The sequence below is a fragment of the Cyanistes caeruleus genome, chromosome Z, assembly GCF_971803275.1.
Source record: "Cyanistes caeruleus chromosome Z, bCyaCae1.hap1.1, whole genome shotgun sequence".
NCBI classification, from domain to species: domain Eukaryota; kingdom Metazoa; phylum Chordata; class Aves; order Passeriformes; family Paridae; genus Cyanistes; species Cyanistes caeruleus.
This window is the reverse complement of record NC_141732.1, coordinates 75179587-75323765: the sequence shown is the minus strand read 5'-3', so window position 1 is coordinate 75323765 and position 144179 is coordinate 75179587. Positions and strand designations below refer to the sequence as shown.

Genomic DNA, 144179 nt, shown 5'->3' with positions numbered 1-144179 from the left:
GTTCTAGCCTATCTGATCAAGAACTTTGTTGCCCTTCCCTAATAATTCACCAGCCAGCTCCTTACATATTTATAGCTCCTCATCTAATTCCTCAACTAATCCCCATCCCCTCTAGCTTTGATAACAATTTCTAGCATGGACCATATTAAATGTTTTCTTGAAGTCCAGGCAGATTAGATCTATTAAATTTCCCTTGTCTAGAAAAATCAGCTATCTTATCATGGAACACTATCAGCTTGGTTTGGCAGTCTATCATTGGTAAACCCATCTATTTTTTCTTCCTTGTCTTTCCATCTTTAATATTTTCTTTCAGAGTATGTCCTAAAACCTTGCTTACTATAAAGCCTAAACCCAGTGGTCTATATTTTCCCAGGCCAGAGATCTGATTTAAAAATAACAGGACAATCTTTTCTTGCAGAGAATTTGCAATAAATTCCTCTCCTCCTAGCTGAGGAGAAAAAATCTGTGCAAAGAATATGATATGTTTCTTCCTGAAACAAGTGACAACCTTCTCAAGCACAGCTGATCTTGAAAAGCAGTCTTTGAAAAGCAGTCTTTTGAGTGTCAGTTGAGCATCCTTGGCTTGTGCAGTTCATGAACTCACTACAATGTTCCTCTTCTCACTGTCTCTGGCTTCTGTAGAGGACTGCTATTGTCATACTTAATTCTGCCCCATCTGATTCAAGACAGAGGAAGGAAGAAAATAAAAGGAAAAGAAATTATAGCAGAAAAAAGAAAAAAAAATAAGAAAAAAGGAAAGGGTAGAGGAGGAGAAGGAAGAGGGAATTAAAAAAAAAAAAAGAGTCAGGGGAAGGAAGAGAAGGGTGACAGAAAAAGGGACAAAGCATTTAATTGAACTGTACTTGTCATTTTCAGGGAACTTTATGATCTATACACACTGAAAACCTCTTACATCTGCTCCTTACATCAAGCACAAATTGTTATGTTAGCTTTCCTCCTGGGAATTTTCACTTCTCATATCTGAGGCCACCCCAGTTTAACCAGACTTTCATCTTGAGACTCACTCAAAAACAACATCCTGAAAGATTCTTCCCCCTGTCCAAAAGATGGCTTAGTCTTCACTGCCTCAGTCAAGACTCCTTGTCTGCATCAAATTGCAAGGCTCTGTTCTCCTTTGCTATCTCCCTCTTGCTTTCCTTTCTTTACGTTTTTTATTTTTTTAATGCAGCAGCTTTCTAAGTTTCTAAGTTTCTAAGCTTCTAAGCCCTGTTCCCATGACACTATGATGAGTTTTGATCATTCACTGTGTTTAAACCTTTCAAGAACATTTTTCATGTGGAGAATCCTCTTAAAATGAATACATCATTGTACATGATTATCCATGTTTAAAGGAACAATCAGCAGAACAATATGTCCTGTTCTCAGCCCTGTCTGTGAACTGCACTTTCTTCTTCCTATTTCTCACCCCTCCTAGCTTGTAATTTGTTTATCCACATAGTTGCTGTGTTGGAAAGCAGCTGTTGGTAAATTTTCCATAACAGGATATAAAATTTTATGTTAATGAGAGACAGCACACTTCAAAAATATTTCAGTCTGAGTTTAGTGCTTTCTACCCCTCAAATCATCACAGAATCACGGTATCATTTAGGCTGGAGAAGAACCTGTGAGATCACCAAGGCAGTCACTATCATCAGGGTCAATTAGAAGAGAGCACTTGCCAATGAGAGCAAAGCTAAGGGCCATGACCTGTTGTTTTTTGAACACTTCTGCTGGGTGACTCCACCACTTCCATGGATAGTCCATTACAATATTTTTTAACTTTTTCTGTGAAGAAATTTCTCCTAATGTCCAGCATGAACACCTCCTGAGGCTTTGTCCTCTTGTCCTGCCACTCACTGCTGGGAGCACAGGCTCACCCCCACATGGCTGCACCCTTCCATCAGGGAGCTGTGCAGAGCCAGAAGGTCCCCCTGAGCCTCTTTTTCTCCAGGCTGAGTCCCTGCAGCTCCCTCAGCTGCTCCTCATCAGAGCTGTGCTCCAGAACCTTGCACAGCTCTGTTGCCCTTCTCTGGACACATTCCAGATGTCCCCTCAATGTCTTGAGCCTCCAGGGAGGGGCCCAAAGCTGAACACAAGATTCCAGGTGTGGACTCACCAGTGCCCAGCACAGGGGGATGGACCCTGCCCTGGTCCTACTCACCAGTTTGTTGCTGACACAAACTCAGTGCCATTGGCCCTTTTAGCCATTTGGGCACACTGCAGCCCATGTTCAGCCACTGCTGACCAGCAGCCCCAGGTCCCTTTCTCCTGCCTCTTTTTCCAACCACTCTACCCTCAGCCCGTAGTGCTCTCTGTAGTTGTTGTGGTCAAACATGGCATGAGATGATCCCAAAATGTCCCATTCTGACAAAACACTTCTTTCTCAAATCAGTTTCCTTCTTCCTATAGTTTCTCCATCTCTTGTTTGTTTTGCCCTTCTCCTTCTCAGCTTTCTCTCGGCACCATAAAAGCACCAAGGCTCAAAGCCTCAATTTTTCTTCATCTTCTACATATCCTTAATCACAATGATCTGCACTTGCTGTGGAGAAGTCTGATAAAAAGGGATGAATCTCTTAGGGAACCTGTGGGTCTCTATCACTCCCCCTGTAACATAAATAATTTCTCATTCCAAATCTCACATAAAGGCTTTTTCTTGAGTGGCTTGCTCCAGGTCACCATGAAGCCACAAGTTTTTCCCACTTTTGCTGTATCCGTAGAAGAGTCCTGAATACTAGGCCATCTATAGTGAATTAAATAACGAGAGATGCACAAACGTGAATTTAGTTTAATGCTTACGGGACAGTTTCCTCCATGGAATTCCCTCCCAGTAATCAGTGTCATCATTACACCCTGCTCTGAAGCGTTATGGAACCTTTCACGTGGAGGTTGTTCCATTCCAGTTGACATCAAGGCCTAAGAGCTGTCCTGGCTGCACTTGCATTGTATTATAAATAGTGCATCTATATTATAAAAATGTTTGAACTGTTGCTCTCTTTGGATTACTGTGGGCTCACAGTGGAGATTCAGGCAGATTGCCTTTGGTAGCCTCAAAAAGGCTGTTTCAGGGGGCTGTGTCAGTTTACTGTAGAAATATACCCATAATTGCCATCCTGCTATGATGCTAGCCTCACTGTTCTTAATTCCAACCCCCAACCCTGCTGTGGGCAATGTTTTCCTTTTTTTATAAAAGTGGTGTCTAAGCAACTAAAAACTGCTCATATAAGAATTGTCCATGGGTCTACATTGTGTTTTAAAAGTTTCAGGAGATGATTATTAACTTAATAAGTTATTTCTTTTTTGCACTTTACTTCTAAAGAGGTGTGCTTCTATGTCTAGCTGTATCTATATTCATAAAATAGATCTTCAAATTAGAAAAATACATTGGAAATCTTTTCTAATAGTGAAAAATACAGAAGATTCACCTTTCTGGTTTTAAAATAAATTTTTAAGTTGTGTGTTATTTTAGCAAAGTACTTTTACTTCTGTTTATGCTTTATTCTATTTTTTTTTCTCCAAAGAGAGCAAACCTGCATGCATCTTGCTGTCTTCCTTGAGGCACAGAGGTGTTTTCAGTGTTTCTTCCTTTGTTCTAATATTTCTACAAAATGGGGTGTTCATGTGACTACTACAGCCATGTCAGTGTAAAACTTCAAGTTCAGAGTTCAATGGAAACAACATTCAGTTTCAAGTTCCTTTTTGTGCTGGAGTTTTCCTTTCATAAAGTACATATTTTTCCTTGAGCAATGGCAACAGCCCTGATACAAACAGTAATCAAAAAAAACCCAAACAAAACCAAAAACAACCCTTCATTATAAAATATAAGTTCTGTAAAGGTTACACATTTACTTCAACTACTTCTGCTTAATAACTCAGCCAATTATACCTGGCTAACAAATGGATATCTGTAAATACAAATATTTATTTTCCTTGTCACTTTATGGTTTATTTTGTTGCCAGTTTTTCTTCTTTTTGTTTTTTGTTTTTTTTTTTTTTTCTCCCATTTTTTCTTCATAAATCAATTATTGGCATTTGTTTTCTCACCATACAGGAAACCTGGAAAATCTTCAGGTTTTCCAAAATTTAGTCATCTGTGTGAAGCAGTCTTCTTAAATACTTTCCTAAATATCTTAGGCACAGCTATTTATAATCACTATAAATATCTGCATATATAGACATAGGCACACTCATGGGCACACGTCTATGTGTGTGCATCCATGCAAAGTGTCCTATATGTGATCTGCAGTCATTAGGACAGAGGTTCTGAACATTATGTAGCTGACTGAAGTAAAATCCAGTTTTCACTTGATTTTATAGTGTTAAAAGCTGAGTGAATAATTAATTTTTGTTTGCTTTCCTATACACTCAGTGGAGACTGTAGTGGGCTCCCTTTGCCAGATCTTATAAGTATTTACCTTAGGCTGAGGCTATGGATGTTCTGGAGATTCTTCCCTTGTTCCAATAGATGGGCAGGACACATGAATGACTCATCAGCTTAGTTTTTCATAATAAAACTCATCCTAGGAAGATAGAGATTTAAGTACATGCTTAACTTTTTATCAGTGAAGATTCACTGTTGTTACTGGGAAGTTTCTGTACTCCAAGTTAGGCTGTGCTGCTCCACTCTGTATGAAAGCTTGAAGCTGAAGATTTTGCTCACACGAGCAAATTGAATTGCACAAGATGCTTTAGTATTCATGGGATTTCTCTCCTTGTTTGCTGTGCAGAATCACAGGTCACAGATAAAAATCAAGGCTGCATCTCCATGATTAGGAAAGTGATTTTTGGTGTCCAGGCACTTGGACCTTCTGAGAGAAAAGACACTGTAAATGTGAAGGTATCACTGATAGTTATTATTATTATTATTATTATTATTATTATTATTATTATTATTATTATTATTATTATTATTATTATTATTATTATTATTATTATTATTATTATTATTACTATTCCAAATAATAATAATAATCGTAGTAATTATTATTATTATTATTATTATTATTATTATTATTATTATTATTATAATATTACTATTCCAAATAATAATAATCGTAGTAGTAGTAATAATAATAATAATACTAATACTAATACTAATACTAATAATAATAATAATAATAATAATAATAATAATAATAGTAATTTACAGTTTTAAAGAATACTAGCATTCTGGTGACGAAAAAAATATTTAGCCACTAGTCTTTTCATATTAATGAGATTCGATTTTTCAATCGGTATGAAGGACATCACCTGTGCTCCTTGCCTCCAGGTTTATCTACATGGGTGGAATAGATTCTGAAAACTAGCACTTAGAGAACTTTCTCAGAAAGATATTTCCAAATGTCAGCATTTTCTATTACTTTGTCATTGACTTCTAATGTGTTTTCAAAATGATTTGGTCCTTTCTTGGGTAAGAAAGAAAAATGGAAATCGAAAAAAACTTATATCATTCATTATTATGCAGCTTTCATATTGCAAAACACAATTTATAGCTAAAAACTAACCTTCCTTTCTGCTGTGCCACTTCAAATGTCCAATGCTAAACAGAAAGTGCTATAAAAATGTCTGCCCTCACTCTATGAGATTCAAATAATTGACAATAAAGTGGAAAACTGTTAAACATGTAACCTTGGCTCAAGTTCCATGGAATATTTATTCTCCCGCTGTTGTATTCTTCAGTTGTTTTGTTGTTTTATTGGATTGTATTCTATCCAGTTGTGCCTTGCAGCATTTATGCATGAGTCAAACGCCTGCAGTGGGACACATGACAGACATAAAGCAACAGGAGACAGCTCACAGAGACTGAACCTGGGTGCCATGGGCTGCCCCAAAACTTCGAGGAGCTTTAGCTCTCTACTTTGAGGGGCAGCATTCTGCCACACTGCTCGGGAATGAACTGAAGAAATTTCGGAAGGTGGGATGGGCGCGATCATTTCCTGTTGCCTGCCACTCTGAGGCAGAAAGTTTCCTCTTGGAGCTCCGTGTTTTCTGCTTGAGCAGCTTTCTTTGTGTGATGAGCAAGTCCAGGCTGGGGCCCAGGTGGCTCCTCGCTGGTGCAATGCTGGCTGCGTAGCTGCTCCAATCCCATGGGCAAGTGCAGCAATCCTCAGCAGGACAATCGGGAATGTTTACTCTTCCCTCCCCCTGAACAAACTTCTCAGTCGGTTCAGGTACTGCTTTTGAAGCCTAGTCCTTTATACCTCAAAAAAACAGAGGTGACAATAAACTAAATCAGAGAGAATTATTATGCTTGAAAAGGAATTTAAACATCCACTGTATTGCCTGCTGCCTATTGTTTCTCTACCTTTTTTTTTTATCTTTCCAGGGTAAAATTATGAATTATTGATTCATAATGATTTTTCCCAGATTATAATGATTTTTCCCAGAAAAGAACCTCAAAATGTATCACCTTCAGAAATAATATGTAAAATACTAGATTTCCAAAGAAGGCTTTTGTTTTTTTCTTTTTTTTCCCCATGGTTATTGTAAAACTCCAATGGGATTCAGTGTGAAGGAGATAAAAACAAGCAAATGAACAATGACAACAGTCACGACTCTAATGTACTAAGATCAAAATAATAATAAAATAAGCAATATAAAATAATCTTCATCCAGTTATAATAAACAAAGGGCCTAATGCACTGACTTCACTGATGCTGAGTGCATTAAGGTTTGATGGAGACGCAAAACAGATGAGATTTTTTTACCTTACTCAAAGTGGAAGATTCCCACTAAACACAGCAAACCACTCTTATTGCCTTGATAAATCTGTGCTGGTGCAGATTTTCCATGACAGGGTTAATCTTTTGGCTGTAAGGGATCAACCCCTGTGAGCAAGACAGCTTTCCATTTGTGGTTCATCATCTCAGTGACCATTCTGTGTGGTGTCACTGCATCCTGAGCTATGGCCTTCAGAACTAAAGAGAAATTCACTTCAGCGAGTAAATATCTTAGTACCTCAGGTGGTCCTAGAAAATGCAACTCCTCACTCCAACAAGTAGTTCAGTTAGTTAAATCATATAGAGGAGATCTCTGTCAGGAATTTACACATCTTTAAGGGCTTGACTTTGCAATCCAAGTATCTTTGAACATAAGGCACAGGAGAAGGGCTGCTGTATCCATTTGATCATAGTACATGGTGCAGGGAACAAGTGGTTTTTGCTCTCTAGGCTTTTTTTCCTCAATATTGTTTTCCTATTGTCCTTTTCCTTTCTTTTTCTCCCCATTTCTGGGGATGACATAGGCTATTCACATAGACTAGTAATGCTAATTCCCAGTCTTCTTGTACAATGATGGTGAGAGCTACATCTCCCTGCGGGACGATTCAGAGTCCAGACAGCATTCCAAATCACCCTCTGGAGGTTCTTTTTCAATAGGCTTTTCCATTGCCTATTGAACAGAGACTGATACCCATAAGATTAACATTAACCTTTGTATATTTTATGTTTCCCAGCATGAGGGCTTTGTATCTTTTTTTTAAACAATGGAACTACAAATTATTTTGATGGACTGCCTCAAGAAGGATAAGGAAGCATGTTACATGGCAGAAGTTTTCCTGTTGAAAATCTTTGTTTCTGTTTAAAGGATACAACTCAAGTTTCCTATTGGAGGCAAAGGAATATAATTCCTTTTCCTCAAATGAGGGAAATAGCAAAATAGAAAATAGAAAGGGAAAATAACAAAGTAGAAGCAGTTGAGGAGAGCTTAATAATGGGAAGAGTTTAATACGTGATGAAAATTCCCAGTACAACACTATCATTTTCAGATCTTGATTACTTTAACTATAATAACACTTTTTAACCCTTCAATTGGGGAAAAAAGCAAAAAATGGTACATTGTTGAGATGCCCTTTGACCAAATTAGAACTTTGATTTCTCAGTTTCCAACAACTTTTCAAGGTCTATATTCCCAGGAAAATATGAATCCAAATTTCCTTGTTACAGGAAGAGTGTAATTGTGTAAGTCCATTTGTTTGTTTTTTTTCTTTTTCCTTTCTGTTACCACCATATTTGTGTCTAAATACATGAATATAAGTTCTGTCAAGATCTTCTTGAAAGGCTAACAGCTAAAAAAAAGCAGCAGGAGATTGTCCACAAGTAGGATAGTGGATTTGAGGGCCCTGAATGTTAATTTTCTGGTTTAGACCTGAGGTTTTTCTTATTCAGAGACTCCATGGTAAGGAGAACTACAGCAGTGAGCTTTAATATAAGGCAGATTTCCTAAAGTTGGCTTAACATCTTCCTTCTGCTAAGGCTGTCCCATGCTGCCTGTTTTTTTCTCTTATAGGGTGACACAACTCTATCAGTAGCAGTAAAAAAAATGTTATGGCACTAAATTATTTTTTTTTGCTACCTTTGACTTATGGTGTGCCTTGCTCCATGTTCCATTTATTTTCTCTTGCTAGATGAATATCAGAGGAATGATAATGTGGGGAGGGGAGGCCACAGATAAAAACAGATTAGCCACTACACATTCCACAGTGTGACTCAGCTAGACTTCAGTAACCAAATCACTCAATATAGCTCTAGCATGGAATAGAATTATATTCTTGGCACACTATCTTCATTTTTAAAAGACGCCTCCAATTTTGTTTGTGCATGGGTTTTTCTTGGGATTCAGCATTTTTACTGAATATCTTGCATATGCAATGCTCTGCTCTTATTTAGATGTATTGATTAGTGAATCACAGTGTCCCAATTGAAATATACAGCTTAATTTAATGTCCTTTTCTTTAAATAAGGACGGTATATACAGCTGATGAAAAGGAATTTTAAAAATTCATTGATGATAGTAGCAATAATAATAATAATAGTAATAATAATAATAATAATAATAATAACAGTAATAAAGCAGTTTCTAAATTTCTGCTTCTTTTCACTGGCTTCTCACTCAATTAGGAAGTGGTGTTTCCTTGATAAGATGGAGAAGCCAGTAATATGATAGGAAGTCATTAATACAATATAATCACAGCCTAAGATCAAACTCATCTCCTGTCTCTTTACCTTGTCAAGTGTTTCAATATTTTATGTTGTAATGTGATGACCAGAACTGATCACTGTAATCTAAGGGTGGATCTGACTAATGCATTGTATAATCAAAGATTTTCATCTGACTTAAATTCATTTGCATTTTCTTGCTCTTATTGTAAAAAGGCACCCCTAAGACTTAGTGTGGCTAAAGATCATATTTCATCATAGTTTCTGCACTAAAAAGGCTGTTAAATTCCTTTTTGGCCTTGAAAATCTGAATCAAATGTTTAGGTATATTTGCTTTTTTCTCTTCACTGTCATGGATTTTCTTCCCTTCTCCATCTCATATTTCTTTTATACATAGTTTAAAATTTGCCTGTTTATTTCCAGGAGGACAAGAAGGAAATATGACCATGTGCTTTTCATCTTCTTCTTTCGTCTATTTTTCAAATACCTCCATTTTTATTAATTTAATTCTTTTTATATTAATATTTATTGCTTTATTTTTATTGGTAATAAAAGAAGCTAATTTCAACTAATAAGAAGAAATAAATAATTTGTGACCTGTTCTATCTTCCCTCTTTCCCCATGACATGTGAGGCCTTTAGACAAATTGGTGCTCAGAACAAGCCCAAGTAGGCTCCCTCATAGTGGTACTGTCCTACAGATCACCAAAGGATTCACTGAGGTTGATCTATCATACTCCAAAAAATTTCCCAGACACCTAAAATCCTTTTATAAAACTGAAGATGAGTTTTTCACCCTCTCAGAACAATTTTCTGGTCATATCTGAGTTTAAGATTGTTATGACACTCATTAAATAAGTCTAGTGCCAATAGTTGGGCTTCTCTTTATTTTTTCAAGGTTTTCATATGCATAAAAAATAGTCTTGCAAATATTTTGATGCTGTCATTCCCTAATCTTTTCCATGCTGAGTTGCAAGAAAAAGTGGAACTCATTAAATTATCCAGTGATTTTAGAATTACTCTAGAATTAATCTAAAATTAATTTAGAATTAATCTAAACATTTAACTGGATGATTTGAAACTGCTTCTTTTCTATACCAAGGGTTTTTTTTGAGGTTTTTCCTGTTCTTATAATTTTGGGTTTTAAACATGCATCTAGAACCACAAGAAAAATACGTCCCTCTTCAGGCAGAAATCACAAAAATATTATGGTTTCTCAGTTCCAAAGTTTTGGAAAGAATGATGTAGTTCAGTTACCTCATGTGAAGTAACTTCTAGATGGCTTGGCAAAAGGCAGCTCCAAAGGGAGTCTGGTTTGGAGAATCTACAGTGCTATTCCTAAAATATGTGCTTTTGAAGTTTTATCATAATACAACAGGTGAAAGGTTGAATGTTTTTAGCGCTATCTTGGTGGGAGATTTAAATTTCCATAGGTGAATTTCAGAATGTTGACAAAAAATTGCAGGTCAGAATTGCCAATTGACTTGAGCTGTAGCTCTGAGATATTGAGAGGAACAGCTAAAGGCAGATGAAATTGAACACAGGCATGAGTGCCTCCAGTAGAACCTCAGCCACAAAACGTGGCAGAAGGCATTTATCTAAGTCCTCAAGGGAAATTTGAAAATACTAACCAGGTACATTAAATCAACGATACTTTAAGGTTTCCAGAGTCAACATAAAGGACACCATTTCACTTAAGGATCATAAGACCTTCATGACAAGGATATAACAATAAAGAAATAGTAAATAGTTTTATACAAAGTCTAGAAAACACGTAAATTTGTAAGAAATTAACTCAAACATTTATAACATTTAATTGAAAATTATAACCTGTCTATAGCTTGTTTTTATCCATCTTTCTGAGTTTTATAGAAAAGATGTAATTTTCTATTTAGTGTTCTAAAGCAGTGCAAAAAAAGCCATATGAAATGTTTTCATTCCCTGTTATATTCTCCAGGACTTTTTGTTCTGAAGTGGCAGTTTCTGTGTTTCCCAGTGCTAACCTAGTGGACTTAATAGCCGAGCTTCAACAAAATGACCAAGAACCCTGATATTTCTCTACTTACTCACAATGGCACTTTAGGTTAAACAATCATTGGCTCAGTTGTGAAAAATGAGATAAATTAAAATAATTTTCTTTGCAAGGACCAAAGACTTGGCAAGTAATGTATTGAAGAAATTTCCTGGACATAATGGGCTACATTAATTTTCAACTGCAAAACAATTCCTTCAGCATTATTTTTCAAGAAAAAAAAAAAACCCACATAACTTGCTATTTTCTGTATTTATTTCTTTTTGAAAAGTGAAAATACATTTCAAAGAAGGAATTAGGAAAAATTTATCAGGAAATATTACCAAAAACAATTACTGTAAAGTATTTCAGTTAATTGGTCACCAATTTTCCTTCATCCAAATGTAGTCAGTCTTAGCTATGATGGAATATTTTAAAAAATAGTCTCTTAGTTATTTTTATCTTAATATAATTTGCTTGTTTATTTTAAGCAATCTTTTACAGGAATCCATCAATTCTTCATGAAACTCCTTCTTCCCTCCCATTATAGTTCTTTGTCATTTGAATAAGTTGAAGAGAATGTCATTTCTGCTTGAGACTTCAGCTCTCAACCTCTTCCTGCACAACAACTGATAACAAATGTTGTTGTTCTCTGGTCTCAATGGCCTCTCACTACCCTATTTAAAATGAATGCAGTGATTACAGACCTGCTTCAATAACTCTGGGCTTTACTCAGTTCTGGTCTAAATTGGCATTGCTGTGTTGTAGTTAATGGAACTGTGATGGCTTTGATCAGTACAGAATTCAGCCATCAGGGATCCCATCACTCAAATTATCCCTGAAATTGCTGCTGGTTGAGACCTCTGTGGGCAGTCACAGCAGAGGGGCCAAGGTGTGAACAAGCAAAGGTCTGATTGCTGATCCCTTCAAGCAGTGAGCAGAAGAATGAGCAGAGGAAAAGCCAGAGCAGGTCACACCAAGACATGTCTAGCCTGGCGTCCTGCTCCCAGCAATGACCAGATGCCCAGAGGGACAATTAATATTAGGACAAACATTTTCCTGATGTGTTCTCACACTCACTAGTGGTTCATGTGCACAGCAACTTTCTGAGCCATAAGTTGAGTCTCTGCAGTACAAGACTCCTTAGAATTTTCTTCCTTTAATTTATGTTTTTCTTCATTTTGTAAATATACATGCACTTTTCATACACTACATTGTACAGCTTAATTTTGGACTATGGATAAAATCATTATGTAATCTATATGAATATATGTGGAGCTTGCCATAGTTTCTCATACCAAGTTTTTTGCTGCTAAACTGAAACTATGTTTAGTAGTTACTATACAGAACTTATACTGCATAATTTTTCACCTAAAATAATAAAAGTGCTCTTTTAAAAGAAAAAAACCACAAAAACATTAACAACAACAACAAAAGCCAGCACACAGGTATATCAGTAATTTGTGGCCACCTTCGAAAATATTGAAGTTTTCTAATGACTAAATTAGTTGCTCCAAATGAATCCACCACTTCTGATATACTTCAACAATGAATAAATATCCATATTTCTTTGACCTGCTAAAATTAGTCCCAAAAATGCTTTGATAACTTGGGCTACAGAAGCTGTTCTGATTCGTTAGCAATCATGTCATTTAAAAATAAAATAAAATAAAAATCTGAGATTGTCATGTGAACATGTCTATTGACAGTATGGATATTAGTATTCATGGTCTACATGGTCAATATCAAAACCAGTCCTTGTGTGATAAAATATACTTCAGCTCTCAATAGTTTGTCAAGATATAAAAGAAACCCTGGTTTCCTTTACAAATCTTTGCCTCCTGATTCAATCATTTCTCCTTTACATATGCTCCCCCCCAAAAAATGAAAAAGTTGTTTGTCTTTTCTTCTTTTATGCAAAAATACCAACACTGAGAAATGATTCTTCATTCCAAGACATGGCACAACTTAAATATTATCACTGAATGAATAAACATTGAATTGTTCAGACAGGAATTATAAAAATAAAAATGTCAAAAAAATCCTTAAAATTAAACAATCCAAGGGGAATATATGTCAAAATGTTTACAACTGTTTTTATTGTGTTTGAAAAATTTATTGCTTTTCTTGAAGGTTATTTTGAAATGGAAATATCAGTGTAAGTTGATTACTTCATTTCAGTTCGTAAAATAAGGGCATTATTTAAAATAAATCATATTGATCAAAACACATTTCCATCAAGAAGCATCTTCCTTTAGAATTTTTTAGTATGTTGATTGTTATCCCTTTCTTGGTATATTTATTCATGTTAATATTTGTACAACATCACTCTCTACCATTTCCTAATAGATTTTTAATATGGATATATTTATTGAATTTATTCTAAAAAATGGAGATAAAAGTGTATTGAATGGTGTTCATTTGTTTTTGATTTATTTATGGAACAATGTTGTGGACTATTATGGGATGTCTCAAAGCAGACAATATCATATGGAAAAACTGTCTTCATGGCCTTAAATACTGTTCAGTTTCAGTTACTGAATAATCCAATACAACTTAAAAAATGAACAGTCAACAGAATAGTGTGAGAATAAGAAACTAGAGCAGAAGATAACAAACACACAAAGTGTTAGACAGGGTTATTTTCACCTTGAGCTGTGCCACGCATTTTTTAGTCATTTCATCTCTGTCCCAAAAAATATGCCCTGTTGCATTAAGTATAATTAAAATTGTAATTAATTGTTGCTTTCTGGGGCTGCAGGATGATGTCCAGAGAGGCTGCAGTTACCAGTGACCAACATGGGACTCCAAAGAGACAGGCTTCTGCTCAGGAAACCATTTATTCAACACAGGAACAAACTCAGCTTAGATCCAGATCCAGAGAGCCCCAAACGGAGACAGGGTGTTGGGTTTTGTGGGACAGAACCAGGGTGGAGTTTAAGGTTGGGGTCCAACAGGAACACAGCAAGAGAGAAACCCCAGGGGCTCAAACCCAATCAGAACACCCTGGGCTGCCACCCCATGAGGGGTCTGGGGTGGGACAATTCTTCCTGGGCTCACAGGGCCCATCCCCTGAGGCAGTGGGATGGAATTTCCTCTTCCCAGGCTTTAAAGCCATGCCTCTCACTTTAACAATGTTTATTGGAAACTAAACCTTTGCCTTACTGGGCCAGGGGCACCTCACAATTAATAGTTGGTGAAGAAGAAAAGGCAAGTCCAGGGAGAGATTTACCCCATCTCTGAGCCACAGAAATGTCTGGAAGACTTACTCTTGCTCTGTGCTAAAGATAGATCCCAAGGTGGCTACACTTTTATTTTAGTGTTTGACTAAATGAATAGGGCCACAAGAACAATGAAGGGCCTTGAGGGGAAGCTGTAGGAGGAGAAGCTGAGGCCACTTGGTTTGTTCAGGCTGGAGGAGACTGAGTTGAGGCCTTGTGATCTCTGACATCTTCACAAAGGGAAGCAAAGGAGCAGGCACTGATCTTTTTTCTGTGGTGGCCAGTGACAGGACTTCAGGAGACAGCCTGAGCCTGAGTCAGGGGAGGTTTAGGCTGGATATCAGGAAAAGGTTCTATACCCAGGGGGTGGTTGGGCCCTGGAACAGGCTCCCCAGGGAAGTGGTTGCAGCTCCAAGCCTGTTGGAACTCAAGAAATGTTGGGACAATGCTCTCAGGCACAGGCTCAAGAGTTGGACTCAATGATCTTGATTGGTACCTTCCAAGTCAGCATATTCTATGATTCCTTGATTCTATAAAATCAGGTAGAATAAATCTAGACCACAGTTTCTTGGGGCCTCTTAGAAATCATGCAGAGATGAATATCTAAAGCTATCCAGTAACAGAAACTATATAAATACTTTAGATGATAGCTAAATGTCATCTGAATACGTTTAATTGATGCCTGTGACAAAACAAGTTCTTTACTTTTTTTTGATGTGCTTGACATGCAAGACAACATTGCCTTACCTAAGTTATTGAAATTCAGATATGAATAAACTTCCAGGTGCATTTTGATCCCAGAGAGTGCATGGGAAGCAGATAAATTAGAATCTGCACAATTAGATTTTGGCATAGCCAAGGTGTTGTGTGATGAATGCTTTGAGGAAATAAACCCCGACACGTTCAACAATGAGCCTTGTTTAAGTCAGTTTGGTGTGAATGTTTCAGATACCTGAATGCATGTTCAGGAAGTGAGACAAATGATAGAACAGAAAGGAAGTGTAGATGGGTTCAAGTATCATACCATGTTTTGGAGCCTCAAAAATGTACATATTCTGCAGGAACATGAAAGTTTGATTTTCAGCAAGTTAACAGGTACAAATTCAGCGGAAGTTTTATAAAATTTAGGAAATTTGGAGGATACAAACTAAAAACCACTTAAGAATAGACACATTGTAATGGAAAGATTTGGCTGACACTGGATGAAACAAAATCAGGTATTTGCAAAAGAAAAGTCAGAATGTACTTTTCTGTGCAAAAAAAATGTTGATGGTTTCATATTTTTGTTTCTTTTAAATCTGTAATTTATATGTTTTGGGGATTTTTCAGCCATGCTCTTGCAAGAATAAAATTTTGCAATTAATTTGAAAAGTTTTAAAATAAATTTTTGTATATTTTTACTAAAACTAATACTTAATATAAGAAAACACTTGGATTCTTACCAGATTTATTTTCATTTTTTGTAGAATCATAATATCAGGAGTAAATCTATATTTTTTCACTTGTTAACGTCATGCCTGAACCAAGATGAATATGAAACCCCCAGACCGGATTGTAATTTCACCTAAGTAAAACTTGAGTTGTTATTTTATATTCATTTATTTCCATTAATAAAGTTATAATTTTTCTTTCATATTTTATTTTAATTTTAATTTTTTAAGCTATTTGTATGGTTTGTGTCACCTGTATAATATTGAAAGCATTTCTGTTTATTGTCTTTATTCAAATACAGATTTGCTATGCATCTCACATCTTGTGTTTTTTTTCTCTTTTTACAAACAAATGGTGAAAACTGGTATTTTTAGCAGTGGGTCCAACACCAAATCTCCTCAGAGAGGTAGGATTTGATGCAGTTTTGGACTGATATCTCAAGCTTCAATATTTCTAATCTCAGCTAAGAGGACTTTGATCTTTACTCATTGATGTAAAATTAACCAACCTGAATGTGTTTTGGTTGAGCTGAAGAATCTCTTTGAGGTGTGGGATCTTCAAAGAGTTTTAGGTCACTTCACATGAAGCTGCCACTGACATACAAGTTTCCAGGTTTGGGTAAACATGGGTTTCTTTGCTTTGTTCCTTTAAGCTTTATTGGAGTTCTGGCCTTCCTTTCTCCTGCTACTAACAGCATTGGATAACACTAACACTTCCCTCTCTCACAGGTTTTGAAGTGGAGATTAAAAAACAATAAAGGGTTTAAAATGTATGCTGTATTGTGCAGCAGAATCATTACAAATGGACTGTGTATCCAAACTTCAGCCTCATCCCAGTACAAGTTACAACTTCAAGGATAGGACTTGCACAGAAAATCTGTGCTCCTTCTTTCAAAGGCTGTGTCATCCAGTCACTGACCCTGCAGTGCATCACCAGCAGATATTTATCTCTGAAGTCTTGAAGATGCGTCCATTCCATATTTTCCTGCTGACATAATTTTGACATTTGCTTTATTGGGTTTGACCTCGTACTAGCCTTCATTTTATTACTGTGGCCCAACTTGGAGAGAGAGCCTAATTTACAGTGGGGTCTATCAGCCTCTTTTGGAGCAGTTTTCATAAGCGTAGACAGCCATTGGGATTTATAGAACTAAATGGCTTGGTGAAATACAAGGACCCATGCCACGTGAGCTGAGAAAGAGTGATTCCTCATCCGTGAGCAGAGCCTGCGTTCCGTGAGACCCGAAATCCATCGCTGGAGCTGTGGCTCCAGCACAAGTTAACATCTGTGAAAGGATATGGAGTAAAGTATGGCCCCTTATGTCACTGCCACAGCTGGGCTTCCTGCAGCTTAATTTGCCCTCTCAGCATGTTGCACTGATTATAAATACTATGCTGATCTTGTTGCCAGAGGCCATGACATATCGCTTGGCACTTTGCAACCCTCAGAACAAATTTTTCCCTTTCCCTGTTCACCTCAGTCAATCATGGCTTCAGAAAGCAGCCCTCTGCCACCCAGCATAGGATTACATGTCATTTATAATTTTGCTCGCTTCAAAAAGCTAATGCTTAAGTTAATAAAGTGGAAAGATAGCAAGTACAGTGTCCCAACCAGGGAGAGGCAGATTGAAGTTGTTGTTGTTATTATTTGGGTTGTGGGGCACGGTAGGGGTTAGGAAAAGGGAGACATAAAAATAAAGAGCTAATAGCCTCTATGGTGTCAAGAAGAAAGAGAAAAGGAAGCAGCTCTTCAGCAAGACATAAAATATTAATAGCTCTCATTGGAAAAAAGCTGCTCTTCTTTTTCTTTTATTCATTTAAAAATATATATACATTTCTAAGCATGGAGTTTATGCAAGTGGAAACTATCTGCTGGTTGTTTTAATCACATGAGAATTCAGAGAATTTCCTGAACTTGTTGTAATTTACTTAATGGATACACTGGTTGCATAAAGTTTTAAAAGAATAGAAGCTTTTCTAACTTCAGTCTGACTCAGATTAGAAATCAGCAGTTTGTTTGTACCTATGTTGTAGGAATTGGGAAGTTAGTAAATTTTCTGAAATATCTTTTCTTTAAAACCAAGTTTAAAAGAGATATTATTCTGCAATTCAATCACTGAAAATACTTTAAATTCAAATATTTGGGCAAGGGGAATTACTTTCAGCTGGTCAGGGAAAAAAAATAAATATTCTTTTTCCAAATCCAACTGATTTAAATATCATTGAATCAGGGTTATAAGATACTAAAAATTAGCAGAACGAATAATCATATATGTAGACAAATTGAAGCAGTAATCTTTATTGGGCAAGTGAGACAGGATTTTAAATATGGCAGTAGAAGTTGAAAATAACATTTATAAGCAAGCAAACAAGCAAACCAAAACTAAAACATTAATCCTTCAAAATAAGTGCTCATTTTGCCAGATAGTCACAAGTACATAGGAATTTACTTGCTTTTTGTGATTTTTAAAAAAGCTATTTGTGTACGTGTTTTAATTCACAGTGGGTCTAAAATATCCTAACGTCAATGGACTGTAAATATGTGGTTAGAGTAGTGTGTTCTTCAGAGGTTTTACCTTGAAGATCTATGATTAAGTGCACTGCTCATCTGACTAACCAGATCATGTCAACATTTCATTTATTTTCTGAAGTAGACCTAGAAAAATCATGAAATAAACTGCAGTCCCACTGCTTACCAAAATAAAACAAAGAAAATTATTTCCTTTTTTTTACAGTTACTCTCCTTATTCATAGATGTTGCTTTTTATTAATGAATTAAAGATATGTTAACATATGCTCAGGAAATTTGGTTGATAAGTGTTGTACAAAAGGTTGATTCAATGGCAAGATCTATCTGGATTTAAATAAATATCTTAATATGCAACATGTAGTATCAGGCTGTTGTTTGTACTCCACACCCACTGACAAAGTGCAGTAGAAAAAAATGGAGCAATGTCCATGGTATTTAGGAAAAAAAAAAATACTTTCAACACATGACTTTATGAGGCAAAAACAAGTGCACATAGATGTTCAATCAAATTGAATATCTTCAACAGGAAGGAAAGTGATTTATGCCAGTGATAGGAAACCATAAGAGAATTTGATCAAAAAAGCTCCATGACTTCCATGGTTGCAACTGTCTTTAGTCCTGGGTTATTGGATAATTCAGGATCACATACTTTATCTTTTATTTCTGTTTGATTGTTTTAGGTTGTTTGCTCGTTGTGAGTCTGATTTTTTCGGGGGTTAGTAATAAATCAAGGAATTTTTGGAGGAAGGTTAGTAATAAATCAAGAAATTTTATTTTACAGTAGGATAAAAACAAATTTCAGATTATTCTCTTATTTGACCAGACCCTATACTGGAGCAAATCTTTTTTCTCCTGCTAATTGTGCAAGTTTTGTTGATTTTGCTTCGGGCTATCCCAAATTATTGGAAGTTCTGATGTCCTTTAAAATCTCTGATATAGAAAATAAAAACATATTTTGAATAAGACTTGCATTAATATTTACTATTGTACTTTTATTTTCTGAAACAAATACTGTCACATTTTAAACAGTCTTGTGTACTGATACTTTTTGCACCTTAGTCAATCAAAAATTAGTTTCACCTTCTGGTTCCTGTGATGAAGGATACAGAAAGTACTTTTACTTTCTCAAACTCATGTAAAAATTGCTGGCCTATGAATTCTGATTTAAAATTATTAGCACTACTTAAACCTTACCTGAACTTAAATTATACAAATAACTACATGGGAACAGAACAAGCAACTACTTTAGCTTAGTTTCCTTCTCACTCATGCAGCTAGTTTCCAAGAAAGACCATAATTATCAGATATTTTTTGATACTGAGCAGAAGTTTCTTGTCACTAAAATTATTTTTAAAAAAATAAAAGTCAAAACAAACAAAAAAACTTCAACAAAACAACCAAACAAGCAAAAATAAACAAACACAAACAAAATATCCCAAAGAAAGCCCCCTCCACTTTCTTCCCTAGAGCTTGTTTCTTTGCATGTAGCAGATTTCATTGAATTTCTCTTCCATGACCATATCCAATAATTTCTGTAATACATATAAAATTGCAATAACCACTGCATCCTGAAGCAAGGAGTTTCACAATGTAATTATTTGGTACACTTTCAGACTCTTAGGCATATATGCTTCAATAGAGGAAAAGAATTGCATTATGTTATTAGGAAAGCTATAATTGTTGGAGATAGTGTTGATCTTATCTAGTTTAACTGTCCAAAAATAAGGACTGGTCCAAGCTAACTTTTTAAGTTCTGAACAATGATGAGAATGAGGGAAATGTACAGGACACCTCTTTTCATACAAACTGTCATTGAGTGAATCACCCTGTACATATATTAATTTCTCTGCATTAGTTAAAACTGGAGCCAGGACAACTAACTGAGATGCCAAAAATTTTTATCCAGTGCATGTGAATGAGGTGAATCATTCTCCATATGGCTTTGGAGAGGATGAGTCTTCCCTTGGCCTGAAAAGTATCTAAAACTCCAAACATTAAATGAACATTTTTTGTGCTGCATAGTCTTTATATGCCTTCTAAAGCGTGACTGTATTCTCAGGTATTTCGGAATGGATCAGGAAAACACAATGTCTTTTTGCTAGAGGAGTAAACAGGAACTTCATTATTGCCAGTGGACAATTGCATTTGAATCTTGGTAGACAGGCATGTCCTAATCTTTAATTCATCATGAAAGAGAGAGATATTGATGTAACAAAATTAGTTTAATTAAAGATTGCCCTATGTTAGCCAAAACTGGCTTGATTAACTTGAATTGGGGGAATCTTGCTTTTATTGGCACAGGTTTGGAACAACCTTCTGAGATATATTTTTGAAAGCCTTTTTGCTGCCTCTTATTCTTTCAAAACACTTCTTAGGGTAATCTCATTACACAGGATAGCATTAGCAATTAATAGATTTTCTAGGATTATCAAGTGGGTTTTAAAGCAATATAAATGAGGGAAAATGATACTATGACAATCAAGTGGTACATACTTAAAAATTAAAGCCAGCCTGTAGGCTCCTTATTATGACAAATCCCTTTACAAAATGTTATGAAAGGAACACAACCTTTAGCTGTGCATCCATTAAGGGAAGCATCTGAGAACAGTACTTAGGATACGTAATTCAGGAATTTAATTTGCACCTGAATTTTAAAAATCTTAAAGCAGTCATTGTTGCTATAGATCTCTTGCTCAAATGTCTGAAATAATGTACAATGAAGAACCCAAGACAAAGCTGTTTTACAGTAGAAGAAAAAATGGTTTACTTCAATTAATTTAATTCAGGATCTTAACATAGTAATTATATAAACATGATTTGTTGACCTTGCCATTAGCAGTCTTCTTAGGCACTAAAAATAAAACAAAAATTAAAATAATTATTTCCAATATTCCAAATCTGAAATAGAAATAAAAACGTTGTCATTTAAGGATGTTCCACACTGCCCATTAGTAGTCAGATTTCAAAATACAGAAAAAGTGGAAAGATTTATCATGTCATCATCTTATTTGAAACAGGATCTGAAAATCTGAGTTTTAAAAGTCTTTTTAAGGTTTCAATACAGAAGCTATGGAAATAAGGAAATATATGGTAAAAAAGTATGGATTGCCAGTTTAATAATATAGACATCATATGAGAAAAGTAAAAACATAACTCTGTTGACTAATGGCAATTATGAAAGAAGAAATTATTTTAAAATATGATATGAAGAAAAAAGAACGTCTGCTAGCTGCAGATGGTAAAAATATAAATAGGGACTTAGAAAAAGCACAAATATTCAGTATATGTTTCTGTTCTATATTTGGAATAAAGGAGGTGGATGTACCTATATCATATGATACTGCAGATAAAATACAACATTTACCATCTGTAACAAAGAGAGATATGAGACAGCATTTATGGGCTGAGAAACAGTTTTTAGAACTAACAGTTTAGTTTGACCATCTTGGCAAAACCAAGACAGAGGCTTCACCTTTGAAATCATTTACACTAAGAAAAGTGTGGACCTTTCTTACCAACCAAAGCATCATACAGAAACTAACAAATAGACACAGAAATTAATACATTTCAGTAGTGGAAATAATCTAATTTATAAGAAATGAGAATAATTAAATATGCAATTGGATGAATAGTCCTTAAAAGTCAGAGAATACAATTCTAACATGAGCAGTTTAATTCTTGATGGCAGAAGAAATGCCCTGAACCTTGTACTCTGGGATAAAGGATAAGTGCAATCCTGGGATATTCTGGTGCAAATTCCTGGTTTTGTATCTCTGAAGTCTCTTTCTTTCAGAGGTTTGGCTGTCCTCAGTGACTGTTACATATAAATTGACAATTCTTACCTGAGGATTGAAGGCCAATGTGGAAGAAGTGCAAGATATATTGGACTCTTTTTGTTGGTGACCTAATGATCGCTTTTTTTAGCAGAACAGAGGATGCTGGTCTCATTTTTAGCTCAGAAATTTTTCAGAGGGGCTAAGTAGAAAACAGAGTCCCCTTTTCTGGAGCAGGAGGATGTACCCAGTGATGTTTGTCAAGGGATTGTAGAGAAGGAGTTATGTTTATTTCTAGATATTTCTTCACATCCAGACAAGCTACAAAGTTACACAACCATATACCTCTTTAGGGAGACTCCTTAATACATATACACCCCCAAGGGTCACTATTGAAAATATGAGTTAGGGATAAGCATTTATTGCCTATGTTAATGTTAAGAGAATTGCTGCAATGTTATAAAATATTCATCATTTTTTTTCTAAAATAAAGGGGGGGAAAGAAATAAACGAAAATGGGAAAAAAAGCAAGCCACAATGCACTTCTCAAAGTCATCGTGCTGGCTGGATACTTTCAAATCCCTTAAGGGTTTGGATGTATTAGTCGTGTGGTGGCGTTGTTTTCTGGGCCTGCATTAATTTGATCCATTCTTTTAGAACATGTGTATAACACTACAAAAAAGTATTATTGGTTTATAAATTACACTTGTTGTTTCAGGGCGATAAACAGAATGATGAATGCAGTCTTTGTTCAATCACTTTTTTATTCATGAAAGGCAAAACCATGGATTCTAAAAACATTTATCTACATCAGTAGTAAGCCATAAACCTTTCAAAAATGCTCCCAGTAATCCAGGAAGGAGCTGCTGATTACTGTCATAACAAAGAGGATTCAATAATGCTAATGACTTTTCTTATGATAATCAATAACCTGGTGGAGGTGGCTTGAATCTTAACAAATCTTCCAGATGTAGCCCACTTCTTAAGAAAATAGAAAGGGTTAGTGTGTGTTTGTGATAATGCTTGAGACATTCAGATTAATCATGGACAGATGGACATATTTCCACAAATGAGAACTTCGTGCTAGGTGCCAGATGAGCCTGAAAGAAGTTTCTAGTTTCCAAGCTGGAAAGTCAGCCTACTGTTTATGTAAGCAGCTTTTGCTTAGTGTCTCTTGAACCTCTGAAGGCAGACTCAGAAATAAATCACAGCTGGAAAAATATAAGTTTAGGTACCCAGTCTTTACACCCTGACAGGAGTATGGTAGTATCTGTCCTAACTTTCTAGTTTTTGCTATAAATTTTCAGTATTATTTGGAATTCAACCTTTTCTTAACTGAGATTTTCTTCCTTGGCTGCATGACCAGGGCAAGATACATTTTGGTTAACTTCAGTTTTTTATATATATGTATATACACACAACAGGGCCATTCAAATCTATGAAAAGGGAGGGGAAGGTTTCCCTTCCAGAGCCCGTTTGTCCACCTCTCTTGGACAAATATTTTAGGAACTACTAAGTAATCTTTTTGAGGGTCATACTAATGAAAGGTGTAAAAAATTACAAATTTATGAGCAGTTTCTTTTAGATGGTGAAAGTTATGCAGTATAAAGCCTGCTTATGGTGTGTATGGCCTCAACAGTAAACAGAGATAAAAATCAATCAGTATGGGGGTAAAGCAAACACTGAAATAGTGAAATTTCCACTGCATTTAAAAACTTTTACTTTCTCTCTTATATAGCTGATTACACAAACTAGTCCCTTTTGAGACATGATGTGTATCCTAATATTCATCCTTTGCATTTGTGTCATTCAAGTTTTGGGGCTTTTTTTGCTATTATTTATGATTTTTACTTTATTTCTTTTTCTTTATTTTTATTATTATTATTGTAAATCTAAGCTGCAAAGTTTAGATGAAAACACACAAAATCTGAAACAAACAACCCTTCCCTAGGTAGGATGTGGGATAAATAAATGTCCCTGGCTAACCTAATATATGTTACCATCATAAATGCTATCATCATGAGTGAATTAAATCAAAGCCCAAGGGCAGGATTTTTTTCAATTTCTTTTTCTCTCCTTCCAATCTTTCTAGACTATTACCCCCACCTCTGCTTTTCTTTGCTTCAAATAACACTATTTAACCATGCAGAGTTTGCCTAAATATAAGCAGATAGACCCTCAGTTTGCAAAGCATGTGCTGCAGCTATTGCCTGGAATCCTGATCTGTATGGTGATTGCCATGGTCTTAAACATTTCGTTTAATGTGCATAAATCATTGTCTGTCAAAAGGGTGCAAAAAAAGTTGAAGACTCAAATTCAGGTCTATTTTACATACAGGGATAAATCATTGGCATGAGGGAGACTAACCTTGAGAAATCCTGGGTTTAGCATTTCTCTGCAGAGTTACATCTTGACTGATTAATTGATTAATTGGTTGGTTTGTTTTGCTTTGTTTTATAAGAAATGTGTCAGTACTGATGGTGTCTTTTCCACCTCCATGCCTCAGGTCTCTCTCCTCAAGCTTTCTGCTTGAATACTTCTTTCTTGAATACGTGAAGAAGACATCAGCCTTCTCAGTTCTTAATTTAATGGTTTTATTTTTTTCCTATTAGCTACATGGCTACTAGTTGAGTGGACAGCCAAAGATCTTTACATAGTTCTTGCCATGTCTGTAAATCTATTATTACCTTACAGTATTTGTAGAAGTAAAGAACTGCTGCTAATGCTACACTACACATGTGGGAACAGAACAGATATAAAGGCCTTGTCAATGACCACTCAGTCATGGAGACTAAATAAAAATATGTGACTATAAAAACCAGCCCACTAATAAACATCTTCAAAACCCTCACATCAAAAATATGAAAAACACAAAAATCAAATGGATAAACAAACCAACCCCACCAGTGGAAGTTAAGTTTGGTTAGGCTATTGGTTTTATTTAAGTAAAACCATAATTATCTCCCCTTAAAAAAATAATTTAAAAATAACATATTCTACAATCCTTAGGAATTATTAAGAAATAGTGAAATTGACATGAATATTAATTTTGCAGAGAAACCAGACCAAATTCAGGTGCCTATCTTTAGAAAAAGCCTTACAGGAAGACAACCAGGATTCATTCCAAATCCTGCCCTGTGTAAAGATGAGATATTTTATAAAAAATTATAATTTTGGTAAATAAAATACCTTTGTCTACAACTATATTTTTTTTTTTATTATTATTAGATCATGGAGAAATTGATTCCTCTGAAATCTGTGGTTAAAAGCCTAGTCACTGTATGAGAATTACTGGAGTCCATCTGGAGTTTCTGCATTCCTGACAGATCTCATAATGTGATATAAGCCACAACCCTAAATGTGTAACCCATTCATGAACAGAAGCAGCTGCCCTACAGTGGTGCAGAGCTGGCAGTGAGACCTTGGTTTTTACTCTCCACTAAATTTCCCATGAGGCTTCTGCAAAGGTAGCAAACAAATAAATAAATAAATGAAGCTTTGTAGTAGGCCATTAAACCAAGTCTGATTGGAATGCCAAACATACCTTTCCCTTCCATTTTTCTAGAAAGGTTTGTATAGCCCTAGTGCAAGCAACTTAAATGGTCTCATTACTTACTCCTTCCTGGTAAATAAATTATCAATATTATGAAACTGAATGCTAGACTGATTAGTTATTCCATCCTGTCCATCATGTATCTAATAATGCCTACTCTATGTTCCTTGCTCAAAAAACATTTTCTGTGCCCTTAAAGGTGAGAATATAATAATAAATTGGATGGTTTTCTGAACTAAGCTGTCTTTGAAATTAGCTGTTTCATCCACTTGAATATACCAAAGCAAATTTATGATGATTAATTGTATTACAATGAACACCAAAGCACGTAATAATGATTTGCTACTTATTATAAAGCTTTGCCAATATTTTGTAAACCCAAGCGACATGATATGCAAGAAATCCAATGAAACCTTCTTAAACAAACAAAGGAGAAAGGGAAGAAAGGACAGGTCTTGCAACACTAAACATTTCTGAGGACAAACAGAGGCCACAGGAACTCTTTTTTTCCATGTCTAAACTTTGCTAGGTTATCTTCCTTTAAACTTAAGCAAAGGGGAAGAGGAGAGCTGGCAAGAATTGATATATACTTTCACTCAATATTAAAACTCTTGTTCAAACAGAATCTTAGCAAGTTTGCTCATGTCCTGGTTCAGGGTAAATTTGGGAAGAAACCCCTGAATGGAGTCCCTCCAAAAAGCAGAATCAAGTGGCCCATCCACCAACTGGTTCAGGAAATGACTTACTTGCAGAAAAGTGGAAAAACCGTTTATTTAACAAGAAAAGTATTCACAAGCGTAAAAAATTGAATAATATTACACAATAAAATCTCTCACTCTTTGAAGAGATGGGAAATCCAGAAAAAGTCCTTTTCATGGGGTGTAGCTCAGCTCGCTCAGGTTCTTATCAGTCCCTCCAGCACTGGAAAGTGCCGAGGCCCAGGCCCTGGTGGGCCACAGGCGTGAGCTCCCGGGGTTTGGCTGGGTGTTCAGTCCAGAGCAGGCTTGAACAGATCCAAGGGAAAAATAAAAAACAGTCTGGGGTACTTCCCTGCCTCAGCTAGCTAAAAACTAACAGCCAAGGAGAGTTCTGTCCCGCTGTCTGTCCGTGCTGCAGATTACACCATCCAGAGAAGGAATTTGGGGCAGCAAGTGCCATTTCTGAAAACAAGCTGAGAGCTTATTCCCCCTTTGCTCTCAGAACAAGTGTAAAAGGCGCAGAACTTAATATCCAGCATAAGCAGAACAGACAGCTGGGGATTCAAGCATCATAAAGTCACCCTAGGACAGCTTACTGCTCCATTTTTAATTTTTTCATATGTTGTTAGTTTTAATTTTGCCATCATTAGGGCTATTCTCTTTGTACTTTTTTCTATGTTTGGACTTCTTTTTAAGAAGCCAAAGGATTGTCTACATCAACATCTTCAGTAAGATTGAGTGAAAAACTCTTGTATTCAACTCAATAACTACTACATGAATGGAAAAAAAAAAATCACCCAAATGTATGCTGCACTCAGCTGGAGACTACTCAACTGAGTAGTTACCTGGCTGGATTTACTACTGAAAAATCTTTTATTTCTGATTTGGCAGCCATGACACTTTTGCAGTGCAGTGAAACACCTTTCCTGTCCTTATTGAATTGTTCTAGTTTTGCCTGGGGTAGAGTTAATTTTCTTCCCAGTGGCTGGTACGGGGCTGTGTTTTTTGATTTGTGCTGAACAAAGCATGGATAACACAGAGATGTTTCTGTTATTGCTGAGCAGGATTACACAGACAAGGCCTTTTCTGCTTTTTGTAATGCCAGGTTAGGGAGGAGGCTGTGGGTGTTTGGGAGGCTGGGAGGAGACACAGCCAGGACAAGAGACCCCAAATGATCAAAGGAATGTTCCAGACCATGTGACATCATGCTCAGTACATAAAGTGAGGGGAGGAGGGAGGAGGAAGGAACATTTGAAGTGGTGAAGTTTTTCTTCCAAGTAACCATTATTTGTGATGGTGCCCTGCTCTCCAGTCATGACTGAACGGCTGCCTGCCCATGGGAAGAGAAATAATTTCTTGTGGGTGTGCCTTTTCCTTTCCCCAATAAACTGTTTCTGTCTTTAGCCATGGGTTTTCCAGCTTTTACCTTTCCCATTCTTTCCTGTGGTGGGGGAGTGAGCAAATGGCTTTGTGGGTCTTGATGGCAGGATAGGGTGGAATCATGACATAAATAAATATGTAATAGAAAGAAGTTTTGACAGATTTTAAGCCCAGCTTTAAAAGAATTACAGTTTGGAGGGCAACTTGCTAGTAATCTGCTTTCCTGGTCAAGAACCCATACCAGTACAAAACTTACATAAAGTATGTAATTAGAAAAGATACATTGAAATTCTTTAGGTAAGTTTCAACGGAGGGAGGGAGGGAGGGAGGGAGGGAGGGAGGGAGGGAGGGAGGGAGGGAGGGAGGGAGGGAGGGAGGGAGGGAGGGAGGGAGGGAGGGAGGGAGGGAGGGAGGGAGGGAGGGAGAATGAATTGTAGGTTCATTACCTTCCCTGGAATATTTTTTCTACAAACTATAAAAAATTTCCATAATTTTTAAGAGTGTCCAGTCATTCTAAACACTCACCTGAGGAGTTCTCAAGCCTATTGGTCTCTGATACATGCCTTTCTATTATAATATTGGCTTCAGAAATGTCACACTGGTCTTTAGTCTGACATTTGTCAGGTTATTTTCTCATTGAGGATATTTCCATTCAGAAATAAAGAAATAAATGAGTATGTTTTATTTTAAGCTGTATACCTTCTCTAGTTTAAATAAAGATGTAAAATGGCTGAAATGAAACAGCCAATATCTGTATTTTTTGGACAAATTAAATACACAATGAATTATCTTTTTTCAAATTAAGAAACCTCCATTCCCCCTCTGTCTTCTTCCATGTAAATAATCTAGTCTGTGGCTGCTCTGTGCCTTAGTAATAAATAATACATCTTGTGAAAGAGATAGATATTTGGGGTTTTCTCTTCTCAAAAATTGTCTGTATTGTCTTAGACACACCATTTGTGGATGTTTCTCTTTCACTTTATATGTATTGACATTATTCAGCTTAAAAAACATGTGTCAATATTAATTCTTTAATCATTGTTAACTACTTTGAGAAGCCACTTCTAATGTTTTTAGAGTGAGGAAAAGGTTAAGACCATGGAGGGGAAAAACAAGAAAAATAGGAGAGGTTACAAAAATATTAGAACTACAATTGACAAAAAAAGAATTGACAAAAAAACCCCAAAACAATAAACACAACGGTAAAAAGAATATTTTATGAAAGGGAGAATGGTTTGACCAACAAAAACAAGGTGTCACCCTGGAACTAAGACAAAGTGACTGCAACTCACAGGCAGCTCCTTGTAGCCCAGGAGAACAAGGAAAGGACTGCGGCAAATAAACCTCTGCGACTTAATGCTCTTTTCCAGGCAGGCAAAACAATGGGGAACTGGGCAAAACAGAGCCCAAAGCAATAGCTGTGTTTGAAAGGATTCACTTTGCTGAGGTGCTGGTGTGTATCAATGTGGCAGTAGCCATCAGAAGCTGCAAACAATGCCCTGGTGGCTGGTGAAAAGGACAAGGGGTCCCAAGCAAGGTTTGTGGCAGCCGGTGGTACCACAGGCTCTCCCTCTTCAAGCCCACAATTTGGGACTGCTAAAGAAAATCCAGCATCCCTGGCTGACCTGACCGTGATCTCAGATCACAGTGCCCAGTTGTGAAGTACAGCTCCCCAGGATGTGAGTCAAGGAGCTCCTTTGGGAGCAACGGAGAGAGAAGAACATACCCTGCATTTCCATTCCCTGATTTTAAAGGGGGACAGCACCACTCCTCTTCCACAAATGGGGTAAGAAAAAAAGGTTCCACTTCCAGTGCCAGCAGACCCTGCTGGAAACTTCCCCCACTGCACACATGGCTGTGATGTAAAATGATATTTAACAAACAGCATGGAAAATGCTTTCCCTTTGTACCTTGGACATCACTCTAAAATTTTTATGGCCACATATACCTAAGGCTCTACATATGTGCAGATGTTCACAAACAATCAGATTTCAAGGGATTCATGATTTGTCAGCTGATGTGCGATTGTTGAATATCCTCTCCAACACAATTTTTTCCTTCAATTGCGTTAAAGAGGGGAAAAAAAAGTGAAAGTAAAAAGAAAACTCTGGCTGGTTTGGCTCTGCCAAAGTTGTTTTGGTTTTTGTCATATTCTGAACAAGTTAATGTGTTTTTTAGCTTTCTACCCAGGGGGATCTAAGCTTTTTGCAAGGTAAATCAATTAACACATGAGGAGTGCTCAGGAAATATAATCAACATATGAAAAGAGATCAGTTTTTCTAGTCTTGTTGGACAGAGAAAAATGTCACTCTATCTTTCTGTTGACTTTTGATTGACTTTGGAGCAGATCGATAATCAGCTCTGTTCAAGTAATGAAAATGTTTCTCTATAGATAATTAGAAAGTAGAACAAGTCTGCAGAAATGTAGGAAAATCTCCCAGTTGCATTTACCTTGGCTGATTTTTTTTCTCCAACTGCTTTTTGCAATTTTTTTGGTAGTATGTCTCATAAATTGTGGCTAAAGCAATCGGATATGGTATTTTCCTTCTACTCCAGATTCCTGATGGCAAATGTTATCTTGAGTTTATTCTATTTTAAGTTAATCTTCTGTTATTTAGTGCTTAACTCTTCCTCACATTTTCTAGATACCTTGCCATCTTCAGAAAAAATCTTAAATATCTCCGGTTAGTAATAGAATGTTAATAATCTGATTTACTGATATTTTACAGCCCACTACCTCTAAGAACTGGAGTCCAAGAAATTTTTTATCACAGATTCAAGGCAGGTGGTGTCTGTTTCCTGAGTAACAGCTATTACTGGCAAAAGATTGTCCTTCCCAAAGTAAGTAATGGCCTCCTTATATCACTCCCTCTATACACTGGTGCTATAAAACTCCATATCCACACTGCATCAACAGAGCCCATTCTCTCTCTATCCTGAGTCTAGATAATAACATTTTAAATTAAAGAACTTTAATTTAATCACTTAACTGTTGAAACCTTTACTGGCATCTTACTGGCTGCCATTCCTGTGATATAGGAGGAAACTTATATGGATACCCTTAGTTCAGTACAAAACAAAGGCAAAATTAAAGAATGTACTGAAAACTAGAAACACACTTCACCTATCCACTCCCAGAAAAAGATATCTACTTTTTCTAAATAAATTTGTTCAATATTTCTGTGCCAGGAAATTATTGCAAGCTAAAGGATAATAAAATCATCATCTAGTATTTTTTTATTTTTATTTAGTATTTGTCCTCTAATATGGTCCTCATTCTGAAAGAATGCAATAGAACCAGAAAACGAGCTCTGCACTGTTAAAAGTCACCCCAGAAAAGAGAGTTTATTCTCTCACTGCATTACTGTTTACATATCAAGAGTTATCATGAAGATAAAAATTAAGCTACAGCCCTGGCTAGAAATAGTTAATAGTTCTTTTAAAAGAGTAATTGAGAAAATGGCAGTTTTCAACCCACAACATGTCCTGAAAGACAAGGAGGAAACTTGAGTAAGTCAAGTGTTTATCTGAGTACCTGATTCTGTGTGACTCATGCTACAAAGGTGTTCAAGCTCTCAGAGTTGTAACTGGACATTTAGTTGTGAGGGTGTAGTTCAAACACTCTGTATGGCTAGTGACATTTCAGATGTTCCACTGACACTCCAGCAAAAAACAAGCATTCAAAATGCTGTACTGATGTTGCAGCTAATTTGGATGTTTGCATAAGAACTGTAGAGTTTACACTGATAACTGACTACTCAATGAACTTGCTGTTCAGGAGCTTCTGTGAGGGTAGGGTAGAACATATTGTGTCTTCAGGACTGGACTTAAAGGCAGAGTCACAAAGGGGGTTTAAATAATGGGGTTTAATGGGCATTGTGCTATTCAGACAAAGATTGGACTTTGAGACCCTTTCCAACTCTGTGATTCTGTGAAAAATAATAAAACATGGAAATCTATTTAAAGTCTTTGCATCTGCTTTGGAATATTACCCAAGAAATATTTTATTTTCTACCAAAGTTCAATTAGGTTGGCTAATTCATTTAGGCAAAGATTTAAAAAAGTCTTTTCAAAGACATATTTTTCTGGGTTTTTTTGTTTTTTTGTTGTTTTTTTTTTTTTTATTGGGATATATCCCTCTCTGCAGCATGGAAGGTGCCTATTTCTTTGTATGAGTGCTTCTGAATACTTTTTATAACAAAATATTTTTTTGTTAACACAAAAACCCATTAGCTGCTAATGCAGCATCTTTCTCATTCCTTAGCACAAATTACCCAATGCAGAAAAAAGAAATAATTACAGAATTACACAATAAATCATCTGTCCTTAGCAAGTCAATATTAATTCTTAAGTAAAAACATGGCTATTGCAAACTCAGCTGAAAGGCTGGCCAATCTGAGTTCCTTTATGCCAAGAACAAAGAAAATTCAAAATAAGTTCTTAAGATAAAAAGATTAAAGTTGTGAGAATTACTTCCCTCGAGAATCAAATAAAAGCATGTTATCTGTCTGTAGTGGTCTGTAATGGAACCTAATCTGCATAAGTTAGGTATCTAAGATTGCCTAATTTTCAAATGTTTTATGTTTCTTTGAAGTCCTCTGGATCAGGAAAAGATTCTCTCTGTCCAACAAAGATACTGTAGCCAAGCAGAATCTACTCTTGGATGTCAAATACCTTTCTTCCTAAATTGCTAGACAACAAGCTTGGGAATTGTCTTTTTCTGCCCACTCACAAAAAAATCTTGTTTTCAAAGAATTTCCATAAATAAAATTCCTGTAAATTTCTATAAGGTACATATGTGGATAATTGGAAGAAAGAGCCTAGCTTAAAAATCATGAATTATAGAGCACTCAGAACAAAACCATCGTTCTCAATTGCCCCACTTTTGATAATTCCCTAGACCTTTGAAGAAGCCACTTTGAACAATCAAAACAACAACATCAACAAAACCCAAACCAAAACAAAAACAAACATTCCCCCTCTCCCTGCTCACCCCCCAAAAAAGAATCCCAACCACCAACAAAAAAAAAGCCTCACCAAAAAAAATCACCCAGAAACTGTTTTTAAAACTATCTGGAATGGTGTCAAGCTAGCTATGAAGTATTGACCTTCTCGCTTGCTTGTTGGATAATTTTTTCCAAATCTCATAAAACTCAGTTTTTCACAAATCTTCAAAATTTCAAAAATCGGTTCTGGAGCTATAATAATTTGGCAGCACAGTTTGTCAGTCTGTCCATTAAAAACAGTTAAAAGTAAATTACTTTTGGAACAAAATGGATGCTAAGCATTAATTTCAGACTTGGAACAAATAAACCTCTGCATTTCACTCTGGCAGAAGAGGATTAGTTTTAGAAGACTAGAGGACTAGGCCACTTGGCTGAACTCTCTTGGGTATACATTAAATGTATTTATTTACTTCAAGCCATTGCCAAGTGTACTATGGGGACACATTCATCAAATAGATCCAGATCAAGTTGATCCAGAATGCTCACAGATTTCAAGATCTCAATCTAGATCCTGGTCATTGCTTTGTTCTATCCAAACATTCTGTCACTGAAAAACTGTAGGTCAAAGCACCAGCCTCACTCCCTGGCCTGAAGGGTTCCTTCATCACATAGATGCACACTCCATTTTCATGTAGCAAAAGAGTTCAGGAATGGTTTCTCAGATTAAGAGGGCAGCTGGGACTGCCAGCCAGGTACCAGGTTGTACCAGAGGTGTGATTTTGGTGTTGTGTCTGACACCACCAGCTCAGCTGAGGATCACTGACAAGCTAGGATCACAGCAGAAGGTGAAACAGCTAGGGTACCCTAAGAACAAGATTTTAAGAGGTAGTTTGCTGGTTAAGCAAAAGAAAGTGAAGGTAAGAAAAAGCACATCCAGGCTCCTGTTCTCTGTAGTTTGTTGTAGTTCAGAAATTAGATAATTTTTAAGATCCCTTCCAACCCAAACTGTCCTATGATTCTGATTCTAAATTTCAGTGGAAGATCTAGCTCATTAAATGTTAAGGCAGCAATACCTTTAATGTTTTATGTAATATCTTTGTTCAATATTTGATTTGAAACAAATCATTGCTGTGTCATTTTTCACCCTTTTGTTTGCTAATGAAAGAGCAGTAAGAGGCACATAACAGTAAAAGATCATTTTCTCTAGGGAATTAAACAACACTCTGAGTTGTCCAATCCTGTTAAAATCTGAAAGAGAAAAGTGCCAGAAGAACTTAGAGGAAGCATGTTTCCTGAAAGTGAAAATGCCCCTATTTTCAAGGATCCTTCCATAATTTCTGAAGATTTCCAATGCCTTTAATTAACTGGGGTGCTTATTAATGTTCTCGTTTCCTTAAGAACCTCTTCAATGACATTATATGGATGAAAGTTGAAAGGGATCAATAAAGTTACATCAGGATCAACAGAGATTTCCATAATCACTAATATTTCTGCTAGAAATGGCATGAAACCAGACAACAATGAGGGTTAGGGGATAGGGGGTGGGTTTGCCAGGGTTAATCAGAAGTGTCCATGAGTTTTCATTCTTTCATCCACCCCCAGGTCCCACACCTTCATGTGCACACACATGCACATGTGTGCACACACTCCAGGATGATCACAGAGATACTCATATCTGCTGCTTGCACGTGTGACAGTGATAAACAGGTTTCTGCTAGCAACAATTTAGCTGGTAATAAATCACTCTGGTAGGGGCTAGTGTGCAGAGGTGAATTGCCATGATGCAAGGATATAATTGTGCATAATCAATGCAAACATGCTCTAGTGGAACGTGACAAAGACTTACTTAAGCACATTTAGCCAGAGCCTAAAGGTTAAGGCAGAATCAAGGTGATGGGGGTCTCTCAGATAACACCAGGATATCTTGCTAATGTCATGCCAAAGGGAAGCATAACACACACTTTGGCTGAACTGGTGTTAGGAAAAATATGAAGGAATAGTGTCTGTGGCCCTCAGGAAGCAGCCTGTCAAGATTCCTCAGGATTCCCCACCATCTCAGGAGCTTGGAAAATACAAAGCAGTCATAAATTATGATCAGTTCTTGCAGAACAGGGAATAGCCTCCTAAGAAACTGCTTTGGACTTTTAGTTTGGTGTTGTCTCCCTTCACTGCCCGCAGTTGAAAACAGATTCTTTAATGAGAAAATGTTTTGTAAGAGTCATAAATTTCCCCACAGAGACATATTTATTTCGACTAAACCTTCATTACAACAAACTTCTCAAGTCCTCAGTGGGATTTATGGGCAAAGCTCAAATTCCAGAAAGATGCCACTTCATAATAAAATAGTTTGGGTATTATGTTATGAAAGATAAGGTAAAAACCCATTTCTGAATAAATGATATCAAGGGGAAAAAACATTTATGCTGCAGATGATTATTCTAATAACCAAGGAAATGATTCCAGCTATTTTATTCTTTGCTGTAAGGGTCATTTTCACAGTTTTAATACAGTTAGCCTAGTCTGCAGTCAGAGGAGAGAGATGCTATTTTTTGAGAGGTATCTTCAATACATCCAAAATTTGACTGACCTCTACTATCGCCTCTCTCCTACATCTAAGTCTTCAGGGATGACAACAAAGCATCCTGTACTGGGGCCTAAGAATACCTAAGATAAAATTAGACTACTCCATCGTAGGAATCTGTATCATCACATAGAGGACTGAGTGACTGACAGATGTTCATCTTCATGGCTGACTAGGAAGACCACTGGAGAAATGGGTGACCCAATGTCCAACATCTGTAAATAAATCAGAAATTCTGATTTCTATCTTAAAGTCACTGGATAAATCTCCTTAGAGCTGTCTTAGTGCAACGTTTTTTTCTTTTTCTACTTTGAAGTGCCATTTGGGGAGGCGTTACTTATTCCATATGAGGGCAGAACATGTACATTTCTGGAAAAATCTGGAAAAAACAATTATCACAGTAAAGGAAATCCATCACTTCCTTGAATGTATATATAAAGAAACAGACCTATATTTTCTCTTTCGGGTCATTAAGACAAAAAGGGTAATAAAAGCACCTTTCTGGAGCAAAATGCTGTATAGATTTCTTTTTTTTTAAAAAAATGCAGACTATGATCTACAACTAGCAAATTGCCCCATTAGTGTAGGTTTAAAGAAAAGGGTTGAAAGGTGCAAATTGGAAGGAAACTTGCTCCCAGGAATCAATAGGTCCAGAAGAGTCTATTATAATAACATCATGTCCCTGAGAGGGCATCAGGGATACGTATGGTGTTGCTAAATTAGGTGGTGCCATCTTTGCAAGGAAAACAGAAATGTAATGTTTGCTAATTGAACTATAAAAATAATAATTACCTTTGATGTAGGGGAAGGCAAAGTCACTCAGCAATGTCTCTGATTGTATAAATTAAAGCTGTTATCATCAGAGCACAAACTAGATTAAAAGTGAGCTTCTCAAATTACATTTGGATGAGACCAAATGTACACAAGACTTTGAATGTTTTCAGTACATGAGAAACAGCTTTTCTCTTCCCTGCTGCCTTACCAAACAGTCACAATTTCTTAACTGTAGCAGCAACTTCTTCCCAGTAGCGTATATTTGTTTAATCAGCTTCATTTCAAATGCAGCTTTTTCCTGCAGAAAATGCAGCTTACATACCAATATTGACTTAGGGGATATTTTGCTTTATTGGCTGTAACTATAACCAAGAACTATATTGTTTGTGATTTCTTTACAGTTCAGGATATTTTATAGGTATGTTGCTATGGTTTGAAATGGAGGGGGGCATGTGGAACAGGTGATTTCTTCAGAATGCTGGTCCCAGTTTTACTTCTGATGAGATCAATCATTTATTAATTTTCTGCAATTTATAAAAGGGTAGACTGACTGTAACTGGATGAGACATCTGTGAAGGGAATTTGCAAGGAATAAAGCAGCAGATTTTGCAAAAGGTTAGGATTTTTTTTTCAGTTGTGCTATATACAATATTATGTTGCTTTGTGGTGAGATATTAATTGAACAGTGAAATGATTTATTAATTTTATTCTCAAAAGCATAAAGACCTTTTTTACTTGAATTATGTTCAAAACAAAGAGATTTTACACTGGAAGAGTGAAAAACATGTAACAAGTAACATAAAGTGAAAAAGTTCTTTGGCAAGCCAGGGTTATTGTCTGATTCTAGGAAAGAAAACCGATTTTCAGAAAAAAAAAAAACAACAAAATAAACAGAGGACAAAGAAAGAATTGGAGTGGGATGTGGGCAGCTTCTGTCCAGCATAAACAAGACACTGAATAACAATTCTCTATGACTAAAGATACATTTGTGGGTGGATACCTTTAGATATTGTACTGTTAGAAAGAAAAGGACCTTTCTGCTCTCAGTACATCTCCAATATGAAAAATCAGGAAAACAGTCTGAAGACATAGTCCAACAATAAAATAGAGATATTCAAATATAATATACAGTTGTTGATAGTGATGTCAGTCCCAGTAAAACAATGGAATGAGTCAGACAAAATTTGGAAGATATTTTCTTTACTACGTGGATTAAAAAGTGTTTTTGGAAATGCAAAGGGTGAGATACCCTGAAGAGTCCAAGACCAAATTACTAGAGCCATGGATAAAGCTTGTGGAAAATTCTAAAGTTATCATGCAAAAGGTCTTTTAGCTGATGGTGTATATTTTTAATTGCAGTGAATGTAAAAGATTTTAGGGATCTCAAAAGAAAGCTACAGTGGAAGCCTACCCATCTAACTTTCTTAGAAATCCTCTCTTGTAAATGCAGAATACATGCAAGGTAAATTTATGAAACTGAAAAGCAGTGGAAGTGTGTTCATCCTAAATTTAAAATATTTTGTGAAGAAATTTTGACTATATTCTGTGTTAAATAAAAATTCTTCAACTTTGTATTGCTTCTTTTTCAGAAATTACAAAGTAAAAAATTTCTGGACAAGCAAGCTGGATAGAAAAGACAAAAAGGCAAAATTATTTCCCCATAAAACTAAATACCCATTAAAAAATAGCTTCTCTATGCCATATGTTGCCTAAAATTTCATATTTGTGTGTGTGTATTTAAACATGTTAAGGCCAAAAAAACCCCCAAAATTGTATTGGCTGAAATGTTTTCCTTATGTCATGTAGCATATCAAACCATACTTAAAATCATTATTTAATTTATATATCCAGAACTAAACATACATGCAAGCAAACATGCCAGCTGAAAAACCCATAATAGGAAAGTCTGAAAGTTGATTACTTAGAAAAATATATAAATAAATAAATAAAGAATTGATTAATGTACTCCAACGGGAAATTGTATTCAAGACTGTTTATATGTCTTAGCTAGTTAACTGGTGGCTGCCCTAGACTTGTTCTTCTGACCAGAAATTATCCTGGAAATGAAAATCTTTTTAGATGAGACTTTAATTGAAACCTGAACATAATCCTATAAAGTTTTAGTTTTGGCCAATTAGTTTATTCTGATTAAAACTTAATTAGTACAAAGAAATAAGTTTCAGTGATTGTAGTCAGACAGGTGTTAAACTGAGAAAGAAAAGGGAAAGAAAATAGGAACAAACATGTACTCACTTAGAACAAAATCAGAATGTGGAGAACCAAATTAATCAAGACACTGAAGGACATGAGGAGAAGAAATTATTTAATTGCATGTACACCACTGCTTGGAGCCTGTGTAATAAACACAGGGAATTGGAATTGCTCATTTATGAGCATAAATTTGACCTGGTTGGTATTACTGAAACCTGGTGTGAAGAGTTACATGACTAGAATATTAAAATAAGTAGATATTACATTTTAAATATGAATACAGTGGACAAGAGTGAGCAAAAAAATGACAACCTATCTTATAGGAGAAAAAGAAAAGAAAAAGAAGTTTTAATTGACTAATACCTAGCAATCAGTGTCTTTCTGCCCAGTAGCTGAAGAAAAGTTAAAAGCTGTTTACAGGTCGCTGGGTGACAGAACAGAAATACTTTGCTTTCAAAAACTAATTATGGAGAAAGAAAGAAGACAAACCCCAAAATCTCAATTTTCTGAAGTCTCAAAAAAGCTGGTTGAAGTTTTCTCTGGAATGTAATGGATAACAGGAAGCCTTGTGGCACAGAAAAATCACTAAAGATCAGGAAAAATCCAAAGTACAGAAACATTTAGAAAGGAAAATGTGATGACTCTGATAAATGTCCTTTTGCCGTTTTAAAGTTAACCTAAGGCAAACAATAAAATAGCTAATATGATATTTAATTAAAATAGAATTAAAGGAAGGTAATATAACTAATATCAAATAAAACTGGTTTATGAAAATAGACCTACAGTAATTTGATGCCTTTTTATAAAGTATAAGAGAACACTGATGATGATAATTCTGATCATCTAATATTTAAACTTCCAAGGATTCAATCTGATCTCAGAAATATTTTTTTTTCAAGAAATAAGAGCACTATAAATTCAACAAGTTATCTGCAAAATAAGCTAGGTCTTAAAATTAAATGAAATTGAGACATCCCTTTAAATCAGGTGTGTTTTTGAACACGAACATCATACTTGAGTAGGTTTTCTTAACGCAGAACATTAAAAAGCAAACTTTGGAACTGTACAATTGACAGGTGAACAGCACACATACATAAATATGTGCATTTAAATGTATTTGGATGTACATATATCTACCAATATGCCTTAGAAATTACGGAATATAAAACTGTACTTAGAGGAATTAGGAACTTAAGCTATTACTAGGGAGCAGGGAGACTCAGCTCTTATAATGGGTGATTCTGAAAAGGACTTCATCACAGTGGTTGAAAGGGTCTATTTTGGACTGCACTGACTGCAAAGGGAGTCAATCAGCTTTGGCTAAACCAACACTTAGGAGTTACCTGAGATGAATCCCACTTTAAATGTCCTTAGAAAGAACAGAACTTTGTCTTATTCAACAGATGTATCAAATCCAGATGCTGAACATTGAGCAAACGTTTTCCATCCACTGTAACTATTTCTGGTAAGTCTCTATATTTCTGCTCCAGCTACTGGTGAAAACTGAGGTGATTACACCTGGAAGCATTTCATTTTGGTACTTGAAGATAGATTGGATTACTTTAAGCTCTTTAGACTAAGAATTGTGTTAATTTTTTTCTTTTTATTCTCATCTATAGAAGTATTCAACTGTACAAAACATTTACAGTGCACTGCTATTTGTTCTTCCTCCCTATGAGCCTCCAGGTGAAAACAGTGAAGATTTCCATTTGTTTCTCTAACCCAAAATAAATCTCATAATTTAAACAAATGTTGATTTCTTTAATTCCTCATGTTTGTGTTTTTCACTAAATCTTACTATGATGTTACCACCTGGTTTCAGAGCTCTTCTTGAAATTGTATCTGAATGCCTACACCAGGCAGTGGAATATGACATGAAATATCTGATAATGTGGTGATCAGATCTATTATGTCCACACTGCTCATTACAGGCGATGTTTGGTGAGCTTTAGCTCAGGTACAGAATGACCACATCAGTACAATCACTTTTTAATTGTCATGGGACTCATTAGATGAGATCCCACTGCTAATATCTCTTTGTTCCACTGTTACATCCTGTGAACAGAATAACTGTTTTAAAATTTGTATGTGGATAGAGCAGGAAATTAAGGTAAATCTGGAAACCTTCACAGTTCCTTGACTTCCACCCATGGATCAGAAATACCCTTTGGTCCCGAGGGATACTACAAGGTGCCCTAAGTGGAGGATCTCTCCCACAAAAGAAGAGAAAGCACACCTTTGCCTTTCAGGCAAACCTTCTTTTATTCTCTACATGGAGAATCTGCATCCTTGTCAGCATATCTAAATTTAAAACCAAAAGTCCATGGGGTAAATTCGATTTCAGTCAAAAGCAGCCAAAAGTTTGTCAGGCAGTCCCAAACCCATTAGAGGCACTTCTCAACTGGCTGGTCTTGCTTCTCTGCAGTAGGAAAGTCCAATAGACCTTTCACATTGACTCACTTTTTCCTCTCTTTGGACTATGTAACTGACTTGGTAGTCCTTTAATTTTCAGTCCAAGCAAAAATTACTTCTAGCCTCTGACCCCTAAGAACTGTCTCACCTATTACATTTATATTTCTTTTTTATAATGGGTGGTTAAAAGTATCCTTTGTGAAAACTGGTGCACAAAAAAACATGTTCTGTGAGCAGAAGTTTGAGGGATAGCCAGTTGTGTATGATTTTCTATCCCAAAAATGGGTTTATGGGTATTAGATGAGGGGTGATGTTGAAATTAAATTTTGGTTTTTTAATTTTAGTTCTCATGGTATCTTCTTCTTCATTTTCTCTCCTTCTTTCAATACCTAATAAGAAGAATTTTTTTTTTTTTTTTTCTTTCCTCATTGCATTGGTAGGATTTGGATTATCAGACTTCTGCATTTTCTGTCAGATTCGATTGCAATTGTCCAGAGGGTTCAATGATATGAGATATGAACCCACCCAGTATCACACAAGACAGCATGACCATGGAAGCAGCAGTGCCTTAGGACAAAAAAACAAGAAAGGCATTTATCTGACACAGCATGAGGAAAATCGTTGGGCTAAAAACAAAACAGTAATTAGATATTCAGACTGAGGTTCACAGTCCTTTGTGCTCTTTTAACTCTTTTAATATCCTTTCTAAAATTTTGTGTATATCAGCAGGAACTTTCCACTGACTTAAAGGAAGTTTGAAGAAGGCTTCTAACAAAAGGAAGTAAAAGACTTGAAAATTCAAAATGCAAAATGTAATGATGTAGACTGACTGCACATGCTGAATAAATACCCAGGATAAACCCATCATTTTCTTATTTTTCCTACTACAGTTTTGTTGTTTTTGTTTTGTTGTTTTTTTCCTGGACCCAAGAAGATGTTAAATCACCATACAGTGTTTTCTGATAGTAACTAAAAAATTAATAACAGCATAATTCAATAGAAGGATAATTAACATGTGGCTCTATTCAGTGATGAAGTGGCACTCCAGTTCTCCAAGGTTGAGAGTCACTGCTGTAGATATTCTCTTTCTAGCACAAGTGACACTTTTCAGTTTCACCTGCAGGAATGTTTTCTTGGAATTACTCAAGGCCTCACTTGCAAAAAACATCTGTTTGCCCCATGTACCAAAAGTATTGCTTCAGGGTCCTAGCACCTGAGAGTCATTGATTAGGAGAAAAAAAAGACAAAACAGCCTTGAGTAGCTGATATTCTATTAGAGAAGAAAACAGAAGAAAGTCAGATATTAGAGGGGAGATTATAGTAGGAAAAAAACACATAGCTGGTGAAAATATTCAAATTTTAATATGAATTAAGTTGAAGATGAATGGAAAGGATGAGTTTTGACATCAGCTTCCAATGAAATGGAGACACCTGATCTGATCATAGTGTTTTAAAAAGTCTTAATGGCATATTAGAAAAAAAATATGCATGTATTTCTAAAGCACTGATTTCAAAGTATATGAATTCTAGCTATAAATATCTCTCTGAATGAGAAACTGCTGGCCTTTGTGAGACAGTTTTGTTCCCTCCATAAAGAAGCACAGCTACAGCTTCAGTCCATTAGGGCATCTCCTCTTTAACAGCTCTGTCTTAATGAAGTTCAGCCCTTGATGGCTGCTGTTCACAGAATTTTTGAGAGTGTGGTCAGAACTTCGTCTCAAGAGTTAAACATAAACTTCTGTTGTAGCACCTCAGGAGCAATTTTGGACTCTGTCTATTGTTCACCTGTAGGTGCTCAGATGCCCATTCTGTGGGCAGGGATGCATTGGCTGTTTTAAAGGCTGGTGTCTGCTCCTCTAACTGCAGTTAAGTATTTTTCAGCTCAGGAGAATTCTGCAAACATCACATCTAGAAGTAATACAATAAGGTGTCTAATGGGTAAAGCACTGTGGATGTCTGGGTATCAGATACATGGCTGACTACCTCCCTTGGTAAACATTAAGAAAATTAGTTTGTTTACTTTTAGTTCCTTCTAAGTAGCTAAATATGGATGGTCACAGGGTTTAGCACTTCTATGTGTTTCTCTGCTGTCTGCCCAAAACTGTTCAATTCCCTCTGAAAGTGGGAACAAAACAGGAAAAAGAAGAGGAATATTCTACTGACAGAACACTGTCAGATATGAAGCAGTTTCCATGAAGTTCAAGTACATTGTGAAATAAATTAAACAAAAAAATATAATCCAGAAAATGGAAAGCTTTTTTTGTTTGTTTACTACAAGATGTATAACATTATTACTGCAATAGTTATTTTTAAAGGGCATTTTGCATTTTTACTCCAAATTTCTCTCAGTGTCACAAACTGTAATTAGTGCTAATCATCCTCTACTCCTAGTAAAATAACTGAACAGAATTCCATTACCTTTCCAGCCAAAAAGGTTTTGTGCTTGCCAGCTTCTTTATACTAATGCTTTAAGCTCTGCAAATGGAAAGGAAGCCACATAAATAAAGTAGAAAACTGAAGCGAGCACTTCTGCAAATTAAGGGTGTTTGAAGCAGTTCTATAGATGTGGGGGTAGGTCTCCATGGACAGAACCTCTACTCGAAACTTAAAAGACATAAACCACCACAGGTAGAGAATCTGTGTAAACACATTAACACACTGCAGTAACCAAGATGATATGAAATTTTTTAGGATCAAGCCACTGCAGTGGGGCACTTTAGGGTCAGATCTGGATCCGAGCCAAACAGCTCCTGTGCAAGACTTTACCCAGCAAGCCATAGAGTCATGGTCTTTTGTGGGGGTTTTTTTTGGTGTTTCATGAGACTAGGAGAAAAAGGAAAAATTAAAAATACATTTGAGGGTATAACGTAGATCATGGTAGAGAGCTGCATGACTTTTCAAAGATGTTTTAACTGCCATTAAGCATTCATTTAGTATGGTATCTTGCCCTTTAATAGATAGTTCTTCTAGGAAAGCAGAACTTTTTTAAACTGGTTTCCATGTCTGTCTGGCAGTTCAATTTAACACAAATTAGAGCAATTCTTAAGGCTATTAAAATGTCCGATGATCATCACAACTGAGTGTTGTATCTTAGTTTGAATCCTCCAAGTTTTTTAACTTCCTTTATAGCCTTTTGAGTTCTAGGAAATGCTATTGATTTAAAAGTAAATAAAACAAGTGGAAAAGTAAAAGTATGCTTCTGCAATAGTTCTTATTTTAAATTTACCTGCAGCATTTCTCAGGTTTGCATCTCTTTGGGCAATTCCCTGAACAGGGCTGAAAACTTATCTGAATAGAAGCTGCTAGATTTTGACCAAGGCAGGACTAGACAACTCTGTTTTCTAATCCACTTTGCAGATTCCCACATTCTAAGAGTTTGAAAAATTCCTTAGATAAATAATTTCTATTTTCTATTCTTCCGAAGATCAAATATTAACAGCTGCAGAATCCTAAAAATCAAGATCTACATTGCCACCTCTGTGCCCTTTCATAAATTTATAATTTATTAATTTATAATTTATAAATTCCCACTTAAAACTCTACCTGCATAAAAATCACTGTCATCTGGTATTGTTTAGGGATCAATAGAGCTGTGGTGGTTTGAGAAGCTATTTCTTGTCAGCTGAGCCAAGTAACTACTCATATATTCTTAGCCAGCTCCAAATGAGACATGAGTTAACATAACTTTCCTAGGAGAAGAAAAAAAAAATAAATGACATTACCTAGATATTTGAGGGCAATTTTTAGGTACTTATAAAAAATATCCATGTTAAATTTCATATTGCAACCCAAACTTCTGGTATGAACATACCTATATTGGATTCCTAAATCTGGTAGTATTTACAACCACTTAGACAAGCAAAGAATTTGAATTAGGCAAATGCTTTTTCCTACTCTAATGTATTATCCTCTCTGTGGACCTCATTTGATGCTTTATTTACTTGTCTGATAATATTGAAATCTTAATTTAAGAATTCTAACAGAGCGAGGATTGCTTTTGTATTTGCTGCTTCATTTGATAATTGTGCTTCAAATCATTTGCAAGGAAAAGAATTTCCAAGTAATTCACAATTAATAGGGAATGCAAAAACAGAAAAGCCACTATTTACCATCCAAAAAGAGAGCTGACCTTGGAAACTGAAGTAATAGTCATAACACTAGATCAGAGATTGCACGGTGAAGGATTAAAAAATAAAAATTTACAAAAAGCCAGGAATTCACTTATTTTGTAAAATCCAAAGGAAGAGAAAGACTTCCTTGTTTTACTTGATTACAGCTTGGCTTTGAAGCATCCATGGGGTTATGGAAAAAGTAAATGCAGTCCTAACAGCTGTGAAATGAATTTTCTTTAGTAGGGGTAAGGAAGAGCTAATGTTGTTATACAAGTCATATATGTGATCTTCCCAGGAAAATTGAATTCCATCTTTGTGACTTTTACCAAGGAAAAAACCCACTTGAACTTGGAAAAAGGCTCACCAGTGAAGTAGAAAGACCGTTCAATTATATCAGGAGAGAGATATTTTTGAGATCAGAAAGGAGATTTCTGGAAGAAATACAGAACATAATGGGCATTACTAAATGTTCTGCACCTTTACTTATTGTTTCTGGAATTGAAATTTAACATGTCAAATCTATCCTGGATACTCAATACCCAGGTAGGTACTTTCAGCTCACAGAAACACTCAAATCTACATGAGTATTCTCTGATGGAGTCTAGCAAGCTGATGGTTCTCCAGCAGATGCTGTCCAAAAATACCTCTCCTTTAATCTGGATTCTAGCTTCTGTTCCAAAATATAATGCAGCAAAACCAAATGTTATTGAGTACCTTAAGAAACTATTAAGAAAACTTTGACTATTCACTAACTGGATAAAAAGATGCACACATAAACTAAATTGTAATTTATTTATTTTTTTCACATAGAAACCGCTTACATTACATCCGTGCGAAATCGGGAAAGAGTCATTTTGAGGCTATGTGCACCCTCTTTGTACGCTGTATTGCAAATACAGACTAAAAGGAATGTGCTGCATCCGATCCTGTTGTGTAAATCTGTAAGCCAGGGCCTTTGTCATAGACTGATATTCTTTGTACCTGTATGCAAGAGAAAACTCAATGCAAGGAAAAGCTTCAGAAGTACCTCCTGAGGTGCAGGGCTCCTCTTCCCCACAGCTGTGACAGCGTTAATAGCCACATAGTTAATCCTTTCATGGACTGCCACAACACAGACCCCAACTTCACACTTGCCTGTTTCTTCCTTTGTCTTTTTTAATTAATAACCATCAAATTGTGTCCGGTTGGTTCTTCCCTCTCTTTGCCACTCTCACAACACCCACACTCACTCAATCAGCAAGGGGGAGGGAAGAAAGAAAGGCGGCATGGGGGTAGGGGGTGGGGGAGATGCCAGCTTGAAATTAACGGAGACAATTGCAGTTGACATAATGATACCACATAATCCTAGCAATTAAGTCACAGAGCGGCACAACGAGTTCAAACTCGGTGCTCGGGGCACTGCTTCCCCCTTCCCCTCCCCGCCTTACGCTGTGTGTAGGAAACAAGGGATGACAGAAGGCACCGTTCTCTTTAAGGAGCCTGTTCTTAAAGACTTGAGCCATCCTGGCTGTCATGCATGGATGTGGGAGCTGGATGCAGCCATCCATCCATTCAGGCCATTGGATGACAGCAGATGACTTTGCACAGGAGTGGCACTTGGATTTACCCCGGGGGGGCCGGGCGGGGGCTGAGGATGCACACAGCTGTGCCATCTGTTCCAATAATACCACATTACTCTCTAAACTCAGTAAAGAAGGCTCTTGAGTAATCTTTCATCAGAATGACTTCACAGCATTAAAAATTCATTTCAATACATAGCTTGTTTAAATATTTAACCCTCTTTGGCTTTGAGAAATTGATTCAGATCTGTGGTGTTTATATGTGTAAGAAACATTGATTTTCATATGTAGACCTGCATTAATTCATGAAGACATGAGTATGCTCAGAGTGATCTGTGATAAACGGACTCTCAAACTTTAGAATATTAGTGGGGACAATTGGTCTTCTGGCTTTGATTTTCCTCAGTGTGAACTTTTCCTGCAGAAGAGTTTTACATTGTATTAAATAAGATAAACACAACCTGGACTAATATCCAATTATCTTTAATGGGAGTTACATCAGTCTTATTTGCCAGCATCCTCTTTCTGTCCATTCTCTGTCTGCCCCTTACCCTGATTTTCAGCTTGTCTGGCATTGTCAGTTCAAGCAGTGCAGTTTTATTAATACTTTCTTCTATCTTTTTTTTTTTAAGTCCTTCCCTAATTTATCTTTTTTTGTTCTTGGTGGAAATTTCCTTTTAGGTTTCTAACATATTTAGCCAGTAGAAATGAACACTGCACTAAAACTCTCAGGCCTTATTACGGCATGGAGGTCCTGACACATGCAGGGCTGTCAGCTTTGCTGTGAGTACGGAATTATCAGGTGCTTGTCACAACCCTTAAACTTTCCCCCCTTGTTGGTAAGTCCAGGGTGGAGACTCCATGGGAGTCATTATGAATGCACTTTCTTCAAGTCATACCCTTTGGCTCTTTGGTGCACAAGTTTTGGAAAGATAAAGTACCAATATTTGTAAGGAAAACCATAGCAAAGACACTGAGGGAACATGAGTTGTGACATGGAAGAGATATTACTCTGCAAGTTATGTCCTTATTAAATAGTCAATACAAAGGCTGGTAAAGAGAAAGCTGATCAAAATCATGGAAATTCTTGCTATATAGATATTTAGACTAAACATGAGGCATCTGACATAATTGTACTCAGTACATCATGGATGTCAGCACTCGTTCATCACTCAAAAATTTTGTACGTTCTAGGAGTGATAAAATGTGCTGGTTTTGGCTGGGGTAGAGACAATTTTCTCTAGAGGAGATGTTATGGGGCTGCATTTTGTATTTGTGCTAGAAAAGGTGATGATAATACAGGGATGTTTCTATTATGGCCAAGCAGGGCTTACACAGAGGCCTTTTCTGCTTCTTTCATGGCCCAGTGAGGAGGCTTGTGGGGCACAAGGATTTGGGAGAGGATACATTTTGCAAAATGTGAGCCAATTCCTGAAAGGAAGATAAAAACTATTTTTAGTATGACTTTCAGTCCAAACTAAAATCCTGGAGGTTAGTTAAGAAGAGTCTGAAAAAAGCTTAAGGGTGGTGACAGGTTTGGAGATTTAGATATATTTCAGTATTAGCTATGTGGTAATCTCGCATAATGATTGCACAGATTTCTTCTCTAATTGTTACCCCACAAATGTTCTCCACTGTTCCACTCCCCTGATGTGTAATTTGGATACTCTCTTCTGGTATACATGCTAGCAAGGTTCATCAAAGCCATTGTGAATGATGGGCCCTGCCATCTGCCTCTTCTTCATCCAAAACATAAGTGATAAAAAGAATCAAAAATACCTGAACCATGGGCCAAACAGCTCAACTTGCAAAAGAGCAAAAAAAGCTGTGGGATACATCACGTAAATGTATTATCTTAAAGTTATTGAATGATTGTTGTCCTGATAAAAGCAGTGGTCTTGCTATTTAATAGAGTTTATTTATCCTTTAAGAAATGCAAGCAGAGCTGTTCTTTCCTATATATATGCTCACAAGCAAACACGTGTATTTTATACATATAAAATATATGTGTATATAAAATATACACACACACACCTGCTCACACTGAGACACATGTAGGAGATGCATGTAGAAATATGCATCTCTCTATAAAAATCTACATGTAGCACCATCCATCGCTATGAACTGGGTACCACAAATGTCCTCTATCAGCAAGTGCCTGTTGACTCCAATTAAACACTGCTCAGTGGGACACATAATATAGCTCCCAGCTACAAAGGGTTAAGGAGTTTTATGTGGGAAGGCAGATTACCACATAACTTGGTGGATCATAACTGATTTTTATCAGATTTTAAGGCAGAGTCTGAAACAAGTATCTAGTTGACCTGATATGCTTGTGTTTTCTTCAGCTTTTTTTTTTTTTTAATTTTAGCATATGTTAGATATATATTTACAAATATGAAGTGTTAGTAGTTTATTTGCAATGTTTTTTTGCACTGCATTTTAATTTCACTTTTGCTCATGTGCAGTTTTTTTCCTCTTTTTTTGCTCATCCATTCTCCATGTTGTACAAGTGCTAATAATAATAATTCAACTTAATAACATCAATCCTTGCAGAGCACTTGAGCCCATTCGCTCCTCAAGGGCACCTAACCCTTCATGTCCTCAACTTGCAGCTTCTTTATCACACTTGAACCACCCTCATAAACTACATCTTCTTCAGACCTTGTCAGGAAGGGCAAGTCCAACATAATGGAAATGAACTGAGAAAAATACAACCTTCAGGTATGTCATCTCTTGATATTACAGTTTCTCTTCCCTTTTTTTTTATGCTGTGGGGACTGAAACAGGTATTCTTGTTTTGCTGTTCAGGCTTTTAGGATCTCAATTTTGCTGTCACACTTCTATCACAGTCTGAGCTAGAAAAATATCCTTTCTTTCTGGAGTTAGGGGAAATCTTTGAAAGCATTTCACTTGCCCAAAACTTCTGACATGAATCTGATCAAGTTGCTGATATAACTCATGTGACTTTAGTGATCACAGAGGGTGTTGAGGACTTTTTTATTGAGGCTTTTTGGGATTTTATCTCTACTTTGTCTTCATGTGAGAAAATATTTTGTGCAGGTGAGGACTGGACTCTCCATAGAAAAGGTCTCCTGAAGGAATTAAATTTTACACCAAAACTTACATTTTTTTCACATAATTCAACAACAACAAAAAAAATGAGTATGTCATTTACTTAGGCAGTACATTAATTTACTAAGTCAGGAGAAGAACAAAATTGAGTGGATCTCATGTTTGTTCCATGTTTTTTGTCTGTTCTTTTTGCTTCTCCTAATTTGTGAGATAACCTTACAGTGCAAAGTTAAAGACAAGGAAGATTGATGCCAGAAACAATCTGGACAGTCTTCATTTTGTGTACAAGATGGGCTTCCTGAGAAGAAGCATTTGCTCTTGAGACTGTTAACCCCCTCTAGAGAACCCTACCTTATTTATCCATTATTATTAAAAAAAAAAATAAAAATCAATCAAAATCTTGATCAGAGGATAATCTTGATTATTTATAGCCAATAAGATGCTAAGGTAAGGAGACTATGACTCAGGAACTGTTCCACAATTAATACTTCCACCCACAACATGGTTGGATCATTTCTTAGGATGCCATTGGTATCCAATTGGTATTACATCCCATGGTAAGTTGTGTTCAGTCTGTACAGGGATGTTGGGCAAAAAAGGTCTGAGAGAAAGGGGGAACATTAACATCTGTTGGAGTAGACACAGTAACTTAAAGGAAAAAATATTTTGAATAATATTTGCCACCCAGAAGGTGTTTGGGTACTGGAATAGGCTCCCCAGGGGAGTGGTCATAGCACCAACTGCGCAAAAAGCATTAGAACAATGCTCTCAGGCACAGGTTGTGACTCTTGGGGATTACTCTGTGCAGGGCCAGGAGCTGGGCTCAGTCATCCCTGCGTGTCCCTTCCAACTCAGGATGTTCTGTGAACTGTGATTTTAAATTATACATGGACCTCCCTGTCTATTGTACAGCAAGAGGAATGAGGGATGAAATACCTCTTCTATGAGGAAAGGCTGAGAGAGCTGAGGTTGTTCAGTATGGAGAAGTCTCCAGGGAGACCATATTGTGGCTTTCTAGTACTTTAAGGGGCCATATAAAAAGGAGGGAGAAGAAGTTTTTTATAATTTTTTATACAGGTAGATTGTGACAATACAAGGAAGAATAATTTTTAATTGGAGGAGGTCAGGTTTGTATTGCATTTTAAGAAGAAATTCTTTACTCAGAATATAAAGAGTGACCAGGTAATTTGTGGAAGCTCTATACCGTGAACAGTTCAAGGCCAGGTTGGATAGAGCTCTAAACAACCTTTCTAGTGGGAACTATCCCAGTCCATGGTGGGACTGTGCAATGAGATGGTCTTTAATGTCCCTTTCAACAAACCACTATTTCAACAAACCACCAAACTACTAAGAAAGATCAAAATTTCTTTACATTTTTTTGTTATTAAAGTTATGGATTATTCATTTTATTTACTGGATGTTGTTCCAGGTAGATTCCTTTACCTTAGCATTACTCATTTTGTTGTTTTTGTTGTTTTTGTTGTTGTTGTTGTTGTTGTTGTTTTACTTTCATAGGGTAATTGGTATTTTTTTGGGGTTTCTGTTTTGTTTTGTTTTCTTTTTGAAATTAGACACTAGTCATATCAAAACAGTAAAAAAGTTATGAATTAATGACTTAATGAAGTTCATTTTTTGAAACATACAGCCATAATTATTGATCAAATTTAAGTGTCTAAATGTTAGATGTGTAGGTCTAGCAGCATATAATGCTCCTGTTATATCCAGTGGAGAGAAACCAGCACTTTTCAACTGTATACTGTCTGGACCCTCCTGCTTCACAGAGAAAACTCAAAGTTATGCAAGCTCTCATTGTAGGAGAGTGACTCGTTAAAAAATCATGCATTGTATTAATGAAAAAAATAAAACCCAGGTTCCTTGAATTCCACATCTGTATCATAGTCATTAGGGCAGGCAGTCTAATGACTACTTAGTAGAATAGAATGCATTACCAAACAGTCTTACACAGAAAAATCTGTTGTTGAACTAAATTATTAAGATATGTTCAAGAGTAAGGATCTGGAGCATAAAACAAATAAAATTAATAAACACCATTTTGCTTGCCTGAATTAACTCAGGGTCCTGCTATTTATAGCTAGTTTAATCAGGTGGAAGGTACTGCAGGATGTTAATTATGTACGTTTGAATTTGTCTCACCTGCAAAATTTCTGAGGGTATCAGCTACTTCAGAATATGTAAACATTGTTTGGGTTTCTTGTTTGTCTCTTGAATTACCCTATAATGCATAAAACCACACATGGATGGAAAGGGATCTCTATCACAGAATTCAGTCACTTAATGTCATAGGAAACTAAGGTATATAATGTCATCAACAAAGTGGTCACCATTATTTTTAAAAAAATTAAAAAATATATATAAAAAAATCAAGAGCCAGAAAAACCAACAAAGAAATTTCAAATTACCTAAGTCATTGTTCTCAACAGAAGGCTCTTCCAGAATAAAACTTGTCTGTTGGTTAGAAATTTCTTTAACTGCCAGCAGAAATGACCGTTGGATAGTCATTTGTTTTAAGTTCAGTGTTATCAGTTTACCAGGAATTAGTAAAACTGAATGAACGACCATGTTGGTGTTTATTTCTGTAACAGGAAGCTGTTAAAATCTTCTTTGCCTATGTTTTTCTGATCTAAACCAGTCAAATTAATTTACTAAAATAAGTACTCCTTTCCTAGAGCTTTAAAATAACTTGATCCAATTTGACATTTATGTTTTTTGGACAAGTGTGGTCACATTTTTGGGTAGCACTAACAAATGCTATAAGTTGCACTAAAGCTTTCTTTACTTTGATTTCACCTGGATGGATGCAGACTGTATCAGTTCTTCCTCCTTCCCCAAAATAAATCTGGTTTAGCCTATATCTGATGCAATTCAATAAAAGTAAAACATAGAGGCACCAGTGAAGGAAGTATGATTATTGGAAACATAGGGTCAAGTTTTAGGACTGGGAAGAAAGATATTAATGAGCTTCATCAAGAGGGCTTGTGGGTTATCAGAACATGAGTTGAGAGTTTGAAATTTGTGTCTGGACAGGAACTTCTTCCACTGGTGACAGAGCCAGTAAAAAGTTCCTGAGGTCCCCTAAATTTTCATGTCCATCACCAGCATGGTCATCTCTTCCTCCTTCAGTTTAAGTGCTTGAAGCCTCATGCAAATAGAGACAGCATCATGTGAGTGGACCTTTCTGAGTGGATCTTTCTGCCTTTCTCTTTTTGGCTGACTCTAAAGGACATTAAAAAAACCCCAAACTTTAGTGAAGGAAGAAAAAGAAAAATAAGGTAAGCTTTGATTCCCTTATTAGAAATAAACCTCAGAGCTGGAGAATGTTGAGGAAAAGGATGGAGCAAACCCTTTAAAGTTTCCTCACGCCTTAGACAAGCTTGAGACCTTGACAGGCCCCCTCCACTCCTGACTGCACAGGGATGGAACACCTAAACACTAACTGAAATCTACACATGTTGGATTTTTGCAGGGAATACCTGCTATGTCCTGGTACCTGATTGAATTTCCAGCGGATGCCTACCAACACATTTCAGTTTTCAGCCTTGAGCAGGTAATGAGAATTTATCAACTCTTCACATTCCCACCTGATCTCTCACCAGTGTATCTCCATAAATATTGCTCTTATTTATCTGGGTGTATTTTGAAATAGCAGTTTATTTTATTTCACAGTGTTTGTGTTTATTTCTAGTATTTGTATTTATTTGAAATATTTGGTTTCGGGTTTTTGGTTTTTTTGTTGTGTTTGCATTTATTTGATTTACAAAGGCAGGATAAATAACAAGATATTGTTTATAACTCTGTCCTCACAAGTGACACAGTGGATGGAGACCTCAGGAGAGCCAATGCTTGCATTGACATCAGCAGCAATAATTGCATTAATGGTGAGACATGGCAATCTCATCAGTCTTTTGCCCAGGAAAGATAGCACAGGGCTGAGAGCCATTGTTTCATAAAAAATAAGGAAACCTATAATTTTATTGAAAGCAGAAGGGCACAAAAATGATATTTTTTAGAAACTACTTGAAATAATAGCCATTTTGTCACCAAGTTTATCAACCTTTATGTCAGCTCAGGAAAGCTATGAAGAAAAAATAAATCTGTAAGTGCTCAGACAATTGTAACTTCAGACTTGAGAGGTTACATGAGGTCTTGGGAAGAATCTTAAGCTCCTGTGTTTTTGCAACACGTTCTCCAACTAAGTTTAAGTTCAGAGATGGGGTGGGGAATCAGTAGGAAGGTTGCTAAGTAATATGGATTGGATTATAAATTTATAATAAATTAAAACTAAACTAAATACTTTAGATTGGTGTTCTTTGTTAAGGAACAATATTAATTCTCAAGTCTGTTAGGAGGCCAATCTGGAACTATATTTGCCTTATATTTTTTATATTCACTTAATTTTATTCAGCAAGGTTTTACTCCCCGTGAGAGAGGTAAGTTTTTCAGCCTATTTTGTAGGAAGAAAAACAGCTTCTACGCAATGAATTCTCCAAACATTTCAAAAGCCACATTTGATTCTGTTCTTCAGAGCACGGCATAAAAGGCCTGGGATATCTAAGAGATTTTTACACTCTCCTGTATGCTGCACTGATATCTGAGTGAATCTGGAGATTAAGAGAAGCATCTACTTTCAAGTGAGTCAAGAAAAAGACTAGAAGAGACACAAATAGGAAGAATTGGAGTTATTGCTTGATTATAATTTAAGTTTTGTTGGAAATTAAAAAAATACGTTTTTAGTTCCCATTATCTTTTTTTTTTTTCTTTTTTTTTTGGCATTAAATAAATTTTAATTGAAACTTTAGGATCCTTCTGTCTGTTGACATGGATACCAGCCACAGACTTTGTCTTTATCAACACAACCTTTACATTTTTCTTACCTGCTGCAGTGACTGGATGGGTGTTTACCTAGTGCTGGGGAAATGAAATTTTTGTTTGTACTGTTTCTATCTAAGCCAAAAGATTAGGTAAAGTTCACTTCAAATTCACTATGAGCTTGGCCTTGAATTGCATCCAGAAAGTATTTTTCTGTGACTTTCAATAAATTTGATGGATTTTATTGTTTGGGACATTTAAAAAAACAAAATAAAATAAAAAAAAAAAAAAAAGACATAGAGAATAATCTCAATACTTCCAATCATCAAAGAAAGAGGAAAAAAAGAATGAAGAGGGTCAGTTTATGACTGACCCATTCCAACAATGCAGAAATTAAAGTGTGACATTTTCTTAGAAATGCAGAGACTTGAAGAAGACTCAGAATAATCAAGTACTATCTTTTCCCACTATAACTATACCATTATGTAATCCTTGAAAATACTTTTACTATTCTTTTAAAAGCATTTAGGTAATAATGCACCATTCTTTTCTATCCTTGTTTCTCCTATTTGAAAGCTTGTTGAAAACCTCCGTCTAAAGTTCATTTTCAGTGCATTATTCACAAAATATTGCATGTTTCCCCCCCCATGACCCACCAGCACATCCCAAAATTACCAAAGTCTTTTAAAAAACTTTTACAAACCCAGAGATACTTTTCAGGAGATCAGCATAAAGCTGAATGATGGATGCCATGGAACTGTTGCATTGACATAAATCAACAGCAGCACCAACAGTAATTGTGACATGTCATTCTCAGCCCTTGTTATTAGAGTGGTGTCGCTGTATCCGCTGAAACCACCCCCAGGCTACTGTGGCTCCACAAATTGCTGCTAATTCCATTTTCTAATGATACTGGGACAAATTTAATCACTTCAGAGGCTGAGGATGACAAAACTTTATTTAACCTAGAGGCACAGAGATCTGTGTGTCTCAACCTCTAACTCTCAGAAGCCACACAGGTTGTTTTTTGGGTTTTTTACAGCTTTGAAGTATTTATCTGCCTACATGCCTTGCTTTTCTGTGCAAACAAGAATTAGCACCCAAGAGTCCCACTCTCCTACTGCCCTCTCATCAGTGATGGTCAGTGCTTGATACTTGAGAGGAACTGACTCTGACATGCAGCCAGAGGAGCCAATTGCTCTCTATTATACTTCAGGGAAAAAAGGGGTGAAAATGCCTTTCATCTTTCTAAAACAATTCATGCCCTGAAGCAGAAGGGTTGAGGTCCCCTGTTGTTCTATCCTTGCTAGCGTCACTGATTCATAGCTACTGGATTTTTCATGATGCTTCACCCTGTGAGATTGCACTCTGACTTGATAGAACACACACCCTGTCCTGGCAGAGTCAAGTGTTCACTCTGAGCTCTCAGGCAATGACTTTACTGCTGGTGACCCAGGCTCTCAGTCAAGTATTGATCCAAATATTCCTTATTCCAATCACACTCAAATGTTTCTCATGCAACTTCAGCTGGGAACTCTGACTGTTACTTTGGTCTGGGCTTGGTTCAACTTAAATGTTAGATCTTGGAAATTCACACCTTCTTATCTGTCTGACTTGATCTGCATGTATAGTTGCTTCTTTGTGTATATTACAGACTGGTTTTCTAATTAAATGAGCATGATAACATAAAATTCTGTATTTATGCCAATGAGGGCACATTTTTTGTTTCTCTCTGTGTCAGCACTCCTTATTCAACAGCTTGTGATCCTATAACTCAGCTTTGTGCACAAATAGATATTTACAGCTATTAACTTCCAGTATGATCAATGAAAATAATGCCTAAAAATACCCCAAAACAGATACCTTAACAGCTCATATGATCATATGAGGTGTAAGATCATGAAATCTATACTTAATAGTTCCACTAGAATCCATGTAGGAAAGAGGAACTAGGAAGTTTTTTTCAAAATCCAAATAGTTTTCTTGCGACCCATAGCAATAAGCCCCAGAAAGAGGAAATACTTATTCTACAAGACTTCATACAAGACTTCCAGCCATCTGACATAAGGCCATGTTATTTATGCTGCCCACGATTCTTCTGTATCGACTGACAAAAGATTCAAGACCAGACCTTGGCACGCTTCCCTCAGAGATCAGGAAACAGGAGTGTGCTCACACAGCTGTATAAAGGGAGAGGAAAAAGTTATCTGAGCTGTCATCTTTCTTTAGCCTGCTTGGGATCAGACCCATTATAGCAATTTTTGGTCTTTATACAGCACTTTTCATTCTTAGATTTCACAGCACTTTTCAAGCGAATAGAAGAATCTTTGACAAAACCACATTCCCATCAACATTGAACAGTTCACTCAAAAATTAAACACTTTACAAAATTGGGTCAGATTCAATATAACATTGTTCAGAAGAAAAATGGGATAAAAGCTCTCACAATTCAACACACTACATTTTGACATTGTTTGAAATAAGCTATTTCACTCTTTTTTTGATCTTTCTTCTGAAATTACTTTCCATTTCTATGTTTTAGTATTACATAACACACCATACAATACCATTCCATAACATCCCACATCACAATACAAATGATGAAATGTCAATTGAAATGTTTCAAATGTGTCATAACGATATAAACCAGATTTTTTTCTTGATGAGAAATTAACAATTTCAGTTCTCCTCTCAAACCATATACAGCTGAAATTGGCAATTCTGTCGGCTTTCATTAAGTTGTAATTACATCTTCTGTATAACCAGAGCAAGTGTACTTATTCTTGTTTCGCAAATGAGAAATTTGACTTATGAAGAAGAAAAGAACTAAAGCTCAGAAAATAAATGTTGACAGATCTGGAGGTAGAAAATGTAGTTCTGAATAGAGCTAAACATCCAGAGGTTATCTTTGCAGACAGACCTTTTTTTTGGTCCAAATTTCAAATATATTTCTATCAATCCATAGCAAAAAAAACTTATTCATCTATCTATATATTTTTCATTCAATACTTGACTAAATGGATAAAATCCAGAACCTCCAGAAGCCAAAAGTTTGAAATATGGATTTAATATGTCAAAGAATGAAGGTCTGGATAAATTCTGTCTGGAAATATGTGGATTTTCACAGAAGAAACTAAGAAAACCACAAGGTTTTCAAGCGGATGTGTGAGCATTTTTAAGTGAAAACCAATTTAATCAGAATATTTCCAGCTATATTCCTAAGTCTTATTACTTTTTCTCCTGCAGGATTTAAAATCATACTTCTCTTTCTTGTGGTGAGAAATAAGATTATCAAATGAAATACACAGTAGGTTCTGATTTGATGGTGATCTAACAACTGCAACATCAAAATTCTGGAATACAGTGATTTGATATTATAAGCTTCTCACATTTTATGAAAACCACAGAAAAGAACCTGGGAGTCTTGATGGGTGTCAGGCTGATCATGAGTCAGGGATGTGCCCCTGTATCCAAGAGGACCAATGGGATCCTGGGGATTTCTTTTATGAGAAGAGACTTCAGGGTCTGGGCCTGTTTGGTCTGGAGAAGGGGCAACTGATAGAGGATTTCATCCATACATTTAAATATGTAAAAGGCAGGTGGTGAGGGGATAATGCCAGACTTTTCCATGGTGCTCAGTGGCAGGATGAGGAGCAATGTCCATAAAATTAAACCCAAGAAGTTCAACCTCAACGTGAGGAAGAAGTTTGTTTTGTTGAGGGTAACAGAGCACTGGAACAGCTGGCCAGGGAGGTCATGGAGTCTCTCTCTCTGGAGACATTCAAATCCCACCTGGATGTGTCACTGGCTCTGGGTGACCCTGCCTTGGCAGGGAGTTGGACTGAGTGATATCCAGAGATCCTCTCCCACTGTTTTGTTTCAGTCTCCCACTATTTCAGTTTGAATAACTGAATTGTTATTCTGTGATTCTGTGAAAATCCAGGAAAGTAAATCAAGAGCAATAAAGAGTGGTTCTCAACATTCAAGAAGTGTAGCTGAGAAGACTGATGCTTAAATCTCAAAGAAATTTTTGAGCTCATATGTTAATAAGAGGATTCAGATTTTCAGCAGTAAACTGTATTGCCAAAATTTCACTTAGGCTTCCTTGATTTTTATTTCATTATTGTAAAAAATCAAGATATATATCATTATTTTTTTAAAGAAAACATGAGAATTTTTCAAAGAAAAACCTATAAAAAAAAAAAAAGTATTTGAAAATGTTGTTTTCAAATATTTTTTTTTTTTAAATGTTGAGTAGATGGATAAAAAGCTGTAGTGGTTTTGATTCACCAATTTGAATTTCCCAGCCAATGCACCAAATAATGTGGTGGGTTAAGCACTGTCTAAAATCACCAGTGCACTTACTCATTTCTTGTTGTGAGATATCCATCAGGAGAAGGGCAAAACAGGCTCAAAACTTTAAAAGTATAAGAAACTATTAACAGGACTACAAGAATAAGAAGCATCAGAATGAAAGCCCCAAAACACTTTTCCACCGCCCTCCCAAACTACTTTCCTTTCCCAAGTGACCATGTAGAGAGAAAACCTGGGATGTTAAAGCAGTACCAATTATACAGTAGTTTTGCATCAGTTCTTGTAGGGAGAGGAATTTCCTCTTGCTATGCCATGGAGACTTCTCCACAAGAAACTGTCCTCTCATGACTTTTCATTTCCACAAATGGAAAGTTTCCACAAAAGGATAAGTTCTGCAATTGTGAAATCCCTCCCATTTTCGCAGCCCTCCTAGAGGTGTGTCCATGGGCCATGAACTCACAGGGTATTATTTTAAAGATGAGTTGTTCAAAGGCTAAGGTTCTCTTCATCTGTCTCTGTGATCATCTCTGGAAACAGAGGTTTTCTTCTTCTCTCCCTGGGGGAAAAGGGTCTTCATCAGCTCTCATCTCTGTCTCTCTATTCAAGCTTCTCATCGGATCACTACTGCTCCAGCATCTGCCTGGCTTCATCGATGGATGCCTTTGCTCAGATCTATTTTGAATACTTCATCCCACCATACTCTCTAGTGAATTAAAGGGAATATTACAGTGTATCATTGTCTATCTCCATCGTACTACCAAAAGACCTTTCAGCCCTAATAGGGCATCTCCTCATTCTCCTTTCATCTGAGGCTTGACTCCTTCTTAACTGACCTTGGTGTTTTCATGCTGTCTTTCTACATGTTCTCACTCTTTTTGTCTCACCCAAGGGGAGAATCGTGGTCTGCAGGTCTCATCTGTGCACTGAAAGAAAGGGTTAGTATCTCGTCCAGGCCTGCAGATGGTTGTAAGCAGTGGCCGCAGCAGTCACGGTGCTGGATTTCAGGCCGCGCTGGGCCCCTCCCTCTGCCCAGCAGCCGCTGGGAGCGGGGGCTCAGCCTGGGGCCCAGCAGACCCTGGTTTGGCACGGGGAGGGAAGCTCAGCGTTGGTGAGATGTCAGCAGCCATGGCCTGGCCCAGACTGGGGCTGGATCCCTGCAGCCTCCATCCCCTGCCCGGGAGCTGCTGGAGTCCAACCCGGCCTCCCCCAGGCCACACAGGCCTCAGCGGAGCAGGGCCGGCCCCTCCGGAGCTCCGCTACCTTTCGAGGCCAGAAGCAAAGAGAGAGAGTTCCCAGGCTAGCTGTTTTTAAAATGTGGATTGCACAGAGGCAGATCTAATTTCTAAATGGTTCAAAATATTGTCAGTTCTCAGAACTGGCCAGCTATTAGCCATTTCCCAGGCACAGAGGAAGCTCCCAGCAGCTTCTCTCAGACAAATCACTTCCGTGGGTGGTTTCTTCCTTCTTCACCCAATATCAACCAATGTGAAACCACCACAAAAGCACATTTACTTCAATTAGAAAATAAGTTTCTAACATTTCACTTTGTCAAAATGTCCAAGCAAAAGCTATACCTGGCTCATTAAATGTATTTTCTTCCTTTCACAAATTTTGTGTAAATATTAATAAACAAAAATCCATTGCTTTCATTCTTTTTTTCTTTTTTTTTCAATTTTCATTATGTCTTTTTAGGCTCATGTGTCCTCTAAAATGCCAAAACTGAAGAGGAATAAATCTATCACTTTTTTAATTTTTACTTATATATATATATATATATATATATATATATATATATACACACATACATACATATACATATATATATATATATATATAGCCTATGCTCTTTAAACATGTTTCTGTAATATGATTCTATGCCAAATGCATGCAGAGAAGTTTATATTAAGGTTTTATTGGATGTCTATGACATGCAGACTATGTTTAGTGCATGTTGAGTCAGTGTAAAAGTTCAGATGTTAATCTGATGTTGCCCTTTGTCCTGCAGACATGTAGATGCACTTTATAAAGCCGGGCTTGCTTACACAAAGTATAGAAAAAGGCCTCTGAGAGGTTATGGGGTAGACCCTCGATAAGTGTAATTTCTGGTGAATATACTACATTTTTGTGAATGTAAATCTGAGGTGTGAGGGTACAGATTTCATTTTGAATTATGTGTATTTGAATAAAGGATTTTCCAGCAATTATTTTTCTGTTCATCTGAATGTGCTGTGTAAAGAATGTTGGCTAGGTATTGCTTTACACCTACATTTTCATTGCAACACAAAGGAAAAGGAAAAAAAATAGAAAATAGATTTTGTCCTTCAGATGCCAATAGGCTCCCTGTGTTAGAAAGAAGCATTAAATCCATCCATTTTAAAACCTGTCTTTACACATGATGCAGGTGATATTTACAGTCTAAGGAGTGGTGACATTTATGGAAGGAAGAGGGTTTAGCCACAGATCAAACCCTTATGTTGGAAGACAGTCTTCCATCCTGAGCTCCCTACACTCCCTACAGATTGTATCCAGACTGCCTAAATTCAATTTCAGTGCCAATCCTCTTCTGTATAACAGGTATACAAGCTTGAAAACAGGCGTAGCCTTTTGAATACTGAAAAGATAGTGGTGTTCATAGGGAAGACTTAATTCACCCTCTGGCTCAGACACTCTGAGGCCCTCAGCATCTTTCTATGCAGCATTCAGAAACCTGGATGTTCCTGCTCTCTGAAAGCCAGAGGAAAGAAGTGAATATCTCAGCCAAGAGTTCTGAGTTACTTGTATGATGTTGCCATTTGGAGGCTTGCAAAAGTCTGAACAGGTCAGTAGTATATCTTAATCATAATTTAACTTGCTGACTCCCTGATGAATATAAGATTATTTTTCATGTCAAAATGTTCATACAAATAAACTAGTCCCAGATATATTAAGTCTATATTTACTTCTAATACATGATCTAGAAGTACAATTGAAATTTAATTTTTAACATCTCTCATGTTTTTCCTCTTTTACAGTGGCTTAATTTCTGGAAATTCCACCTCTATTCTGTCTAGCTTGTAAGAGCTAAATAATATAAAAAATTAGAACACAAGAATTTTAGTAGTTGATTGCTCTGAAGTCTGAAAGCCCACACTGTACCATGTCACCCAGTCTGCTTACTGGATATTAAGGTTCTTAGGAGACAGACCTTTCTTTGTAAATTACTTTCTTGAAGGGTTGTGCTGCTACTCAGGGGTGTGAGACACTGCCTATGCAATCTGTCAGAGTCAAGGCCTGAGCTGTGGTAGGACTTCCCTCAGCGAACGCTGTTCTGAGGCCAGAAAGATCTCACCACGGAAATGACACCGTTGACAAAGCCCTAAATTTAAGTGCTTTAAAAGAGGAGAATGGAATCAATCTGTGTCATTCCTTAAAACACATCTAAAATGGTGTAAAGGAGGAGATGAAGCTCTGTGATTTTTCACTAAGGTAATTCCTCATCACTGCCTCTTTATTTTATCTTCTTTTCTTAGCTTTATGGTCTTCTTGCAGAGACTTGTAGTGTAAAACATCACAAACTGCAAGTCAAGTGAGCAGGACAAGCTAAGGGTTTTTCAGTTTTGGAGGATGGAAATAGCTACATTCATAAAGGTATTTTGCCACTTTTAAATAAATTTCTAAATTAAATAATTTTCTGGAGGCATCCAATAAGCTTCATTGACCATAGGTGGGAATAGTCTTCTCTTTGCTAATGCTAGGCATATAAAACTTTGATGACTAAATTTAGGTGAGATGAAACATGCCTTCAAGAAACTCCATGATAATTCTATAAACCATATCCTTTTCTGCTCCCTTTCTCCCCTGCTGTTCCTTTTCTTCACTTGTCATTTATTTCCATGTCAGGTGTCTGAACTTAGACACTAAGGTCTTTGAAGAAGAAACCATGCCTGAATATTTGTCTCAACACTAAATAACCAACTTAATCTACTAGGACAGGCAGCTGAAGAACGCCTAAGACCCTATAAAGAAATTAAGTATATATTACTAGATTTTTATTAGAAAATCTGCTCACATTTTCCAATAAATCAGAACAAAAAAAAAGGCAGTAGCTAGTAGATTGTACTGAGTTTTACTTTTTTACACTGAGTAGTATTTAAATTGTTTTTTTATTATAAAACTTTAGTTAATCTAGATAACAGTATATTAAACAATAAAGGATTCCTGATCCTGGCAGCTCACCAAAACACCCCACTATGACTGAATGAAGCCAGTAAACATAGGATCATTGGGAAAAATGGATGGGTCAATTTAACACAATGAAAATGATTAAAACATAAGTGGTTTGCAACATTACAACTAAATTGTCATTATAGCTGAAATTTTTGGAAAAGGAAATATTTTTTTCTCTGCAAGAATTAGATCTGAACTAATAATTATAAGACTGATCAGTTTTCAATACATAACAATAAATTCTTGGGTTTTTAGGAGATGGATACAAAGAAGGCATGACCTTCTCAATATTCAGTTTTTGTTTAGGTTAACTGAAAGCGTTCCTCTAAACAAAACTGTGAGTTCAACAAAACTAACTACTGTAGTGTTTACCTGAAAAATCTGAGAAAATTAAGCCAAAAGTATTGAAATTTGACATAATTGCAAGGTCCTGCAGTATACTTTGTTCCCTTCTCCACCCTATCCCCAATATTATTTTTACTGTAAGATTTATCGAAGACTTGTAAAGACATGCCCTTGTTTCTGGTAACATCTGAATATGAATCTAAATGTCTGTTTTTTATCTATCAGGCACCTTTATGTCAACATCTTATACCTAGGAAATACCTTCAGGACACAGATTTTGTTTAAAGAGCAAGTGAAGAAACAACAACACATTTCTAAAGAAAAGATTTTGTCATTTTTCTCTCTAAATACTGATAAAAAAGATTTTTAGATAAAAGAGATGCTATTGCTCTGAAAATAGTGTTTTTATTCATGTAAAGGAAGTTCCACACAATCCTCCAAATCGATCTTTGCATACCACTTTTGGCCTAGGCAATGTGTTTTATATCACAACAGGCAGAGTATTTTAGAAGGAAAGTCAAGGATTTTTAGCTCAGAAATAGCCACCATGGCTTTACATGCCAACATTTAGGTGAAAGGAACTCTGACTGAAGTGGAGTCCTGTCCTGGATTCTCAGTTGGACTTAAGGGGCAAGGAAGACAACTTCATCCACAAACAGACCCAGATAATGATATCAGATCTAGAGATCAGGAAGAATATTTCCACCACAGCACAGAAAGTTTGTGACCTTCTGTGAGGCTTGGATTCCAGACATATCTCAGGTAAACTACAGAAATTTTGTCAGCTTACTGGAAATAAGTACATGTTTTTCCCACCACAACTGTGCTTCTGTTTTGTCTTTCAAGCATCCTCCTGGCATTTCTTGCTACCAGGGACCACAAATACGGAGTCAGAGAGGTATTTTGGTAAGGCTCAGAAAGCCCATTTGACTTCCTAATCACAGGCCAACAAATTTTACCCAGTAATTCTTGCATGAGTGGATATTCTGGATGTGCTGTAGGCAGTTTTTTAGAAGGACATCCAGCTCACATTTTCTCCATCATTTCCTGAGGCTCCTCAGTGATTTTCACATATCTGATGCCCCAGAATATCAGCAGGGGCTTTGGAAAATTATCAGAGAGTGCTTTCAAAGCTAGATTCTCGAAGCGTGATTATAGGTTCCAAAAACAGTGACGCAGACAGCAAGCAAGGGGAGCAGATCCACCCATATTATTTGAAAGTCTAGCAATAGAAATATTCTTGCAGACTTTCTTCGTTAAAGAACAAGAGATATAATTTAGAATGTAGCACTGCCAGGAAGGCAAATGACTAAAAACTAATTGTTTTTCCCATTACAGAGAACACCCATGATTGTACCAGTGTCAGTCTCTCTCAGAAAACATTCTAGACAAACATTCTTTATTATGTGCAATAATAATAATAATAATGATACATTTTGTCTGTGCAATGACATCCATCCTGATGAACCAAAGTGCTTTCAGATTTTGGTGATGTGTTCCTATCAATGACTGACCTAGACCCTGGATATCTGGACAACAAATTGAAACCTTAGCTTGAAAAGAATTGAGAAAATATCCCTAACTTTGCTGACTTTTACTCAAAACCTTGTCAAGACTTACTTGTTTGTCTTCTTTCGTCAAATATTTCCCCTGGGAACATAAATACTTAAAATCATTTAATATCCAAATCACCTAGGATTGGAGAAGAGACAGTTTGTTCAGTACCACCTTGGTTCAGCTTTTAGTTTTAGTACAGTATGATTATTTTAATTACTACTGTCAGTGGTTATTCACAGCTTTGTTATTATGATATACAATGATCATTGTTATTAATTTGGCAATGAATATTGCCCTTATTCAACTTAGTGTTTTAATTCTTGTTTCTGCAGTGTGAATGTTAAAATTAAAATTTTAATAAAACTAATGGCAACATGAAATATAATGATAATAATAATGATGTTCTATGGAGGAACATAGTTCATTACAGAATCCTAATACAGTCTCTTTCAATAAGAGTTCCTAGCAATCCAAGAAGTAAGCATGCCCTCAACTTATGATAAAGAAATAACCAGATTTGGGCAGTAATATAATATGTTTTCAAATACCAGTGACAAACTCCCCTTAACTTCAACAATGCAACACTGTTCTTTAATAATATAAATTATCAATTATATTTGGAAAAGGAACTAAAATTAAATTTATGAGCAAGGTGGTATGTACTTTCAGTAGGTGAACAAAGCAAGTCAATTTTTTTTACCTCATCTACTTGGCTTTGTAAACACTAGATGTTGAGTCCAAGGTGGTCATAACAGCTCCTTCTATTTGTCATGAAAACACCCCCTCCTAAGAAAGATCTTTGTCAGCTGTAGCATCTCTGAAGGTTTCTTTCTCTCCTGATATGCTAATGACAGAGCCTAAGTACACACACACCTCAAATCTGCAGAAGTTACAGAAAACAACTTGAAAGGCTTGTCCTGAGTGATTATGTGCTTTCAAGGGGATTTAGTGTGTCCATATAATTCTCATTTTTTATCTCATTTTTGGTTTTCTAGTTAGAGGGAAATGAATACAAAAAGTTATGCATTACTTGTGCACCTGAGGAGACTGAAATAGTTTATTGGATTGAGGCAATGGAATGAAGGGTTTTCAGCTAAAGCCAATAAAGTTACAGAGGAAGAGACCTCTAGGAGTGATTGGCTTCTGAAATATTCATCTCCTATACCACCTTGTTCTTTTTTTGTTTTCTATTACTAGCACTAGTGGGCCACTGCTCTAGCCCATATCTGAGAGTAGGAAGGACCAGAAAATCTGGAAATCTAACAGTTCAAGGAATGAGAACATTTCAGATGTTGCAACAGTTGATCTGAGAAGGTGTGTTGAAGGCAAAGACCCCTCTAAAATAGATATTCTAGCTGCACACTGATAGACGAACAAGGTGGAACTGGACAGAAATTGTTAAGAGAGAACTCTCTCAGGTGTCTTGATCCACAGAGTTTCATCCCTCTGTGTCAAGATACCAACCTGCTGTTTTCATTTGATGCTGCAATCCACTTTCCAAATTAATTTGGTTAATAATTATACCTCATTTTTCTAGCTATACCTGACTTTGGAGTTTTGAAGTAAAGTGCAATTTAAAGCTATCCTACTAGAAGCACCAGAAACATGAACTGACACATACCAGCACTCAGACGCCTATTTCTCTTATTCCACATGCTTAAGTTTAAGGGTTTGTAAGGTCACAATAGAAATCACTTTTACCCAGTTAGTTTGGAAGTCTGTACTTGAAATGGAGGCTGAATTTTGCCCTAGGTGTCATTTCAGCCTCAGCCCTCCTGCAGTACATTAGAGGAAAGTAGGCAAGAAGAAAGACACATGCTGCAAAATGGAAAAAGGAGAAGGAATAACTTTTTTCAGTCTTCAAAATTCCCAAAATATGAAAGGCTTAGCCAAGAAATGTAGTTGGTTTATACCTATAATTGCTGGGTTTAAGAAAAAAATTGATAAAAAAAGTTAAAAGATAAAATAATTTAATTAGATAATCTCTAGGGTTTTTTTTTTGCTAACACCTCTGGATTCTAAATTTTGGTTAAATGGTTATTGTTTCAGCTTGAGCCTAGAATTTAAAGTGTTGAATTTACGCTAGTTAAATGTAGTAAAGCCTCCAAAACATCCCTGACAAGGTTTTGAATGGAATTAATAAGCGCATGTGCAAATTACATCTTATTATTCAGCAGATGAATTTTTGGAAAGTTGAATTTTCAGTTATCAAGTTTATCCATCTTTCTGCCAAGACTATTTCTGAGGGAGCTATAGAGCTGCTATTCTCCAGGGATTAAAACTTTTCTGATGAAAGAGACATCCCCTCTAAACTCAAGCAACATGAGAATGTCATGATCTCAGGTTATCATGATGCAGAGATGAATCTGAGATTTCAAAAGAGAATATTATTAGGAAAACCTCTTTATATGGTTGTATATAACTTCAAGGAATAAACCAATTCTGTCTAAAATTCACAAATCAATTTGGGAATAAAATATGAACTAAAAGAAAGAAAAAACAAATGAGAAACATTCTACATGTTGGTTTGAAGGCATGGCATTTCATCACTTGCTACAGGAAGGACTCTTCTACTTTGTCAGTCAACAGACTACCCTTCTGTGGCAGTTAGTTTAAAACTTGGTACCTAAAGTTTTGAGAACTCCAGGTTAATTTGGGGGCTCCCAGACACAGTTACCCTATGGAAAGTCCTGACAAATTGAAAAGCTATCCTAAACTGGCAGTGAAAAACAATCACAGTGCCCTACACTTAATTTGGTTTCCTCTTATGTTTGTGTGTTATGAATTCTAAAGGAGAAATTGAATAGAGTGAGCTACAGAAATTTTATGCAATTATCTTTAAAGAACATAAATGACTAGACAAGCTTAACCATGGATTATCTAAAAAGAGAGGAGATGAACCAAGACTTTGGATTATTGTCTAAGAATCAAATAGCTCAAGTTAAAACGTTTGCAGATACACTGAGTTCTGTGGGTGGCAGGTTCCTTGGATTTCTTTGATCATTATCTTTAATTAGTGAAGTTTAAAATCCAGATGATTTGACTTTCACTAAAGTTATGACTAGAATAGAAATTCCACCTTTGAATGGGCACCAAGAGTATGAAGTGACTATAACTGAAAAATTATTTTTTCTTCTCATAACCATGCTCTTTGCTCTTAGTTTGGGAACACTATTTATGTTCACAGTCAACAAAACACAAATAGATGTAGCTAAAGTCTGCTGAAGTGAGCTGTTCCCAAGAAAAAATGTTCTATTTGAATTATATGATTTCAGAAACTGGTATCCTACATATTGATAGAGCTAAGACGTTAACTTTAAATGTTCTCCAGAAGCAGGAAATAATCCAGATCAGCTTTACTCTGAATCATCTCATAAACATGCAGTAACATAGAGAATTTAAAAAAAAATAAGTCCTCAACAAAATCAATTAGTTCAGAAGGACATAGAACTGCTTGTCACTGTGCAAAATAAAAAAAAAAACCCAAACAAACACTATTTATTTAGCAAATATGGTGAGGATAAAAGGCTACAGCTTAAGGGAGGACATTAAGAGAGTAGATTCCTACATTTGATTCAGGAATTCTGCACAACGTAAGTTAATTTGATAAAATAATCTTAGCATCTCCTCTGAAAGAGGATTCAAATGCATATCCATTTTGTCTAGATGCATTTTTATGCTTCTAACTTACATGGTTAGAAAAATGCAATCATCCAAGTTCCTTTTAAAAAGAGATATTTGAGGGAAACTTTATTGTGCAGTATGGTGTTCTAAAGTTCTTTTTCTTTCAGTCTCTGTTAAAAAAGCTTAGATGACTTATTTCGATTAGACGTCACCAGACAGATCTCGTTCAGATTTGACTAAACAAAGTCATCAGTCTACAGCATTAAACGCAGATGGAGGGCAGAGTAACAGTGTGTCTCTGTTAAACACTTAAATTAAAAGTCTGAACTTCATGTTGGTTGAAAAAGCCAGCTTGGAGAACAATGTAGAAACAGATACCCCCTAGCTGGTAAAAATGCCCATCAGAAATGCAGTGCAGGTTCCAGCACATAGATCATTCCCACATATTCATCTGTTTATACATATGTAGATTCTTAGATGTGAAGGTCATGAGGATGGGATATAATCTTAGCAAGCTGCATTTATAAGACTATTCCTCCTCCCAGAAAGTGAGTATTTTTACTGGTAAGAAATGCACATTTAGTTTCTCTACTAAATTTATAATTTCTATCTGTATTTAGGCAAAACAATGTACTTTGTGGTGTTGTAGTGAGTGTAGAAAAGTGAGTGTGTGGAAAGACAAAGTATGGAAAGATCCTGTGTGTCGTCATAAGAGAGGGCCAGGTAGTTTTGCATGTGGCAAGAAAGTCTGTGGTGAGTTTATGGGTAAAACCTGAGGGGGTAAGTCGATTGTGTATGACATGCACAAACCCCACTTTTTATCTGTATTAGTCTGTGAGCACAAGAGAGTGGGATGCACATGCACTCTGCAGGAAAAGGAAGAAACAGCTCATGTGATAGAAGGATACATGTATACATGCGTGCACAGGCACACACTTTGCCCTAGGCAAGTTCAGATCTTAGCTGGAAACTTGAAAAATTGACTTTAGTGGGATTTGAAAGAGATCTCAGATGAACTGAATTTGTCTGCTTTCTTTTCCCACTAGTGCAGCCAAAATGGATTCTCAGTCTAATAAGGTTTGACAAGACCTGGCACTGGAGGCAGGTGCCAAGGAATCCAACTAGTCAAAAGTGTTAGAGGCACCATGGGCACTAGAGAATAGAGGTGTTGCCATGGGAACAAAAGGAAGATGCTCCATGGTGGCTGGTTAGGAGGTTTGTTTAAGAGGGAGCCAAGCAGCTGCAGCCTTGCTATCGCCCTATGCTTGAGCAACGGTAGGTAAATTCCATCCTCCTCCACTCCTGCCAGGAAGTGGAATTCAATTCTTCTTCCTTATGTGAACAATGTTGAGATTGCTGACATCGCTGCAGACTTCCAAATGGTTTGTGCTGCAAAAGAGGATGGTTTGGTACTCAATGCTGCAAATGCCTGATCTGCATTGGGTGACTGAGGGTGTGGAAGATATTTTTTTAAGAATTAGAGGACATAATTTTTGGTTACAAAGCTATGAATCTCCCTTTCTCTACTTACTTTCCCTCTCTCTGCTGCAAACTCTTCCCTCGCTCCCTAAAAAATATGCAGAACCTTCCAAGGAGCCAGAGAAAGAAAAGCTTATTATAAAATCAAGGTCTGCTTCAAGGGGAATTTATAAAAATATTGTCCCTTCCAGAAGACACATATAAGGGCTTTTTATTGTTACTTTCTGTTTTTTTTTTTTACATCCTCAAATCTGTAAAGATAGAAATAGTGTGTGAGGAGAGGAAAAGGGAACTTCTCTGGCTCCAAACTAAAATACCATCTGAGCAGCTGCAGTACTGTAATTATAATAATTTGCATTTCAGTGATGTCTAGAATCCTCTGATAATACCACAACTCCATGGTGCTAGGTGCAGGACGTAATGCAGCTGGAGACAATGGGTGGTCAGCAGTGTTTGAAGATTTAAAAAAAAGAAAAATAAAAGAAATAAAAAAAAGAAAAAAAAAGAAAAAAAGCATAAAGCTAAAAGTCAAATCTGAAAAAAAAACAATTTTTATATCACATAAGAAAAAGAATGGGGAGGATTAATCAGGAAGTGATTCCAATTATTTATTAAACAGCACTTAAGAATAATGTAACAACATTAAATAAACAACAGCCTCTGGATATAACCTCTCATTCAAGTTGTCTGTTTGTCAGCAGCAAGATTCTCAGGTTAATCACCACAGTAGAAACATACACTTCCATACCTCAATCCCCTTGTGGATGTGTGTTTCTATCTGCCTGTCTAGATTCTGATAAATGCTGCCTCAGAACCAACCACGGACAGAGACAAGATAACTTTTGTTCAAATCAGTGCAAATATTCGTAATTAAATGGTTGCAGCTTCTGTTTATGAAGCCCTACTCAGTACATCATGTTGCTGCCTTCACTTAAACAGATGTTTGTAATCAGTTACAATACCTAGAAAGTCATGGGTTCAGTAACAAGCAAACAAAAAAAAAACCCATGATGCTGAAGTATCTATATATTTTAAACTCAAAACTGAAGGATTGCTTTGAAAGGGATGCATTCACTCATAAATGAAAAACGTTTACCTCTTTATACAGTTTATCTGCTGGACTTGTTTAAGAATGTTTCTGGTTTTTTTTAACCAGTTTTAGGTCCTAAGTGATTTCTAAGTCCTGCTGCTCTTTAAGTCTGCTTTTAAGGGACTTAGCAAACTTGGTCTCTCATGGGCTTCAATTGTCTGACCATTGAATTAATATTATCTTTTGGATTAATGTTATCTTTTGGATTAATATTATCCTTAGGGATGACATTTACAATGGTGTCTAAGGCAGGCAAGTGTCAAAGATCTCTTAAATGTCAGATTTTTTTTCTTATAGACTAAATGATAAACTGTAAATTAAGCTCTATTATTGTAGGAGCCAAACCTGCATATGTTGGCCAGATCAAGTTGCTGCTGTAATGTCAGTACATGCAAGACAGATTAAACATAACCATGTGTGGTGTGAAGAAGGTGAAAAATCAATGATTTTCATAGGTTTTTTTCTAACTTATCGCATCTTAAATTAAAGTTGAATTATATTTTTTACGATAAAGAAAGGGATGGGGTTTTTTGTTACATAACATGCTGTCTATAAATGTTAAAGTGGTTTCAAAAGTGGAAGAAATTGTTAAAGAATCATACTTTCTCAAGGTAACATTAAGAAAGATATCATCTCTCCCAAAACAAATCCCTTAGTCTCAAAGTTTTAGAGGCCAGAAGAGTACTGGGGTCAAGTGCCATTTGACAGACACATTTTTTTACCAAACATCTACTCTTGACTGTGCTGGAGACAGATTAACAGGATGGTTTGGCTTGGTAGATCTTAATATATATATATATATATATATATATATATATATATATATTTTTTTTTTTTTTTTTTTTTTATGATGCATGGTTATGCATCAATTCTGAGACTAAACAGAGTTACTGCAATTATGCAAGGAAGCGATAGGTGACTGCAGATTCATATTTAGGAGTTTATAAATAGTCAGAATTTTCAGAAGATTCAGAATTTTTTTAAGATTGTTTCTTCCACCAGAAATGTAGAAATAATCCAATCCCTTTCTTGAAAAGAGTCCAAGTCACTTTTTTTCATCTTGCAGACACCTAAGTGCAATCCATTTGCTGACCTAGAATTGGGTCATTTTAAATCCTTGACATTCTCTCCATAAACATGAGACATCTTTCCTACACCAAGAAATCTCTACAGTTCCTCTCTTATATATCTGAGTGAACTTGTTTAATTAAATTCAATGTTGGCAAAATAAATAAAACTTCCCCAGGATCAAAACTTGTAAAGCAGCATTAAAAATCTAGCTCCATGCAAGTAATTTCCTAAATGAGTTTGGAGAGAAGAAGTGGAAGAAGCGATTAGAATTAGGTTTAAAATGAAACACTAGTTGGATGTCGGTAGAGTATTTACCACTTCATCTCCATCCTAATGTGGTGACTCAATGTCTGGGTTGCACTGTTTGCTGTTAAATAATGAATATGTCTGTATCTATGATAACATGGAAAGGTTCTGATTTCTGTTTGTTTGGGATTTTTTTTTTCTGGTTTTGGAAGTCTGATTCATTAAAATTTTATATCTCCTTTATGTAGTCAGGATTCCATAAATAACAAAGAATTCACATCTTAAAAAAACCACAACCAAACAACAAGAACAACAACAAAACACAACCAAAACAAAATAAACAAACAGAAAACCAAACAAGCAAACAAACAACAAAAAAAAACCACACAAAAAAAGCCCCGAAAGAAAACCAAACCCACAAACCAAACCCAAAACCAAACCAACAACCATACCAAACCAAAGCAAAAAAAAAAAAAAAAAAAAATCAAAAAAAAATATACCCAAAGCAAAAGAAATCAATCAAAACCCCTCCTCTGATATACTGGAATAGCAACTTAAATCCACTTTTGTTCCAAAACAAATTCCACCTCTTTATACTCCATACTCAACATTTTCTTCCCATTTGTCACAAAGGCTCAGTGCAGGATGCATGTAAGCTCTGAAATTCAGTAAAGGATGCCTCTTAGTCACCTGACTGAAGAGAAAATTAAAGGGCTGTAAACACAGCATTCACAGGAATAAAACACAGCTAACACTGCCTAGGAGTAATGGCTTGTCAGTAACCTCCAACTCATAGAAAAGAGGGTAAGGGAGATGTCTAGGAATTTTAAATAAGTTCATGGTCAAAGAGAGAGATAATTGCATAGTAAGCTACTTGTCCATTGAAATAAGTGAAATTTACATTTGTATGAATAAATATTCTTTTTATCCAATCTATTGAGGTGAGGGTGGTGAGGCACTCACCCATAGGCTTTCCAGAGAAGCTGTGGATGTTTGATCACTGGAAATGTCCAAGGCTAGGCTGGATGGGGCTTGGAGCAATATGGGATAGTGGAAGATGTCCCTGACTATGGCAGGGGATTGAAAAAAGAAGTCTTTAACAGCTCTTCAAATCCAATCCTTCTGAAATTCTACAATTCCATTTGTTTCATAGAAGTATATAAATAGTTAACTCACTTCAAATATATTTTCTAAATCCCACCTCCAATTTGTTGGTTTTTTTACTTTTTTAATGAACCTATAATTTTTTATCTGTAAACCAATATTGATAATCCCTATTTACACAGCTAGATGAATTTATGAATATATAAACTCAGACTACAAAACTGTGTAGGTAGTTACAATATTTGTCATTATTTCATCTCTCCTGGATCTTCTACAACTTCACACATGGCTACACTGGACATCCTCTCAGATACTATTTCATCAGCATCTTATGGCCTGAAAAATAAGGGAATTTTTATTATTTTAAGAAGCTGAGGTATGAAAAGATGAAAGATAACTGATGAAGGGTACACAAAGTTCAGGAAGACCTGGAAATGGAATTCTCATTGTTAATGCCCACTTTTGTTCTTTCATCCCCCAAAAGATTCTTCATTAGATCACAGAATAATATAGCCTAAAGACATTTCAAGAGGTTGGATGGGCTGACTTTATGGCCCAGGCATATGCCAAATCTAGTCTAAACTATTCAGGAATTCTTTACAAGTTGGAGCCCCCACCCCTAACTAACCTCACCGTTGGGAAAGCTTCTTATCTCGAAGCTGGTATCTCCCCTGCAGCAATTTAAATGAGCAACTTCTTGTTCTGCCTGTCATCACGGGAAGGGATTATTTCCAACTTCTGTAGGACTTGACAGTGTTATCGCACCCCAAAGACAGATTTCTAAGCTCTCCAATAATTTCTTCTTCCAAAATCTCTACAGATGGTGGATCTATTTCTTGAAGTATGTTACTGAAAACAAGGTGAAAGATTGAGCTAAACTGCAAACTTTTGTGTTACAGAGAGAAAATCACCTACCTTTCTGATATTATCTTGACATATTGCATTATGAGCAGGTGTGGAAATTGTAAGATTCATGTATTCATTTTTTCACATCATTGGCACAAACTTCTAATATAGTCCTTGATTTTTTTATAGCTTAATTTTTCATGTTTCATGTAATTTCTTGCCAAAGTAATAACTACAAATTTGGTGTATTTTGCAATAGAAAACTCAACAACTGATTTAACTTTTAATATCAAATTAATATTAAAAAAATGTAGATGGAAAATATGGAAATCTACTTAACTTTTCCTTTCTTTTTCTTTTTTTTATCCTACTAGCAAGTGTATTTCACTGCAAATATTATTGCAAATCTAAAGCATAAAAGATCTTCTTTATAATAGACAAACTGCTTAAAACCAGCTTTCATTTTTTTATATTTACAGTACTTTGCCTTTCCATAAATGTATGTTCTAGGTGAAAAAGTTATCACTTCCAAAATTATATTGAAAAATTGTGATTAAAATATTTTTTTAAAGATGGGGATTTCTGAGAACAAACATGACAAACACTTTTGTTTTTGGTTGTTGTTTTTTTAAATTCTACTTGACCTTGTTTATTTCTGGTCTTAAAAGGAGAAAAAAAAGAACAACCAACAAATACAAGTTTTTTATGATGTTCATTTTTATGGGCTTCAACAAAACCCTGGCAGCAAAGTGTGTATTCAAGAAACTTCTTTGCTGTTGTTCAGGGTCACAGCAGATCAATTAATCTGAAATTAAATCCCAGTCATCCATTCACAGCAGCACTGTAAAATGTACACAGCATTTCTTAGCTTTGTCCGTCAGTCACCATTGCATTGCAGAGCTGGTCAGTCGAGCCCAGGGAGGGGCTTTGCAGAGGGAGCCGCACTATGAGGACAAATCTGGGTTATTCTGGGAGCTACACTCCACATTTCCTTCTTGTTTTCAGCATTTTCCACGCAGAACAGTTGGAGAGGTCCAGAGAAAGCTCACACTTAGGGAAGGGTCCCAGGTGTGTGGCTGTCAGAGGAGGGCAGGAAAGAGGGAGAGAGTGGGATATTTTCCTCCAATCAGTCTGACATAGATCCTTCTATTGACATGGATTTTGGCTTGGATGCATCCTAGGCAAGGCAACCCAAGAGATCCCAAAGTTAGAAGTCCAGCCACAGCAGGCTCCCTCCATAACAGATGAAAAGAAATAGATGACTCCCAAGTTTGGGCTGTCTCATGCAGGGACTGCAAAGCATTTATGTCTTTCCAGTGACAGTGGGAAAAACTAAAATGATTGTATATATTGCAGATACTTTTTGTTATATCAGTGGAGTGTAATCTGGGTCTTAAAATACCACTTACTCAGACAGTAAAATGTTGATGAACTAATCAAATCTCCAGGAGAAACTAGAAGCATATTTTATACAAAAAATGCAGAGTTTTGAGCTGCTGTTTCTATTTTATTTTGTTTTGTTTTTTTGTTTGTCTGTATGTTGCATTTCTCTCACAGATATGAAAAATATTTTGCTGTTGCCTTACAGTTTTCATAGAAGATTGGACAACTTGCTTAACAGTTTTTTATGTCAAATTAGATGAAAAGCTATAGAATTTACATGACCATCTTCTTCAGCCTACTGGTCTTGAGTTGCCTATCCTAGCACTTCTTAGGAAAAAAAAATGAAAGTCAAAGGAGCTCCCTGCATCCACCCTACTCTCTTAAACACCCAAAACAATTAAAACCAAGTTTTTAGTTTTCAATATAGACTTTCAAAAATCTAATTGGTCTCCTCAGGCCTTTGTTGGCCAAGCACATGACAAAATCAGAACTTGCCAATAAATGTTTTACTTTTTTAGTTTTATGCTCAGGATCATGCAGTCCCAGTATTCTTTAGGCTTTTGAACATTGCTGAAAAACAGTAACAAACTACTGAAAAAAACTGTCATAAAACTTTTCTTCAGAATTCCAGGGAGGAAAAAAATCAACTGAAAAAAATCCCAGAGAAAAGATATTTTTTATTTGTCTTATCAAACATTTTATACTTTTATAAAATTTGGAGAATATTCATTGTGGTTTTTCACTTGTTCATTCTTTTAATTGCAAAGATCAAAAAAAGCTCACTGAAAATTATGTTTTAAGAGATTTTTGGGTTCTATATAAAAATCAGTAATGAAAAAATACTTCTTCCTATTGCAAATCTGGCTCTAAATAAAGAAGAAATACTGTCAAATTCTGTGTCTTGAACCTTTTTCAAACTTTATTGGATGCTCTGTAAGTATATTCTAGAGGAAATATTTCAGGATTTTCTCCTTTACCCTGATGTATTGGTAAATTATAGATTTACATGCTCAAAATCATAGCCTGAAAAGTCATTCCCCATCAGTAAATTCAAGAAATGAGAACCAGAAAGCTGGGAAGGTTACTTTGCTACTGTGAAACACCCTCACATGCAGCAGAATATTCCAAATAATTGATTTCTTTGTGAAGATCCGTGTCTCTGTGCAAACCACACTGTTCCTGTAGCAGAATGATGTCCTAACGATGGCTCAGTGCAGACTGAACAGAAAAAGAAAGGTGAAGGGAAGATCTAAAGGTGGGAGGGGGAGGCTTTATCATTTGTTTCACATACCCTAGGCTCAATTAACACATCTTGAGGATTCTTATGACACTGCCAACAAAAATTAATGCAGAAGTTACGTGTTTTACCTTTTATCTCAATTGTGTTGCATGAGTCTGGCAAAGTTGAAAAGCTGCTAATTTAGTAGTCAGCAGTGTCAAATAAAATTTCTAAACTGTATGTCTATAAAAGAACATCTTTGCAATAAGGCATAGCAAATATGCTTGCAAAACAGTTCAGTCAGCAAACCTGTTTTAGGTTTTGAAATATTTGGCAATGACATTTATTAGAACAAAACTATAATATATCAGTGATATAAAGAGCTGTCTTTTCATCACTGGTGCTTTATTATAGGTACTAATTTTGTGCAAAATCCTTTAGAATCTTTGCAAAACACCTGCTGAACTTAAAGAAATATGGTTACTGCTTGTGCTGAGACAGATGTAGCTTAATCACATAATACTGAATTTGACTTTTCAGTGCCTCACAATAAATGAACTGAACATACCAGTGCAGCAGATTTAAATCTTGTTCCAATTTGAATATCACGTTTGCTGACTGGAGGGCCTAAGCTGCAGCCAGCTTCCCCAGGTGTCCAACATTACACACAATACTTCTGTTTAAGCCACTGTATCTGTAGTTTAATTAAAAAAAAAGCAAACAAAACAAAAAAAAAAAAAAAAAAAAGAAACCCAAAAAAAATACCTCAGAGAGTGTACTTAAAACATGCTTAAAATCTTTGTAGATTATTTTTGTTTCTTCCTTCCCTATTTCAATCTAGCCAGTATTAAGCTTTCCTCTAACTGTATTGTTTTCTTTAGGCACTGTCAGCTTGGTTTTTTGGTTTTTCGGGGTTTTTTTTATATTTGAAGGCTCCATGTTTGAAAGGAATTTTGCTCTGGAGGCAGCCATTATGAACATCATGACCTAAAATGGAATAAGACAGGCTGTTTTCTTACTGTGTAATCAGCTGCACATGATTAGTTTTATATATTCACTGATTTTTGGTGGTAGAATAAGTAAATTTCTATGAATTTCAGTCACCATGTAGTGCCCAGGTTGAGATTCAAACTTATTTAGTCTTTTCCCTGTTTTATTTATGTATAAAGGAGAATATGTGCACATATGTTTTTGAGCGCAACAGTTTTACGTGTTGTGACTGTATATGCTTGTAAAAGAATGTGTGATAATCCAACTATACAGTCATATATATATTAATAGAATGGTTTGAGTTGGAAGAGACCTTAAAAGTCACTTAGTTCTGACCCCCAAAGCCTGCACAAAACAGAGAGAAGTACACAACCCAGCACGGAGCACAAAATTTAAAATGCACAGATACCCATAAACACATTTATAGAATATGTATGTTACATTTTACAGTGCATATATTTTTTTTCTCCCTCTATTGAATCTTATTTACACTGTAATGTTAAATAATAGTACTTTAATTTTACTTCTTCAGATAAGCTGTGTGCTTCATAAAAAGGCATAAAACAATGAAAGCTCATGAATATTTATATCAATGGCTACATAGCATTATAGTCATAATCTCTGGAACTGGTTCTCACCGGTTCAGAATTAATTATCAAGTTCAATTTTAATTGCATTCTTCTAAATTATAACCAAAAAAAGAAAGGAAAAAACACCCATAATGAATTAGCTCAAGTGCTCTGCTGGGCCTGGTATCTGAGACTGCTTTCTGTAACCCCATTCTTTATGTGTCATGATGAGCCAAAGACATGTGATTCAGAGGCTCCTCTTGAAACCAACTTGCTTAAATGTTAATGTCTCTCCCACTTTAAAGATAAAATAAAAATTCTATTTCTATTTCCTTCAGCAGACATGTTGAACTGAATATTCCTTAAAATAGCCTCTTTTTTTCTCTTTAGCTAGTTTTGATATATGATTGCATGCTACATTACATACTAAATATATTTCAGTAGTGTTGGCTGAAAAAAATATGGGAGAAAAGTAACTTTCTGGAGAGAAGAGCTCTCACCATTTAAGCTCTGTCCATCAGTAGTTTTCTGCATTAAACTCCAAAGGATCTCTGATTGTATTTAAACCTAGTTCTTAATGAAGCAGAGAGGAAAATGTCTATCAAATCCTTTGACATAAAAGACAAAACATACAGAATTACAAGATTTTAAGGAGTTCATAGATGGAGTGGGAATCTGGAATGTGGTTCCTCCCTGGTCCTGGTCACTCCCCCAAAGAATACTCTATCTGATAAACCTGGTAGTCATGTGGTCTCAGCACCCCCTTTTCTTTCCCTCTTCCCATCCACACACAGCCACAGCAGGGGTCACTGACTACCCCATCCTCAAACAAGACTTCCAAGAAGCTTAGAGCAATGCCACACACTTAATAGGATGAATTTCATCCCTGCACTTTATCTCCTCATCTTCCTCCTGTATAGGGAAGGCTTATAGAGTCCTTCTTCTTTTAATTCATCAGCCCCAGTGTGCACACATGTAAAAAATAGTAAAAATCAAATGCTTTTTTAGTTCACTCTGGTTCAGTCATCCAAAGATCCTATGGCCTGTTTCCCAGCTGTGTAATCACAGAAAGTTTGCTACTCTCATCATTCCTTGCAGATGAAGGTCCTGACAGCACCTCAAGCTATTACCCTGTTCAGGCCAAGTGTGAAATGGAAGATTCAAGATTCATACTCCCTGTGTATAATTGCTGATCTGTATCCAAAAGTCTTGCAAATGATCTGAGCTTGAGTCCACCTTTCAAGGAAAAGAAAAGGAGAAAGAAAAGAAAGAAAAAGAAAGAGAGAGAGAAAGAGAAAGAGAGAAAGAGACAGAAAGAGAGAGAAAGAGAAAGAGACAGAAAGAGAAAGAGAAAAGAGAGTGAGAGTGAAAGAGAGTGAAAGAGAGAAAGAGACAGAGAAAGAAAGAGAGAAAGAGAGAGAGAGAGAAAGAAAAAGAGAAAGAAAGACAGAAAGAAAGAGAGAAAGAGAAGGACCAAGTTAGTATCAAATGAAAGCAGGGAAGATTCTGAATCTTTCCTCTCAAGTGCATATTTATTTTCTAATGTCAAATCTTACTCAAGAGGAGTCACATTCCCTCCTGCCTTAACACAGGGAAATTATATCATTTAAGAATTAGCAACTGTTTTTGGAGATAAATCTGGAGTTTTGTTCTTAGGATATTCACGAGACATTTCACTCACTCGGCTGCTCACTAGGCAAACAGTGTAACCAGGTGCCTAGCTCTAAGCATATGAATAACACATTAATTTAATCAGGATTCCTCTGGCTTATGGGGTACCTGTTCAACCCCTGCATAGAAAAGGATCTAAATTATAAACAGTGGAAAAAGAACTAGTCAATTTTAATTTTAAAATAATTTAAAGGAAGCTGAACATGAGATTGTGTATTAAAATTCAGACCCGTATAAAGAAGGTCAAGTATCTGCTTGTACTACCTTCTACTACTACCTAGCTACTACTACCCAAGAAAACCACTAATGCTGAAAGCAGCATCACCTCTGAATTTGTTAGAGAGAAGGAAGGCAAAAAGTAAATAAAAAAAATAACAGAGTTGTAGGTAAATTCCATTTAATCAGAAAAAGAACCTGGAGTAAAGCTCTAACCTACCTACCTAAATGTCTCTATTAAGTACCATGAGAGATAGCCAAAAGACCTGTTACCCTGGAATTAGTCTGGCAAAACAGAGTTAAAAAAAGCATCAATATCTACTTGGTACTGCAACCTAATGATCTGAAGAAAAAGGGTTCTTATTCCTACCAAAAAAGCACAGCAATTCTTGTTTCAAACTACCTTCTAATAAAGTCACTTTCCCTCACTAGAATAATATCTATTTGCCCCTCAATTTTAGATTGCTCAGGCGACTTATTTTTGTTGGATTTGCTGGTTGTTTTTATGATGTAAGGTTCCCTTCAGGGAAAGATAGAGATATTCTTTATATTCATGCAGAAGCACTTGTTGCACTTATAGCTTAGCAGGACTTTTTCTAACTGACTGAAATTCCCAGGCACTACCACAGCAAAAAGAACAGCCACAAATGTGGAAAGACAGGAAAAGAAAGTATTAAAAAAGACTAAAAGAAAAGCCCAGACTAAAACTATACATGAAGTTGGATACAGGTAAGTTGAGTCCCAGGAAGAATCAATAAAGGCAATCATGTACAATCAACACTTATGTGGATTTAAGTCACGTGGCTCTAAAGCTTAAAATAGAGATGCATTACAGCAGATGGTAGCTTGTGGAGAAAAAAAAAAAAATAGGTGCAAGAAATGCTGTCCTTTGAGGACATTTCATAGAGGTGTTATTGGCAGGGAGAATATAATTTTTTTTTTCTATCGCCCAGAAAAAAGAGAGGTAAGTTTTTGAGAAAATCATAGCCCAAGACAGTTGTAGGGGGTTGTATGAGCAAGGAATTTCAGAGATGTTTAAGTACATTTATATGCAGTATGGCTGAATGAGGGGGGGAAAAAAGGGTGTTGAAGACCTTCTGTCAAGCAGTTCTCCTTCCTTTCTTATTCTTCCTTTTTTTCTGCCTTCCTTTCACAGTCAATTTGCTGCAAGTTGGATCTTGAAAAGAACACTTTGACATCTAGCAGTGTGGCTAACCTGTTAGGGAGCTTTTCAATATTTATATATTGTAACCCCTGATAAGATTGTCTTTTTCCAAATAAAGTCCTGCGTCCCTCCTTGGGGAGCTTTTAGAACATTTTTGTTCTTATATATGTTGTTATATTTAAAATCTGCGTTCATCTTTAAATTTTGGTTTCTGTACAGTAATAATTCTCTTCTTTCTTTCTTTCTTTCTTTCTTTCTTTCTTTCTTTCTTTCTTTCTTTCTTTCTTTCTTTCTTTCTTTCTTTCTTTCTTTCTTTCTTTCTTTCTTTCTTTCTTTCTTTCTTTCTTTCTTTCTTTCTTTCTTTCTTTCTTCCTTCCTTCCTTCCTTCCTTCCTTCCTTCCTTCCTTCCTTCCTTCCTTCCTTCCTTCCTTCCTTCCTTCCTTCCTTCCTTCCTTCCTTCCTTCCTTCCTTCCTTCCTTCCTTCCTTCCTTCCTTCCTTCCTTCCTTCCTTCCTTCCTTCCTTCCTTCCTTCCTTCCTTCCTTCCTTCCTTCCTTCCTTCCTTCCTTCCTTCCTTCCGCCACTTCCTTCCTTCCGCCACTTCCTTCCTTCCGCCACTTCCTTCCTTCCGCCACTTCCTTCCTTCCGCCACTTCCTTCCTTCCTTCCTTCCTTCCTTCCTTCCTTCCTTCCTTCCGCCACTTCCTTCCTTCCGCCACTTCCTTCCTTCCTTCCTTCCTTCCTTCCTTCCTTCCTTCCTTCCTTCCTTCCTTCCTTCCTTCCTTCCTTCCTTCCTTCCTTCCTTCCTTCCTTCCTTCCTTCCTTCCTTCCTTCCTTCCTTCCTTCCTTCCTTCCTTCCTTCCTTCCTTCCTTCCTTCCTTCCTTCCTTCCTTCCTTCCTTCCTTCCTTCCTTCCTTCCGCCACTTCCTTCCGCCACTTCCTTCCTTCCTTCCGCCACTTCCTTCCTTCCTTCCGCCACTTCCTTCCTTCCTTCCTTCCTTCCTTCCTTCCTTCCTTCCTTCCTTCCGCCACTTCCTTCCTTCCTTCCGCCACTTCCTTCCTTCCTTCCGCCACTTCCTTCCTTCCTTCCGCCACTTCCTTCCTTCCTTCCTTCCTTCCTTCCTTCCTTCCTTCCTTCCTTCCTTCCTTCCTTCCTTCCTTCCTTCCTTCCTTCCTTCCTTCCTTCCTTCCTTCCTTCCTTCCTTCCTTCCTTCCTTCCTTCCTTCCTTCCTTCCTTCCTTCCTTCCTTCCTTCCTTCCTTCCTTCCTTCCTTCCTTCCTTCCTTCCTTCCTTCCTTCCTTCCTTCCTTCCTTCCTTCCTTCCTTCCTTCCTTCCTTCCTTCCTTCCTTCCTTCCTTCCGCCACTTCCTTCCTTCCTTCCGCCACTTCCTTCCTTCCTTCCGCCACTTCCTTCCGCCACTTCCTTCCTTCCGCCACTTCCTTCCTTCCGCCACTTCCTTCCTTCCTTCCGCCACTTCCTTCCTTCCTTCCGCCACTTCCTTCCTTCCTTCCGCCACTTCCTTCCTTCCGCCACTTCCTTCCTTCCTTCCGCCACTTCCTTCCTTCCTTCCGCCACTTCCTTCCTTCCTTCCTTCCGCCACTTCCTTCCTTCCTTCCTTCCTTCCTTCCTTCCTTCCTTCCTTCCTTCCTTCCTTCCTTCCTTCCTTCCTTCCTTCCTTCCTTCCTTCCTTCCTTCCTTCCTTCCTTCCTTCCTTCCTTCCTTCCTTCCTTCCTTCCTTCCTTCCTTCCTTCCTTCCTTCCTTCCTTCCTTCCTTCCTTCCTTCCGCCACTTCCTTCCTTCCGCCACTTCCTTCCTTCCTTCCTTCCTTCCTTCCTTCCTTCCTTCCTTCCTTCCTTCCTTCCTTCCTTCCTTCCTTCCTTCCTTCCTTCCTTCCTTCCTTCCTTCCTTCCTTCCTTCCTTCCTTCCTTCCTTCCTTCCTTCCTTCCTTCCTTCCTTCCTTCCTTCCTTCCTTCCTTCCTTCCTTCCTTCCTTCCTTCCTTCCTTCCTTCCTTCCTTCCTTCCTTCCTTTCTCTCTCTCTCTCTCTCTCTCTCTCTCTCTCCCTCCCTCCCTGCCTTCCTCCTTGCCTTCCTTTCCTTCCTTTCTTTCTCCTTTTCTTAATTTTTGATGTTTCATCCCCTCCATGGAGTTACATCTGCCTGTTGTTCTCTTGCATTTTTAATTAGAAGAAAATAACCACATAGCTCCATTATGGTGGGGGGAGTGGGTGTGACTAGCACCCACCTCCTCTTGGAGATAATGAGGGAACAAATAAATGGCCCTCTGCTAGGAAGCAGCTGAAACAATGGGAGCCACCACAGGTCACACACGAAATAAATCAGAGATGTGGACCATGTGGGTGGAAAAGTTCATAGTGGTCTGAATCAGAATACAGCAGTGGTGGGGAAGGAGGAAGGGTGAATTTGTCTGCAGCTGTTCAGAAAAGGGGTGGGAATAAAAGGTTGAAAGGGCAGAAGCAGAAATAGAAGTAAAAGAAAAGGGGAAGTCAGCAAGAAAAGGCTTGGAAACGTGGGTAAGAAAAAGAAAGGGAAATAGAGCCAGAAAAGAAGGAGAAATATAATCATGCCCCAGTAAAAGAGGAACTATCGAAGTTTTTTTCTGTGTCTCCAGTCTTTCTGTGTTTTGAAGTCAAGCTTGTGCATACGTTCAGGTCAAATCACAGAGAAAAAATAATATCTTATTCCCTATGCTCTTTGGAGTTAAGCAAGGTTTAGACCATCTCTGTTACTTTCCATATCTGTCCTTATGAATTTTTTGAGTGAGAGAAATTATAATCTTCATATCTTTTCAGAGGATGGGTATATCGGCCTCTAGCTAGAGTGTAGTTCAGTATTTTGCAGAGTCCTATTCTGTGTGAACAGGTTGGTCTCTCATCCCTGAGATGAGAGGAAGAGAAACCAAGCATCTGAATTCACAAAGCAAAATTCTCATCCTGGGTAGGTCTCTCTGAGCTTGACTGTTAACAATGGACAAAGATTTAACACAAAATTCTTTTCAAAAATGCAGAGGTTTTATTTATTAGAGATGTACAATTGAAGAGGACCTTCTTGGCCACTAAGGTCAATTCCTTAGTTTCCTTTGTTGTTCCCTTAATCAAATTGATAAAAATAAATCCTCATGACCTACTAAACAGATTTGTCTGGGCTTGTTAGCTGCCCTGGTCTGGTTGTGACAGAATTTCCCTGCTTTGATGGTTTGGAACTGTTCAGTCTTGGATCTTGCTAGTTTTTCAAGTTTTATCAATAAACCAAATGGAAGCATTGCTTCTTTTATTCTCCCCATGAATTTTCCAGAGATGAACAGAAACAGAAACTTTTCCTTTTGAGCCTGAATGTAATTTTGCTATTTTATGTATATTCCATTTCATTTTTCTGTCCTTAGATCAGATAACTTCTTTTTCCTTCTTTGTTATGTTAAATGAGAAATTACTCAATTTTGTCACTGGGAAAGTAACAGTCCTAGTGTTAATTTCTGACAACCAGCTGGCATTTTGTTTTGGCTGATATGCACTATATTTCTTTGGCTACACTGAAATTCAAGATACATTAGAAACTAAGGAAACAAAAAAGAAAATAAAAAAAGTCACATGGAACAAAACAAAATAAAAAATTTCCAGCAAATTATAAAGGAGAGTTCTAATATTACATGGCATCAGTGACAATATTTGAAAATTATTTGTAGTCACTCAAGACATTTCCCCTCAAAAAGAAAAAGTCAATCTAAAATATTAAGAATTAAGTAAAACTCTTATTCATCCAACTTTCAACTTTTGTTTTTTCTGTGATGTTTTTAATTGAGATTTTTTTCTTCTCCAATGGAAAAAAATCACAGTGCTTTCTTGAGGTTTTTGGTTTTTTTCAGGATCTTTTTCTTCCTGTTTCTCACTTCCCTGTTATCTGTATTGATATTAGGGATGGAAAGTGAGGAAAAGTAAATATTAGGAGAGCACCAGTGGAAGGAAAATGGAAAGTCACTCATATTCTCATTACTTTGTCTTTCAGCAAAACCTCTGAGATGTCACTCTTCACATCACACAGCTCAAAACCAGAAGCAAGCCCAAAACCATTATTTTAAACACAAAAGACACACCAAAGGTGATGAAAAAGAAAATACAGTATTTCACTTAATCACCACAAATGATTTCCCAAATGCTGGAAAGCTACAGGTTAGCAGCTGTATGACAGGTAGAAAAGATTCCACACACCAGCTTAGAGCACTCTGGCTGGGGTTTTCAGGGCAAAACCCTTACAGAAGTATTGTTTCCTTTACACTTAAACAGCTATTTGTTATTAACCTCCTCTGCACAATGTGGAATCAATGTCTGTGTCTCGTTTGGAGGAGCACTGGAGTTTATACTTTGGGCATCATCTCCTTCACAGGAACAGGAGCAAGGTATGCAAGGAGTCCCGGGGAGCAGGCTTTTGCTTCCAGTGAAGCATTTTGCACATCCATCCCTCTGCAACAAGAAGGAGTTGTGTTTCTATTTCACTGCTATTTGAAAAGACACTAATTCATAGTGCATTCCCCCTCCCCACTCACCCCTTTTTCAAGAGAGTGATAGATTTATTGAGCCAGGTCTTCATCTGGTGTAAATTGGCATTGCTGCATTGATTCCTGTGGGCCTGCCTTGATTTATGCCAGCTGAGGATCTGGTCCATTTTCACGATATTTGAACATCAATCCTTGCATCTCCTTTTCCCATCCGTAGGCTTTTTCTGTCACGCTTCTGAGAAGAAAACGCAAATGAGTTAAGGGGCTGTCACCAGCCCAGGGAAGAATTTTCTATTCTTTCTTTGTGGCTAGGGTCTCTCCTGTTAATTTCCATGGCAGGCCCCTCTCAAGTTTCTCCAAAACTTGTTACCATGTCCTCCTGAGGATGTCAGCTCCTGTTGCAGACTGAAACATTAACAGGGGAAGTTATTAGCTATTCTCTTTACATACTGCCTTTCTTTATATCTGAATTAATAGAAGTATGAATGCTGGTCATCAAAAGAAATAATGAGTTTTAGAAAGTGAAAATGACACTGACAAAAACAAAAGGAATCTGATCTCAGCAGAGGAGTCCACAGAGAAGTGGAACAAAGAGGTAGAAGATAAAAAAGAAAAATTGAAAACCTAAAAGGAAAAGAAAAGAAAGAAAGGGGAAAAGAGAAGAAAATAAAAGAGAAGAAAAGGAATGCTTGGAATGAGAAAGAGCAAACTAGTTCTTCAGCAGAATTGAAAGCAGTCATGGTGCAGTCAGAAGGAAGAGAACTTACCAGATTTTAAAAGACATTTTTCTCCCTCTCATTTGACTGAATAATATAAATACATATTGTTAAACCTCCTTACTGGATGGTCTGCTTGCAAATGTGCCTTTGCTTGTTCCAGGCTGGACAGAAGATCACTTGCTCAGAAGCAAAATGCCACACAAGCACAATGTCCTATATCCACACAAAGCTTAAACAGCCCCCTCACACCCTTTCCCTCTCAGCCCAAAAATCCTGCCCACCGTAGCAGTCAAAACCAGTGCTGGACATCAGGTGTGCACTCACTGAAGCAAAACTGCTTCTCCTTGAGGAAGGAGCACAAGAGCAAAGAGACCAAAGGAAGAATGGAGGGAAAAGAAAAAAACAAAATGAAACAAAACAAAACCACAGAAAATCAACCTGCCAAGCAACATTTTTGCCCCTACCTTTCTTGGTATATAATTGATGAAGTCTTGTTACAGCTTTCCCTAAGAAAAAGCTCTTTTTAATCACTTCTAATACAGACACATCTTTTTTTTTTTTTTTTTTTAATCCCTTTTCCTCCATTCTGCTTTTAAAATAAAAAGCAGAAAGGAGTAAATAATTAATGTGAATATTTTAACTATATTTCTGCATCTACTTTCAGCAGTTTAAGTAATTGATTTCCTCAGCTTGAGGCTGTACAGGCTCCTCTTAATGCATTGTATATCTCGTTTACTTGTTTGACACCTGTCTATCTGCTGTTTCAGTGCTGTAATGGTAAAAAGTGTTAAGGTTGGAAAAGACCTCTAAAACCATTGAGTCCAACCATTAACACAGCACTGCTCTGTTATGACTAAACCATGTATGCAAGTGCTATATCCACACATTTTCTAAATGCTTGCAGGGATGGTGATGCCACCACTTTCCATGGGCAGCCTGTTCCAATGCCTGAACCTCCATTCAATGGAGAAATGTTTCCTAATGTCATTCACGCTCCTGCTTTGCCAATTGTTGTCTGGATGGTCATAGCTGTGCCGCTTTCTCTGGTCTGAGATTCTTTTTATCACAAATATCATGGTGGCTTTCTACCTTTGAGGGAAGATCAGGTAGAAGCATGAAAATAGTCTAGAAGTGCAAATGTACCACAGGGGCCCTTGATTTAAAGTTGTTTTATAGAACCAGTAATAACCATTGCAATTCTGAATAATGGGTGTAGTTTGATATTCCTCTGGCAGACTTCATCTATCTCCTTCTTTTCTGCAGTATTCAGAGTGGACATCTCTAACTCATATTTCATTATGTGATTAATAACACTTGAGTCATTTATGAGTCAATAAATTACATCAATGCAATAATGGAAGATTCTCATGAAAACAGCAAACTATTGTTTTTGTACTACCTTGAGGTGCCACACACCCTGTCTTCATATTTTGGACCTTTATTCACTTTAGATTGATGCTGGGAACATTTCAAGCAGTGCAGCATGAAATTTCTGGTTCTTCCCTACTGGGGAATGATGGAAATTCCTCCTGGAGGGCTTTCCATGTGGGGCTATTGATATATGTGTCTCTGTCTATGACACTTTTGACTGCCCCTAAAGTCTTCAGCTTAAAAGCTGTCATGCTGTTAAATTCTGAAAGAGCCTATGAGTTTTTAAATCTTGGGTGGATTGTTTGCCATGGAGTAATAAGAATGAACTGCAATATATCTAAATATTTGAACCCTGAACCAAATTTATGGAAATAGACCAATGTGACATTAGAGACATTCAGTGACACTCAACACTATCTTTTCCATGGCCATGGTTCCTTCATAATCCTGCTGGGTAATTCAAAGAAGACATTAATGAATCTTGAAGAGGGGTTATCTTGATTTTTTATTTTTTTTTTCTCTTTAAACTCTTCACAAGGTACCAGATATCTCTTGTTTCTGAACCTACTAATTGATGTAAATTTCTGTGATATCCTCCTGGGAGTCACTTACCTTGTATCACAGATGGTCTCCAGGGAGATATGGATCTCAGCTGCAGTCCTGTGAAGAAAAGCTAAGTGAGCCTCTACTGTAGAACAACTGTGATCAAGACACTCTATAATACAAAGAGAAAGAATCTCAGGACACCTGATACAAGCTGCATAGAATAATGAAATATGGAAAGGCAAAGTAACTAATGTAAATTATAAAAAATACACTCTTAAGACTGTTTGATACCTCCCTTTGAAGGTTTCAAATGAAAAGAGATAAAAGCTTGTTGGGAAAGTCTGCTTTTCAGTATGACTGGATCTGAAAAAATAGCTGTTTTATTATACTCTTCATCAAAACTCTTCTTCAGAATTGTTGTCTTCAGCATGTTAAAAAAATTAAAAATCCATAAACCTGCAGTCTTTTTGTATGATCAGAAACTGAACAGGTAAAATTAACTGGAGTTTTAGCAAACACAAATCACTAGACTGATTAAAAACAAAAAATAATCCACAAAAAAATACAAAAAAGAAAAAAACACACATACAAAAAAAACTTTATTTAAAAAAAATCTTGAGTACATCTTGAATTTCTAAGTAAATTCTAAAAATTTTAATATTTTAAATAAAATATTTATGACAGGGATGGATTCTTCTTCATTAAATACACCTAAATAAGGCTAAGAAATATTTTTAATAAAGATAAAAACCCATGAAGCAAATCAGAGAAAACAAATTTGCATAATCACAAACTAATTTAGCAGCCTCTGTCCCACAATAAAGCAATGACCAGGAGCTATTGGGAATTCAGACCATTTGACCTGTGCTGGACTCTTTCATCGGCAAGATAAATTATGTTCATGAAAAATTTCTCATTTAATCTCAGAGCATTAGTTACTGCACAAACAAGAATTATGTTGATGGCTACATAGTTCTTCCTTGGTTTTGATAGGGTTATTGTAATTTCCTTTTAGTTACTACTGACGAAGCCTTCCACAGGGCATCTTAGTGAGATGCTGGCTCTCAGTTTGCAAATAATTCTGTTTTTCTCACTTTTGGTTTGAGTTGAGATCATCAAACGAGGTCTGCACTGACTTCTGACTTACTTCAAGATATATGATAAGTTATTATGATGTGTCACTTAGTTAATCATACTCAAGGGTGTTAATATTTTGTGACATGTCAAGAATGAGGAGGTACTGTAACTCAGAAGTTGCCTTCTGTCACAGCTGTCAAGCAGGACATGAAATCTGGTCCCTCTGGTGAAATTTACTTATCTCCCTACCTAATTTAGGACCCATACTTCAATATGCCATTCCTGTACTACCCCAGAGAAGTACTGTGTTAATGAAGAAGAAGTCAAGGAAAAGATTTTTCAGTTTCTCTACACATCAGCTGTGAGTTTGGCCACTGAATTACTATGTGCTGTTGTTTGCACCATATCCTTTCCCTGCACTATTTAGACAAAAAATCTATTTATCATAGCAAAAAAAGGTCAGATCTCATATACTCCTCTTGAAACCAATGAGTTACAGATTACACTGACAAAAAGATTGTCAACATGGCAGAGAAGTACAGCCAAGTGCAATAGTATTACACCTCCACAGATAATGAAGTAGTAGCAGAAGTCTTTAAAATAAAACTGTTACAAAGGGTTATAAAGAAAGTTATTGTTCTTCCCCTTAGTACAAGACCCATAAAGCCAGCAGTCTAATTATTAGGCACTTGACAAAATATGTATTTATTTTTTTCCAATCTTACGTAACTCTTTGGCACAGCCTGTAACAGAAAACAAAAGTATACTTTAGCTACAAAGCAATTATATTCATTTCCAAAAAGTGCATTTCTTATAAAGCTAAATAGTTGATGAATATTGCTATAAATCCTATTAGCAAGACCTAATTTCAATAGCATTTTAAGGCAATTTTAGGCAATGTCAATGGCTGATCCAACCATTAGGTGCTAAAGGAGTACAGGTGCTTCTTTCCCTGGAAAATCATATCTGATGGATGGGAGGACTGCAGGTACACGACATACTAATGCTCTTCATTAAAAGATTACCAAAATTTCTCTGGTAAGGTCAGTTCAGTTCAGCAAACCGTTTTTGTGTGGTTTATATGGAAAATTTGGTCAGCCTACATAGTAGCTTTAGTATAAGTGATCTTCTCAGAATAACAGAAAACATTGGATTTGAAGGCACCTTAAAGATTATCCATTTACAATATCCCTGTCATGAGTAGGGTCTCTTTCCACTAGACCAGGTTTCTCCAAGCCCCCTCCAACCTGGCCTTGGACACTTCCAGGGATTTGGCATTCACAGTTTCTCTGGGCAAGCAGTGCCATGGCCTCACCACCCCCACAGGAAAGAATTTATTCCTAATATCTAATCTAAACCACTTTCTTTGAATTTTAACCCATTCCCCCTTGTCTTGCTACTCCATGTCCTTGTAAAAAGTCCCTTATCATTGCTCTTATTCCCCCTTTAGGTACTGGAAGGTTCCAGAAGTTCTCCCCAGAGATTTCTCCAGACTGAACAAAAAAATGCTCTCAGCCTGTCTCCATAGCCGAGGCTCTCCAGCCCACCTCCAGATCATCCTGGTGCCCTTCCCTCTACTCACTCCAGCAAGTCCACGTCTTTCTTATGCTGGAACATTGTCTAGTAAAGACTGAGGCAAAAAAGTTTTTTGTTGAACACCTCAATAATTTACACTTACCCAGCTCCAGGTAACCAGGCCTCCCATTACCCTGCAGAAAGGGCCCACATTTTCCCTGGTTTTCCTTTTATCACCAATGTACCTAGAGAAGGTTTTCTTGTTGCCCTTGAGAATACTGTTCTAACTTTTACATGTATTTATCTTACTGCACGTCAAAGTCCCAGACCTGTATGTTTTCCTGAGGCTGGCAGGGCATTAGGATATGGTTCCACATTTCCTTGTCTACATCCATCTCTCTTCCAAATACATAAAAAATAATAGAAGGAGGTCAGGGGTCAATTATTATAATTAGTCACCAAGGTCAGAACTAGAAGTAAAGGGATGAAGCCGCAACAAAGGGGAAATTTTAGTTAATGATTTAGACAAACTTTATAACTATTAGGATAGCTAGATCCATGGAACAAACTGCCAAGGGAGGTCACATCACTTTCATTGAGAAGCATTCAAGGGCAGACTTATAATCAGTCTCACAGTAATGTCTTAAGGAAAATTAATTCAGTCTTGCTGTGAAGCACAAGCACAAGATATGCCACTCACTAGGGTCCCTATTCCGACTCCAATGTTTCAGTGCTGAATCTGTGCAAAAAAAACAATAATTCTCAGTTCCAACAGAAAAGAACTTTGAGGACAGAAAGCTGCTAATATATATACAGAGAGAGAGATTAATATTTTGCTAATTCTCCTAGCATGTCTAAGTGCCACTATTAAGAGATTTTAAAGAATATTAATTGTGATTCCTCCCAATATTTATTTGGGATATATTGTTTTTATCTAAGCATCTCAAACCTCATTGCAAGCTTTGTGAATCTCGATTAACCTATCAAACTTCACCACAGGAACATGTTGTGCCCAGGTGGTTATTGTGACAAAAGCAGCTGTGTCATGAGAATTGAGGATTTATTTCTAAATCATAATAAATAGCTTGAAGCAGTGCCAAATTCAGGATTGAGTTGAAAAGGTTGAGTGTATCAGGGAAAATAGGTGCTATTTTAAAGGCAGATAGATAATTAATAGTGCACTCTTGATCCTCTGGGCCATGTCCTGAGAACTAACTGAGTTGGTCTTGAAGAAAAATACATATGGCTGAGCTCCTCATGGTCACTTTTCTACTTGGTTAAATCTTGGGCCAAACAAAGCATTGCTGACACTGTAATTTCTTTAGCTCTCTGGATAACGGAAAACCTCTTTCCACAAAGAAAGCCCTAGGAGTTCCTTATATTAATTCCCACACTGAGCCCAAAATCTCTGTTTGAAGTAGGAAAAGAACAGCAAACCCATTTAAAGAACACCCAGAGATGGAAAATCTATCATCATCTTTGGTAAATAACTCCCATGGTTAACAGTTTTACTGTTTAAATCTCTATTTTATTTTCAGTTTGAATTTCTGTAGCTTTAATGACTAGCCATTGAACATTGATGTAACATTGTCCACAATGTAGATATTTACAGACTAATCAAATCTCCACATGTGTTTCACCTCTGCCAAGTCAAATCAAATGAAATACTGAATTTGTATGGGATGAGTAAGAAAAAATTATCTGAACCCTGATGTGAAAAGACTGTACAAAGGAAACATGGATGAGTAACAGTTATAGCCATTTTTTAAAAATTTCTAATTCCTTGCATTAACCTTCCGTCTGTATAATCAGCTTCAATTCTTGTTCTTCCCAGAATTTATAATGACACATTTGGTCCCAACTGTTTGCTTACACCCAGTTTACCAAGCAATCTAGAGAGCTCCAAGTCAGTCATCCATTATTTACTGCTGAACCCAAATTTATGTCCTCTGAAATTGTTCTCAGTAAATGATTTTCTGTTTATATTTTTTTCCCCCATGTCCTTATTAAAACTATTTAATCGTAATAGGTATGAACCATGACCTCACTGGTATTCCAACAAAAGGAGTTTTTGAGGGCTGATTGCACATTTTATGTGATATTTTGGGATCCAATACTCAGTAGTTTTTTTGACTGTGCAAAGTAATCTATATTAATTATTCAAACCAAGAGTACTGAATACCTCTTCCATTTATTCTTAGAAAACTGTTCTAACTTATTCTTGCAAAAATGTTCTTATAATCAGCCAACCTTTGTCTGAGACTTTGAAGCTTTTGTCTGAATATCAGTCTTTCCAAGTTATAATGACTAATGCATTAAAAATTAATTTAGTCTACTTCACAATGTCTGGTCATAAAAAATCAGTTAAAATCAGTTATTAGTTTGGTTTTTGTTTCTTGGTGTTTTTGTTTGGTTTGGTTTGGTTTGAGTTGGTTTTTTTGGTTTTTGTGTTTTGGTTTTTTTTGCATCATGGGGAGTTATGTGACAATTACCTTTTTTCAGCATTCTTCATATGACTTTAGTTTCCCAGAACAAATTAAGTGTACATGAGAAGCATGGAAAATGTCAAAGGACACTTTTGTTCTGGCTATTTCACAGCAGCAATAGAAGCCAAGAAGGGAGTATCCAGGAACAACAGTTTTGGTAAGCACCAAGGCTAGACAAGGTCTTTTATATGGAAAATATAGATTGATTTATGTAGGCTATCCTGAGAACAGGAGAGGGAGAAGTTACTTCCTTCCTTTTCATTGTAAAAATTCTTATAAATCTGTTTAGCCTGGAGCAGAGGAGATGGAGAGGGGATCTTATCTCTGTATCTGGAAGGAGGGTGTCAAGCAGATGGATCCAGGCTCTACTCAGTAATGCCAAGCAATGGAATGGCAGAAGCTAGCAGAGGGGAAGTTCAATGGGAATTTGAAGATGAAACACTTTAATTGCACAGTAAGGTTGGGAGTCTCCTTCCCTGTACACTCCAAACACATCTGGACACAATCCTGGGCAATGTGCTGTAGGGGACCCTACTGGAGCAGGGAGGCTGGAGCAGATGAGCTCCAGACCCTCCCAACAATTAGTTCAGTTACTCAAAAAAAAAAGCTGCAGCTCCAAGTCTTAAAATTGTAGGTACAGCAACACTTAGAACAGAAAAATTGTGCCAAAATTGAGAGACTGGACACAGATCAGCAATGTGACAATTGAACCCATTGCTGCAGACAAAATGCTGTTGTAAACGTTCAAAAGACAGTGAAGGGAGAGAAGAGGAGGAAAAGGAAGAGGGGATATTCATTTTTATCACATTAGGATTGATTTAAAGATTGTTTGGGAGCTACTTTCATTTTCATTTTAATATTATTAGGAGATAGCAGCATGTAACAGGCTTTGACACTGAATGCTACGCTTTGCATCGGTTGCAGAAGATGCCTGGGGAAGCAGGGGGGAGCAGGGAGGAATTGATCAGATTCTTTTTTCATGTGGGAGGGAAAAGTTGTGTGACATTTACAAAGTCAACTGTCATCTGAACAACATGCTGGAAGACAAGTTCCTACATTTCATGCTTTATGTCTTATTTTAACCCATACACAACCATTTTTCTTGGCCTGAAGTTAAAGGGAACATGGTACTTCAAATGATGAAAATAAGCTACTTCTATTTATTCATCCATTATCTCTCCCATCATTCTATCTATCTTCTTTCTTCCTGTGCTCTACTCTGTTGTTCTCTCCACCTCAAACCTGTTTTCCTCGTTTTTTTAGATGAAAACAAGCATTCATGCCTGAATTTTCACTAACCTACCAGCCTCTAATAAAACCTTGCCAATAGTTGTTAAGGCATTTTGCAAATAATAATTGGACTTGAGATTTATGACGTGTCTTATTTTAAGGGTTTGATTATTTTTTTGACAGAGAATCTGACAAAGAGAGACATGGAATCTCCTCAAAAGTGTTAAATGGTGAAATAACAGTGAAAAAGGAACTGCTGTATCTCAGTCTGAGCTTTGTAGCACATTTTATCAGCATACATCAAACCATTTATGTTAGTAATGTGGTTTGACTACATTAAGGACTTTTTTTTTTTTTCTTTTTTTTTTTTTTTTTTTTTGCCCATTGCAGGTATTTTTTCATCCATTTAATCCTAAATCCCTGAACAACCTGTCCAGTGATAGATCATTAAAGGCTGATCGGTTACACTGCTTGAGGAAGAAAGGAGGTGACTAAGGACCATAGAATCATAGGATAGTTCAGGTTGGAAAAGACCTCTAAGGTCACTGAGGTAACGCAGCACTGACAAGCTGCCACTAAACCACGTCCCCAGACGACATATCCACACTTTTAAAAAAAAATTTCAAGGGATGGTGACTCCATCACTTCCCTGAGCAGTCTCTCAATATCTTCAAGGAAGAAAAATATTTTAATATAAAATCTTAATTTCCCCTGCCAAAATTTGGGACTGTTTCCTCTCATCTCTCATTACCTGGGAGAAGAGTCTGACTTTCACCCAGCTACAATCTCCTTTCAGGTTTGATCTCTGAGATGGGTCTGTCAGAACAGAAGACTGTGGAAAAGCCTAAACCACTGAAGAACCAGCCCAGGTGTGATGTATGTGTCACTGTGCAATACCTCATCTTCTCCTGTAGGTTTTAATTTCCTCCTCTTCGTATCTTCTTAATGTAGATCCTGATGCTTCACCTGGACATCAGCTTGGCCTTTACTTTTTGAATTGAGTAATGAAAATATTGCTTCTTCCTCCATTTAGAGTCTATAAAGTAGGCAGGGGATGGAGGGGAGAATCTGGAATCTTTGTGTTAGCCTCATGGCCAATTAAAAGCTCAGGGAGGGTAAAGTATTGATGGACCCAAAATAATATGTAATAATATGTTGAAATGAGTACAGTATAAGCACCTGGAATCTTCTGAAAGGCATTAATCTCCTCTCCTTTCCTGAAATATGGCATCTAGGATAACAGATAAACTCCTGACCTCCACCAAGGCTGGTCTGCAGTTGCTTCTTGCTTTAAATGTGAAACAGCTTCTTTGACAGTGACAACACTGGGCATGGCAAGCAGAGTAAGAAATCAGTCAGTTTATGGATTGATGGTACATTTCCAGTTGCATCCCAGCCTGGGGGAACATGCATGTTTCTGCTAAAGTCAAACCCCTTCCCAGAGGGAGCCTACGTCTCATTCTCTCATGGAAATCACAGGTCTCATCAGTGTGGTAATTCAATATGTTAAAAATATTTCAGATTAGACAGGTCAACTATAATCTTTTTCTTTTTCTTCTTCCCCAGAGGAAGGAAATTGCTTTATTAGCTGAGTTATGTCTATGTCTGTTTCTCTACAGGTACTTATGTGAAGAAATTATTGAGGTAGAGTTGAGTTTTGCACTTGGATTTGAATATGGCTTCTCTGAAATCATGGCCAGGCTAGAAAACAGCACAATTTGAAGGAACTCACTGGCCAGACGAGATAGAGGGAACTATTATTGCCTGAGTGGTGGAGAGAAGGCTTCCTTCTTATCTTAATTATTTCTACATAACACAAATGCCTGGGAATTGTGGAGACCACAAACAATCTATTGCTTTCAGTTGCTGGCAAGATTTATTTTCTCCTGGATAGATGACATTGTAGCAGGTTGAATATTCATATTTAGGTTTACCATCTCTCCCATTTACCTTGGCTTAAATAAGAATAATCAACTGTAAGAGTTAACTTCTTCATGTAGGTAGGATTCGCTTGTATCCTCTGAAGAGGAGTGTATGGTTGGATCCATGCAGATTTAGCCCCTGCAATAGAAGGGAGAACAGCCTACTGTTGTTGACTTCTGAATAAATAAGTTTTCCATGTTCTGACTTTGAAACAAAAGTGTTGGTGTCTTATCTGCCTGCTTATGTCACAGACTAAGGCATTTAAATCCTGTTTAGATGGGCCCCTGTCCTTAGCAGTTTTCAGGTAGTTAATGTGTTTTATAATTCCATATATATTTAATTTTACTTAAATTTATAATTTAATACTTGGTTTTGTCAGATGTGATCTCTTGGATCATAGCTCTGGGTTATTCTTCCACTGCAGAGGGCAGATACCTAATCACAATTCCAGTGGATCAGTCAAGATAAAGTGTGTTGCCCTAACAGCTACTGCTTACTGCACTAGCTTCAAAATCCGACCTAAGTACCTTGAATAATTTGCTTTTAATTGCAATACCTGAAGAACATTTGTGTGACCAGTATTAAACTGAGTGAGAGGTAAGAACCATATCTTGAATGAGATCTAGCATGTGGTTGAGCAACAACGAGCTCTGATTGAAGCTTCACCGTTGCAGAAGTAGTTACGTCAAGTTTATGCTCTTGTAACCTAAACTGCAATCTATCCATCTGACTTTATTCTTATATGAGTCAATCCTCTTTACATTTAGAGTTTAGATGACATCCTTCCCTTCAGATGACTTTCATTCTGCACTGAATTATTGTCTTTCAATGGAGCAGAATTAGCTCAGACTCTCTCCGTCAAAGTTCATTACAATTGTGTTACAAACCTCATCTGCAGACACATTCAAGCAAATGCAATCATTTGTGCTCCTAGCACTCTGAATTTAAAACTACTATAAATAATTATGATTGTGCTAAGTAACTAGAGCAAAGGCTGCTCAGGATAAGATTTTACTGCTCTGGGTCAAATCTGTTGTAGGTGTAAATTGAGGAATAGAGTAAGATTTACAGTAGCTAAAGAGTGTAGCAAATCTTGACAATGAGTCTGGTTCCTAAGAGCAGGCACAAAAGCCTCAAGCCAGCTGTTCTGTCTGGTTTATCATGAACCACCACCTTGGATCAGAGAAGAGGGCCTGAGATCTGCTGAGATGTGATGAGGTTTATTAACTGCAGGTGTAACATTCATGTGTTAGCCCCAGAGGAACTTCACAGTCTGTGGTGACGCCAGTGGGATTACAGCAGCAGTGCATGTGGCCCACCACCTTTCAGATCCATCATGTAAATACCAAATTTCATTTCTAATAATGCCATTGCAGGTAGACTGCTAAAACAGGTTGCCCACATGAGAGGACCAGGAGATGTTTATAGCTTCATGTCTCTGTTTCTTGCCCATGTTTTTCATGCTCTTTCCTCAGGACTATGCACTTTCCATTTGCTGCTTTTCCCTGTAGTACAAATCTCTTTCCTCAATTTGCTCCCTTGAACCTCATTTTCTGCTATTTTAACTTCTACTCTGAGCACTATCTATGCTTCATCAATAAATCTCTCCTACTCATTTATCACGTTTGCTCTCTACCAAGAAGCCCTTTCCTAGTGTGACATCCCAGCACACTTAATCACAGCATGGGCTAGGGAGATGCCTTCCTTCAGTGTGGTTGGCACTGCACAGAGAAAAAAATGTGGACAACAATAGCAATGAGTAAACCACTCCAGTGATCTTTATAATGATGGAATAGTATATTTAGCACATCTGAGAGGCCTTAAGCCACTTCAGAATATTATCAGGGAATTTGTGAAGTTGAAGGTAGCACCTGTGTTGGGAGACTTGGGTTCTATCTCCTCTGGAAGGTTTGTTGTCTGTTTTTTATTTTGAAAAGTAAACAGCTAAACCTGCAGATTGCAACAAAGTGCCAAGCATGTTTTCTCCCTTTTCCAGCTATTACTTTCCATTTGGGCCAATAAGGGACACAAAAAGACACTTACAGATCCAATAGCTCTTGAATTTAACGTGCCATTTTATCCAGTACTTTGAGTTTCCTTCTTCTTTTAAATGGTATGGCTGTATCAGCTTGGTAACAGAGGAGTTTTGTTTTGTACACCTTCTGAAATTCACTGTACATCATTTCACGAGAAAAAAGGCAGAAAACAGTTGGACCTTATATTTACACACTTACACAAAAAAAAAAAAATAAAATGTTTACAGATCTGCATGCGTGTGTATATAAGCGTATCTTATCATCAGAGTCCTGGGCTGAAACGCCTTCACTTTGGCTTGGTTTATAACACCTTTTATTGCTTATGACACTGTTTTACTATTTAGGAAAAACATGTTACGTATTGTCTTTTCAAACAAAATCTCCAGCTCCAGGAGATTTTCAGTGGGTGATGTATACTCAACTGAATTTGGCCAGCATATCATTCTCAACTCTTTATTGCACATACATGACAACTATTTAGATATTTTTAGTGAAAAAAAGCTAGTATTTATTTAAGAAATTTCCTGCATTATCTGGTATATTTATAAATTAATAATGTGCTGTATACAGCGCTGTATTCTATCAAATTGAAATAATAGAGACCATGTGGATTCTTATCCACTTATTCATTTCTTTAAAAAAATAATAACAATAAAAAATGCTTATTTCCACAATCTGGAATTCACAAGGAGAAGAAACATCTGGGTATTTTGTGATAAAAGGAAGTCTGTGTGTACAAAAAAATTACATTTCTGTAATATGCAGGATCATTTTAAAAGGAGAATGTTTATCTAAAACAACAAACAAAAGTCAGGATCTACATCAAATGCCTTTCCACTAGTCTTTAGATGCACTTTTGTCTCCTTTGTTTACCAGAGACTGAATTGTGCTGGAACTGTGTGCAATAATCAGAGACATCTAGTGGCTGCCTGATAGACTGCAAACAAACATCATCGCATCCCTCTCTTCTCAAGCCTCCAGACACACAAACAGCCGTCGCTGTCCTCGTGCGTGGAGGATCCCTTTTCCCAGTCCTTTCAAACGGAACACTAGGAATTCATATAATTTCCCCACTGATGGAAATACAGGTGATGCTTCAGGGATACTTTCTTATAGTTCTCTCCAGCAAAAATGTTTAGGGATCCTCTTTCACCTCTGTGGTCTGTGTTTTGCTTAATGTATTCCTGTCTAATCACTTACAGTGCACTTACGGTGCATTTCTGCAAACAAACAATTAAAAATGAAAAGGCTACACTGAAGCAATGGATGTTTATTTTGACCCATAAAAATAAAGCAGCTGAGGTATACATTTTGTAGAAATTATGGGGCTAATATTACTTCCAGAATGACAGAAATATCTCTGATTTCCAATTTTGTCTTACTTTGAAACTTCTCTGATATGTTACTGCTCATGAGAACACCAAATACAAACTGAGATTTTTCTTCTTTTTCTTCCCCTTACTCTTGCCTTGCCCTCTCCCTAGTCCCAAAAACTGGCCAACATTTTTGCCAGGTTTTGTTGTGTTCTGAGGGTCTTTGTTGTTGTTTATTTATCTATATCTGTTTCCTTGGGGGCTCTACTAAGGAAATTTTCCTCTTAAAAACTGCAATCTTCCCAGATGGTGATATTAACACATAGATGAATTGTTTAGAAATTATCTAGGAAATTATCATATGGAATTTTCTTCTTTCTTCCTAAAGAATTATTTTTGCAATGGACCTGTAACAGGGAAATAATTAGTGATCCCATTCTGCATGATATACCCCTACATCTATAGAGGAAAAAACCAAACAAAGCTCCAAAAAAAAGTGGTGTCTGGAGAGAAGATCCTTGTTTGAAGCAGCTGGCACAGTCACACCATAAGTCTCCATCTAGTTAAATCCCTGCCTTCCCTTAAAGCAAACAAACTCCAAAATCACTCAGAACAAACACACTCCAGTCCAAACCAAGTCAAGACAGCAAGCAAATACACAATAGAAAACACCAGGCAATTAGAGTTCTAAAGTCAGTTTAAACACAGGCACAGCAGATCAGCAAACACTTCCTTCCCCTTATGGAAAACAAACACGGGAGGCAACCACGCTGCTTAGGCTGGCAGACCTGGACCCCAGTTCCCCAGGGGAAGGAGTGCCATGTCTCTCCCATGACATATTGTTTTCTGCCTGGTTTCCTGACTGAGAAATAAAATATTGATACAATTTTGCAATTAGAGTTGTCTATATGCTTTTCTTATAGTTGTGTTATGTAATTATATTTTATTGGGCAGTTAGGGGTAGGAGACAGCTTGGCAAAATAAGATGTGAGGTGGGCATGATCAACCAATTGACCATGAGACAGCAATGTGTTCTCACAGCAAAGAAGGTCAGCAGTGTCCTGGGTCACATTAGACAGAGCCAGTGGTTTGAGGAAAGAGATCCTTGTCTGCTCAACACTAGTGAGACATCTCTAGAGAGCTCTGCTCCCCAGGATGTGAGAGACATGGATACCTCAGAGTCTAGGAAAGCACCATCCAGATGGTCAAGGATCTGGAGAGCAACATGAACAGAGAGAGATCGAGATGATGGCTGTTGACCCTGGAGAAAAGGCAAATGAGGGGCTTGGGGTTTTATTATGTCTTTGATAAATTCATAGATGCTTAAAAAAATATGAAATTAGGTTATTCCTGGAGATGCCCAATTGAAAAATGAGAGAGAGAACACAGTGAAGATAAATATTACCCTCACAATTTATTTATCAAGGTAGAATATACATCTTTAATTTCAGGCTTAGTTCAGGAGAGAAATCCCTCTCCTCTACAATTACCTAAAAGGATGTACTAGACAGGTGGGAGTCTCTTTTCCCACATAACACGCAGTAGGACAAGAAGAAACCTTCTCAAGTTGCACCAAGGAAGATTTAGATTGGACATCAGGAAAAGCTTCTTGACTGAAAGGGTGCTCAGGCATTGGAACCGGCTGCCCAGGGAAACGGTGCAATCAACATCCCCTGGAAGTGTTCAAAAATATGTGGATGTGGTGCTTAGAGTCACAGTGGGTAAACTTGTCACTGCTAGGTTGTCATGGTTTTAAAGCAGTAACTAAAAAATTACTAGAGAACTTACATATTTCTTGCTGTGAGATATGGATTAGAACAAGAGCAAAACAGGCTTAAAACTTAAAAGGAATAAAGTAAGTTTATTTACAAAACTACAAGAATAAGAACACTAGAATAAAACTTCCAGAAAACCCCTTTTTTCCTCCACTACCCAACCATTCCCTTGTTTACATGACAACATAGAGACAAAAAACTTTGGAACTTTGGTGTTTAAACAGTCCCCAAATCCTGCTAGAATCTTTTCATCAGTCTTTGTAGAGAAACAGAAGTCTTCTTCTGCTAATCTATGGAGTTTCTCACAAGAAAACTATTTCTGTTATAGTTTCATATTTTTCTGATGCCAGCTGCCCGGAAAAATCTGCCGTCAGATTTTTCTCCTCCCATTTCACATCACTCTGAGGTGTGTATGGGTCAATGAGTCTAGGGATGTCATTTTTAAGGATGAGTTATTCAAAGGCAAAAGTTCTGTTCATCTGTCTCTGTGAGCTTCCCTGGAAACAGAAGTTTTCTCTTTGCCTCTACAACGGCCCCAAATCTTCATCTATTACTTCTCCTCACTCTGTTCCAGCACCTCACTGTATCACAATTACTCCACCTTTTGCTCAAAATCAACTCTTTGAACACTCCATTCCTCCCCATATACTCTGTCATGAATTAAAGGAGTTTTTTCAGAACACTATTGTCCATCTCCATAGCTTTAACAGAAAAATATTTCAGCTTAATTAAAGCATCTCCTTATTCTCTACCCTTTCTAAAACTTAATTCTTTTATTTACTGTTTCTGATAGTTTATAAAGTCTCTTTACATGTTGATTACTCTCTTTTTCTCTCTCTGGATAAAAGTCTCATCTGGGTAATGAAAAGGTTAAAATCTTGCCCATGCTTTGTAGATGGTTCTGTGACCTCTGCTGGAGCAGCGGCTGGAGCTGTCTGCGATGGAAGATTCTTCATGGCTGCTCTGGAGAGTGTGGTCACTGTCTCAGCCTGCCGCAGGTCAAGAGCTTTTTCCTTTCTTTACTCAGCAGTCTCTGGTGAATTCAGTCACAGCAGAAACTGCAGCTGAGCCAGGGACCGGCCTGGCCCGGCCAGAGCCCGGGGCAAGCCCCGCAGGCCCCATCTCCCGGCCGGGAGCCGCTGGGCCCAGCCCAGCTCCTGCCCGGGCCGCATGGGCTGGGCAGAGAACAGGAGGCCTGGAGCTCTGTTATCTTTCACAGCCAGGAAACAGAGAGAACAAGAGAACTCTGGCTTTACATCTTAAGGTGGTGTTCACAAGTTGATCTCACTTCTGAATGGTTAAAACCGCCTCCAATTCTCAGAAATGACCGATAATTGGTCAGGAGGAAAGACTCCCATCAGCCTCCAGCAGCTTCAACTTCCTTAGATCCCAAAACTATCTTAAAGTCACCCCATGACATAGGTAAATGATTGAATTCGATGATCCTAGAGGTCTCTTCGAACCTTAATAATTCTATGGTTCTGATGAAAAAATTATGCACAATGCTAATAACTAGAGCTTTTGTAATAGATGTAACAGACTTCACTTTTTAACAGCATGCCATGTGCAACAATACCATTTATTTACAATGGAAGATACAAAAACCATTGTATGAGCTATCTGAAATATTCATACAGTCCTATCAGATGCAGGCAGGACAGGGCTCCAATTTACACAATGCATTTACAGTCCCAGACTTTTCTGAAGTTGCTAACACCCCTTTTTCCAAAATGAGCACTGTAGGATCAGCTACTAAGGCTGAGAAATCATAGAATTATAGAATAGTTTGCAAGGGACCTTAAACAATCCCATTACAACTCCCTTCCATGGACTGGGTTGCTTTCCACTAGATCAGCCTGCTCCAAGAATCCAAGAATCCATGTCTGTTTTGCAAATTTCATGGGTTTTCCAACCTTTTTTGCAAGCATCTAAACATCTGTGCTGCAACAGAACCAAGTTAAGGGAACATTCACAGAGTTTTTATACTGGAGTTAGACCATACTTGTCTCATCTAAAGCTATTTGGAGGAATAATGTTGCTGATGTGAGTAAACATATAAACAGGAGTTTTGTTTGCAGGATTACCTCTACAGATATTTCTTCATTACACTTTGGAAATCATATTCAAGCCAGAAGGCTCAAGTCATTTCTAAAACATAAGGAAAAAAAAAAAAAAGTCTTAGCTATTACATTCATACAAAGGCTTTGTAAACCTGAGATCAGAAGCATTCCTTCTTATACAGCTTCCTGCCATCCCTCCTTGCTTTTCAGTAACTTCCAGCAGACAATTGTGTGAATAAACCAGTGATGCATTTATGTTTCAATGCAACTAGACAAGGTGCTTCACTTTAACATCAGGAATTGAATGTTTTTCTTTTCCATTCAACATTGCAAAAGCCATTTTTTCAGCTGGTAAAAATTTACAGGCTAAATTTTGTGCATGAGGTGAAATACCTGTCTGAACAAGTTTTCTTCATGTGTCCTGGGTGGACACAGACAACAAATACACAGGGCCATATTGTAATGTAGATAGTTCATTTTCATAAGAGTGTAAATTAAAACAAACAGTGAAATTGTAAGTTACTCCTTCTTCTTTTATTTTAACAGATAAATTAATTTCTCCAACAAAAAATATATATAAGAAACTTTTGAAATATTTATTCTGGTATGCTTTATGAAAGAGCAAGCCTTTGATATTTGCCAGCCATAGAGGGGGAAAATGGTAGGAAGTGTGAGCTGCAGTTATGATGAAAATTAATTCTTTAAACAAATTCAGATGACTTGTGAGTGCTAATTATTTTCAGGTATTAGCCTGATAACACTGGCCTTTTGCCTGTCATTTAAATCACATAATGTGGAAGGTGCTGGGGAAAAAAAAAAAGGTAACTTAACAGCCCTTGCCTCAAAGAATGGACTATTGGACCTCTAGGGCACCTTAGCTGTTCTGTACGATGAAATAAAAGTATAAGGCACCTCACAGAGTACTTTCACAAAGAAAAGTCAAGGCATGAGAAAGGAGAAAAAAAACAAAAACTTGCTGAATACTGAGGTTTGTCAGAAAATCTTGGCCATATGTCAAACTCAAGCTCCTGATCAAGACTGCAGGTAGCTGCTTCAATCACCTGGTATCTGGTAGCCAGGACCCCATCAGGGGCAGTCTTATACATCTCTTCTTTGAATTAAATGCATATGGCTCACTTCTTTTAAGGGAGGCAAGAGGTGTTCTACCACACACCTCTCTTCTGATCTCTCACTGGCTATGACATTCTCCACAAGCCCAAAATTCCCATTCCTGTACCCTGACAGACTGCAATTTCCCTGCTCCTGGAGTTGTGCTGGGTGGACTGAGACGATCCCCAAGTGGGAGATTCCAAACTCCCTATGTTCTCTCCCAGTGCCAGTGGAAAGTGCTGGATGCTACCCAGGGGGAGAGCTCCAATGTCTGGGGCTGCACATGTATTTTGCAATTTGAAGAAACTGAGACAATCCAGGGGTAGATACCACAGCCAGAATCCACTTCATGGATTTATGCAAGGTGAGCACTCGGGGCAGAGTCAACACTGCAGCCATGTCCTGTGCAGGAGACAGGGATGCAGGAGGTGAGTAATTTTTTTTCAAACATTGCTTCAGGAGGATGAAAAATCTGCCTGGCTACTGTTTTGGATGTGTATCTTCGTAGCAGAGGAGAGCACACTGTGGGTGATCCTTCTGGTCAGAGAGGTTAGAGATTTTATGCAATTCAAGACCATCTTTCATCACTGAATAACAGCACCAGAACTTCCCCATCCCACCTGCACAAGTTTGTTTTTAAGAAGCTTCTTGGCTTTAATGTATGACCAGAAACAGGCCCAGAGGATGAGGGAAATTTTAGAATTTCCAACTATTTCATGGATGCCAGGGACAGAAACCAAGGCTAGAATCCCCCCTCTTTCTTCATCCTGTTCTAGGGACTAATCCAGCAGGCAAGCCAATAACAGGAGTTTCATTAATTTCAGTAGGGAGCATTTAAGCTCCACATGTTGCAAGAACATTAATTAGAGCCATCAACCAATGAAGCAAATGGAGTTCTTTTAGTGTTATACTGAAAGGCTATTTGCACAGAAAATTTCCATTTGACTAAAAATGTTCACTTTAATATGACTTTCCTTGTTTTCCTTTCTGGAAAAGAAGATACAAATAAAAATTATAACTTTAAAAAATAAGATTTTTTTTTCAAAATGTAATGAAATTTAAACCCAAAAAACACATCAAATTAACTTACTTGCTTTCCTGTTCAAAACATTTATTTTTCTTTTGAAAACCGTGTATTATTTGTATTTTAGATTTAGATTAAAGTAAAATGGAATTTTATTATGTGAAACATTTTTACAAAAAATCCAAAGGCACAAGGGAAAAGGTTTTTATGTAGTTTGATTTCAAAAGGTATGCTTATGTCAAGAATTTCGAGGAAAATTTTAAATAAAATCCCCTGATAATCACTGCTGGTTTTGATTACCCTTAGCAGTGAGACAGATGTGTAGATTTATTATTTATTTTATGTGATTTTTTAATGAACTGTGGTTTTTGTTTTTGCTACACAGGGGAGTTTTTGCTTAATGTTTAATTTTTTTATTTTTTTTTTCTACCTGATGTGTATGAGGGTCTGCAGTAGCAGTGATTTCCTTGGTTTGTTTGCAGATTTTATTGCAGATAAGGTAATAATCCCAATGATGTCCCAGAAAAGTTCACTGTGGTACATGACATGAGTTAAAATATGGCCCTTGAAATTTGATGAATGAGAATACAGAAAAGGGAGGAAAGAAGAAAAAAAAAAAAAAAAAAAAAAGAGAGGAAGGAAGTGAAGAAAGAAGGGAGGGAGGGATCAGTGGACCAAAACCACCTTCAGTTAGTGATGTCAAAGATGACACAAATGAAAAGAGTTTTTGGAGGGTAGAATCCCTTCTCCCATCCTATTCTCTGACCATGATATGAAACTATGGAGTATATCAGTTTCCTCTGCCCTTTTGGTATCTAGGCTTGATTACTTTCCTGCATCAGGACCAGGCTTCAAACTGCCTCTGATCATAGCTGACTAGAAACAGGTGACAACTGATCATACAGAATGCCAGGGTTGTTTTTCTGGGGCTTTAAGAGAGACCTCCAGAAATGCCTACAATTTTCAGGTTTCTTTTTCATGTGGGTAGGAAAAAAAAAACCAAACCAGGACCTTTCAGTATGAGTTGACTGAGCTGGCTTCAAACTATGGACTGCTTGGCTTGTCTTACAGTGGCATTAGACTTTAAGCAGCACTGCAGAACAGCTAATAAGCTGTGTTAATACATCTCCACCTCATCCAGGAAAATCAGAGGACAGAGAGGGTAAGCACCCATCTGTCTGCTGTATAGCCTTTCATTGTGTCATGAGCTGGACTTTGTTAATGTGTAATGAAATTAATTAAAATCCCTCCCTTCCCCCCAATATTGGTTAAATATTATGACTCACCTGGTTGCCTTCTGATCATAATAAAACTTGACAGGATTGAAGGAGGGGGGAGATGTAGAGGAAGGAGGGGATGTGAAATGTTTCTTCCTCTTTGTGTCTATCGGGTGCAGAGTCACATTCTGTCATGTTACATACACACCAAAATATTTGGAAATACACAGGGCAAAGATCAGCTTGCAAGTGTGAGTTCATGAACTCTGCCAGCACACAGATCTTTCTGCCAGAGCAGCACAGCATCCTAGAGGCAAGTCAAATGAAAACAGTCAGAATAATAGACTCAGGTAACAGAAAAGGCAATTGTACCATCAGGACCAATCCTGAACAAAATATATTTTGGCATATATTGAGATCTTGACAAAAGGAAGCCTTCAAGGTTACCACTGGAGTTGACTTAATTTATTTTATCTACCTTTTTATTAATTTTTTTTTTTTTTTAAAACAAGAAGGGGTGTTTAATTATCAGTTCTCAAGCAAACAGTGGTTCGGCAAAATGTCAGATCTCCAGCTGAGACGCCACCAGTTTGTGCTTGGGATTGTGTGCCAGGCGGCTGTATGGACAGGCAAAGACCTCCGACTGTTCGCTGAATGAATTTCCACTCGTGCCTCTCGACATTGATTGAAAGCGAAGGCTGCTGTTGGAGCCCTCAGGCTGTCTGAAGAAATCCATCCCTCCCCATGCTAGATCCTTGATGAGTGTAACTCCAGCTTCAAGAGAGACCGGGTGAAATGGAAGGAATTTAACCCTTCTGGCCCTTGGAAGCAAGGCACTGTCAATGGTATGGGCTGATACTTAAAGCAAAAGAGAAAGGAAAGAGAACAATGAAACTACAGGCCAAGGAATTATTTTTTCCTATATTTACCCCACCCTTCTTCTTTTGTAAGAAATAAAAGACATCAGCACAAAATGTATTATAAGACTTTCTTCTGTTTCTTAGCTTCTTAACTTCTCTGAATCCATTTTAATATCCAAAAGCAGAAAGAAGGGTAAGAACAAAGCCATGAATCTGGCATGAAGAGCTAATACAGTCTTCTCCATAGGAAGGCAAGTTGAACTAATATTCATTGGTGTAAATAAGTTTTACAGCTCTCTATGATAATATTGACTGAACTTTTTGTACTCTCCAAGACTAAAATTTGTGTAAGTCTTTGGCCTTGCAATTTCATTTACCAAACACCAAATTTTAGTTACATTCCATGCCTCAGGGTTAATTTATGTTCTAACAGGTACATCTGACTGCAGAGATGTAAATGTGTGTTTTCCCATTAGTGCCATCATTCCATTCTTTCCAGGAATATAGCCCATGAAATACAACAAAAGTTTTTAAATCACAATAAGCATTTTGATTCACTTTTGTCAGGCTGTGCATAATTTCTCCTAGAAATTATTCATTCACACTATATTTTTCATAGCGGGAATGAATTGCTATGAAAGCCAAATGACACTGCAGTCTACACAGACCAATTAGTTATATTTTGTCCTTTTTGTTTCGGTTTTATCCTTCCTTCCTTCTCCTTCCTTCTCCTTCCTTCTCCTTCCTTCTCTTCTCCTTCTCTTCTCCTTCTCTTCTCCTTCTCTTCTCCTTCCTTCTCCTTCCTTCTTTCTCCTTCCTTCTCCTTCCTTCTCCTTCCTTCTCTTCTCCTTCCTTCTCCTTCCTTCTCCTTCCTTCTTCTCCTTCCTTCTCATTCCTTCTCCTTCTCCTTCCTTCTCCTTCTCCTTCCTTCTTCTTCCTTCTTTCTCCTTCCTTCTTTCTCCTTCCTTCTTTCTCCTCCCTTCTCCTCCCTTCTCCTTCCCTCTCCTTCCCTCTCCTTCCCTCTCCTTCCCTCTCCTTCCCTCTCCTTCCCTCTCCTTCCCTCTCCTTCCCCCTCCTTCCCTCTCCTTCCCTCTCCGTTTCTCTCTTCTCTCTTCTCCTTTTTTTTTCTTTTTTTTTTCCTCTTTTCTTCTATTTTGAAACTTGTGCAGAAAGAAAATACAAAAAAAGCCAAAAAATCATCTACTTCCAGTGATAAAAGAACAGGCCTTCTACCTGTACTCCAGGTTTCTTAGGGTTTCCAGGTGATAAGTGTTTGTTTTTCAAGTTAGGAAATTTCTACATAGTGTAAACAGGAACTAGAAAAGGCTCAGAATTCCTTGTGACTAGGCAGAGAAGCTGGCCTAAAACTTTTGACAAAAAAGAGTTTTAACTTATATGCTCTGCTTCTTCCCGTTTATTTAAAAAAATGTTTGTAGGCAAAATGAGTATTGAGCCATTGCTGTCCATATCTCACCTAATTTTCCTCTGCACTTCATTGTCTTTTTTTTGCATGAACAAGCCCAAGGCATGGGTAGGCATTTCTGGAGTTCTACACTTCCTCAATTAAACTCAGAATAAAAAAGCTCCAAGGTCAAGCAATGGAGTCCAGCTTCATGCTAGGAGTCATGTTAAATTATGTAACTAACAAACTAAAAGAAACAAAAATTTTAAAAGTGGACAAAAAAAACCCCAAAAACTAAATTAAATTAAATTCTGCTTAAGTATTGCTCTCTGAATTTCTTTATCCTGGACTAGCAGAGAGAGCAGGAATGGTCCCAGCCTTTCACTCCAGGCTGCTACACAACCTTTACTGTTCCTCTCTCAGTCATCCAGAGGCAGCATTCTCATGGAGGGAGCAGAAGTGGGAATATTCTTCTGCACTGCCAGTTTGGGGATGAACCAGTTGGGTGGTGGACTTCACTTTTCCCGACAGGAATTTTCTCCTCTTCTGTTTGCTCCTCTACTTGTCAGATCAAGCAAGAAGTATTAGAGAGACAGTGCTTCAGGGTAACATAACTTAGGGTCGTGCCTGCTGGGTCAGGAAAGCTTCTGCACACAGCATTTTTCAGGGCAGTGCTCTAAGATGTTCTGAAGACAGCAGCCAAATCTGTGTACCCATCCTTCTCCAAGACCATAGTCTTATCCTTAACCCATTAATTGGGAAACCCAGATGTCTGAGCAAATAAAATCAGAGGCATATCATCAAAGAGCAAACTAATGAATAGCATTTACAGGAGGTACACTCAGAAGTGACCATCTCTATTTTTATTATTTAAAAAAATATATTATTTTCTTTAACATTTAATTTAATTTTCTTTTAAATTTAAGTATGTCACAAAGCACTGAGGGCAACTGAGCCCTTCACTCTACCACCCTGTTGCAGAGCCAGCTCTCTCTGTCCTTTGTGCATATCAACCAGCTCCTCTGCCTGGTTTTCTCACACATCACATCCCTCTGTGATGCTGCACACAGAACAAATAGCAGCAGTGCACTAAGCCAAACACATCTTGTCAAGTGAGTGCCATTACAATGTAAGGATTGATTTGCTGGTGGAGGTGTTGCATATAAGCAGACATGGAGGCCACAACCAGGGTTTCCACGTGGAAAATTTATTAATGGCACAGTAACAAAAGGACGATAGATCCCAGCTATTGCAGATTTGGGTTGGCCTCAAAACTTCCTGGGATGAGACAAAGAGAGGGTTATATTTGTACAGTCCCTGCACCTCTTCCAGGCAAGTGCTTCCAGCAGGTAGCTGTCTCTTTGGATATTAATGTTCACATACCCTCATTTTTGTTGTCAGCTGCAGCCTCTAGCAACCCGCCTCTGGTGATAACCTTGTCAGTTCTCCCTGGACAAGCTGGGAGAGTTGTTTTCTGAATAAGAGCTGCAGTGACATTCCCCAACTTTGTGGGAAATGCTGCTGGTGATGCATAAATGGCATCCACTTCTCCCTTGCCAATTGTATCTGACGCCAGCACCAGAATTTTGAGCTTTGAAGGAACACCACATTCTAGATAAGACCCTGAATTATGACTTGTTTTAGTAACAAGCCTTCTTTCTCTTGCAAAAATAGAATGGAGTGAAGTGCCCAGCCATCTTCTTGGAATGCCATCTGGATGAAAAGGTCTTGAGATCTTTACCACACACTCCATCTCTCTCAGCATGGAGGCTGCCTTTGGTTCTCCCATTCCTGAAGGAAATGGAAGTTAACATGAGCATCTGAGTTTGCATCAGGTGTTGTGTAATGACTGGGATCATATTTGGTATTGACTATATATCTGGAGGGCAATGGATTGGATTGACAAGACCCAACATTTCCACCCTTAATATCTATGACTCTGGAATATCCTTATGGTTAAGTGAAAGGTGAATTAACTCAACAATGGGACAACCCCTAAAATTTATAATTTTACATTTTTTTTCTTGTTTTTTTTGAAAGAAAAAGTAGATTTGAATTATTACTTTTTCTTGTTTTTGAAATAAATGCATGACCTTTAAATACCACAGAGCTCCACAGACTCTGGGAAACATTTTTAGATAGATGAGTTTAGTTTTAAACCAAAACCACAGAATAAATGTTGGTTAATATTATAAGAGAGCCTCCTTCTTAGGAAATTTCAGCATTAATAAACTGTTTATTTGACACCTGGATCCTTTAGAGAAGAGGACTTCATATTATTGCCTGTGTGGTAAAGAAAGTAGGATTCGTGTGACTTTGACTCATGAGGCTGTAAAACATCTTGGAATTTTTTGTACATTGTAGTGTAAGGCTTGGTCAGGAGCAAGAGGCACATTTTGCCATTGGTGGTCAAAAAGAAAATTACAGGGTTTTAAGTAAAATCACAATGTTAATTTTCTTGTCATGGCTACACTTAGTCCTTTCAGAATTCTGTATATATTAGATGGAAATGTCACCCATAACTTTCACCTGCCTGCAATACTCTTCCCCCACCTGCACACCGTCACACTACAGCCATGTCCTGAGCTTTGTGGATGAAAATTTGTCACCATCAATCTTATAGAAGAATTCAAATCAGAGTTAGATAAAACAGCTGTTGTCCAGTTCTGCAAAATACTCAAGAAAGAATAAATGTACCTATTCAACATAGTGTTTAAAGCTGCCTTACATTTTTTAAGGTGCTCAAAACACTTGAAGCTGAAGGCACAAAAGTGTTTTTTCAAGGCTTAAGCACATCATTTAGTAGGCAGTGAAGAAAAATTGCCATCATAGTCTAGGCTTTGTGGAAAAATTAAACAATTGACAAGCATTACTTTGTGAACAAATTGTAGGTCATTCATGGGGATTAAAGGCTATTTCAGAAATTATTATTTTTCTCTGTGTTTATTTATTTTGGTCATTCTTCTGAAAGCTGAAACAAATAAGAAATTGAGCCTTCCAAGCCCAGAGAGAAATGTTGGAAGGAAATATCTTTCAAAATATTAAGAGAAAAATTGGATGAAACTGTTTTAATGCAATGGAAAAATAACAATTTTTATGAGGAAGTAATGATCAATGTTGAAAATTGTAACAATGTTCATTATTCTGTTGGGTTTCAGAATGGGCAGCCCCTTCACACATATTTGCCATTAAGAAAGATATAGCCATGCTGTTTGTTCTTTAATTAGTTTTCTAAACACATAAAAAACTAAACTGGATAAATCAAAATGACCTTTAAATTCCCAGAATTACAGCCTATTTAAATGGCCTTAATAAGGTAATAATAACCCAAGCTAATGGTAGTTCTACTTCTCTATCCTGCGTCTTGCCATGTGATATGCGACATTACTAATTTTAGTGTGATTACAAATTATTCCCATAGTTCAGGTTTAATACAGTATTGATGTTGTTACTAATATAGATTTGTCAGTAAAGATACAAAGAAAAGTCAGTCCCACTTAATGTTGGCTGACAAGTCAAAACAACTAAAAGGGGAAAAAAAAACCACTAGGGAAAAAAACAAAGAAAAAACTGCTGCCACCTTACAGATTAATACACAGGGGGAGAAAGAAGTATAAGTGAAAAATAGTGATTCAATTTCATTAAAGGTGTACTTAACCTGAAACAGAGAATATAAAGGAGGAGAAATGTTACATGTAGCAAGTATCTGCTATTACTGTGTTTCTAGAATGAGAGCAAGTATTTACTGCTTCTGCTATGCTCTTGTGGTTAATATCATTCATCAACCATTTTGCTGGTGTAAATCCAGTAAAATTTAGTGGTTTTCCCTAGATTTATATCAGGTATCTTAAAGTGGAATTTGATGGAGAGGTGTCTGACACTATATGCTTACTTATTCTACTATTTATCTAGAAAAACATATCTGTTCTGCATACTTTTTTTTGTCCTGGGCTTGCCTGGCCCTCGGTCCAACCATTTTTGTTGTTTGCTTTACCTACAGCACACGAATCCATCCATCTATGGGCTGAAATAAAGCAGGTACCATAATCTCTGGAAAATGATGTTGTTGCTTGCTAGATCCCAGCTGAGTGCTGTAGCTGGATGTAAAAGCTCATCTCTCCTGTTTCACTCTAATTTGAAGACAAACAAGTTAATGCAAAGCACAGATGGTCTGAAACAACCTGTTTGACCATGCTCTGCACCAAGAGATAAATGAACACGTATCCATTTACAGTTCGCAAAAAGCAATCATTGTACTGATTTTCAGCTCTTAGTTTCCCAAATTTCTGTCCATTCAGTTGACATTTGATTGATCAGGAAGAAAAAAGCTCCTCTGGAGAACTGAGTTTCTTACCATTTCTTTACCTGTGGAGTATTCCAGGAGTAGTAACAGACTGTCTAAGCAAGAGGTTTGAGTTATCCTCCAAAGTTGAGCACAGTACAACTAATACCCCTTACTTTATTAGAAAGTATTAAATGTCATGTGTTAAGGCTCGAGCATATGAATATGAAGGAATAACAAATGTTCCTGTGTCAGCTCACAGGACACAGGACAACTCACGTGTATTTACCCTGTAGCAAATGTGAGGTAATATGCACCAAGCTTTTAAAAGAAAAGAAGGACTTTACCCTACTTACCTTCTATTCATCCAGGACTAAGAGTGTCTACACGGATTTGTTATCACAGTTTAGCTCACGTTTTTAACTAATTACATAAATAAATGATTTGTGCACCTGGCACACTAGGCCAGATGTTGTTCATATGCATAATAAAGAATCCTATCTTGCCTGCAGAACTTGCTTTTTAATCAAACAAGGCAAAGGGTGGTTGTTATTCCCCATTTTGCAATGGGGTGAACAGACAGGCCGTGTGTCCTAGGTATCACTACTAATCTGATGGAAGACACAGGACTGAATTCAGATATGAAATCATCTTTCTGATCAGTAGGCAGGCTTTCCCACCAGAGTAACTCTTTTTTTTTTTTTTTTCATAAATATATGAGAAAAAATGTGAGAAATATCTGAGTATTTGAGAGAAGTATCTGGGCCCTAGAAATATTTCACTGCTGATGGCTCACAGAAGTCCTCTCTCAAATGCATAATTAAACTATTTTTATATAGGGATAAGGGATTATAGGGATAAAGAATTCCATGGGGCTTATGGACCCTCTCTTGCAAGTTGTGGGACTTTTCTCTAATAGGAAGGAAGCTCATTGCTAGCACAACCCTCTTTACAGGTGTGCTCAGCACCAGCAAATTGGTTTAAGAACAACACTCTGAAGTTGGTTTGATTATGTTCAGGCTTCCACTTACCCAAAATTCAGAAGAAACCAAGGATAATATCACAAAAGGATTTTGGATTTATGGTATGTATTAAAAGTCCTGCCTTAAACATCCTCTGCAAAAAAACACCAACAAAAACCTTTTCCAGTGAGGAGAATCGAAGCTCAATTTTCAGCCATGTGTGCTCACTGCTTTACAAGATCCACAGCTTATATAACAACCTGGTCTTGAATGTGGTATTTATTTGCTCTACTATAGATAATTAAACAAGCAGAAAAGGCATGGGAATTATGAGGAATGCCCCAGTGGTTGAGCATGGGATTTTTTTGGTCTAAAAAGTTATTTAAAGTTGTTTAAATCTCATGTAGTTTTGAAATAAATAAATAAATTAATTGAGTCTGACAGCACAGATTAACAGCAATTCCAGGAGAGATCTGGAGATAGAGAAATTGGGTTTTCACTTGAGGAAAATTCTTCAAACTGATTTTTCTCATGCCCTGAAATTAAAAGGAATAGCAAGAAATATTGAAAGACATCTATTTTTAACCTCCTTTTATCCCAGTGCAACTCTTCTCCTTTATGCCAGAAATGACAAGTACTCAGTAAATATACATGTACATACTTCCCATACAGGTCATGCTGCATGCCATCCTAAGCTTGCCACTCCTTCAAAGATGATGAGCAAAAATGCATTCAAGTTCTCTATCCAAATATGCTAAAGACAAAGTCATGAATAGCTTTCTTTTCAAATGTTTACTGTATTCAAAGAGCACTGCAATTGTCCCTGCTTAAGAAGGGACGTTTTTCCAGGGGTTTGATTTTCTGGGATCTTTTTCCCACTTAAATGAATAGGGTTTTTTTTGCATATGGGAACTTGTACTGACAAATCTTATCCAGTAGAATAAGGAAAAAGAGAAGGGAATTAAATGGAGGGAGACAATATGGCCTAGTAAATAAAGTAACAGACTTGGGGGAATCAGGAGACCTAGATACTATTCCCAGCTCTTCCCTCCAGTGTGACTTTAGGCAAGTCTCTTAGCAAGCTTTCCCTCACCACTCTGTTGTCTATTTATATTGTAAACTCTTCAGAGCGAGCACTGTCCTTTGCTGCATATTTCTACAACCCCAGCTGCAAAGGAACTCTGTTCTGCACGGGAACATCCTGCAAATAAGAACTGAAGTAAGCCTCCACGATCCACTTGTCAATGAAAATGTTAATCTACCTTTCTGCAACCAGTCTGCAGAAACTACTTTTGGTAGTAGGAAGTATCCAGATCATAGGAAAAAAACAAAACCATCCTAGTAGGAATAAACACAGGAATTTAGTGACATCAGCAATTCCAGTGCAATGTCCTAATGAAAAAAAAAAAAATAAAAAAAAAATTAAATCTGGGTTTTGAAAAAATATCAATATAGGGTTTAATAAGAGTGCAAGCGCATGGTCTGTCATCTAGAGATAAAGTACATGAGTTCCAAGGAAAAAAAAGTAAATTGAGTGGCCTGGTTTTCCAAAAGCACATTATGTCTGATAGAAAGGAATTATTTTCTTCTTGGGAAAAGAGTTAGAAGGAATAAAGGGAGGGAAGTACCTTCTGTTAACATGTCCCTATGTACTATGCATGTTTTGCTTCAGATAATGTAGCAGAAGCTGTGTTCAGCCTAGTACTTCATCCTTCCCTGAAGGAAATTACTATAGCCAGAGAGTGTGAAATTGTGTATTTTGCCCTCACAAAAAAATACTAAAATAAAAAAAAATATGGAGCCTGGCAAGAGAGGGTTATCTACATAACTCTAACATCCACTACAAGGACAGGAATTTAGAATCTTCTGTCACAGAATGTTAGGTTGAAACGTGGGTGCTTTCCTGCATAAGATACAGTTGTGGATGTTCTTTCCTGAACTTTTGGAGAAGTGCTCAGGGCTTGAACTTCATGCTGCAGCATGGACATAAAGTTAACTAATCCTGAAATATCGTCTTCTCTTTAATGCAGTCATTTCTGACATCAACTTGTGTAGGCAATCCTAGTTTTCAGTTAAAGATCACATTATAATTAAAGCACAAATCTGAGCTTATTCTTTACTCAGAGCTCAATTACATATATGTGATCAATTAATGACACAGTAATTTTTCACACCTCAGTGCAAATTTTGGAACTTGGGTGGAATGACTCCTAGGTTACCTCAAACCCTAAAATGAGACCCATGCACCATGAACTCTGAGCACAATACACAAGAAATTAGTCCTACATCAAGAATGACCATATTAGCCCTTCCTAGCAGCAATGGGGCTTTATCAAGCCCAGTCTGCAGACTGTGACAGCCAGCATGTATCAGAAAACAAAAGGTCCCTGCAACTTGATATGTATAACTTAACATTAATGTTGCAGGTACGTAGGTGCAGGTTGGACTCAGGTAGTTATATTACATTTTCAATAGCTTTGAGCTCAGCCCTGACTAATCATCAAACATTGACTCTCTTCCCAGAGGGATTTTGCAGCCCTTGCTGCAACTGATGAACATCTGCGGTGGGTGGACGACAGCCAGCAGCTAAGCACCCACCCAGATTCTCACTCACACCTGTCCCCAGCAGGATGGTGCAGAAAATAGGAGTAGCAAAACCAGTAAAACTCTTTCAAGGTTCTAGAGAAGAAAAGAGGGGAAAACCCAAGTGATACAAAAGCAATTTCTATGTCCCACAAGAAGAATGATGCCCTGCCTGTCTCCAAGCAGCAGCTGACTTAGAAGACAACCCACACACACTCCCCAGTTTTTTATTGCTCAGCATGAGGTTGCCATGTGGTAAGGAATATCCCTTTGGTTAGTTTGGGTCATCTGTCCCAGATGTGTCCCTCCCAACCTCTGGCCCACTCCCAGGCTGGTCAATGCAAGAGGACAGAGTAAGAAGCAGGAGAAACCCTGACACATCAAACAATGCTCAGCAGCAGCTAAAACAGTGGTATGCTACCAAAATTGCTTTAGTCAGAAATCCCAAACACAGAAATACACAGGCTGGTGTGAAGAAAATTATTTCACACCAGGCAGATGCACTACAAAAGCAGAAATTAATTTCAATTTGATATATTTGTCCTCAGCACCCATCCTCAACCTGATCCTTTAGATACCTTGTGTTTGAAGGAGGGTCAAATGCAATCTTGGGATAAACCCACAGTGAATTTATTATAACTGTTGAATTTCTTTGAGATTCCTTTAAGAAAAGTGTCATTCAGGACACCATGTAAACCAATGACTTTCAATGTAGGATTTAATAGTGTATTTCAGAGGAGTCAGCCAAGTATGAGGTATACAAAAATCTGCCCATGCATCAAAAAATTTAAGGAGTCTGCAAGCAAGGAGTAGGAAGGGAGAGAAAACCTGACTTTAGGAAAATTTCAAGATCATATTGATAATGAAATTTATTTTTGATTAGTATAACACTTTAATTTTAATGTCAGAGACAAAACAATTAAGGACATTAACAATACAGATGCACAAAAAGCTTTTACATTACCAGCAAAGTTTCCTGTCAGCTTCATTTAAAATTATTTCTTTCTATCCTTTGACATATTTATTTGTCTTTGCAATTTTTTTTAATTTACTTGTTTAAAAGTTTTCTGCGTTCAATAGCAGCTGGAATCCTTAAATGAAATTAAAACCATGTAGGTGCCAATATATATATTCAATAGATAGGAGACTAAATTAAACTAATTGACATTTTATTAATACTCTGCTGTTTGTTCCCGCAGAGTTAAAATCGTACTCTAGATCCCATTATATGAAGATATACTTTGGACCATCTGGTGGACAAACATTTCTGATTATAAATAAGTCATTTTTTGTTAATTATTTATTTGGGACCTTTTGTTTATTACACAAAAATCTGGAAAGGGAGAAGAAATAGCTAAATGTGCTGGGGTTTATAATACATCTTTCATAAACAAAACTATTTTTTGCAGAAAAATCTGGTTGAGGCATCAGAGAACACTTAATATTCATTTGCATTAGAAAACTCTGAAATGATTCTTGTTTGCAGGCCTTTTGGCTTCATTTTGTATGAACATACAGGCACTTAGAGAAGACACTCAGAGGCAGTAAACACTTAGCTGTAATATTACACTCTAAGAAGGAAGGAAGATATTTGTCACAGAGAATAAAAGGGGAGAGACATTTTATGAAAAGAAAGGTAAATCCCTTTGACAATGATAATGAAGTTTTTGGAGTATTAGTAAAAGAAAGTTGAAGGTTTTTCATTACTGGAGGTCTTCAAGAACTTATCAACTACTATCAGAAATTATTTGGGTAGAATTGATCTTTTCTTGAGGAAGTACATTTGAATTTTTAGCAATGGACTACTCAGTTTATCAATATAAGTACCAGCTGTGTTTTCAGTACTGAACAACTATGTATCCCCCTATATTTTTGATAACTGGCATAATTTTGAACTTTAACCTTCAATCAAGATCCTTAGTATTGTGAGATAAACTTGAAATAAAGGCCAAATTTCATTTGGTTCATTAAAAACCCTGAATTTCGTGATTTGTCTCATATACTGTATTCCAAACAAACTTCCAAATATCCACTCTGAAGGTATATGAAAGGCTATAATGTCCAAGAAGACTTAATAAATAGAACAATTATTTATGATTTATATCTGAAGCAAAGACAATATCCAATTCTGAGCTTTGGACAAAACCTAGATCAACCATAACCACCCAGAAAAGGTCTAGAGCTTTGGGAAATCCCTATCTGACTGCACAGGAATAAATATATTACAGTTAAAAAAATGTCTAGCCATTAAAACCAACTAATTATTGAAGGCACTTTTGAAGAAAAATCAGAAGTTACAACAATGAAACTGAAGAGGACATCTGCAGGCAGAGGCAGAGAGCTTAGCAGGAGTTCTGTAAGAGTGATAAAATTTAAAAAATAATGTGCCTTACTGAGTAGGAATGACAAGCAAATGAAGAAAAGTAAAATTTCTATAGGATTTTTTTTTATTCACTGCTTGCAAAACAGAAAATTATCTGCTACCCCTGACAATCCTTAACCACACAGGCAAGAAGAAAGGAGTATCTGCCTAGCTGCTCTCAGTCCTTCATTAGGGTGGAGTTCTTCCCCTATTCTCTTCTCCTGGGCTTCTCCAGTTTTGAGGTCCCCAGTTACGGGTAATTTCATAAATCTTTTTAAAAATATATATTTTAAAAATATATATTTTTTTTTACCCTAACAGAGCTTACATTACCCTTCTTACTCTTAATTATTTTCTTCCAATTATTTCTCATTTCTTCCACTTATTGCTTATAATTATGAAGGTGGTTTCAATTGCTTCAGGGGGAGTAGCAAGTGAAAAGTAAGAGTTGGAGTGAACAGTGTCCTCTCCTCTAGATGTACATACATATGATCCTGGCATATATCTGAGGTATTGGCATGTATCTCTAATCTATTAGCATTAATAAAACATTCATAAATATAGAAGTGAATACAAGTTTAGATATTGGTTTTCCACTATTATGTGGCTTGTCCCAAAAAACAAGATACCGTTATCAGTATAAGAGGGAAAGAGAATAAATCTGCCTCATTTTATTTTTGTTTGTTGGCTTTTTTTATTTGGTTGCTTGGTTGGTTGGTTTGGTTTGGTTTGGTTTGGTTTGGTTTGGTTTGGTTTGGTTTGGTTTGTTGCATTGGGGATTTTTTTTTCCCCACTTGATTATGCCTGTCAATGGGTTTTGGGGAAAAACACTTTTTTGGATAAAGGACACAAAAAACCTCATATCACTTCAGTATCCCTCCAGCCTCAAATGTCTTGTAAAATAGTCAGAGAAACTATTCTTGGCAGACATTTAAATCACACTTTGTTATAAACCTTTACATGGTTTATAATGTAAACACTCTTTGTAGTCATGCAACACAATTTTCTTTGGAACACAAAATTAGTTCATGAGGCTTTGAGTTAATTCTTCATGGAATTAGAATGGGTGTTAAACAAAGAAGAAGGATAAAGTGGAAGAGGAGGAGAAGGAGGTGGAGGGAAAAAAAAAGGTGAAGAAAACAAAGTGGAAGCTACACAGGAAACTACAGTTTACTAGTGCCAATATAATTTTTGTTTTAATGGTTTTGGTTTTGATGGAGTTTTTTTTTTTTTGTTCTTCTTGCTGTGGGGTTTGAGGGTTTTTTTGGGGCAGTGGGGGTGGGTATATTTTTACTGTTCAAGTGCTTTCCTCTGGATATTGTCAGTCCTGTGTTTGCTAGATCGAAGAATAATCTACTTCCATTTTTTCTGTGAACACTTACAGTCTCAGTTTTAGTATTTTTTTCCCAGCACAGTGTAATGCAGTTCATTATTTCCTATGGAGTTTAAAAATAAATTAAAAAATTGTGGTGGGGACTGGAACAAAAATGTGGTTGCAAACATGGAGCCGTTTATGTTCAATATGGATAGGTAGCGTGAGAATTGGGAAACTCGACAGAAAGAAAGATTTTTCCATCCTAGGAAGGTTAAAAGGACATGACTGATATGTACATTTTCCCTGGGAGAAGTAAAGAAAGGAGGAAAGCATGAGAAAGGGAAAAGGGATTTGAAGTCATCAGAGCGGCACTTGCTGGGCGTGTCACCCTGCTTGAGGGGCAAAACAGAAGAGAATGAGAGTGGATAGTACAGGGAGATGTGAAGACCCTGATGCAAGGAAGCAAGAGTTCCATGTATTAAAGGAGCAAGGGGCTCTGGGGCAGTGCAATGGGCTAACTGCAATGGGCAGGAGCTGTGCCAGATGCAGCAGGTCTGATGGCATAAGTATCCCAGGGAGCAAGACTAAGTGCCATGAACCATGAAAAGAAAAAAGAAATCTTAACTATAGGAAAACCTGTTGAAATTCTCTTTGGTTTGCACCATGTTCCCAAAATATTTCAGAGATGACTTACATCCCAGCTAGCCCATTTTAAAATGTGTGTATATGTAAATAAGCTGGTAGGTCTTCACTTGGGGGGAACTGGTTTTCATAGCAAAATGTGCTACAGAACTGGGGGAAGGCAGTAATGCAGAACTTCCCCAAACAGCTCTGGAAGAAGTGACCTGCACTTTATCCACCAATCTAGAGGCTTCTTTAGAGAATACTTCCATCTATTTCCTCTCAGAATTTTTCAAATTCTGAACTAGATCTACCAGCCCTGCCAATATCACAGGGAGGTATTGTTTAGGATTTAGGGGAATTATTCTTCTCCTACAAACTGCAGGGCTGGTTCTGTTTCCTCCCTACAGAGCTAAGAAACTAATTTGCATGATGTTGAAAAAGAGAAATCTTTTCTGATGTTTTTTTCTTCAAATGCTTTATGTGTAGAGCTGTGTTCATTCCCACCATGATGGTGATTATTCAGGAAATCTGAGTGAATAACTGTGCCTAAGTATTTACATTTCAATATTTTATTGAATGATCACTCATATTATCCACTCAATACAACAGGAGCCACCTATGTGGTTCCTTCAAGACTAGGAGAGGGAAAACTATAGGGGGTTGCATTTCTTTCTTTAGGACAAAGCCTAACCAGGAAAGTGCATAACCAGTCATGAGCCACTTATGTTACACCAGCCTTGGACTGAAAACAAAGCTAACCTTCCTGCATTAGCACAGTAGAAGGATAAAGCTGCTGGCTTTTGGGTCTGGCACAATTTTGAGACATGCTGTTGCTAATCCAGACAAAGGAGAAATAGCAGAGAGTAATCTGGAACCATTTTTGTTTCCCTGTTTTAATTTTTTACTGTTCTGTTGACAGCTTACTGTGCTGCTGTTGTGTTTTGGTGTGGTCACTTCTACAGACAATAAAGAGAAAATAGTGTGTCTTAATTTTCCAAACCCTGTATGAGGCCCAACATACACCAGTTACCTGCCTTCAGACACCTAATAGTTCAGCTCATGGGTTTCACAATATTTAAGGTAAATACAATGACAAAAAATATTATGAGGTTGGTGTTTGGCTGTAGCATACATTTTAGAATCTCTCATACTCATTTCTCTTAATCTCATCCAGGTCAACAAGAACTGAGCCTGTCCCTAGCAGGGCTGGACTAGTTTGGTGAGTTATTTTATGCTTTCAAACAGATGTGTGCATTGTGAATGTCATTACACAGACTGTATGCTTGATCATACAAAATAGGAAATAGTGACCAGAGCTAAACTGAAAAGCTGGCCCTATAACTTCAAAGGAAAGAAGAAAAGGAAAATAAAGTTACCTTCAGAGAAGCTTTTGTACCTGCACACACTAAGGTTAATCAAATCTTATGCTTCAGAGTATATGGCTGATTAGCTTGTGTCTGGAAGCACTTCCCCTTATTTGCCATTCTACTCTTAGCTGCAGAAAGAACAAAGTTCATATTAGTTTGAGGATATTTTTTGTCATTTTTTCCCTTATTCACTTGCCACAGAAACTTTGAAAACTACTGGTTGTACTGGCAAGTGCCTTATGCAGAACAGCTCTATTCTGACAGAGAGGTTGGGAAGCCTGCAAGCTTTGATATGCATTAGAAAACAAAATTATTTTTTCTTTATTACTGTGAAGTGCCTGCCTTCTTATGAAGCTTTATAACTGAGAATGAGTTATACTTTATGAACCCTTGAGGTAGAGAAGTCTTCTCTCTCCTGCAGCCTATGAAGGTATCTTTGAATTATTATTTAAATCATGGAGAGACTAAATGGAAGTGTTGTGTGCTCTGATTTCTTTTGTTTTGATCCTTAATCTTCCTAATTAAGTAGAAATGTCCAGAAAAATATCTCAGGATTTTCCTGTCTTCCCTCTCTCTTTCTTTCTTGTTACTATATGAGATCCTCTTCATCCTGTTGATCTTCAAAGTTCTGTGTCAACCTATCTTTTAATTTTGGCATTCAATCTTTTCTTCCTTTTCCTTTTCCTTTTCCTTTTTCCTTTCCTTTCCTTTCCTTTCCCCTTTCCTTTCCTTTCCCCTTTCCTTTCCCCTTTCCCCTTTCCTTTCCCCTCCTTTCCTTTCCTTTCCTTTCCTTTCCTTTCCTTTCCTTTCCTTTCCTTTCCTTTCCTTTCCTTTCCTTTCCTTTCCTTTCCTTTCCTTTCCTTTCCTTTCCTTTCCTTTCCTTTCCTTTCCTTTCCTTTCCTTTCCTTTCCTTTCCTTTCCTTTCCTTTCCTTTCCTTTCCTTTCCTTTCCTTTCCTTTCCTTTCCTTTCCTTTCCTTTCCTTTCCTTTCCTTTCCTTTCCTTTCCTTTCCTTCCCACACCTTCCCACACCTTCCCACACCTTCCCACACCTTCCCTTCCCCACCTTTCCACACCTTTCCCTTCCTTTCCCTCCCCTTCCTGCCCCTTTCCCATCCCCTTCCCTTTTCACTTGCAGATTTGAAGAGTCACTAACACTCTCTATTGAGTACAGCTCTATCAGCTTCATTACCATTCTGGCAATTTACTCTTGGAGAAGTTGGCCATGGGGCCTGCAGGAATTTATTATGTCAAGGTCATGTAATTACAGGCATTTATAATTTCATGAAGAGTTTAAGGCACAGGTAATTTGCAATGTAATTATTAGGGATTTAAGCACCTGTGTGCCTGCCTGGACTCACCGACTGTCACGGGGTGAAGCACATACCTGAGCTATCCATAACATCAAAAAGCACCGTTGGCAAGGCATCATCTCTTGGAAGCTCTTCTTCCATTCTCCTTCTCCTGCTGTGACCCAGGTCCGCCCTATTTCAGGTGATGCAGGTTTTGAATGATTCTGCAGAGTGGATTTTTCACTAAAAAAAAGTGATATCAAACAGAAGAGTGGAAAGTTACATAACCTTTAAAGTGAAATGGGAAGAACTGTAACCTTGAATTGAGGGCAGGGGTAAAGTGGGGTTCATGTGTCAGAGAGGACATTAGGCTGTGCGCATTTCATGGCTGTAGATATCAAGCAATCTCGAGATGTTAATTAATTATTCTGCCTTGATAGTCTTGGGAAGACAGACATATTTTTGCTTCTGAAGACCACTGTGAGAAATAGAATGGGAAACTTTAGGCAATACATTTTTTCCCTACCTCTCATGAAGTTCCTCACTAAACATCTTGAAGAAAGAAAGTTTAAATAATACCTGACTCTTGTCATTTACTTCCTCTCTGCTTAATAAAAGCAGCAATTTAATTTTTCCTTGAAACAGCGAAATCTGACTAAACTGACAGGGAATTTTGGTCAAAGGCCAATAAAAACCAGTAAAAAACAACCAAACATGTATCACACTGTGCTACAATAAGTGGTTTCTACCAAAATCAAAGCCAAAAACTTAGTACAAACCTTCCCTGTCAAGAAAAAAAGAAAATCTTGAAATTATGAAGGAAAATGAATGAAAGGTAGTTACTCAGACCACAATATATCTGGCTTTCTTGGACTGAACTTACTACTTTGACAAAAAATATATAAGGATAGTAGGGTTTTTTTCTAGTCTTAAATTTCCATGATTTCATAGGTTTAGTCTTATACCTTGTGGAGGAAGAAACAACTTTTTTTTTCTAGCTTGTATAAAGAAGCACAGAGAATATTTTTTGTTCATTTCCTTATGTCACTTGTCATTCTTTCTATTCTAAACTATAGGTTTATTAAGAACAAAGAATAGTACTTAATTAGATTACATTTCTAGTGTTTAATATGTTTACATTTTTATTGCAGGGAAGAGAGCAGCAGTTCACTTTCAAATTATGTGTCTGCTTGCAACACTTTCTAAGCCACCAGAAAGATGAAATTTGGTGGAGCATAAGCATTTATTTTTATATTATACCAGATTTTCAGAATATCTTTATGTATTTATTTATAATGTTTATTAGCACTCTAATGCTAATTTAATCTCTTTGAAAAAAATGTGTCATCAGGCTTGTAATGAATGATAGATTGGGAAATAGGGAATTGATAATGTTTTGCCATTTCAATGCGGTCTGAAATTCTAGTTTAGATCTACACTTAGGAATTATTTATATCCTCTTATGTCATATCAATTTAAATAATATTCCACTCATCGAGGCATAAAGAATAATGTTAATATTAAAGTTTCTATTTAAAATTTGCTAATTGCACATGAAGGGGTTATATCTGCTGCATTCAGGGTTTTTAAATTTAATTTTATTGTATTAGAAAATCTATGAGGTTAAATCTGCAGAAATTATTGCTTTTAAATGTTGTATAATAAGAATCTTGCTGCTGTTATGAGCACTGAAAAATGTGCCTTCATCTCAAATAAGCCTTGTTAAAGCTACAGCTCTGGAACTGCCAGGATTTAATACTAAATTTGGGGCTGATCCAGCTCAGCTTTACTCATGTGAGTAGCTCTGTCTCCTCTGAAGAAATCTGTGCCTGAGCAAGGATTACTGGAGATCCCTCTGCAAAGTTATTGATCTGGGGAAAGGCTGGGCATGGAGAAGAAATAGGGGTGAGTATATAATTTCCACCCATCTAGGCACTGGCCTCCAAAATTAATGCATCTTCAAGTAGTCTGTTTTAGAGGCAAGGCGTCAAATAAAAAAAACCTGAAGCCTGTGAAAAAGTATTAAAGTGCACTGAAGACTTGTTTTGACCCATCTCCACACACCTTAATCAGGTGGACAGGGTCACAGGCTAGCAAGAAGGGAGAGGACTTGGCAGCTCCACACAGACAGCTGATTCCTCTGCCTCTGACCACTCTCAGCTCCTGCTCAGTGCAGCTGAGGGCCAAAATCAGGAAAGCGCATTGTTAATAGGAGTTTGCTTGATCAGACCCCCCAGGGGAAACCACCAGAAGTAGTTTTATCCCCTGGGAAAGGAAATTATTAAAGCAAATACAAGTCTATTGACTACTGAAGTCATGTGGAAAACAGTCATTGACTTCACCCTGAACAGGAAACAGCCCAATATGACTGTAAAAGTTATGGACTTAAGTGAGTGGCACTTTGCTTGTCTTAATGCCAAAAAACAAATCAAGTTATCTTACTTTTTGCTCTAAGCACAGATACTAAGCTTGATTCCCTTCCCACTTTCATACAGTGACATCATTCTGGAGCAAAATTCTTGATGACAACAGGATTAAATCATGAAAAAATTGATGAGTGAGCAGAACCAGACCGATTTGTCTATGACTGATATTTTGAAATTGCTGAAGTTTTAATGTTTCAGATTCACATTGGACAGGTCTCTGTATTCTGACAACACATGCTTTTAAATTTTAACCCAGGATTAATATGAATAGTTTAATATTTAATTTTAATTTATCACCAAAATATTAGGATTCTTATCCTAATATTCTAAATTTCCCGAGTTTTAGCTATTTGTCTTGGAATCTTCCCAGGACAACCTATCACCACATCAGTTTTGTGTCCTAATTGGTACCATGAAGAAAAACAGTAATCAATTAAGTTGTCAATTAACAGACAAACAATCCTTCAGTATCCAGGGAGGTTTTCTTGCAACATGAAGTGGGAACTTTGGTATAAATCCCCAGACAATATTTATATTTCTGTGTATACATACGTATGTACAGGCACACACACACACACACACACACACACACACACACACACACACACACACACGAAAACATGTGATTAATTTAAGGGTCTCCTTAATGTTATTGCAATTTTTTCCCTCCAATCTTTAGTGCTGCTCTGGAAGGAATGCTACTGAGCTCAAACGATGACACTGATAGCTGAAAGGCATTCGTTTTGCAATGGCTAATTAAGCGTATGAAGGCCACGTAAAGGATTGGTTCTCTCAGCACACACTCACCATCAACAGCCTGTCCCCTGCAGGGTTAAGAAGACGACGTTAAATGATCACCTGTCCCAAACACCAAATGACAGTTTCAAGGTAGCAAATGAAGCCTGAGGTTATTGACAGATAAACTTGACTCTTAGCTTTGTAATCAAAGGAAGAAAACAGGTGAGGAAAATCACCTTCTGAAAGCTTGGAGACCTCTAAACAGAATTTTGCGTTGCCCCTTTTTATGTGTTTTCCAGAGATGCTCCTTGGGAGGAATTCTCATTTCGATGAATGTTCAGGTTATGCAAATCTTAAGCTCACAGCTGACACCCCTTGCAAGCCCCGCCTGCCCTCCTCTAGGGATGAATTACCCCTCCAGTACAAATTACACATGCACACCAGATGGGGTGAATTGAATGCTCTAACTAGAAACAGAGGGAGAATGATCTTGTGTTTAATATGAAGGTCAGGGACTCAAGAGACTTTGATTCTATTCCTGGCTCTGCCCCAGACCTTGTATAACTTTGGGTGACTTGTTTAATCGTTCTGCCTTGGTTCTTCTCATCTATAAAATGGGAATGGTAATACTGTACTACGTTGTCAGGGTGTTACAAAACTAAATGACTGCTGGTAAGATGTACTGCAATCTATTGCTGAAAGAGAACACAGACAGGCCATTTGTTACTGCTAATAATCATTTGGGGCAGGAACTTTAACTTTCTTATGTCTTCTAAAAATATATGTTTTCGGGCTCATAAGTCTGTTTTTAGGGGTGCTTTGGAATAATTTCTAAGAGTCTGAAAATGACACAGAAAATAAAGTTGTGAGAATATACAAAGAAATACTAGGGGATTAGTTTTAAAAATGTGAGTGGGGTAAGAAGGAGGTGAGAATTGTTTTGTTCTACTCAAGGTTATTTTTCTTTTCAAACAGTGCAAAAAAAAAACCCAAACAAGAAATCCCAAACCAACCGTCCCACCAACCAACCAAGCAAAAATCCAACAAAACCCGCAAACAAAGAAAAGCCAACCAAACAAACAAAAAACCAACCAAAAAATGCCCCAAACAAACAAACCATCAAATAAAAAAAGCCCAAACCAAGGAAGAAATTACCTCACCTTGCAGAATATCCTGTTTACTTGTTGCCGTTTGAAATCTATATCATGTCTAACTCAATTGCAAAAAGAAATAACCTACTCATCAAGTAATGATATTCCACACACACAGACACACATACCCTTTTTGAAGAGAATGTCTCAGCAAAGTGTTACTGTTCTGGTACATTTATGTCATATTTTGTTTCTAGACAGGCCCATCCACCAAATTTTTTACTGGGCTCTTTCCCTTCCCTGTTCCCAGACTGCTTCTGTTGTTAGAAAATTTAAAACCTAAAAATATCTCTCTGCTCTAATGGAAGGAAATGAACAGATTTACTAAATGATAATGATTGTATTTTCTATAATGTTATTGATGAATGACAGCTCTCTAAACATCTCTCAGGATTACAGTGCCACTTTGCCATTATATAAGATATCTACATCAGAGGATCTCAAAGCATTTTCTGGAAAGTAATTAATTAATTAACCCTAACCGTCCTGTTTTGTCTCTGCTGGAGTCAAAGGAAATTTTTTTTTCACTGATTTCAATGGCAGCTGGAGGTCAGGCTGTATGATTAGTCTTCTGTAATTTGTCCACTGCCAGCTCTTCCCAGAACAAAAAGGCAACACAGCTTTCCCTTTCATAGACTCCACTGTCTAAAAGCCTTATCCAGGTAACTTCCTGCATACTGATCTGTTCCTGAATTCAGTCAGACACCTCTCAGGGAGGTTTAGCAGGATCTGGCCCTGCATAATCAAATGCCCTCTCTGATTTGCTCTTGTTGGTAAAGTTTTGAATATCAAATATTCTGATACAAATTCTCGCCTGGATTGAGAAGTGATTTATTTTAATGGAATGGTATCAAGGCCCCCTTTGTTCCTCCCCCCGTACACCTAGGAAAGAAAGGACATCCTTTTTCTCCCTCAATGAGCCTGCAAATCACTATTCCCCCTGGAGTCTGAATATCTATTCAAAAAAAGTAGCTAACTCAGAATCTGTTCTCATCTTCTCGTTCCTATAATTAAAGTTTTAAATCCTCAACTGTAGAGGTCAAATAGCACATGTAGAACATTTTCACTCCAGCTTACTGACTGTCAGCACAGGGCCAAATCCTTAAGTTTTTATGCAGTCAATGTAGTTGACAGAATTTTTTCCTAGAGTTAGGGCCAGATTCAGCCTAGTCTTATTTTTTAGATCAGTAAACTAAAAAAAACAGAATGACTGTGGATAAGAACAAATACCTGCTCATGGCAGAAGAATGAACAGTCCAGGGTGTCAAACTTTGGGTTTCAAATGCTAAACCTAAAATTTTACCAACCTGATATGTGCAAAGGTAAAATAAATCACTCTGTGGCCGCAGGAAACAGAAAAAAAAAAAAAAAAAAAAAAAAAGAGTTAAGATACCTGGGTTTACTTTGTTGATTCTGCCAAAGATTTTTGATCCTGATGTACTCAGTTACTTGTCAGGTGCTTTAGATTCTCAGTATGCAGCAGGATAAAAAAGTATATCTCTATAACTCCTTACTGAAGACCTTTTCTTCAAGAAAAAAATGAGGAAAATTCCATTTATATGCATGTTCACATACGTATATATACACATATTTGTATGGCCTCAGAGAGAACTGGAATATATGCGAATTTACATGCTTGAGTTAGTTCAACAAATTGTGTCCCATTCATGCCTGCCCAGGTATGCTGCCTGAAGATTATGAGTCTGCCATGTGACTGGGAGCTGGGAGGGGTTCATGTGTGAAGCTGCTCCTACGCTCACCACCAGCCAAACAACCCTTTGCATCCTCTGCCTGCCCTCTCTGTTGGCTCCATAATTCAAAAAAGTGTTTTATTCTGTATATTTAAAGCAGAAAGAGAGACAGAGGTGTTCTTAACGCTGGGATCTGTCGCGTGGTGTAAACTGCATACAAAAGGAAAGGACTGAAATAGAGGGCAGTTTGAACCTGTCTAACAGTATGATGGAATATGTCACAGTTTGGCTACTCTCATTTCAGAATTTCCTGTTTAAACAAAGAAGTTAAAAAACGGAGAATCATAAGCAAATCAGATTAAAATTTTTAGATCAAGCCATCCACCCCACCTCAAATCTCTACTGATGGTGAGCCAGATATCTTTAATTACTGTTGACATAAATTGACTTGCCACTAAATGAAATTGACTTTGAAGTGTTTTGTTAGGTGATTTATTGTGTTTTACTTTTGCCATGATCTGCACATGATTTCCATGTCTGCACTAAAAATCCAGATTTCTACTTGCAGAGCCTTATTGCACCTGTTGCATTATTATCATTAATGATGCACCTAGTGAAAATAATCTGTTACTTCACACTGAACCTTATCTAATCATCCCAGTGTCAATCTGCTGCTTCTCTCTCTGGTCTAGGGACCAGTTTAGTGAACTAAGTCTCTTCCTAAATATTTGCTGGGAACACTGGTCCAAATTCTTTCCACTTTTCTTCATCTGACTACCTAAGGATCTGATTTAGGAATGCCTGCTCTGCGGAGACGACTGACAGGAAAGCAAGCAGCCTGGTTGCTGCTAGAGATTTTAAGTGGCCATCACTGTCTTATTATGATTATGCTAGTAGTGAAGCTCTCCTGTGAGGAGATATATATAACCTTGTATGTGAGGAAGACAGGTGATTGCAGCAGGAGACAAAGACTACAAAATATGCCATCACCTCAGCTGAGTAGTGTGGGAGCAATTTAACTTTATTCACATGAGAATGCAGGCTAATGCATTTTTTGAGATTTAGTTTCTTTTGCCCTTCCATTATTAGCAAATGTATATCAGCAGAAAACAGTCATTAGTTAGCTAAATTATCATAATAAAAAAAAAAAAGGAGCAGGGAGTAAGAGGGTTTTTCTTTTCTAGCTTAGGCATAGATTAAACCAGAAATACAGTGTCTGGAGACTCCTGAGAAACAGGAATAGGCTCCAGCAATTGTTCTAGTTTTGCCTTTCATATTTTGGTTTATTTCAGTGCAAAAATAGCGGCGGGATTGTAGAGAAAATCTACTAAAAAATAAAAAAAAAAATTAAAAAAAGACTTCAGGATTATCCAAAATTTTACCAAAAAAAAAAAAAAAAAGTGAATAACACCCCTTTGCCACTACCTTATTGGAAGTCAGAACACAGATCTCTGAAAAATGAAAGATTTTCAGTTTGCTGTTAAGTAAAATATGCAATAGCAAAATTCTGTATACACATCCCCTTTTTTTTAGACAAGTTATAACACTTATGTTATACAAACAAGAGAATTTGTAAGAAGGTTTCAGTCAATACAATCAATATCCATAAGAAAAATTTACTTTAGTCATAAATTTTATTTGGAATTCATATGGAATAATCTATTTATTTTCACACAAATGCACAAAAAACCCATCATAAATAGGACGATCCTGTCACTTTTCTTCCTTGGAAAGGAAGGGAAATTTTGACTCATTGCACACCAAAAAAAGTACATTGGGCCATTTTCCATTTCTTCCTCCTCCAGAGCTCAGTTGTCGGCACTACTTACAAATGGCCAAAATAAATCTCAAAAGTTTCCCCATAAACAGTAGTCTCAGTTTCTACTAGCTGCTTGAGTTCATTGATTAAGCTATTTTATAAGATAATAAAATAAAATAACCCCACACACACAAATAGAAAGCATCACTTGCCCTGAAGGCATTCCAGTGCTTCACTCTCCTGCAGAAGTTCATAAGTCATAACTGGAGGTGCATAAAAGGTGTTGAGCTCAGGCTACAGCAGGATCAGGAAAGTCTGGCTGGGGTGAGAGGTGGAGGGTGCGTGTGGCTCCATCCCAGGCACGGCACAGGAGCACCTTGCAGCCCATGGGGAGCATTGGCTGCACCCCAGCTTAGGCACAACAGCTCCCCTTGCACCCACAGCCGGAGCTGGCCACTCATCTGTGCTCCAGCTGGTGTGCCCAGTACGTGGCTGTCCTGGTTTAGGGCAAATCTGGGAGAAAACCTCCAAATGGGGGTCCCTCCAGAAAGCAAATTCAAGCAGCCTCTCCCCCAACTGGTTCGGAAAATATTTCCTTAGAGAAAATTGGAAAAATACTGTTTATTTAACAGAAATTGAATAATATTAAAAAATAAAACCTCTCACTCTTTGAAGAGATGGGAAATCCAGAAAAAGTCCTTTTCATGGGGTACAGCTCAGCTTGCTCAGGTTCTTATCAGTCCCTCCAGCACTGGAAAGTGCCGAGGCCCAGGCCCTGGTGGGCTGCAGGTGTGAGCTCCCAGGGTTTGTCTGGGTGTTCAATCCAGAGCAGGTTTGAACAGATCCAAGGAAAAAGGAAAAAAACAGTCCAGGGAACTTCACTGCCTCAGCTAGCTAAAGCCAACTAAAAGCAAAGGAGAGCTCTGTCCCACTGTCTGTCTGTGCTGCAGACAGCACAGTCCAAAAGCAGGATGTGGGGAATGAGGGCTCTTCCTTAACACAAACTGCAGCTGCTCCTTCCCCCTCTTCACTCTCAGAGCCAGTCTGAAAGGTGCAGAACTTAATATGGAACATAAACAGAACAGACCACTGGGGATACAAGCATCATAAAGTCACCCCAGGACAGTGGCACATCAGTGGAACACACTGAGGACAGACAACAGATATTCACGAGCCTTTAGAAAAGACAACAGATTTGGATGAAAAGAGAAAAAAAAAACCTTTTTGGAGTGTTTTTTGGGTTTTTTTTTCCAGCTACATTAAGAGCAAGAGATCCCCACTGAGAAAGGCTGAATGGACCAGTGCCGAAACCATGATCCAGTCAATCACCCCAATGAGGGCTGTGAAGGTATCTCAGGATAAATGTTAACACTCAGTATATCAGCTAAGACCTCTGCTTAAATTTTGTGTTAAATTTCCCTTGCAATTGGCACAAAACAAATACCTAGGATTGCCTTCTCATGCAAATCAACTTTTTTTTTTTTTTTAAAGTGTCATTATCTTTCACACTTTAGTCTGTGGTTAGTATATTTTCCCAGTAACAGGAACTAGTAACTAGTTTCCCAGTAACAGCAACATATGGCAAATGCCACATTCATCTCCAAATATGACAGAAGGTCTTTTTACACATAAAAAAAGGAAAAAAATAATAATAAAAAAAAAATCCTACTTTTCTTATGTATCAAAGCTCATGTGGACAAACTTTAAAAAAAAAAAAGAAAAAAAGAAAAAAAGAGCAGGTTAAAACAGCTAAATCAACTTTATTTATAGAGAGAGAACAGGTCCAGAGCTTCTTCTTGAAAATAATTTCCCTGTGTATCACAAAAAAACCTGACCAGATATTCAAATAAAAACTTTAACATAAAAAGTCTGCCTACATTTTTTTTTTTCATTCAATAAAAGAGCTATACTTATCTGGAATACATCTATATTAATTTTAATTTTTGCATGCATTAAAAGTAAAAAGCAATTTTTTTTTAAATTTGGTAAAACATATTGGGACTTAAAATATATATGTTCTTTTAGATAAAAAACATTACTTCTATTTAACCACTTTATGAATTTTGCTTCAGTTTTAACTATCACAAAATATTTTTTCTTTCATCTCATCAAGTATTGCAGGTCCTCACAGGTGTTTACAACTGGAGAATGTTTCTTGCACAAAGGAACTACAATACAGAGAAATCCAGCAACTTTTCCAAGGTCATCTATGAAATGCAAACACTTTGTTTTCCCATTATCTGTTATGACTTTTGAATTGCTGTGAAAGCACAAAGAAGGAGATAGCCGAAGACAAATAATTTTTATTATTTGCAAAAGGTGTGTGCATACGTTTGTACTTTTATTATCACATAAACTAGTGTAATCAATAAGCTTAGGCATGTATTAGACTTCTGTTTACTGAGAACTTTGGTATTTTATATTGTATTATCATAACTGATGACCTGAAATCAAAGCAACATAGGACTATTCTGTATTTGTATTAGTTACTCTTCTACTGAATTAAGTATATAGCAATGAAAGGTAATGCTGTGACAAGAGTGTGAGAAGAGTTTTAAAAAAGGGGATTTTTTCCTTGTTTTTAAACTTCCCTGACAGGGTTTTTTCTGGTATCTTACTTTACATTTTCAACATTATAACACTTCTGTCTGACATGAAGACCATTAAGTACTTCTGATCAAGCCTGCTCTGACTCTGCTTCTTTTTCTGTTGCATAAGAACCTTGCCTTGCTCAAGCCTTGCCCACATTTGCCATTCTCAGGGTGTAAACACATCCAAGTCCCTGCAGCTCATCAGATAACTGAGCATCAGCTGAGATTCAGCTGTGTTCGATGGGCACATTATGAGTCTGTAACAGAGGAATCATAATGAACGTTATCTGAAAGCCCTTTCATTATCTCACCTTCACTAAGGACTTACACAAGCAAAGACTCAATATGTATTAACTTGCTAAACTTTGGTAATTTCGTTATTGGTCTGAGCCTACAGGTGTATCCATCCCACTTATATACACCATGCTTGCAGACAAAACAGCTTCAAGCATAGAAAAATGTACAAATAATTGATGGATACGTTCTTACAGTGTCTTCATGCGTGAGATTTTACTTAGGAAATAAACAGGTAGTAGTCTTACCCTGTCTGAAATAGGATTTTTTGACTCTGTTGCACATCTGAACAAGAAGCAAAGCTGAATGCTGTTGTTTTTATTCCTCTGCTCCAGAAAGCTTCTTGAAAGGCTGATAAACCCTTAACTATCCAAATCTGAAAAGACAGAGATTCTGAGCAGAGTTAAAAACTTATTTTTAAAAGTAATTTTGGCAATTAAAGAGGTTAAGTTTACACAGCAGAGTGATAGATAAATTTTCCAAGTTCCTTTTGAAATTAACAATGACCTTTTGTGGGTTTTTTTGATATGTCTTTAGGCATGACTTTATTCTAGGAGTTTTGGAGACTTGAAAGCTGCTGTGTTGCTGTTACCATTAACTGAAAAAATGGTCCATCATCTTCCTAAATCCCAACAACAGAATTTTAGGATCTTCAGAAATTTCTCCTGCTTTGATGGCTCATACCAGAGCCCTTATAAAAGAAAAATAAGGGAGAGGAAGAAAAAATAAGAACAGTTTTTTACTGAACATGAAAAAATCTCATGGATGTTCAAGTAATTCTGAAAATACACACATAGACTTGTTCTCTTTTAGAAACTGATAAAGAAAAGAAGTCTTGATCCTTTCAATTAAGAATCTTTTGCTAGAATTCAGGAAACTTCAGAGCTGGTGGCACAGGGAAAGGCAAGGGGAGTTTTTTCCTGTGGAATCTTAATGGTGATTCTGTGATAGGGAGGGAAGGAGCAGTGGATAGTCCAAAGAAAAAGGAAAAAGATAGAAAAAAGGTGCGGAAAGGTGCGGAAAGGTGCGGAGACTCGAGGAGAGGAGACTCGAGGAAAGGTGCGGAAAGGTGCAGAAAGGTGCGGAAAGGGAAAGGGAAAGGGAAAGGGAAAGGGAAAGGGAAAGGGAAAGGGAAAGGGAAAGGGAAAGGGAAAGGGAAAGGGAAAGGGAAAGGGAAAGGGAAAGGGAAAGGGAAAGGGAAAGGGAAAGGGAAAGGGAAAGGGAAAGGGAAAGGGAAAGGGAAAGGGAAAGGGAAAGGGAAAGGGAAAGGGAAAGGGAAAGGGAAAGGGAAAGGGAAAGGAAAGGAAAGGGAAAGGAAAGGGAAGGGAAGGGAAGGGAAGGGAAGGGAAGGGAAGGGAAGGGAAGGGAAGGGAAGGGAAGGGAAGGGAAGGGAAGGGAAGGGAAGGGAAGGGAAGGGAAGGGAAGGGAAGGGAAGGGAAGGGAAGGGAAGGGAAGGGAAGGGAAGGGAAGGGAAGGGAAGGGAAGGGAAAGGAAAGGAAAGGAAAGGAAAGGAAAGGAAAGGAAAGGAAAGGAAAGGAAAGGAAAGGAAAGGAAAGGAAAGGAAAGGAAAGGAAAGGAAAGGAAAGGAAAGGAAAGGAAAGGAAAGGAAAGGAAAGGAAAGGAAAGGAAAGGAAAGGAAAGGAAAGGAAAGGAAAGGAAAGGAAAGGAAAGGAAAGGAAAGGAAAGGAAAGGAAAGGAAAGGAAAGGAAAGGAAAGGAAAGGAAAGGAAAGGAAAGGAAAGGAAAGGAAAGGAAAGGAAGGGAAGGGAAGGGAAGGGAAGGAAAGGAAAGGAAAGGAAAGGAAAGGAAAGGAAAGGAAAGGAAAGGAAAGGAAAGGAAAGGAAAGGAAAGGAAAGGAAAGGAAAGGAAAGGAAAGGAAAGGAAAGGAAAGGAAAGGAAAGGAAAGGAAAGGAAAGGAAAGGAAAGGAAAGGAAAGGAAAGGAAAGGAAAGGAAAGGAAAGGAAAGGAAAGGAAAGGAAAGGAAAGGAAAGGAAAGGAAAGGAACTAATAAAACAGAACTTCTTTAGTCAAGATGGGAAGAAAAGAGAAAGCAAAGAGATTCTGAGGACAGTTAAGAAAAACGGGAGGAAATTGTGAGACCATTTCTGAAAGCAGAATTTCCACAGTAAGCTTCAGTTAGGCCTCCCTCTTAACTTTAAAAGAAGTTGAAAGGCTATGACACAGACTTGGCTATTTTACTTAAAAGATCCTTATTTCAGGAGGGTATCTTTTGGACAGTGAGAGCTTGCTAATATTGTACTTAAACAGATGTCCTTTTTTAAAGCAGTGAAATTGATTTTAATGTTTGAGGGCTCATTATTTTCTTCTGCCGTTGGGACTTCCATCTAAGATCACTCAATCTGCCTAGCCTGGGCAAGAGGAGACTGAGAGGAGACCTCACTGCAGCTACAGCTTCCTCACAGGGGGCTGGGGGCAAGCAGAGGGGCGAGCACTGGTCTCTTCTCTGATCACCAGTAACAGGACCCAGGGGAATGACATGAAGTTGTGTCAGGGGAAGTTTAGGCTGGATATCAGGAGAAGGCTTTTCACCCAGAGGGTGGCTGGGCACTGGAGCAGGCTCCCCAGCGAATGGTCACAGCACCAAAGCTGACAGAGCTCAAAGAGCATTTGGACAATGCTCTCAGTCATGTGGTGTGGCTCTTGTGCTCGTCCTGGGCCAGGAGTTGGATTTTGATGATCATTGTGGGTCCCTTCCTGCTCATGATGTTGTATGACACCACAGTCAGATCATGTGATCAGAACAATGTTCAAATAGCTGTATGAGAAAAGCAATAAGGTTAAAGTATTTCATCATTAAAGTTCAATAACTAGTGTGGACTTCATCCTCCCCAGACACAGTCTTTCATGTAGTCTGTCAGAGTTTTGTCCATTGCCTTTCACCTCCCAAGTAAGTTTGACTTCGTGTACACTTATGAATAAAGTACTGGGCCGATATTATCTGCTTTACATAGTTGACATAATTGAAGCCATTTTGATTTACTCCAGAAAATGGGCCATTAAATCTCTGACAAATTTTAAGGAGGCAAAGGAACAATAAAATAGCCGAAATTATCTGGCTTTTAGAAGTGAACAGTATCTCAGTGTTATTCATTCTGTTAAGTCAGTAAATTAAAATTTATATTCAGTGTAGAAAGATCTTAACATGTCTACTAAAAGGAGGGTATTTGCAGACCTTAAGTCTGCACCAACAATTCAAAGAGAAGCAATTTTTATTTTTATTTTATGTTATGAATTAGTTCTTGAGACCTAAAATTTACTCAGCAATATTCAGTGAAGAAGAAAAATATTGCAGACCTGGTGTCTCAATTTAAGTTTTTAGGATTTTATTTTTGATTTTTTGGGGTTTTTTTTTTGTATTTTGGGGGTTTTGAGTTTTTTTGGTGGAGGGCTTGGTTTCTTATGGGTTTTTTTGAGTTAGCTACCTTCCCCTTTTCAACAAATTAGTTCCTAGGAATTTAACCTTCCTCTCTAATCCATCTGAGGCTTCTTCTCATAACTCACTTTTGGAGGAACATTAGCGGATGCGAGTTTTCTCCCAGGGAGGGATATGCCATCTTCCTATTTTAAATCAAAACCTGTTTTTGCAAATTAGCCAAAGGAGACTGGCTTTAAGTGTCCTGAAAAATCCTTCAGTACACTCTCTGGGTCTTTTGATCTGCTTGCTTTAAATTAGGCAGAGTAGAAGAGCAGAAGACTTAAAAGAAAGGAAATAGTGAAAAAGAACAGAATACATATGTGTTTCTGCCCTTTCACTCACAAAAGAGGTGGGCCATTTTTACAGGTCACTCTGATCTTAGACTAAAGTGAGCTGGATATGGATGGCAATGAGCAAATGAATTGAACAATCCAACATCCAGAATGGCCCAATTAACTTTTGGCAATAAGAAACTTTTTCTCTACGTGTGAATATATATATTCATCTTTCTGCAAGACCAAGTTAAACTGAAAATTGTAATTACTCTACATCCAGATTAGGCATGAACAGACTGAGTTTATGGCTTGTTTTTGAAGTCTCAAACTTCCTCCTGATAATATAAATAATTTAGCTGTGTGCAGGGGAAAAAAACAGACAAATCCTTACAATTAGGAGAGCAGAGAGTGACTAAAGTGATTAGCGGAGTAGGATGTAAGCACCACGTTCAGATCATTTTGAGTATATTGTCTACAAGTCAACATTGCCAAGCTATCATTGCCAGATAGGAGATATAGATGATAGATAGATAGATAGATAGATAGATAGATAGATAGATGATATAGATATATAGATATATAGATTTCATTGCTATAAAAAAATAAGGATAGTATATAAGTCACTTTAGGAGAGACTGAGAAGCTAAAATGGGAGATGAGGACAGCAAGATGCCTGGTAGGACTTTTCAGATGTGAAGACAGGAAACCATGTGGTAATCTTCAGGCTGAAGAGTAGACAGATGGAATGGCATATGCTAGTTTTCTATGATTCATCTATAATCATGAATGGTAAAGAAATTGAAATCAGGAACGTCATTCCCCACATGAAAAATAATAAAGGGCACTCAGTAAAATAGACATTACAAAAGAGTTTCTTATAAAAGGTACATTATTATGAAGCTCATTGTGAAAATATCATGGTACACCCAAAACCCAAAAATATAGAACAGAAGTGGCTTATTGGTTGCTGGGTGCAACCTCTGCATAAGGTCTCCTGCCACCTGAGGCTCATGAAAGATCTACATATTGATAGAGGAAAACTACAAGACCATATCTGTATGTTATGTCTTTGTTTATATTCCTGTCTTAAGTATCCTTTTTTTTTTTTTTTTTTTTTTTTTTTTTTTTTTTCCAGGGAAAGTTGTGTCAGTTATTTGGAATTGGAACACACTGTACAGCTGATAGGACGCTTTCTTTTTCTCTACTTGCACTATTAATTAAATAGAGGACTTCAGTCTGAAAGACAATCAGATAAATCCAGAGGCTGATCAATATGACACTTCAAGCCAAGCCAAAAATATCTGAAAGAAAATATAATAGATATTTATAAAAAAAAAAAATCTAACAAAAAGTCACAACTACCAAGAGATTTATGGAAATTGAATGAAATAAATTGCATGAAACTTCTTAATTTTTTGTTCTTGATTGCAATTTAGGGAATGTCCATGATATGCAATTGTGCATAAATTATTTCTTCCATTTTTACTCGAAAATAAGAACTTTGTTACATTTAGAACTACATCACACACCTGAAACAGAAAAAAAAAAAATCTTTTTTTTTTTCTATTTGAATACCATCGTGAATGTGAAATGAAGGCCTTTGCTTGAAAGTAGGTGAATGTATCTCTTGAGGCTGAAGTCTGACTTCTCTAACTTTGACAGCATCCAAACTCTTTCACTGATCTATTACAATGGAAATATATCTTACTTAACTGACTAATTGCATGCATGAAAAATCTAGGGTTTTTATCAAAAATTATAGACTGGACTTTCAATTTTGACAGGGTGTATTCTCACTTATTGTCTCATCTATTTTACAGTCAGATATAAAATCTGAGGGATGAATATTGAAAGAATTTTAGATAGATGTTACATCGAAGTTGCTAATATGTAACATTTAGATATTAAAATATTTTTAAATAGTTTAGATAACTTTTTTTTTTCTTTTTTAAGGTCTGTTAAATATTTTATTTATGATAAGTGAAATTTTGCTAAATATTAGGAAGACCAATATCGAGGAGAGGGGCAATACCTTAATAAAAATTCAGAACTCTAGAAAGTATCTCAGTTGGAAAGACTGACCACAGCCCCAAGTGAAAGGTTTTGGATTTGATTAAATATTTAACAAAAATACTCTTCATAGGAAACTTCTGGCAGAGAAATTATAAATTTTCTTCTAACTTTCAAGTGGTAGTAGCCAACTCTGTGAAATACTTTTCTAAGAACTACATCAAAATTCATAAAAACTGTTAAAAAGTCCTATAACAATTCTGATTATCATGGTGTTCTTAAAGAAAACTGAATCAGCTCTTTATTTGGGATAAATGTAAAATGTAATACTTCTGCTAAATGTAAAAGGAATATTTGCCTGTAGGGGATAGGAAATAGAGAATGCAGGAAAGGAAATGCAGCGGGAAAACAACCATGTCTACAAGATAACTTATCACTTTCATGTGAGAAATATAACCAAGAACTTTCTCTCATAGTGATAATTTGTCAGTCTTTATTCCCCCTGAATAACTCTCATTTTTTGTATTGAAATGTGTTATGTACTGGGCTTATTTTTTTCCAGAAAAAAAAGGCTAGAGAAATTTTTATTTCATTTTCAACCAGAGTTACTCCCTGTACTATTTGAAAACCCAGTATTCTTTTTTGCCACAGAAATTAAACTGTTTTTTTGGCTGCTGTCAATTATGAAGGATCTTCTCAAGACCAGACCCAGTGTCTACAGCACACCACAATTCATGGTTGGCAGCTGTCACATCCCCACGCAAAATGGAGTACAATTAATTCTGTTTTAACATGTATGCATATACAAATGATAGTGGAAAAGCCCAACAAGTTTCCAAGCACTATTTAATTTGTAGCTTATAAAAGTTACTATAACAAGCAAGGGTAGACTTCACCTACATTTTAGTTGTGCTGACTTGAGACACCTGCCCTTCAATTTCAAGAGTCCTCCAACCCTTTTCTTTTTTGCCTTCATCATACCTGCATACCAGGCAGTTAAAAAAAAAAAAGAAGAAAGAAAGAAAAAGAGAAGGGGGGTGGGTTTCATTTTTCTAACCAACATTTGTTTTGTGCACAACACTGCACAAACTCCTGTTGGCCATGACATACAGCGCCTTGTAGTAGTTCCAACCAGACAGTCGGCTAATGTTTGGAATTCTGCTCATTTATAATGTTTTCTGTTTGTCTATTAATAAGAAAAATAAAACAGATGCTTATCATGATGACTGTGAGGAAAACAAAAAAGACTAAATAAGAAGATATTTCAGAGGTTAAATCTGTTCTTATTTCTCTTTGCATGGGTAAATGTTTCACTTCTAGCTCTGCACTATGCTTCTGATTATGTAGAAACTTGATGAGGAAAAAAGAAAGGAACTATATTCATCATTAAAAAATATATATACATAGCCTGAGAATGTAGGCTTATGTTTCAGCTGGTTCTTTTTTATGGTTGGTGAGAGTATTCATGCATTCAATCCTCACTCATTCCAGCTCCAAGGTATCAATAAGGTAAATAATGTCATAAATTATTAATTGTTATAATAAACAGTGGCTGAGTATGCATCCATATCCTAAGTGTGAGACCAGGTGTTGGTATGAGATTACTCAAGTACTCTGTTGCTTACAAGAGAACATAAAAATGCATGTTCCACAGATCCCAGATACTCTTCATTATATTTCTGAGCATCTTGTCTATGAATCAGCTCTTTACACAGATCTACTCAGTCATAGCACACATGCAACATTATTTTTTTTTTCTATAGTCACACTAGAAACCATATAGAAATGAGCAGAATCAGATAGATATGCTCAATTTTTTCAACTGAAAAGTAAAAAGAGTTCGTAGGTCTAGCATAATAGGATAAAAGCAGAATAAAAGGGGATAGTGGCACAGTTATTAGAATGAAGGTTGACTATTAAAGAATTTTGTCTTTCATTCAGTTATGAATTTTAGACCCTTAAGAAAATCAGTTTATTTTTCCTCTAATTCACCAGACCCAAAACCATAGTCAACTTTTGACAGCCTAAGAGCTATGGTCAGGAATCTTTGGTCACTACACAGAATGGGAGTGTCCTTAAATACATTCTAAATTGAATGTTTACCTGGACAAAGCTTACATGCTGATGTGTAATGAAAACTAAAAACAGTGTAAAAGGTAAACAAAACAAAAGGTAAACAAAGCAAAAGGTAACCAATGCTGGAATTACACAGTGAGGACACTAAATACCTGCTGCTTCAAGGATGTAAGTATATATTTCTTAGTTTGCATTTCAGGATGGATTAGACTTAAGTTGCTCATGTGGTCCTGATTCCTGAATCCAATATCAGCCAAGTTCTATTTCTATTAAAAAGTGTTGTCTTTCCTCTTTGAAGGAAAATTGCATGGCAGCATAAGAAAAGAAAAAAAAAAATTATCAGTTCTACTCAAAAGTATCTTTCATATCAGAACTTAAGTTCATCCCATGGTGAGAACCTGCCTAAAAGTCAGACAAAGCCAACAGCAAAACCTTATCTTGATTTCATTTTTAGAGTAGCTTAGCTTTCATATCCACTGCTCCAAACAGGATAAGATGATGGTACATTTCATCTTTACAGTCTAATTAAAGATTCATGCAGGGTACAAAATTCCAAGTCCTTCCTTTACAGTACATTCTTCTGAGTGTCATTCAAACTCATCCCTGAAGTATATGTTTGTATGGTGGTTTTGTTCTGTGCAAGTATGTTGTACATCAATTTTATTTCATTATCTCACTACAACCTGTACTGATTGTAAACTCACAGATGCTTGTCTAATCATATCAAAACTTTTTACTGTTCAGATTATGAGTACTTTGCTGGTTTTTTAAATTTCTCCCCATTATCTAAGCCTCCTTTTTTATGTAAACTCTGCAATTTTATTGTATATTACAGAAATCTTTCTCTAATTTGATGTCATTCATTTTTATTTTTTTTTCTGTTTAACTATTGTGGCTAATTATACAGCAGATCCAAATCTGCATGAATTTTGCAGGCTGCTGCCTGCCTCTCCAGTTCTTTAATTTTCTATTATCAGGCAAATTACTCTAGTGTTGATTGTTAGTCCCTTTTCCCCTGCCTCGGACTCATATGCAGATTACAATCAGCCAAGGTCCATCCACTGGGTCATTCTCTAAATCTTTTCTCAAAAGACATTTCCTTACGCTTGATGGATTTCCATTTAACTCTTCCTTCAATGTCCACTGTGCTCCACGCTACATAAATCATTGAGAATAGTCCAACTTCTTGCACTAGCTACCATGCAAGTCTCTCTGTATTCTGCAGCTTTAGAGTTACTCAGCACTCTAAACAGGGGACCCTGGCTCTGTTCAGAAGAGTTTCAACATTGTCATGCATCTGAATCGTTCAGCATCTGAATCACAGCTGTATGAGCTTCTATCTTTATAGTTCTATACAATTCAGTAGGAAGAAATGGATTTGTTTGGTAATGAGACAACAGGAAAGCACTTTATCTCTTGGAGAAATTATTCAGCCTCTATATAAACTCAGGCAACTATTACCAAAGTTATAAATATTTTACATTTCAAAGATTTTTGTAGGAAAAAGGTTCTTGAAAATTCAGTAGTGTTCGCATGCCTCAAAAGCTGTGTTATCACCTTCCTGCCCTCTCTCTCACTGTCTCTCTCTCTCTCTTGTTGCCACTTACACCATAACTGAATTCCTAAAAGTTCTGCATCACAGGAAGGAAAAAAAAGC

General features: G+C 37.1%; 2 long non-coding RNA genes across 2 annotated transcripts; both read right to left on the bottom strand.

Annotated features, from left to right (window-relative positions):
* Positions 1-31626: 31626 nt before the first annotated feature.
* On the bottom strand, positions 31627-44141 carry LOC147648598 (uncharacterized). Its single transcript, XR_015280692.1, has 3 exons — positions 43996-44141; positions 42871-42927; positions 31627-35270 (listed from the first exon to the last, which is right to left on the bottom strand). It is a non-coding gene; the product is annotated as an uncharacterized LOC147648598 (long non-coding RNA).
* A 7962-nt stretch (positions 44142-52103) lies between these two features.
* Positions 52104-59912, bottom strand: LOC147648597 (uncharacterized). Its single transcript, XR_015280560.1, has 2 exons — positions 54729-59912; positions 52104-52432 (listed from the first exon to the last, which is right to left on the bottom strand). It is a non-coding gene; the product is annotated as an uncharacterized LOC147648597 (long non-coding RNA).
* Between the last annotated feature and the right edge of the window lie 84267 nt (positions 59913-144179).